The 144179-nt window shown below is 41.1% G+C and overlaps 6 protein-coding genes and 1 pseudogene across 9 annotated transcripts; 5 read left to right on the plus strand and 2 right to left on the minus strand.

Annotated features, from left to right (window-relative positions):
• Positions 1-4812: 4812 nt before the first annotated feature.
• On the plus strand, positions 4813-74297 carry LOC110529906 (AT-rich interactive domain-containing protein 5B). 3 transcript variants are annotated; one of them, XM_021612563.2, is made up of 10 exons: positions 4813-4918; positions 5230-5484; positions 11727-11961; positions 23806-24036; positions 48242-48372; positions 48673-49027; positions 51417-51469; positions 52305-52402; positions 69372-69585; positions 70010-74297. In XM_021612563.2, the coding sequence occupies exons 1-10, from the start codon at positions 4898-4900 to the stop codon at positions 71945-71947; spliced, it is 3531 nt and encodes a 1176-aa protein (XP_021468238.2). In that variant the 5' UTR covers positions 4813-4897; the 3' UTR covers positions 71948-74297. The 3 variants fall into 3 exon arrangements, with proteins under 3 accessions (XP_021468238.2, XP_036841901.1, XP_036841904.1); XM_036986006.1 differs by having other exon boundaries at positions 51441-51469; XM_036986009.1 differs by lacking the exon at positions 5230-5484 and having other exon boundaries at positions 4864-4918.
• Positions 74298-76664: 2367 nt separating this feature from the next.
• On the minus strand, positions 76665-83615 carry rtkn2a (rhotekin 2a). The gene is made up of 12 exons (XM_021612577.2): positions 83422-83615; positions 81221-81414; positions 81064-81122; positions 80836-80889; positions 80515-80632; positions 79985-80185; positions 79677-79771; positions 79448-79554; positions 79115-79246; positions 78843-79008; positions 78618-78725; positions 76665-78284 (listed from the first exon to the last, which is right to left on the minus strand). The coding sequence occupies exons 1-12, from the start codon at positions 83554-83556 to the stop codon at positions 77716-77718; spliced, it is 1938 nt and encodes a 645-aa protein (XP_021468252.1). The 5' UTR covers positions 83557-83615; the 3' UTR covers positions 76665-77715.
• A 219-nt stretch (positions 83616-83834) lies between these two features.
• Positions 83835-91876, plus strand: LOC110529921 (protein ZNF365). 2 transcript variants are annotated; one of them, XM_021612590.2, is made up of 5 exons: positions 83835-84262; positions 89322-90106; positions 90362-90533; positions 91018-91061; positions 91391-91876. In XM_021612590.2, the coding sequence occupies exons 2-5, from the start codon at positions 89334-89336 to the stop codon at positions 91545-91547; spliced, it is 1146 nt and encodes a 381-aa protein (XP_021468265.1). In that variant the 5' UTR covers positions 83835-84262; positions 89322-89333; the 3' UTR covers positions 91548-91876. The 2 variants fall into 2 exon arrangements, with proteins under 2 accessions (XP_021468265.1, XP_036841918.1); XM_036986023.1 differs by lacking the exon at positions 83835-84262 and adding an exon at positions 88381-88522.
• Positions 91877-105438: 13562 nt separating this feature from the next.
• Positions 105439-107005, plus strand: LOC110529936 (2-aminoethanethiol dioxygenase). The gene has a single exon (XM_021612615.2). It carries the CDS (start codon positions 105736-105738, stop codon positions 106483-106485), a length of 750 nt encoding a protein of 249 aa, XP_021468290.1. The 5' UTR covers positions 105439-105735; the 3' UTR covers positions 106486-107005.
• A 568-nt stretch (positions 107006-107573) lies between these two features.
• On the minus strand, positions 107574-110142 carry LOC110529928 (early growth response protein 2b). The gene is made up of 2 exons (XM_021612603.2): positions 109776-110142; positions 107574-109386 (listed from the first exon to the last, which is right to left on the minus strand). Exons 1-2 carry the CDS (start codon positions 109951-109953, stop codon positions 108401-108403), a joined length of 1164 nt encoding a protein of 387 aa, XP_021468278.2. The 5' UTR covers positions 109954-110142; the 3' UTR covers positions 107574-108400.
• Positions 110143-116999: 6857 nt separating this feature from the next.
• LOC110529943 (kinesin-like protein KIF11-B) lies at positions 117000-125245 on the plus strand. The gene is made up of 23 exons (XM_021612627.2): positions 117000-117157; positions 117391-117499; positions 117666-117798; positions 117907-118004; positions 118142-118220; positions 118314-118499; positions 119274-119398; positions 119503-119593; positions 119739-119981; positions 120080-120175; positions 120294-120382; positions 120490-120577; positions 120693-120881; positions 121015-121222; positions 121313-121485; positions 121595-121720; positions 121818-121976; positions 122517-122656; positions 122804-123083; positions 123310-123532; positions 123634-123791; positions 124007-124111; positions 124213-125245. The coding sequence occupies exons 2-23, from the start codon at positions 117423-117425 to the stop codon at positions 124321-124323; spliced, it is 3177 nt and encodes a 1058-aa protein (XP_021468302.2). The 5' UTR covers positions 117000-117157; positions 117391-117422; the 3' UTR covers positions 124324-125245.
• A 7267-nt stretch (positions 125246-132512) lies between these two features.
• Positions 132513-135308, plus strand: LOC110532710 (annotated as a pseudogene).
• The last annotated feature ends 8871 nt before the right edge of the window (positions 135309-144179 follow it).

The following is a 144179-nucleotide window of genomic DNA, read 5'->3' on the forward strand; positions in this document are numbered from 1 at the left end:
TCTTACGTATGGTCTAGGCTAAACTAGCCAGCAATAATGACATGCAAGCAAAAAACAACACCGGCAGAAATCTTAAAGTAAATGATGTTGTCACATCATTGTTCAGTGATGACAGTAATTAATCTGATGATCATTATACATAGAACATTTTGAACCCAGATTGACATTTCAGAGCCATAAGGTTCTATCTGCTACTGCACCCTCTAAAAAAAAGGATTTACAAATGTCTCAGGATTTGGATACTTAAAAAGTGAGTACCTTAATGGGTTATGAAAAAAATAATTTACTACAAAACAGTTCTGAGATGTGAGAATTTGGATTCTCAATATCTCAGGACTATGCTTTGCACAGATAGAACATTATAGACCCAAGGTCACATGTTGGTGAAAATGTGGCTGGAGGGTGTCCATGTTGACTTCCAAGGGTGGATTTAACAGAGAAATATAGTGAGATGGATTTATATGATTAAGAAAAGGAAATGCAAGCAGAAGTAATGTATTATTTAAGGTAGGAAATGGTAGATTGAGTTGTTTGAATCTGTAATGTCTGAGTATGAGTATGTAATGTCAACCAAGGTTAAACACCTGTACAAGGAGCACAACCTAAACACAATCTAAAATGGCAAAACATAATTCAACCTGATTGTGAGTGGGTTTGTGTTTGTATGTTGAAGGACTTGGCAAAAATGGATAACACACAGATGTAGCAATGTACTTTGGTGGTGGATGAGACCACGCCCCTTACCCCAGTGCAAAACATGTTTAGCACTTGGAAAATGCTAGCTATATCAATCCAATTCATCATGCTGCCCCCAAAGCAAAGGATGGGGAATATGAGACTGTATGCACAGGTCTTATATGATCGAGTAAGAAATGCTAGACCACCTCATAATGAAGCTCTTATGTGCTAAACTTAGCCTGCAACGCTATTCAGGTCTCCTGTTACCTGTTCTGAATGCATCTTACTGACCCATGCCATTGTCATTTAATTATGCAAGCACAAAGCCAAGTCTATGGTTACAGCTGGAACGTGTGTGGAGGAACAAATTTGCCTGATGGATTTTTAATGATAGTCCTAAACTGAAACAGGCGCCCATTGTAAAGGGATATCTAATCAGCAGTGCATTTATAAATGAGGCTGTGTGGAGAGGGAGATACTTATAAACCAAACTCCAATATAAACCTATTCTCACAGAGGAGACCTGTCAAATGCTATAATTTGACATTCATCACAATGCATGTAAACACAGTACTATCACTATCGAGATTGATGTAAATGTACTGTATGTGATTTATGTGATGCTTATTATTGGTATAATAACAGCTACTAGCTGTCAATGACAAACAATTTAGTGTCATGGGCATGGCCCTAAACTACCTCGCACATTCATAATTCATGAATGCAAATGTCAGCTTATTCCAACACCCAGCACAGATACAGATGCAGTAGCAGTAGCATATTCGCCGTTATTGACATAAGTGATTTAAAGTTATGTTCCGATTCTGTAGGGTCCTTGAATGAAAGAGTTGTTCAATCTAAAATATATAGGCACTACAAAGACCATACAATAACTTCCCAAATGTGTTATAAAGTAGGCTATCAAATCATGCGTCTTTATAAACCACTCTGTAAACCATGTATGTACGGTGCCATCTTATTGTAGTGAAACATGCTGAAGAAGGTACTGTGGGGTTCGGTAGCTCCCATACTCTATTCTAGAGAATACAGTGCATTCAGAAAGTATTCAGACCCCTTGACTTTTTCCACATTTTGTTACTTTACAGCCATATTCTAAAATGAATTTTAAAAAAATCCTCATCAATCTACACACCACACCCCATAATGACAGAGCAAAACAGATTTTTAGAAATTTTGCAAAAAAAAATATGGAAATATCACATTTACATAAGTATTCAGACCCTTTACTCAGTACTGTGGATGCGATTACAGCTTCGAAGCCTTCTTGGGTATGACGCTAAAAGCTTGGCACACCTGTATTTGGGGAGTTTCTCCCATTCTTCTCTGAATATCCTCTCAAGCTCTATCAGGTTGGATGGGGGGGGCGTCGCTGCGCAGCTTTTTCAGGTCTCTCCAGAGATGTTCGATCGGGTTCAAGTCCGGGCTCTGGCTAGACCACTCAAGGACATGGAAATACAATGGAGGCCACTGTGTTCTTGGGGACCTTCAATGCTACAGTTTGTTTTTGGTACCCTTTCCCAAATCTGTGCCTCGACACAATCCTGTCTCTATAGACAATTCTTTCGACCTCATGACTTGGATTTTGCTCTGACATTCACTGTCAACTGTGGGACCTTATATAGACAGGTGTGTGCCTTTCCAGATCATCTCCAATCAATTGAATTTACCACAGGTGGACTTCAATAAAGTTGTAGAAACATCTCAAGGATGATCAATTGAAACAGTATGCACCTGAGCTCAATTTCGAGTCTCATAGCAAAGGGTCTGAATACTTATGTTTAGCATTTTTAATACATTTTAAAAAATGTCTAAGAACCTGTTTTCGCTTTGTCATTATGGGGTATTGTGTGTTGATTGATGAGGATTTTTTTTTAAATCAATTTTAGAATAAGGCTGTATTGTAACAAAATGTGGAAAAAGTCAAGGGATCTGAATACTTTCTGAATGCACTGTGTATACAGTATGATTGCTATCATATGTTCTGCCAGCATGGTAGAAATGTCCAAAAGTCAATGTCTCTAATGGTGATTCCACAATTCAATTAGTCTCTATAACCATTAGTGTTATGTTACAATTTTTAAAAACATTTACATTATAGTCATTTAGCAGATGCTCTTATCCAGGGCGACTTACAGGAGCAATTAGGGTTATGTGCCTTGCTCAAGGGCACATCGAAAGATTTTACACCTAGTCGGCTCAGGGATTGTCTTAAACGCTATGCCACCCCTAGGCAGTGTGAATACATTAAGATTGGAATGTATCCTATTAGTAAAAGTGTTATAAGGCAGCATTGTACCCTTCAATGTATCTTGCCTCTCAAGTCATTATTCATAACTACTGTGATTAAAGATTTACATTTATGACTAATTTCATTACAAAGCAAATCAAACTGGGAATTTGTCTTACACTGTGGTGATCACTGTTGAGTCATCTCTATTGACAACATGCACATTCAATTACTAGATAAGGGGCAAAGTAGTCTCATTGATTGACCAGGAACTTCATTATGTCCTCTGTCGTTAATAAAGGTCCATTGATTTTGTCATTTAAATGGTTGGAGATTCAGGAAAGATAATAGTGAATAGTGAGACTGAGGGCATGATTCAATCTAAACCTACACTGTAGTAAAAACACTGCAAAAAACTCACATTATGTCTTCCCAGAGAAGTTGCAACCTTTCATTGAAATCAAAGGTAGTCATAAACATGTTTATTATTGTCTAATTAACAGCAACACTTAAAAAAATAATTTTGCGTCACGGGAACAATGTGAACAATGTGGGTCAACAACAGTACAAGTAGGACTGCATACTGTATAATGTCAGTCATTTTATCTGTTGGTGTCTTTTTTATCCACTCACTGACTAAAAGCTTTAAGTCACTTTCCCCAAATCAGTCAATTTCTGAGAAGGACAAAAGTAATGCTGCTAACTGGAATGGGATCAATACGCCCTGCCTCCATAATTTCAAAGAGTTTACTGCATAAAACTGCGCTTAAAAATAGCCGTTGTCATATGTCGCTGTTGCTCTGATCTTATTCCCGGCGAGGGGGGCAAGGGTGGATAACGAATGAAAAAACAGTTGGCAGCTGGAGTCGATGAATGAATGACCCATTCAATCAGCAATAACCACTTCTCATGATCTTAAGTCAAATCACCATTGACAATCGTGTTAATTAACAAACGGTTCTAGTATGAGTGCCTTTAGCTACATTTGTTTGAAACTTGCACAAATCGTAGGAAATATCTACCTCAGTGTAAGACATGAATCCCAAAATTGTTACCCCTGGTCTCTCCCCTACACAGTTCTCGGTTTAAAGGTTCAACTGATTTTAAAACCGTAGAAAAATAGCAGGCATGTTTTACAAGTCTCACATTTCAAATAATAATAGTCCTCCTAATCGATTATTGCATATCGGTCCTCAGCACAATTGAGATTAGCCTATAGTCTACAGCCTGTAACCTAATAAGAGAGGCTATGCTTGTTATTTCAGTATAATGGCATGCTTCATAAATGTCCGTAGGCACTCGTGACGCTAGGATTTACCAACTCGGCCAAATTTGTCTTTGAACACTTGTCACTTATTATTTATAGGCTACTTCGTTCGAGAGCACAACCGAACGACTTTGTTCCCACATTAGACTACCTTTGAGAAAACGTTTGATAGCTTTTTTAACTAGTTCAGAGTGTTTCTTTGAGGAATCCAGAGCGAGCGCCCTTGTATCATTACTGTGAGAAATGTTCTTTCATACAAACGATCTTTACACAGGTCCTGGAAGAGATAGACATTTAAATAGATTTCTTAAAAATTATAAAGGTAACACAATATTTTTCCATTGCACATAACTTAAATACACTATTGAGAAATTATCAGACTGATGCAGTGTTAATCTCATAGTTATTTTTGTCGAATTCAAATGATATTAATGGACACATGTGGTTTTCCTGATAGAAAAGGGACGATTTATGGGCACAATATTATCTAATGTTGATTCTTATTAGCTTAATTTATGCACAGCAACAAAAGCCATGCATTTGGTAATTGCGGAGCAACTAAATATTTTTGTAAGTGTTTAATATTATCCACAAAGAGCTTTTAAACTTAAAATAAATACAGGGTTCTTACAGGACCTTCGGCAATCCATTCAAGCCAACAAGTTTGGAGAGCGTGTTGAGTTTAATCAATTCAGAACGTCGAGATGGAGCCTAACTCACTCAAGGTAACATTATAATCATACACCAACATATTCTATTTTCGCATGATATTATCAATTTGAGGACAAACCTTTGTGTTTGCAGCTCATTTACAATTCTTTGGTGTTTTTGTTGTTTTTACATCATATTAGAATAAGTAAATATATAGTTACATGGTTCTAAATCAGTCCTAAAATCAGATGCAGGTGGTATTTTGTGCGTAATTTAATGATTTGTCAAGCCATAGTCATTGCGCATGTCGTCCCATTCAATGTTTCCACATTTTTGAATATGAATAACTCATTCATTAAGTTGCTTATTGCTATTTTCTCCACAGTGGGTAGGCTCGTCTTGCGGTTTACACGGACCATATATATTCTACAAGGCTTTTAAATTTCACCGGGACGGTAAACCAAGGATTCTGTCCCTCGGAGACTTTTTCTTCGTAAGATGTAAACCCGGGGATCCAATTTGCATAGCGGAGCTACAGCTGTTGTGGGAGGAAAGAACTACTAAGCAACTTTTATCAAGCTCAAAACTTTATTTCTTACCCGAAGATACTCTCTTGGGAAGGACAGTTAGTCATGGAGAGGTAATAACCTTCAAACATTCTGTTGATACTTCGATGTGGCATTTTCTGCATTCTTTGGTCATTCGTTGTATAACGTGCATGCATTATGTGATACCCACATTGATCCATCGCAAACTGCATAATGTGTCTGTCTATTACAGTGTTCTTGACTGCTTAGCCTATTTGTTCCTCATTGTGTCAACTGCTGAATGTGCAGTTCAATCGTATCCAGCTGTGCGTAATAACGCTCGTGTGCTGTATAAGGTTAATTGTATTAGGGGAAGAAAAATCCCCTACAAGTCCAGCGGGTAGGCTATGTCATTTTATTTCTTCATGATGCGTGTCAAACGGTGATGTTGACTGAAATTGCGAAATGGTAAAGCATATGAGATCAAAACGCCTCGATTCAACAACACCATAAATATAATCTTTCATCATATCAAATGAATGGCTGCTGAATAAGCGCACACAACCTATTGAAGACGAGTGCTAGCACGTCTGACTTGTTCTCAATTTGCATAATTTCCATGAAATCATTCGCATTCCTAACAATATGATATTGTTGTCAGCTCAAACGTTCTGCCCTCTTATCCAGAGATTAGGACAGGTCGAAATGACAAAGCGTTATAAAACAACATTTACTGTAGTCTGATATGTTGCCATTGGCAATATGATTAACTGAGGTATTTTGTTAAGTGGCTAAATATGACGCCTGTATCACATTTCATAACCGCATAGAGCGACAAATCTTGGTTTTGTACATTAATTTATTGTGGGGTATATAAAACAATCAAACATTTGCTATATGCTACAGTAGCCTAACCAAATAGGCAATTCTACCGAAACACATTTCACGATGCTCTTACTTGATTTTGAGGTCATATGAAATATGCCAGCGGTTGCATTTGTCATTTAGGAAGGACAAAGCCTAGTTTGTATTTGATTAGCAATGCAAACATAGAAACGGACTTTTCCCCTGCTGATGGTCCTCTTGTGTAATACAGTAGCTATCATATTTCCTTATAGTGGACACTGCTATGAATACATGTAATTGAAACCTTTTATTTTCTTCACTCAACTAGAATCATCCAAATCCTTACTTTACATTAGCCTTTAACACAATGTAATGACTTTGTAAATACTTTGAGTGCATGCACAGTCCATCATTAAGAAACACACTTGTGCAATAAGGGACAAGTCAGCCCCACCCCTTGAGAAGCCTGATTTGCATTGCAAAGTGTTAACATCACGCAGGATTGGATATCTGGACAATATTATTTGACTCCTTCCAAGATCAAAGGACAGAGTGACTCTAGAGTGTTGGCAGTTGGAAATGGATAGTTATAGCAATAGCCTAGAGCAGAGCTGAAGTAGAGTATGACACAACATACGATGACATCTAAAAGTGTGATGTTGATGCCAACGACCCCCTTAAATGTGATTTTAAACTTGATGTTCTCAGCAAATTGCCCTATAAAGATTACATTGGAATTTCACTCAAACAAGTAACTGTCTGCAGTTATTACCAGTCAGTTAATGATCTTTATTTTATGACTGCCCTAATATGCAAATCTGCTTAGCCCGAGACAGCTTTCAGTTTGTAAGATATATACGTGGTAGTTATAGCCTCTGACTAATGGGTACGTGTAAGACTACTTATCTACAGCACAAATGTGTTCATGTCATGAATACAATAACAAGTCATTTTCTCAGTGGGATAAAAGGAGGTTATAAATCTCTCTGAATATCCCTTCTTGAGTTCAATGCTCACCATATTATGTCATTTCCCCTCAGGCCTGGGTATTTGTATGCTCTTTGCCCCTCCCAGTGTAGGCAGGGACAAGAGAAACCCATGTCCTACTGTGCTCATTTTGCTTTCGCTGACAACCCTTCTACTCCACCATAAAGACTGACCGCATGCTATGTATAAAGGCATTGTGTTATGTGGCGCACCCATTATGATACAACCTCTATTTGCGTCTCTGCATTCTGTGGTCTGAGAACCGCTTCTTGCAAAGCAGTGACACAGTATTAAGTCTTACCCTCAACGCCCCCCTCCGGTACATGTTGGCTCAATACGCTGTCTTTTTTTGGCTCATGTTTCAAGAGAGCTTTTTTAGATAACACTTACTGCTACAACCATTTCAATGCTGCTACAGCTAATTGCTTGGGCCTGATTGGTGTCCTGCCTAAGGTACCCATCGTGGCAATAGACAATTGGCAAGTAGTCTGGTATTTTCTGTTCATACACTAATAATTTGTTATTATCTGTGATGTCACTTCTTGTTTGCCACTCTATTCCTGTAAATGACAAAGCAGTGAGGTATGAGAGCAGTGACTGCAGCAGTTGTATTGATTGCAGTAGAAATAAATGGTGGCATCTGTCCAGAATCAGCTTTGGTTTATGGCAAAAATCCATGCTTGTGGTGTTTGAGTGCTGGGGACCTGTAAATAGGGAAATCAGATTATATGTTGTTTATTTTCTTCTACTCTGATTTTCCTGGAGGGTGTATGTTTGCAAAAGTAATTCTAGCCATAGGAATGTTTTTGTTCAGTTATGTTATCTGGTAGTCCATATATACAACCAATAGCTCAATAGTCAGTGAGCATGATACCAAATCACCCTATTCACCCAACAATGTCACTAATTTAGGCTTGGGTGGGTGAAAACTATACCCCCACTGCAGAACAAGCCATTAAGTCAGAAACGTTGCCCGCACGTGAATTCCTTTTGCGTTTCGAAAATACATGTAAATTATTGTCAAGTTTTTAGGGCAGTACTGGGGATAATTTAAAATGTAATTTAAACTGAATGTCATGCCCTTCAAAGTAAAAAAAACACATAATTTTGGTTTATGTTATTTCCATACACATAAATGTGTTCTTTAATGCCGCTATTCTGTGATATATGTAATGATATACAGTGTTTTTTCCCTCAACACATGAAGAATTGGTGCTCTTTGGGTTGGTTTACACCTTGTCATTGACAAACCACTTTAACATCAAACATATTTCCCATAATGCATGACTCTAAAGCCCCAAGCTATAGTGGATCATTATAACCTTAGAGGACTGAAACCACAGATGAGCTGTTTCCAGAGAATGTACTTAGCATATTTTTATTCTTTAGTGAATGCTCATAGCACTGCTTCAGCCTAATATGATTTAGTCTGTGGTTATACACCCCACAGTCAAAATAAGTCAAATAGTATTCAGTTCTGTGTGTGTTTAAAGTATTTTTGAAATGACACACTGTACCAAACAACATAGTAGCTGCTTATAGTTTATGGCAGAAATCAGAACGCCAATATCTTGCAGGCATATATATTGTGACAACATATAACAACTATTTAACCAAGTTCTATTTTAAAATAGTTTCAGTAGAATACATCAGACCCTAGCCTCTCCTGTGCTCATTTTTACGTGGTTGAGTTTCGTTTTTGTCACTGTATCCAAGGTCAGTGTTGAGGAGAAAAGATAATGAACTCATATTGCGTTTCACTCTCTCAGCCTAGTGCACCAAAGAGCATTGTTCATGTCACCATGTCCATTACTCAATTACTAATCTCCTTTTGGCCCAAGGAATTCCTGGGTTGACCCCCTGAGCCACCAGACTGAAACCTTCGCAGCATGACAGGGGCTGACTGTGAGACTCTGACTCTTAACTGAAAGGCCTGTCCAACAAATGTACCGCTTTGCCCTACAATGGTGACATTTAGGAATGTCCGTTACTGTTCAAGTACTGTGGTGCTCTTTTCACAGAATGATATGGAATAATATGGATTTTATGGACATTTAGAGATCATGAAATCATAGCACAATTGTTGAATCTTAAGTCATAAAAGCACACCTTTCTATCAATTACACAGTTGACATTCCATACATGTTATATAGGCCTTCATGCATTATTTGTTGTAAAAGTAAAAAAAGGGAACATATCTGCTGTACTATTTCCTGTACTATCATGAACCTGTAATAAATCACATTGTAATATTATTGCTCCATAAACCACTGAGATTGTTGTAAGCCTAGTCACAATCTCAACCTTTATTTGCAGTCTGCAAAAATGATATAGCAACAACCTCTCTTGTGAATTGTTTTATTTGAAGTGTCACATCTTCCCATTGGTAGCCTACAGAGACCTCTGACCTATATGCAGCTTGGTGGTTTTATCTTCCACTTCCTTCCACTATCAGTACCTTAACTCTTTATGGTAACTCAGTGTGGGTGTTTCACTGCATTTAAATGGGTGTTGTGTTTTTGAACTCATAAGATAATGTCATGACAGCTGTTGAATGACAATCACCTGTTGCATTCAAGTAAAACACATCACAAAACAGGATAGTTTGACACCCACACGTCACATACAATTGAATGATGTTTGGGAAACATGCAGTTTAAATGTTTCTTTCTGTGAGGAAACTATACAGCAGTGTTTCCTAAACTAGGGGTCGCCTGATTTGAAAGTGGGGTTGCGAGATACATTTTGCGCTTGGTTCATAGAACGGTAGCTGCTAGATGTGGTTGTAATACACAGAGCGGTTTCTGTTTTCTTCCTACAAATGTGGCTCTATCTTTTGAATGGTTTAAGCTACAAAATATTATGACCCCTTCACTGAAAGATAAGACTCTCACGTATGTACATACTTTCCCCCTCTAGTATGCCCACAAGCCGTTAGAACCGAGTGGACAAGACCAGGCACTAAATCAGACCATCAGACTTCTACACAGATCATACATTTTTGCCTGATGATCTTCTGAACTTCCCAATACCTTTCTGATGTATTTCAGTCACTTCAAACCATATCGTCTTCATGTTGAAATCCTGTCAAAAATACTGCCAGACTGATTTGTAATAGACTGTCATAGCCCAAAGTAAATATTGGTTGATTGGTACTTAAATGGAGTTCAATGTTATTTAAATGTCTTCCTTTTAAAAAGAAGACAGTCATGATGCCAGCAAACAGTTTCAACCACCAACCAACCACCACTTGACAGCACATTATAGGAGTTTAAATAACCATGTTTATGTTTGCGTTTACTATGAAGACACAGATATAAGAAGCTAACTATCTCAGCTTTTCTTATTTACAGCTTTGTTTTTGATTAACTCAGTTTTGCTAGCGGTGTGGAACTGGCATTGTGCAAATTTACTCTGTATGAAACGTAATAAAGTCACTGTATGTGTGTGTGTGTGTGTGCGTGTGAATGCTTAAAGGGATAGTTTGGGATTTTGGCAGAGGCCCTTTATCTGAGTCAGATGAACTCGTGGATACCATTTTTATGTCTCTGCGTGTAGTTTGAATGAAGTTGCTAACTAGCGTTAGCGCAATTGCTAACAATCATTAGTGCAATGACAGAAAATCTTTGGGAAATACAGTAGACTTCCAGTCATTACGCTACCGCTAGTTATGATTGGCTCGCGAAACTGCCTCTAACTTCCTTCATACTGGACACAGATACATAAAAGTGGTATCCAAAAGATCATCTGACTCTGGATAAGTAGACAAAGGGCTTCCTTGCCAAAATCCTGAACTATCCCTTTAAAGGTTGCTTCAGGGGAGAGGTGTACAGACTGTTGCAAGGTAAACGTTAAAAAGTGTGTTTCTCCAGATGGACACATCTGTCCTCCAGATTCTGCAGCTTAATAACAATCTCCTACCACTCCGGCCGGATAACAAGCCCATTACTCCTAAAAATGGAACCACATTTCAACATTTCTATGCCACAATTTTTCCATTGGAGTTGCAATTCCTCAAAAGGGATAGATCAAAAAAAGTTATTTTAGTTTGCCTCAAAGGGTTGAAAGAACCAGGAACACAACTTGTTCAAGGGTTGTAGACTCTCTAGAGTATTACATTTGAACAAAAGGTTGCTTAGAAAAGTTCACCCTGGTTACCATGGCAAGCTGCAGATGTAGGATCTTAATTTGATCACAGGAGATGTTCAACTTGTAGTGTATTAGAGGTTTCAAAAGGCTTTGTAATTTCCACTTTTAAATTTCAGACTTGATTTTCCCTTTTTAAAAATGTATCAACACCTACAAAAAAGTCAATTAATTATAATATAATGATAATTCACATTCCTGTTGCTGCAAGATTATTTTCCTGGCTCCTGGCTCAAATTAAAATCCTGTATGACCCCATCTCTAATAGTAACTCTTATAATAGTCTTAAGATGGTGTTATGAATTGACATATCCCTGTAAATTTTTTCCCTCCTGACCTCACGCTCCCTGCCCTCCTTCTCTTGTCTGTCTTATAGCACGAGGTCATTGCTGTGTCAGAGAAGGTGATTGTTCGGTTGGAAGACCTGGTGAAGTGGACAGTCCCAGAGTTTTCGGGATGGTCCCACGGACTGCGGGCAGCGCCTCTGAAGCCCTCTGTCCTGAGGGAGCTGGGTGCCAATGGGCGCAGAGATGCCCTCCACAGATACAGGGAGAGCACCTTCACCAGCGGCCTCAACTTCAGAGACATCCAAAGGGAGAGGGCTCAATTGGGTGAGGGCAACTGCTTTCCTGTCTCTCAAGCCATTTTGTTTGTCTGTCTATGAGTAGTCAGAATAAGTACTAGAATTCTGACCATAACATTTCAGTTATACATGGAATTTTAACTATTTGTTAATACTTATAAGCCTCTTATAGATGAAGGCTTTGTATAAAATAGTTACCAGTTTGGATTACACATCACATGAATGCACTAACACATTTATGACCAATCAAACATTTTTCATTATGCATTTATTTTTGCTCATGTTACTGTTATAATTGCATGTACATTCCTGTATAATTGCCTCAAACCTCTGGCATCCTTAATTTGTACCATTAATGTCGTTGAGGTATTTGATAGCTGCATTGTGGTATTTCACTGCTGCAGTGAAAATAACATGAATCACAAGATATGAAGGAGGCTGATGAGTCATGCTAAGCCTTGCTGATATAAAACAAGGGTTTATTTAACAAAAGAAATGTGAAGGACTTAATATTCCCTTTGAATAACTATGTTTCCCCCCCTTCAGATGATAGTGAAGCAGCAACATTGTCATAGAATGTTAATGACACATACAGCATTCTCTAACTCCAATTTCATATTTTTCTATTTGGGTTTCTCTTTTTATTCGTAGTTAACAGAATACTGACTACAGACAACTTCAACTTTTTTGCAAAAATCTCCCATTGACATCAATACAAGATATAAGGTATAGTCAGTCACACATAGTTGTATCAATTTGGGATTGGGCCCAACATCATCACCATATTCTTGGCACTTTCTAGTGATACTTCTGTAATGTTTTGCAATAAAAAAAAAAATCCATTACCAAAAAAACATTTGACTAGAGAATGACTGAAACAAGCAACAAAATAGAGAAAAGGCCCCTTCAGAATGTGTTATTGATAGTTGTTATTGTTTGGGGGTTGTGGATGATTCATAAATCCTTTAGTAGCTGGAGAGCTTGCTTGGTTTTGCCTTTGAGTGTTATATTGCCCTTGAATACACTCTATATTGTTAGATTCTAAAGAGAAAGTGGATTGGAGAATCAATAATGGCCGCTTTGTCGTTCTACGACATGAGGAATCAATAGTGTGTGTGCGCGAGTGTGTGTCAGTGTGTGCGTGTGCATGCATGTGTGTCAGTGCTTCTCTATGTATATGTGTGTGTGTGTGTGTGTGTAGTGATTGTGTATTAGTCATAACAAGAAATAACGGAGGGATAAAAACAGCTGTATAGATTTATTTGATGTCAGTCAGTCTCGTCACCTTCTAATATTCTCTGTGGCTGTATGATGCTAATGAGTGATGTGGCCGTTAATGACTCCATCAGGCTGTGTGTAAATGCACTTGTCCCTCCAGTGGAGTATCTCCCTGGCTGCCTGCTGAATGTGCCTTGTCAGCAGAACTCCCCTGGCAGGACACCAGCAGCCCTAGCCCTGTGGCATGTGTTCCCACCCCTGCCAGCTTGCCGTTGTCTCTCTAACGATAAGAGAGGGATCATTCAACAAGGACACGCTATTCCAATGAGCTTTGGTTTGGATAGCAATATAGCTGTGATGAACTGATGATTGAAATTAAATATGAATTAAAGAGATATTGCAAGTGTTCATTGAGTGTCCTGCCGCTTTCCTTGTAGGTTTTGTTAGAGCTTCTGAATCATTATTCACATTTTTTGGGAAACGATCATTTATAACCCAATGAGTTTCTTATTGTCGGGAAGAGCTTTCCTGCCTTCTCAGTTCTACTCATAACATTAATGATCTGTTAGCTAATTGTTGTTATAAATACGAGGATGTCCTCTCTGGATCTTGAATATCTGAGCCATTTATTCATAAAAAAACAGGATACTGCCAGAGGTTACATATAAATCAATTGTGCATTAAAGGGTAGTACAGTGTGCTATTGTTATTAAGGGAGGCTTTTTTTTTACGTGAGTGTTTCCTAATGTTTCCTGGCAGACAGCCAATGAGAAGTACAGTGCATGGAAAACATAAAAAATGCTCTCTACAAATGTGTCATGAATAGCAGGATCACAGTGCTATTGTTCTTTATGTGAATTATATGATGTGATATTATAGCAACTAAGCTACATGCTCTGTTCACAGAGCATAGGGAAACAGAGGTCTCCACTGTCATTAATTAGAGAAAGAGTGCCCTTGCCTTGCCTGCTAGCTATAGCGCCGCATCGACCAGTGATTTTTAACAGTGTGAAGCGAGTTGAGATTGCTGTTATAATTCAAGTGCCATCTTGAGGAAGAATGAACTGTTTTCAAGGCTCTCCACATTCTAGAGTGCTGAGCAATATTACACTTATCTGGACCTGCAGCTGTAAATAAACCAATTCCACCATGCCGCTTTAGCAGGGAAAGTTTACATTCATTTCCATCCATCCCTAATAGAACTGTCCCAATTTTTGGCCTGTCGAAATTTGTTGTTCTATTCCAGTGGACTGGACAGGAAACGGAGAGATGTTGTGTAATACAGTGAGGAATACAGAGATTGTAAGAATATAATCTGGTGTTGAACGGACCACCTGTGTTCTATCTGATCAAGACCTATTTTCTATGGAAGATAGACATAGGAGCAACCTCAATGTGTTGTTACAAGAATAATGTGATATGGGCTCTCTACCGTAAAGGACATCTGGAAAAAGACATATGGCTTTAGATGTTGTCTTTTCACATTAGAGTTTTTTACATACAGTATATAACTGTGACATCAATATCTGCATCAAGCCATCTATTGTATGTTCCTACCATTTCCTGGTTGAAAAAATTCAAATAGTTCGCCTAATTTCAGTTTCTGTGACAAATAAGGCAAGTAAAGTGTAGGTGTAAAGCATCATAGTCCCATCTCAACTGCTGTGAAATATATTTTCCATAACCAATAATATAGTATTTTCAGCTGTTTGAAGCTGGTGTTCAAAACCGAAAGTAAAAGATTGAAAAACTTAACTTAAGAACGGGAAGCATAGAAATATAGCACATAGAACATCTCTACTGCTTTTTAGACTTGCTTTCGAGAGAGAGTGATAGAGAGCAAGAAGAAAGAGAGAACATGTGTGGATCATTAGTCATGATTCATCATTCACAACTGCCGCTCCTTCCCCCAGCAAGATTTGTGCTGTGACATGATGACAGGGATTGTGCAAGGTCACATTTTTGACTCTCTCTACCCCCCTCTCTTACTTCTCACCTAGCTGGAGGTCGATGATGAAATGATTTACAGGAAGCAAATTAAACCATGCTGCTTTCTAGTTAACAACACTGTGCCAACATATACATTCCTACTAGAATGAATATGGTATGTTTCACAGGTGCCCCATAGAAATATAATGAATCCAGTGCATAACGCATTATACATTATTTATGTCTGTCCAGATGCAGCCACTGGCAATCTTCAGAAAATGTTTCAGTGGAATATTTTAAATTGACGCAGTCGATGGATTATAACCTTCGCAGCATCTTTCAGAGTTCACCAAATTATTTATGCTGACACAGACCCGCAGAATGATAAAGAGAATAGAAAACAGATTTCTTTCACTGGGTTGAGTTATCCTGGCAATATACATATGATTGTAGTTGATGTTGCTTTTCTATTATACTATGGTAGAAAACCGACCATGAAAAATATTTTGTGATCCGATAGACAAAGGCATGGATTTGAAATGAAAGAATGTCTTGTTGTAAAGCATATTCTTCATTCAACTGTGTATTAATCCGATAGCTGCCGTACGCTCCCTTTGTCATTTTCTCTCCCCTATGCAATTTCCTCAAACTAATTCTTGGAACTATCCAAAGCTTTTGAAGTAATTCAATGGAGTGTTCTATTGATTGTGTGACTCTGATAGCAATGGGTTTTGGTTTATGGGCATGTTCTCTTCATTATTTTCAGACCTGTTGGAGAGAGAATCACAAGCTGTTTTTCCCTCACTGATCTGCTCATATCATTAATTCCCTTGACTGAAGTTTGGCCGGAAGCCAAAAAATTCTAAACGTGTAAGCAGTAAATTGTGTGGCGGGGTGGAAAAATCTATTAGATGTGGGGAGCGTTTGAGCATGCCTGGAATTTGAATGGGCCAGAAAAACACGTCCTAGCAGGCATGTGCTTTGTAATCAAATTTGGATTCCGATGGCAAAAACGGTTTAGTAATTTAGTCCTTTCAAAATGTCAGATAATATTTGTGTAATTTCCAGCTGTTTTTTTGCCTGTGTGCTCCAGGGGGTGAGAGGCTTTGCTGGTGGATTGTTAAACAATGAGTTTGGATCCCAGGGGTGACCTCACAGAGGAAGTGAAGGGTTTTGTCTGTCCATTAACTGGCTCTGAAACAACAGACTTGTTATTGATGTGACCTCTCCTAGAACATAAAAGGCATCCCAAACAGCTAGTATAACACTCACACACTATGCTAGTGACATAGAGGGAGCATTATTCCATTAAAATATTCCCTAATCTGGTTGCCTTGATTGGATTAGTTTTGTTAAAGTTGAACAGAAAAAAACTATAAAAATAGACATCAACATGGACACACAGACAGACCCAAATACTCAGACACCCACCCACACACATACCCTTCTCTTAAAGCCATCATAGTGACATTATTAATTTCAACCTGGGGGCATTCATTTTGCTTGCGAATAAACAATGTGGCTTTTATTAGATAGGTTGCCAAGGCTTGTTGAGTCAGTATGCCTTACCCTTTAGTTTTTATTGCCAGCCAATCATCCCACCATAATGTCCTTGAATATTTCATGAGAACATATATTAGTCCATCTGTGTTATGAATGCATTTCAAGCTGCTCCAGTTGCAGTCTTTTTGTGCACATTACAGTTACAGCCTGGAATTCAATCAGATCTGCACTGCGGGCAACCCATACTGCAAAAACAGCTTTACCATTCATATTCACTGCATAGGAACAATGTCATTGTTGTCAGTGGGGGGTTATTAGGGCTGTCAAACTCAGGTTAAATTATTGCCTTTCCACTGACATTGTTTAAAAAAAGTTTCAACATAAATCACAAGTTGCAGTATTCGTACATCGTCTTGAATAATGTGCATATTTTAAATGGCACGGTTAGTTTTCGCATACAAGTGTTACATTGCATGAGGAAAATATCACCCAATTCGGGAAGTACTTTTGGACAGTTTGAGAAATGTTTTGTTGTTTCTTAAAAAGTATGATACTTCTCCCCGTGAGAACAAAGAAAGGCACAGGGCTAGTTCATAGACTGTTTTCCGTCCTGTTGTCCTGGCAGTTATTTCATTTCCGTCCTTTGTGTGTTGGCCACTTGGTAAATCCGTATTATTCAGCAGCTCTGTTACTCTCCACCATTTCCCCCAGTCATTTTTGTGAAAACTCATTAAAAAGTGAACAGTTTCTTTGAGGCATAGATAGTGGATCTTTTGAGGAAGTTTGTCAGTTTTATTTGTGCGTTGTGTTACACATCAATATGAACAGACGGGCTAATAGGATATTTTAAAATGTAATGCTTCAAGGTTTTTGGGGTACAAAAAAACCTGTTTCATCAATATGGCGCTAATGTCATTATTCCGTTAGTAGAAATAAATGTTCCAGTAGTTGTTCTTACATTAATCCATGTAAATTGTTCATTGTACTGGATGTAATTATTTAAATAGGTCCAGTTGGCTTAGCCTATTTACTGTTTATTTTAAGCTTCCCTGTACAGATCTGCTGACATGAGAGGTTCTTACATAATGACAGGAATTCACAATGGGCTCTGTTGAGTGACAGCCCCCACCCAGTCCTCTCTCATTATAGTCCTTAGAATGGGAAACATGCATGTCCTGAATAGCCTGTTGTTTTCTCCCCTTTCCTTTCTGTCCTTAACTGAAACATATTAAATCATGTTCCTTTCTATGTCTGTATCCCCTCAGTGGTCTGCCATGATTTACAATGGGGGGCTTTGAGGAAATATACACAGCAAGTTTCGTCAGGAATGGCATGTAATTCCCTCTGACCCAATTCCCAATCTTCAGATGAATAGTTTTCTACCCTTCCCATGTAAACCTCGACTAAAGTGGGAACTCTGTGTCCCATTAAAGGTACATTTAAAGGAAACATCACATCCATTTTATTCCAGAATGCACAGAGAATGTACAGGCCAGGAACTCAGTCATAATCTTTATGATCCAAGATCACAGCTGCTCAATTGAGTTTGTGTCGAACAACGGCGCGTGACAAATGGAAAGGTCGGTCCATCAGAAGAGATTGTATATTATCTTCTGGGAGAAAAGGCCTTTAGATTTAGACATAGAAATAGTGGAATTAAATGCCTCAGATTTCCCCTGACCTTCTTTTCATCCTCAGAACTAGTCATTTACACTGAAAATCTCCTTTGGGCAAGGTTTTCTATGTAACAGCCTGGCCACTGTTAATAATTTGTGAATGAGGAGTAGCGCAACAGTGCAGTATCTAGATTGGGAAAGGCAAACAGAGCCATTAATCTCTCTGGATGAATAAAACAAAGAACAAGGTGCAATGTTGAGGCCTGTTTACTACAGACAATAGCTATTGACTGTCAGTTCTGTAAAATCTCTGTTTCTGCTTGTCTAAGTTGACTTTCTTGTTCCTACCAGTAATACCTCACTGGTATATACAATTATGGGTCTCATGTTTGGAGTATGATTGTGGTGATGCAGGGTTGAAGCTATAATTTGGTTCAGGCTTAAAAGACCTCTGGAACATTGGGATGCTGCCTTGTTTGTAACCGCCATAGTCTTTGATAGTCAAAGGAACCAATTTGGCACAAGGAGCTCTGAATAATTTTATCATGTATTACAGAGCCTATTAAATGCAAACTTTTCAATCTAGCAATCAATAACACAGACAGCTTACACTGGCCCCATGCCAATGACATTAGAGCTGCTAGCGCTTGTTGCTAGGGAGCAGAGCCCGCTTAGGGGAAGGAATGTTTAATGTAATAGAATCACATAAATCAACTCAGGGAAAGTGCTCTTGTTTTTTTCTAAACCATTTGAAATGGGAGTATGTTTTTGAAAATGTCGTTTATTGCAATTTTTCAATGCAAACTGTGAGAACATCTGGAACCAAATTAAGAAGTGTTCAGAGCAATTGTGCTGCGTTTTTTTTCTGTACGCATATAGCTGTCCTAAATTCTTGCGCAGCACACTTGAATAAATTGAGGTGAAAATTATATAAACGTTTCTTTTTTGTTTCAGGACACCCTCCCCTCCCCCCAATCCCCCCCAAAAAATAGAACAGAAAGAGGCACTTTAGTGCCATTAGATAATTAAGAACAGGAACCAACTTGCAGAGATAGCAGCCCTCTGCTGTCCTTCCTTCATACAGTTTTAATAGAACATTTCCTCTGGGCGTTTGTGCCCTTTTGTGAGAAAACCATTCCCTTTGAAGGCTTTACAGATATGCCTTGTGAATATAACGGCGACTAATAGTTATCTTAAGGCTGATCTAAACCAGGAAATGTTTTGATACAACTGATATTATGGGTTGTTGTGAAGAGGCAAGTCAATACTTGATTGGAGCCCATTGAATCATGGTGGCTACATTATGCGTCATGAATATGAAGGGATAAAAGAAAATCTCCCTAGAGAGGAGAAGCTAGTCGTTACTGAAATATGATTGTCTTTTTGCATTCCGTCCAATATTTATTACTGGCAGATGCCATGCTTTTTTGGTTCAATAAAGACAAACAGCTTGAGAGCCAGCCTGCATATAGCTCTCTGTGTCACGTCCTTTATATGAAAACCGTAGATGCTGCAGGAAAGAGAGGCGGATGAATCAGAGAGGTGTTATACATTATGAAAGGAGTCTTGGGTAAATGGAAACAGGGCAACCTCTGAAATCAATACAGAGCTGAACAGCAAAAAAAGGCAGTGGATGGGGAGAGAATACAAAATAGTCTCCTTGTCCAGTTTCCCTAGTTTATTCCCTGTACTTTGATAAGCTTTACATTTTGTTTTGATATCCGTGCGGTACCTACTGTAAGAACAGATATCAATGTGTCGCTATTGGCTCATAAGACTAGGCTCCAGTAAATTCCTTGTCTGGTTAGATGATGTGGAAATGTTGACAACAGCAAATTTCAGCCGAGTGAGTGATTTAGGACTTAGTGACTGAAAGATAGTATGAGAATAATGTTTTTCAGCATTTTTGCCTCAGTGAACAGAACTTCACTCACGGTGTTTGAAATAGTTTTTTCCCCTGGTGCAACGATTTTAAGCTTGTTTGAAATGTAAGCCATACAACACCAATTTCGTTAATACATTGGGCTGTTACCTAGCATAAAACATTTTTTTGGAGTCTGTGTTGGAAAATAGATGTTCCTTTACTCTTCATCATGTAATCTTTGTTGAAGGAAACCAAGAAGTAGGTTTGAAAGGGTTGCTAGCATTGACCGGAGAAGTGGAAAGCAAAAAAGCTCTCATTGCCTATGGTTGTTCAGAGTAATGGTGATGCAGGAAGCAGCAGTATTATAAATAGTAGGCCTATATCCCAGAATCACCGACCTTGACCTTGAGTTGTCTTGGAATTGGAGTTCTGTACTTACTTATGCAGGCACTATAATCTATCTGCTGTATAATTATGGTTGAATAGCATATTTTGTAATACACTCTTATATGTCCTCGGTTATGAATAGTAATGAACCGTCTTGAATGGTTATGATGACATCCTGTCACATTGTGTTTATGCTGATGATACAGACCCTGTTGTGTATGTTAGCTTTGAGATGACTTGACGATGCATAAAAAAAAAATATATATATATATATATATATATATACATACATACATACATACATACATACATACATACATACACACACACGTTACATGGTAGTTTAATCATCACAGAAGGGCCTCTAGGTCCTACACTAAAGGCTGCTTGTCAAAACCAGCTGCTTTAGTAAAGAGAGAGAAAGAGAAACAGCATAATGTTCTTTCTCTCCGTCTTTCAACTCTCTAGTGACAGAGCTAAGGCCCCAGCCAATTCAAATTTGTATGTAAAGATCCTTTATTTGAAAAGATCAGATTTGATGAACAAAGGGACATTAAGTGTGTACATACCATTCCATTCCATTATATACCATTCCATTATTTACCATTACATTATATACCATTATATTACATTATATACCATTCCATTATTTACCATTACATTATATACCATTATATTACATTATATACCATTACATTGCATTACACACACACACTCTCTTGCACACACCACACGTTTTCTTCTTCTATCTTCGTCAGTACCTAAAATTAATTTCCTTTCAAAATCCTATTTTCCCCTAAACATAACCCTTACCCTAACCTTAAACCAAACCATAAACATAACTCCTAACCACTAACCCCTTATCCTAACCCCAATTCTAACCTTAACTGTCACCCTAACCCTAAACCTAACCCCTAAGCTTACAATAGCCTCTGTCCTGATGAGGACATGGGAAATGTCCCCACGAGGGAGAATTTTTCTTGTTTTACTATCTTTGTGGGGACTTTTGGGAATTTTAGGTCCCCACAATGTTAGAAGAACCAACACACACACACACTTAGTCCTACTATACAGTAAATCCCCCATGGCTTCTTCCCCAAATTGAATATAATCAAAAGAATGCTGGGAGGGCCCTCAGGAGATTGCCAGGTTCCATAGTTGGCTAGTTCAAATAGAATCCTTGACATTTGGAAACAAACCATGTGCCACCAAGCAGTAATTGCATACGACCACAGAAACACACATCTGTGCTGGGTGTGTTTGAGGATGGGGGCTTTCATTGCCTGCCTTTTGAAGTATTATTAATGTGTAGTTATCTGGCTCTGTTGTCTGTGAAAGGTACCTGTATTGGACTATGGTATCTAATAGGGCTGGGCTGTGGACACCAAATTGGAGCAAGGTGTGCCACCAAACCTTGTTCAATAGAAATGCTCATTTTATATTCAGATCATATTTCATATAAATGATTATCATCAACAGTCAATAATATTGATAACTATGATGAATTATTCTCCATATCGCCCAGAACCTAGTTCAGGTACTTCATATTAAAAGTATCATTGTTATATTGTGGAATGTTTGAGTAGGTGCTACTATAGAATGCCTACATTCAAAACCTCATTATGGATTACACCTCTGGCTGGATATGTGCGAAGAAATGCCATCCAGGGATTATTCAACATATTCAGTCTATACTTATACTGTATGCAGAGTGAAAGAGAGCAAAAGAGAGGAGTAGGGAGAGAGAGGATGGTCAATTAGTGTTTAATTTCTGTGTGTGTAAGGTTTCCATTGTACTAGTCTACCAATTTGACCAACTCAACCTTACTCTTCTGTACGAAGGTTGCATACATGGTGGATTTTTATGCTTAGATGGACAAAGGGGTATATATTATTCTTTCAAGGCTAACAGTACTTGTTTGGGCTCAATACTAGTATATTTCACCACTATAAAATATATTGTTTTTCCTGTCACACAATTGCATGATATGCTTATAGATTGGGATGGCAGGTAGCCTAGCGGTTAGAGCATTGGACCTGTAACTTAAACGTTGCAAGATCAAATCCCCGAGCTGACAAGGTAAAAATCTGCCATTCTGCCCCTGAACAAGGCAGTTAACCCACTGTTCCTAGGCCGTCATTGAAAATAAGAATTTGTTCTTAACTGACTTGCCTAGTTAAATAAAGGTAAAATAAATATGAGGCTATAGGATCTGTGTACTGCAGTGTAGTGTAGTGACGAAGGCATAAGAAGCTATTATCTGATGATAGCACCAGCAGTAAACAAAGGGGTTAGCTTATTTCAACCCTGCAGGCGTTACACAAAACGCTGAAATAAAACATGCATTACCTTTGACGAGCTTCTTTTGTTGGCACTCCAATATGTCCCATAAACATCACAATTGGTCCTTTTGTTTGATTAATTCTGTCCATATATATCCAAAATGTCCATTTATAAAGCACGTTTGATCCAGAAAAAAACAGCTTACAAAAAATGCAACGTCACTACAGAATATTTCAAAAGTTGCCTATAAACTTTGCCAAAATATTTCAAACTACTTTTGTAATACAACTTTAGGTATTTTTAAATGTTAATAATCGATAAAATTGTAGACGGGGCAATCTGTGTTCAATACAGGAAGGAAAACAAACCAGCGCCACTTTTCACGTCTTGCGCAACTCACAAAAATGTACCCAGTTTCTAGTTGGCCTACTTCTTCATTGCACAAAGGAATAACCTCAACCAAATTCCAAAGACTGGTGACATCCAGTGGAAGCGGTAGGAACTGAAAACACGTTCCTAAGAAATATCCCTGGGCAATGACAACCCAGGGAACAGAGAGAGGAAAAAAAAATTCTGAACAGTTAGTCCTCTGGGTTTTGCCTGCTACATAAGTTCTGTTATACTCACAGACATGATTCAAACAGTTTTTGAAACTTCAGAGTGTTTTCTATCCAAATCTATGAATAATATGCACATCTTATATTATTGGCATGAGTAGGAGGAAGTTGAAATTGGGCACGCTATTTATCCAAAAGTGAAAATTCTGCCCCCTAGCCCCAAGAGGTGTTAAGGGGCATTTCTTACATGCTTGTTTTCCTAAAGTGAGAAATCCTGGGAAAACTGCTGCTTGAATTTACTTATAAGTTGCTTAACACCTGCCAATCTAGATGTGAAGATATTTTAGTTGTCTTGACATTTGCCTCTGCTATTATCAGTATATGTCATACATAAAGTCATACTCATTCCCGTATTCAAGTGAAATGTGTCATTATCAGGGGGTGGGGGTGGGTTTAAACTATATTTGTTTGGAACTAGGGCTGACTGTTTGTTTGAAATATTGTTTTGCTCCAGGCCAGGAAGATGACGGCAGGAAGGTTCTGGTGCTGAGCTATCCCCAGTACTGCCGTTACCGCTCTGTCCTGGCCCGGCTCAGAGAGCAGCCGTCGGCCCTGCTGACGAACCACACCGTGCTGGCTCTGGGCGGTATCGCCTCCCTACACAGCACAACACGCATCCTCTACTGCAGGGACACCTTCGAACACCCCACCCTGCTGCAGAACGAGAGTGTCTGCGACGAGTTCGGTAAGTCCCAAAATGCTAGGGTGCAGGAAGCACCTGCTCTGCTTTAAAAGGTTTTCTCCAATTTTGCACCGACTGAACACCGCACAGGGTTGAGGTCACTTCCACTTTGATTCAAGTCACTTCGAGGGATGGATTGAATTGAAAGTCTCTATGTGACCTTGAATTGAAATTCGCTATGTGGACCTGAGATGATTCAGTTCACTTCCAAAACGGACTGAATTGAAATGGAACTGACCCCAACACTGCAAAACACACCATACTGATGAGTATCATCTGTCCTTAAGATAGTCTTTGTTTAAAGGCCCAGCGCAGCCCAGTGATTTTCCTATGTTATATATATATTTCTACAGTATGAGATTGGAATAAGCCTGTGAAAATTGTAATAATTCCCTTTTAGTGTGAGAGCGGTTTGAAAAGACCTACTGAAATTTCAGCCTGTTTTGGTGGGATGGAGTTTTGGCCTCCCTAGTGACATCATCAGGCGGTAAATTACTTATAGGTCATTATCAATAACACGTCACAATATGGCGCAGAGCGTTTGATTTGTCTGCAAGGAGAACCCCAGCTTCGCTAAAACCATTGACAACTGCATGCCATTTTTAAGGATATATTAAAAAAGTGAACTATTTGGTTGTAATTTCATCAGCTCTTGAAGAGAATAGTCAGAACTACACAGTTCTGATTATTCTGGGAAAAACAATTGCGCACATTTAGCTCTATCATCTCTCAATATTGGCCACCATTAATTTGATATTTGTGTAATATAAATTCAAAGTGAACTATACCTGTCAAGTGTGAGTGATTTAGGTTAATTTCCTATCCTTTGTGGGTTCTGCCTGTCAAGCAGCATAAGGGCGCATTTTCCGATGTACTGTTAGCTGGTAATGTTTACTTTGCAAGCTACCGGTAGAAACTTTGCACAGTTGGCTAAACATAATGGTAAGTCAGGGCCTCCTGGGTGGCGCAGTGGTCTAGGCTCTGGGTTCGAGCCTAGGCTCTGTCGCAGCCGGCCGTGACCGGGAGGTCCATGGGGTGACGCACAAGTGGTCTAGCGTCGTCCGGGTTAGGGAGGGTTTGGCCGGAAGGGATATCCTTGTCTCATTGCGCACTAGCGACTCCTGTGGTGGGCCGGGCACAGTGCGCGCTGACCAGGTCGCTAGGTGTACAGCGTTTCCTCTGACACATTGATGCGGCTGGCTTCCGAGTTGGATGTGTGTTAAGAAGCCGTGTGGCTTGGTTGGGTTGTGTTTCAGAGGATGCATGGCTCTCGACCTTCGTCTCTCCCGAGCCCGTATGGGAGTTGTAGTGACAAGACAGTACCTACTAACAATTGGATACCACGAAATTGGGGAAAAAAATAATTTAAAAAGTGCTAAGTCGAACTAATGTGTTTTTTTCCTCCAACCAGGCCTCCCCTTTTCAACATTGTTTTTAGTCACGATTGCTGCTGACAGACATGATAGGCTGCATTAATTGATTTATGGACCACATCAAATTAGCTAGCTAATAACAGATCACGTTAATATGGCTAATTAACAAGCTACATTTCAGGGGATATACTAGATGGCTATATTGTTCGATTTGCTTGCCATTTATAGTTGTGATGACAGAAGTCTGACTGACAACTTTAACAATGTCAAGCTCTTTCCAAAAGCATAATCTCGGATGAAGCAAGCTAAATATCACATATTGCTATCTAGCTAGCTACATGCCAAATAGATAGGCTACCCTCAAGTGTTTGAAATGAAATGATTAATTGATGTTTACTGATTATGAAAAGCATGTAGTTACTCTGATGATCGAGCTTTTAAATGTGGAATAATCTGAACTGTTGTTCTGACTATGCTCTTCAAGAGGTGATGATATTAAAACCAAATACACTAATATATATATATATATATATATATATATATATATATATATATATATATATATATATATATATATATATATATATATATATATATATATATATATGTATATACACACACAAGTATATGGACACCCCTTCAAATGAGTGGATTCAGGTATTTCAGCCACATTGTTGCTGACAGGTGTATAATATCGAGCACACAGCCATGCAATCGCCATAAACAAACATTGGCAGTAGAATGGCCTTACTGAAGAGCTCAGTGACTTTGCAACAAGTCAGTTCATAACATTTCTATGAAAGCTCGTCGCCATTGGACTCTGGAGCATCTGGCAGTCCGATGGTCGAATCTGGGTTTGACGGATGCCAGGAGAACGCTACCTGCCCGAATGCCTAGTGTCAACTGTAAAGTTTGGTGGAAGAGGAATAATGGTCTTGGGCAATTTTTCATAGTTCGGGCTAAGCCCCTTAGTTCCAGTTAAGAGAAATCTTAACGCTGTAGCATAAAATTACATTCTATATGATGTGCTTCCAAATTTGTGGCAACAATTTGGGGGAGGCCCTTTTCTGTTTCAGCATGACAATGCCCCCGTGCACAAAGCGAGGTCCATACAAAAATGGTTTGTCGAGATTGGTGTGGAAGAACTTGACTGACCTACACAGTGTCCTGACCTCAACCACATCGAACACCTTTGGGATGAATTGGAACGCCGACTGCGAGCCAGGCCTAGTCGGCCAACATCAGTGCTCGACCTCACTAATACACTTGTGGCCCATGATTTTCAAATGAGATGTTCGACAAGCATGGTCATGTAGTGTAGTTATAACAGTTATTCAAAATGGCACGTAGTTGTCAATGGTTTTAGTGAACCCCCAGCAGCCAAATCTAACGCTCTGCACAATATTGTGACGTTTTAGTGATAACGACCTATAGACCAATAAAAAAAGAGTTCCAAACCTCTCTGCCAATAACATCTAGTTTTCAGTTTTTCCTTCCCCACTCAGACCACTCACAGATTTTCCTAGTTAAATTCTTGCTTGAGAAATTGATCTTTGCTAAAAAGCTGCTTTTGTTTCTTTTTGACCATTTTGATTTAAAACAATCACAGTAAGGTACATAATTGATTTGATATTGAGATAAAAACGGCTGGCTTTAACCCATTTTCTTTATAGCTTAACTCTTTGGACCTTTTGAATTATAGCTTAACTCACCGTAATTGTAGAACAGGTTAAAAAAAATTGGAGAGATTGTCTGTGTGGGTAATTTAATTTTAAAAGAAAAATGAGGAGGTGAGGGGAAACTGTTTTATGCGTAGGAAAATCTGGTATGAATGAATAGCAAGCTCACATTCTCCTGCTGCTCATACTGTTGGCTCATTGTGCCAGCACATGTAAGTGTCACACCGCATTCAGGCACAAGTCTTTTTCACTCTCTGACTGAAGTGTCATTACGTAAACACCACTTCTTTCAGTACGCCACATTAATGTGTGTTTCATTCGTGTTAGGAAACATTAAATTCACCCATGTTTAATCCAGATTTGTATTAGGTCAAGTGCCAGGGGCAGTGAATAATGGGCCGTTGTTAAAGCTAGAAGTGACTGGAAACGATTGTATTTATGCTTTTCCAATGCTAATCCTGACCTTTAACATTGGCCAAGTCTTTTTCTAGCATTGCCCATTTAACAGACGTTCTTTTTTTATTCAAGTGAATTGACAGCCACCTCACGGTGTGTGGACAGAATGTCATTTGTGTCACTGCAGAACTACTGGAACACTGCTAATAATTTAAATGCTGCTATCTAGAGAGGACCAAGGAGTGCCACTGTCATTTAGAGAACGTTAAGGGTTTATTTTGGTTTGGTTACTCAAGGCCCGTGTAATAGCAGGGCAGCTTGACATGATGTCACTTAGTATCATGTACTTACTTCCTATTTCCATATTCATGTAGCCTCATTTCTACCAAACTGTGGAGAGGATGATGACAATGTGACTATTGCATATTATTATCATATTTTCTGTGAACATACTCTTCTGTACAACCACACAGATATGACGGAAGAAAAATGAGTCATTACATAACATATTCTACAAAGAAAGGTTTGAAGAAATGTTAGCGTTCCAAGACATTTCCTCTGGGAGATAGTTAGAGGCAGTAAGATTAACTTTGCTCTGTGGTAATCATACTAAAATTGTAATTCTGTGGTTGGAATATGCTGTGAGAGAACATGTTGTCTTGAACATTGGTATAATTACATGCCTGGCAACAGTGGAACCATGCTTTGAGAATATTGTGAGACAAGTTCTTATTTTCCTGCGACAAAGTAATAATGTTGCTTACCCTCCCTGCCCCCACCTCTGAGAAACATAATACCCATTGCTTAAAGAAACAGTGTTTTGAAAGCTGATGAGGTACTTATGTTTGAGGTGAAACTACAGGCTCATTCGTTCGTTTAGTCTTTTATTCAAACTGCTATGTCTGGGAAGGAGATAAAATCTATATGTTTTTGTGCAAAAACTGTTGTTATTGTTTGCCTGTTTGAAATGTTTCCGCTCAGATTTTGGGGTTTTATGTTTATTAAAGTGGAACATTTTCTGGAATCCATCTGAATCCTTTTAGTAATCCTCGGGGGGGAAAGATTTATTGCTGGATATTAATGCTACCCAGATGCATAGATCCTAAAGAGATTCTATTTTTATCGTATTGTGAATTGAAGGGCACTCGCTCTGGAGTGTAAACTTTGTAAATGTTCCTGTAAAAGCACTGTAGCATGGCCAGGATGAGAGCAGAATATAAACACACTGATAAAGGAGTGATTTCCTTTGTGTGCCTGTGTCACTCCCCTCCACTGAATCCCAGTAGAGCTGGAGATTGCCTAAGACAGGCCCATTTTTATCCTGCTAAACTGTTAACATGTGCTCCCCTATAGATTGGAAGAATTCCTGCTCTGAAACCTTTCTTCCAAAGCTAAAATCAGGCTATATAGCTGCCACTGTTTTAATGTATTTGGGTAATCATAGAGATGTAATTTTCTTATCTTTTTGAACCTCCCATCAATTCGGAACTGTGTTAACCATGGTCATGCATTTTTTATCATCCATATGCCATATCATGAAACATTAGATTAAGGATTTAAGCATGTGAAAAAAAATGTTTTCATGTTAAGAAGAACCTCACATTGGTACTGAACTAAAAGCATTTTCAGTCCACTGATAGCATGTGTGGTGAAGCATAATATCCCTTGTTTTGTATCCTAATCAGAAACAAGCTGCCCAGATGCACATTACTACAGGCCTTTTGTCTGTACATTATTACAGGCCTTTTGTCTGTACATTAAACAGCCTGGAGAGGTATGATTTATCTGGACAGAGAGAGTAAGGAGAGGACTTTCACAGGCTCTTGAAGTCACTTAATTCCTACACAACACATCGTATAGAGGTTGTGGAGTAGTATGCTGGGGCCTGGAGTCAATGAGTCACAAGGGATGATATTACACACCGTTGAAGTTTGTATTTTAAATGGGAAGTTTGAGTGAAAATAAGGCCACATGCAAAAATGGATGAACTTCCCCTTTAAGTGCGTTGTGTGGGCAGTCTTTTGCTCCTATCATATTTGCAGGTAGAGGAATGTTGGTATTTTTGAACATCATTTATGAGTATCGTAAATAGCATCACTCTTACTAAACACTACTTCCTCATCACGGTACAATGAAGAAGGAAGGCATCTGTGTTATTCAGCGAGGGAAACATCTCACTATCTCTCAGAGGAATAAATTACCCTACAAACAGACAATAGGTAGTGGAAAAGCATGCCCTGACCTATTTGAAATGAGTATACATTTATTATTTATCACCACCACAGTTTAATGCTCAAAGATTTTACATGACAAAGTCGTCACAATAGCTCTTTGGTTAACTCAATCCCATCAAATGTAACTGGAGCATAATCTATTGGAATGCATTATGGTTTATTGATGTATGGGTGTGTTTATTCATGCATTCATTTATTTATAGGTCGCTGTGATTTCTCCTTTCCCGGTAATGAATAGCATAAGTCTTGAGCTCCTCCACTGCTGGGTAGTTATATATGAAACAGATTCTTTGATTTTTAAAAGCCCCAGCCAGACCCATTTCGTTTTTGTTTCACTCTGTCAATATCAATAATCTGGAAACGTTTGAAGGTTAGCCCATTTTTAGCAAATCCCACATTACGTAATTTTGTCTGTTTTACATTCGCTCTCACAGAAAGACATGCCGTATTTGGGACAGCCCCTCTGTGTGTGTTGTTAGGCTTGACTTTCATCCTTAAAAGGGATTTTCTTCTCTCTAAACAATAGCCATTTAGTGACACTGCCAACTCATAGGCACAAGGCAAATCTGAACTCCACTGTATGTAAACTGCTCAGATATATATTTTTAGAACATGACACTTAATGTATTTGTTTGATATTTTCCTCCTTTTTGACAACAGAGCAACACTTGTATCTTTCTTAATGGGCCAGGACAGAGGAGATGTATGTTAGGGTGGGGACAGAGCGTTTGGTGTGTTCAAATCACACACTGTGACTGGATCTAAATGGAGCACGGGGATGTTGTCAGGTTTTTTCAAGGTCAGAGTTCAGATCATTCTTTACTCTGCTTGTCAGCTTGGTTGTGGTTTAAAGCTGGCAGAGTTTGGAGAATGATGTCTGTTAATGAGTCCCAATGGCACGCTGCAAAGATCATGAGTGTATCACATGAGGAGGAAAGTGGACAGCGAGAATGAAAGGCAGAGGGAAAAATTGTGTGTTTAAGTAAAATTCTGATTTATATATGCATAATTTTAAAAGAGCAGGATTAAAGAATGCTCGTTGAACTGTACGTTTAAGTTAAATGTATGGTATTGTACATGTGAGAATGGTATAGGGGCAATTTAATGCTTGAGTGTACTTTGAGTGTATTAGTGTACACTCAAGCACTGCTACTTTATGAGTTTGCTCAGCACAATCACACACATTCACACCCTCTAACACACTCCACCCAATGAAAATGATTTCATAATCCTCACCATAATAAACGTCTTTGAACAGTTTAATTGGCTCTTCCTGGAATCACTCCGTTTCACTTCATTTGATCTGATGAAAGAGTAATGTTCCCTTCCCAAGGGGTGCATACACAACACTGCACAAATAAAGCTGCAGTGGCAAATGACAGCAATAATAAACAAGGCAAATTCATACGCACTTCTGATAATTTTAGCTCAAATTGCTTTTGTTTATTAGCTAATCATGTTAATTAGCGGATCTTGTTTAAAGTGAATTTCATATTTATTCCAGGAGGATGAAAGTCCATGGTTATTCGGTAAAAGTGATGTATCAGAGGGTTGTTGGGTAAGATGTGACACAAATATTCTTTTCACACAACATTTTAAAATGACATACAGTAGACACTGCCATCTAAGAAGGTATTTTGAGCCTTTGTGACTTGGAAAGTGGGTCTACACAAAGACATGTAGTATATGTAAAGCTGAAACAGAGGGACAGAGACATGGACAACAAAAAAAGAGTATTGGTCTTTGCAGGGGAACATAATAAACCTTAGGGCCATTATTAAACAACATCCAGATATTACAGACGTGTCTTCAGTTGTATCAGGAGCTTCGAGGGCTGTTAACTTTAACTCAGTGGTTAAATAAAATAAAGATGTTTTATTGTCACACACTGGATAGGTGCAGTGAAATGTGTGGTTTTACAGGGTATCCCAACCAGATGGAATAGTAGTGGACATAAAGGAAGTGTGTATGCCCTCTTAAAAGGAAAGGTTCACCCATTTTGAATGTTATATAATTTTTGGGCATCTCCGAGTGATGTTCTACACTCTTAGAAAAAAGGGTGCTATCTAGAACCTAAATTGGTTCTTCGGCTGCCCCCCTAGGAGAACCCTTTGTAAAACAATTTTTGGTTCAAGGTAGAACCCTTTTGGGTTCCATGAAGATCCCTTTCTACAAAGGGTTCTACATGGAACCAAAAGGATTCTACCTGAAACCAAAAAAAGGTTCTACCTGGAACCAAAAAAGGGTCCTCCTATGGGGACAGCCGAAGTAACCCTTTTGGAGCTCTTTTTTCTAAGAGTGTATCGAGCTCTTGCTGAGCTCTTGCTGTTCATGCAGGCAGAAATAAAGTCGGTATGACGTAGCATTGTGTAAAAGACGCTCTCACTACACTGGAAGTTAATAGGAAGATTACTTTTAGATCGCAAATATATCTATCATACAGGTCAGATTTCAATACTGTCTGATGTCATAATGCGGGAAGTCTTCTCTCGAATGAGCCATTGATCATATATATATATTTTTTTAGATATTCCTACCTCGAGATATGTGTAATTTAACAGAGGGTGAACCAGATGTGTCCTCTTCAATCCAGGGTGCATTGCATGGTGCGGTTGCAAACGTCAGACTCCAATGCGAAGCACACAATCTGCAGGTTGAACATGGTGAGATTGTAAACTCCTAAATTGATAGTGCAGTTTGTTTAGGTGATTTTACAGCTAACTAGCTACTTCACATGCTGATATTGACTTTCGTATTATTGTGTGTAGCTACGTTTGCTAGCTAGCCAGCCAACTCCACACTCCCAGTCGGTATTAGATAGAAAGTCACGGCTCAGGCCGCCTGTGGGGAAAACAACCTGTGGTTACCTAGGTTTCCCTCAGTGGCTCACAGCAAAACCGTAACCTTTTTCAAACGCAATTTTCTTGTTGTCTGCTTATTTTAGAAAATTACAAAACTACATTGAAGAAAAGTACGACATGTCTAAAGGTGACTTTTCAACATCGCCTGCTCCCAAGCATTCGCACTACTTGGAAAACGTTATATTGTCGGGCTTCCCTCATGCCCCTGTACAGGACGGTGATAGCAGCCATGTGAGTGATTGCTAGCTTGCTACCAACCGGAACAATAAACTAGCCAAGACCAACAACACAAACAAACAGACTATACAGCTACAAGTAGTGAATGGAGTTACAAACGGACTATACTAAACAAGTTAAATACCTTACCCGTGATGAAATGTTTTCCACACACATAGAGCTATAGAGACGTGTAGCCATCTTGGACACCGGCTCCCCACAATTTCCCACTAACCCACACCAAATAGCCTGAAGCCATAGGGCTCTTCTCGCAATCTATATCTCCCTACGTGGGTGCATTGCGAACCATAGGTCGGGATTTCTGACCTGGTTACATGTACATCGAACACCACATCACCTTTTCGGCATGTTTTGTTATTTATTTTTTATTTATTTTGTGTGAATTTTTTACCCCTTTTTTCTCCCCAATTTCGTGGTATCCAATTGTTTAGTAGCTACTATCTTGTCTCATCGCTACAACTCCCATATGGGCTCGGGAGAGACGAAGGTTGAAGGTCATGCGTCCTCCGATACACAACCCAACCAAGCCGCACTGCTTCTTAACACAGCGCGCATCCAACCCGGTTGCCAGCCACGCCAATGTGTCGGAGGAAACACCGTGCACCTGGCAACCTTGGTTGGTGCGCACTGCGCCCGGCCCGCCACAGGAGTTGCTGGTGCGCGATGAGACAAGGATATCCCTACCGGCCAAGCCCTCCCTAACCCGGACGACGCTAGGCCAATTGTGCGTCGCCTTGCGGCCGGTTACGACAGAGCCTGGGCACTGCGCCACCCGGGAGGCCCTGTTTTGTTATTTCTGTATAACTAAAAATGTACTACAAAGTTGGCTCTTTTACACTGGGGTCAATGTGAAAGAATCTTTGTTTTCCCGAATTTGGGGGCCGGTCAAGGGGAATTCCTTATTATTACTGAATATCAACTTGGAGTATAGAGTTAGGAATTAGAATACTAGAATGGATATGAACCGTCATATGATGGGAAAAAGGTCAACCATTTTGGTCAGGGTGTTGGTCAACCATGGTTTGCCAGTGCTGTGATAAGATATTGTGTAAAATAATGAATTTAGAGAATTATCTGCAATGCATGTTTGTTAGTTTGCTACAATGCAGTCAATCAACAGCCATACACTGGCTGAAATCAGTTGATACAGGACTTAGACAAGTTGTAAATGCAACAAGTACTATATTGTATAATTTAATTTTAATTTAATGTATTTTTATTTCACCTTTATTTAACCAGGTAAGCTAGTTGAGAACAAGTTCTCATTTACAACTGCGACCTGGCCAAGATAAGGCAAAGCAGTGCGACACAAACAACAACACAGAGTTACACATGTATTAAACAAGCGTACAGTTAATAACACAATAGGGAAAAAAATAAAGTCTATATACAGTGTGTGCAAATGGCGTGAGGATGTAAGACAATAAATAGGCCATAGTAGCGAAGTAATTACAATTTAGCAAATTAACACTGGAGTGATAGATGAGCAGATGGTGATGTGCAAGTACAAATACTGGTGTGCAAAGGAGCAGAAAAGTAAATAAAAACAATATGGGGATGAGGAAGGTAGATTGGGTGGGCTATTTATAGATGGGCTATGTACAGCTGCAACGACCGGTAGAGTTTTTGAGGCTATTTTGTAAATGACAACGTCGAAGTTAAGGATCGGCATGTTAGTCCGTTTTACGAGGGTATGTTTGGCAGCATGAGTGAAGGAGGCTTTGTTGCGAAATAGGAAGCCAATTCTAGATTTAATTTTGGATTGGAGATGTTTAATATGAGTCTGGAAGGAGAGTTTACAGTCTAGCCAGACACCTAGGTATTTGTAGTTGTCCACATATTCTAAGTCAGAACCTTCCAGAGTAGTGATGCTGGTTGGGCAGCGAACGGTTGGAGCGGGAGGCCACGGAAGGAGTGTTGTATGGCATTGAAGCTCATTTGGAGGTTAGTTAACACAGTGAAAGAAGGGCCAGATGTATACAGAATGGTGTCGTCTGCGTAGAGGTGGATCAGGGAATCACCCGCAGCAAGAGCGACATCATTGATATATACAGAGAAAAGAGTCGGCCCGAGAATAGAACCCTGTGGCACCCCCATAGAGACTGCCAGCGGTCCGGACATCAAGCCCTCTGATTTGACACACTGAACTCTGTCTGAGAACCAAGGCTGTTGAGTCTGCCGATAAGAACACAGTGATTGACAGAGTCGAAGCCTTGGCCAGGTCGATGAAGACAGCTGTACAGTACTGTTTTTTATCAATGAAGGTTTTGATATCTTTTTGTACCTTGAGCGTGGCTGAGGTGCACCCGTGACCAGCTCGGAAACCGGATTGCACAGCGGAGAAGGTATGGTGGGATTCGATATGGTCAGTGATCTGTTTATTAACTTGGCTTTCAAAGACTTTAGAAAGGCAGGGCAGGATGGATATGGGTCTATAACAGTTTGGGTCTAGAGTGTCACCCCCTTTGAAGAGGGGGATGACTGCGTTCACATTCCAGTCTTTAGGGATCTCGGACGATACGAAAGAGAGGTTGAACAGACTGGTAATAGGAGTTGCAACAATGGCGGTGGATAATTTTAGAAAGAGAGGGTCCAGATTGTCTAGCCCAGCTGATTTGTACGGGTCCAGGTTTTGCAGCTCTTTCAGAACATCTGCTATCTGGATTTGGGTGAAGGAGAAGCTGGGGAGACTTGGGCAAGTAGCTGCGGGGGGTGCGGAGCTGTTGGCCGGGGTTGGGGTAGCCTGGAGGAAAGCATAGCCAGCCGTAGAGAAATGCTTATTGAAATTCTCGATTATCATGGATTTATTGGTGGTGACCGTGTTACCTAGCCTCAGTGCAGTGGGCAGCTGGGAGGAGGTGCTCTTATTCTCCATGGACTTTACAGTGTCCCAAAACTTTTTAGAGTTAGAGCTACAGGATAAACATTTCTGTTTTAAAAAGCTAGCCTCTGCTTTCCTGACTGACTGTGTGTATTGGTTCTTGACTTCCCTGAAAAGTTGCATATCGCGGGGACTATTAGATGCTAATGCAGTCCGCTACAGGATGTTTTTGTGCTGGTCGAGGGCAGTCAGGTCTGGAGTCAACCAAGGGCTATATCTGTTCTTAGTTCCACATTTTTTGATAGGGGCATGCTTATTTAAGATGGTGAGGAAATTCCTTTTAAAGAACGACCAGGCATCCTCGACTTACGGGATGAGGTCAATATCCTTCCAGGATACCCGGGCCAGGTCGATTAGAAAGGCCTGCTTGCTGAAGTGTTTTAGGGAGCGTTTGACAGTGATGAGGGGTGGTCGTTTGACCGCGGACCCTTAGTGGATGTAGGCAATGAGGAAGTGTTCGCTGAGATCCTGATTGAAAACAGCAGAGGTGTATTTGTAGGGCAAATTGGTCAGGATAATATCTATGAGGGTGCCAATGTTTACAGATTTAGGGTTGTACCTGGTGGGTTCCTTGATAATTTATGTGAGATTGAGGGCATCTAGTTTAGATTGGAGGACAGCCGGGGTGTTAAGCATATCCCAGTTTCGGTCACCTAACAAAACGAACTCTGAAGATAGATGGGGGCAATCAATTCACATATGGTGTCCAGGGCACAGCTGGGAACTGAGGGGTGTCTATAACAGGCGGCAACAGTGAGAGACTTATTTCTGGAGGGATTCATTTTTAAAATTAGAAGCTCAAACTGTTTGGGCATAGACCTGGATAGTATGACAGAACTTTGCAAGCTATCTCTGGAGTAGATTACTCCTCCCCCTTTGGCAGTTCTATCTTGATGGAAAATATTGTAATTGGGTATGGACATTTTTGGTGGCCTTCCTAAGCCAGGATTCAGACACGGCAAGGACATCAGGGTTTGCGGAGTGTGCTAAAGCAGTGAGTAAAACAAACTTAGGGAGGAGGCTTCTGATGTTAACTTCTCTAGGGTAGGGGGCAGCATTTGGAATTTTGGATGAAAAGCGTGCCCAAATTAAACTGCCTTCTAGTCAGGCCCAGAAGATAGGATATGCATATAATTAGTAGATTTGTATAGAAAACACTCTAAAGTTTCCAAAACTGTTAGAATAATGTCTGTGAGTATAACAGAACTGTTTTGGCAGGCGAAAACCTGAGAAAAATCCATTCAGGAAGTAGGATGTTTTTTGTTGTTGTAGTTTCCTATTCAATGCCATTACAGTATCCATTGACTTAGGACTCAAATTGCAGTTCCTATGCCTTCCACGAGATGTCAACAGTCTTTAGAAATTGTTTCAGGCATGTATTCTGAAAAATGAGGGAGTAAGAGCAGTCTGAATGAGTGGACCCTTCCGTGTCACAGAGCTTTTTCATGCGCGTGACCGAGAGAGTGCCTTTCTTGTTTACCTTTTATATTGACAACGTTATTATCCTGCTGAAATATTATCAATTATTTAGGCTAAAAACAACCTGAGGATTGAATATAAACATCGTTTGGCATGTTTCTATGAACTTTACGGATACAATTTAGATTTTTTTGTCTGCCTGTTATGACTGCGTTTGAGCCTGTGGATTACTGAAGAAAACGCGAACAAAACTGAGGTTTTCGGATATAAAGAGAGACTTTATTGAACAAAAGGAACATTTATTGAATAAATTACTGTCTTCTGAGTGCAAACATATGAAGACATCAAAGGTAAGTGATTAATTGTATCTATATTTCTGACTTGTGTATCTCTTCAACTTGGCTGGTTACTGTTTGTAATGATTTATATGCTGGGCTATGTTCTAAAATAATTGTAAGGTATGCTTTTGCCGTAAAGCATTTTTGAATCTGACACTGTGGTTGGATTCACAATAAGTTAATCTTTAAACCTATGTAAAATAGTTGTATCTTTTCTGAATTTTTATAATTAGTATTTCTGTATTTGAATTTGGCGCTCTGCAATCTCACTGGATGTTGGCCAGGTGGGACGCTAGCTTCCCACAAACCCTAGAGAGGTTAACAAGCATGAAACCAAGGCTTTTTCTGTTACAGAAGTCAACAAATGAGAGTGCCTAGGGACACGGGTTAACCTCCACATCACCCGAGGACAGAGGAGGAGTAGGATGAGGGTACGGCTAAAGGCTATCAAAACTGGTCGTCTAGTGCGTTGGGGACAGAGAATAAAAGGAGCAGAATTCTGGGCGTGGTAAAATAGATTCAGGGCATAATGTACACACATGGGTATGGTGGGGTGCGGGTACAGTGGAGGTAAACCCAGAAACCGAGTGAAGATAAGAGTGGTTGCATCTCTGGACGGGCTAGTTATGCTGGGTGAGGTCACCACATGTGTGGGAGGTGGGACAAAGGATGTATCTGAGGCATGTTGAGTGGGACTAGGGGCTCTGCAGTAAACTAAAACAATGATAACTATCCTAAACAACAGTGTACAAGACATATTGACATTTGAGAGAGACATAAAGCGAGGCATAAAGCAATCACAGGTGTTGATTGGGAGAGCTAGCTAAGACAACACCTAATCAGCTAAGACAACAACAACAGGTAAAATAGTGATGAATGGGCAGAGAGGGTCTGTTAACTACACACAGGGCCTGAGTTTGAGGCTGGGGCCGACAGATAAACAAAAAATAAACAAAATGGAGTACCGTGATTAATGAACAGTCCAGCAGGTGATCATAGGGTCCAGTGAACAGCAATAGATGGAACAGGGAAACAGTAGGGTAGTCCTTACCAAGCTAGCACGCGGGAGACACAGCGTTTAAGGTTAGCAGGCCTGGGTAAGTAGAAGCGTCTGGTCTGATGTCCGGCAAAGCCCGGTTGACGGCACAGGATGGGGTTACGTCGGCGGACCAGTTGTGGTGGTACGGCAGGGCGCCGTGTCGACAAAGGGTCCGGGCCAGATAGCGAAATAATTATTGGAGTTTGCTAGCCGGGAGATGCGCCTGGCTCGCGGCTAACTGGTGCTAGCTTCGGGGCAGGGGCGTAAGCCACTATAACCACTCGGTAGCAGCTAGCTAGCAGCGATGATCCGATGCAAAGATCCAGAGCTTACAGCAAGGATCCGGTGGAGTAGTGGATTCTAGCCATGTTGTGGCAGAGTCCGGGAGGCATCGGCTGAATAGCCGAATGATCACAGAGTAGGCCGGGAGGTGGGCCTGGCTCAGGGTTAGCTTTGGGGCTGGGTCACTCGGTGGCAGCTAGCTAGCTGTGATGATCAGGAGTAATGGTCCAGGGTTTACGGCAGGAATCCAGCATTGTAGTGGAGAAAACTGTCCGATACTGGCAGGCTGGCAAGTATTATCCAGGCTAAAACAAACGGCTGGTGTCTGTGCAGAAGGTAAAGGCCGCTAGCAGTGGCTAACAATGACTAAATAGCTAGTAGCTAATTAGCTGGTTAGCTTCTGATGGAGGTTCTGGCTATAAGGTCTAAGAATTAGCGTATCCGTGTCACATTGGGTAAGGCGGGTTACCGGAAGGTATATTTAATTTAGAAATGGAAAAGAGATTGAAAATAAAATGAAATATATACAAAAAAATACAAAAAGTAAACAAGAGGACAGTTTTTCAAGAAATGTATTAACTTTTATTTATTCAGGATAGCCCAATTGAGACCACGGTTTCATTCCTAATGGTGCCCTGAGTACAAAATAAGACTTCCATTTCCCCCCATTCTGGAACTTAATGACATGGTTTCCTAATTGGCGGTCTTTAATCGGTTTTATTTGTCTCCCCCCAAGTTTTCTGTGTAAAACAAAAATGTAAGGAAGGTTGGAAATTATTATGTTTTAGTAAAATATTTGATCTTTTTGGGATTATTGCCGTCAACTTGCAGTCTACAAATTATTTGCAATTATGTTTTCCGGCCCCTCAACCATCCGCTCAAGAAAAAAATGACCCGCGGCTGAATCTAGTTGATGATCCTTGGTTTATGACATAGCTCCTCTAGTAATTTAATATGTCGTTATCAATAAAACATCACTATATGATGCATAGTGTTCAATTTGGCTGCTGGGAGGCAAGGAGACACCCAGCTCCACCAAAACCATTGGCAAGGGATTGTTAAATAAATGTTATGACTATATTTGGTTTTAATATCATCACCTCAGAACAACACAGTTCGGTTTATTCCACATTTAAAAGCTCGATCATCAGAGTTAAACAGAAAGTAACTGCATGCTTTTCATGATCAGTAAACATCAATTAAATCACGTCATTTCAGATACTTGAGGGTAGCGTATCCATTTGGCATGTAGCTAGCTAGACAGCAATATGTGTTATTTAGCTTGCTTTATCAGAGATTATGCTTTTGGAAAGAGCCTGACATTGTCAAAGTTGTCAGTCAGACTTCTGTCATCACCACTATAAATGGCAAGCAAATCTAACAATATAGCCATCTGGTTTATCCCCTGAAAGTTAGCTTGTTAACTAGCCATATTAACGTGATCTGTTATTAGCTAGCTAGCCAATGTGATGTGGTCCATCAATCAATGTATCGTCTGAGATTCCTAAAGATTGGAAAGCGGCCGTGATTATCCCCCTCTTCAAAGGGGGAGACACTCTAGACCCAAACCTATATCCATCCTGCCCTGCCTTTCTAAAGTCTTCGAAAGACAAGTGAACAAACAGATCATCGACCATCTCGAATTCCACCGTACCTTCTCCGCTATGCAATCTGGTTTATGAGCTGGTCACGGGTGCACCTCAGCCACGCTCAAGGTCCTAAACAATATCACAACTACCAACAATAAAAAACAGTACTGTGCAGCAGTCTTCATCGACCTGGATAAGGCTTTCGACTCTGTCAATCACTGTATTCTTATCGGCAGACTCAACATCCTTGGTTTCTCTAATGCCTCACCTGGTTCACTAGCTACTTCTTAGATAGAGTTCAGTGTGTCAAATCGGAGGGTCTGTTGTCCGGACCTCTGGCAGTCTCTATGGGGATGCCACAGGGTTCAATTCTCGGGCCAACTCTTTTTCTCTGTATATATCAATGATGTCGCTCTTGCTGCTGGTGATTCTTTGATCCACCTCTACGCAGACGACACCATCCTGTATACATCTGGCCCTTCTTTGGACACTGTGTTAACAAACCTCCAAACAAGCTTCAATGCCATACAACACTCCTTCCGTGGCCTTCAACTGCTCTTAAATGCAAGTAAAACTAATTGCATGCTCTTCAACCGATCGCTGCTCACACCCGCCCGCCGGCCTAGCATCCCTACTCTGGACAACGGTTCTGACTTAGAATATGTGGACAACTATACATACCTAGGTGTCTGGCTAGACTGTAAACTCTCCTTCCAGACTCACGTTAAGCATCTCCAATCTGAAGTTAAATCTAGAATCGGCTTCCTATTTCGCAACAAAGCCTCCTTCACTCATGCTGCCAAACATACCCTCGTAAAACGGACTATCCTGCCGATCCTTGACTTCGGCGATGTAATTTACAAAATAGTCTCAAACACTCTACACAGCAAATTGGATGCAGTCTATCACAGTACCATCCATTTTGTCACCAAAGCCCCGTATACTACCCACCATTGCGACCTGTATGCTCTTATTGGCTGGTCCTCGCTACATATTTATCGCCAAACCCACTGGCTCCAGGTCATCTATAAGTCTTTGCTAGGTAAAGCTCTGCCTTATCTCAGCTCACTGGTCACCATAGCAATACCCACCCGTAGCATGTGCTCCAGCAGGTATATTTCACTGGTCATCCCCAAAGCCAACACCTCCTTTGGCCGCCTTTCCTTCCACTTCTCTGTTGCCAATGACTGGAACGAATTGCAGCAATCACAGATGTTGGAGACTTATATCTCCCTCACTAACTTCAAGCATCTGCTGTCAGAGCAGCTAACCGATCGCTGCAGCTGTACATAGCCTATCCAACCAACTACCTACCTCATCCCCATATTTGTTTATTTGTTACTTATTTGTTACTTTAATAGTTCACTTTTATTTTCTATCACTCAAATATCCAATTAATGGTGGCCAATATTTAGAGATATCGTGAATCAACCCTCAAATATCTGAAATTACATGAACAATTGATGTTTAATGATCATGTTGATCATGTTGACTTTGGTGCATGCAGTTAGAGCTTAATGTGTGCAAATGTTTTGCATGGAATAATCAGAAATGTGTAGTTCTAACTGCTCTTCAAGATCGAGGTGATGATATTACAACCAAATAGTTACCATTACAACCAAATAGTTACCATTACAACCAAATAGTTACCATTTATTTGCCAATCCCTTGAGAACGGCACCTAGTTGTCAATGGATTTAGCATAGCTGGGGGTCTCCTTGTCCCCCCAGCAGGCAAATCGAACACTCTACACCTTATTGTGACATTTTATTGATAACAACCTATAGGATCTCAATGGCCAGAGCATAGAGATAGCATTGCATTGTGGGTTGTGTAGTCAACTTGAGCTGCAACAGATTTCCACAAAGATTTTCACATTGCTACCAACCGTACAATGCCAAAATTATTTGTTCACAAAAAATATTGTTCTCACATGTTAGTTTTATTTAACACTGTTCATTATAGGAATTACTGATTTTGGGTGGATTTTTCCTTTAAAGACAATGTAGTTAAATGCTGGCAGTTAAATGCTGCGTTCACCTGTGAGGTAGGGAAGAAAGAGGCTGAACTGAAAAGGGACTATTTAATTTCCTGTAAACATACATGCTGCAATGTGGGCCTGTTGCCATGGGGACTGGGGTCCAGGCAACCTGCTGTTTTGACTGGATTTTGATGATGATTGATAATTACTACCTGGCATTTGGTCCCCATCTTCATAAACATATGGCTAGATTTGCCCTCCACGTTATATCTGGCAAATTGTTCCCTTTGATAATAGGTTTTTAATGTTCCACAGTTGACGTTTGTTGGGCATAGCAATAATTTTCTCATGTAATTATATTTGCGGTTATACAAGTCCCAGACATAGAATCGATTTCACATTGAATTTATGTGACCTATCCAGGATGGTGGCAGAATTTAATTTACAAATTCTTGTGACAAACAAAAGGATAGATTGTTGTCAGATGTCGCATATTGAAATTTGAGCATTTGAAAATGGCTATTGTTGCATTGACTTTTGTTATTCAAATAGGGATTTGTTGTATTTTTAATTTCCATGATAAGAGCATTATGATACTTGTTAGCTTACATAAAGAGGCAATTGGAAGCCATGTCAGTATACAGTATTAAGCTCTGAAGGGATAACAAGCTGTCACGTTGTTTAACTACCTAAATGACCCACTGTGCACTTACTAGCATACTTCTGTACTTGTCACACTATATTTCACATCTCTGAGCTCCTGCAGTATAAGTAAACCACAGAGATGAAAGGAAATCCAAAGGCAAAGCTTTATATGAGTTACAAAGACTATAGGAATGCAAAAAAGCCTGGGTTCTGTTAGAGAGATAATGATCACTCATCCTCCCCTGTCAGTCAGCGTACTGAAGGAATCGTCTTTGTGGAAAATGGAAAGGACCACATAATACACAATTTGTTGGAAATTAGGAGGTTGGCTGGGGAATAACATGTTAAACATAATTCCAGAGGATGAGAGAAGATCAAATAAAGATCAAATACATTTTTATAAAATCACAGTGCTGCCCCCATCTCCCTTACTCCTCGCCTCTCTGTGTTACCCTCACTGTGTGACATTTCTAAATGAGGATCAAAGGCAACCTGCATACACTGAGTGTACAAAACATTAAGAACATCTTCCTAATACTAATAATACCCCCAATTCGTCGGGGCATGGACTCTACAAGGTTCTGGCCCATGTTGATCACAATGCTTCCCACAGTTGCGTCAAGTTGGCTGGATGTCCACTGGGTGGTGGACCATTCTTGATACACACAGGAAACTGTTTAGTCTGAAAACCGCAGCAGAGTTGTAGTTCTTGACACAGTCAAACCTATGTGCCTGGCACCTACTACCATACCTCATTCAAAGGTACTTACATATTTTGTCTTGCCCATTCACCCTTTGAAAGGCACACATAAAATTGTCTCAAGGCTTCAAAATCCTTCTTTAACATGTATTCTCCTGTTCATCTACACTGATTGAAGTGGATTTAACAGGTGACATCAATAAGGGATCATAGCTTTCACCTAGATTCACCTGGTCAATCGTTGTCATGGAAAGAGCAGGTGTCCTTAATGCTTTGTACACTCAGTGTATATGGAAGAGAGATATATATATACTTGTGTAAACATTAGGTTAAGACCTTAAGGCTGGGTGGGTCCCACCTTAGGCTGTTGTTCACTGGGGGATTTAGCTCATTTGTAGAAGTCTGTTTAATCCTAGAGTACCTGTAATACTGTGTCCTGACCTGTGTTAGGAGTAGTGCGCTGCCCTCTGTTAGAGCCTCCTTTCAAACACATCAGACTCAGTGACTGTGAAAATGTCACATCAATGGAGCTACCCAGCAGGAAAAACATACACAATCAGAAAGTTTGCTTCCAGTAGGGATTTTATGTGCTGTTATTTAAAAAAAGAAAGGTTGTTTGCTGTAGAGTTGTACATATGCTTGAATAATGGGTGAATCGGGAATAATGGGTGTTCACTAAAAGTGGAAATAATGGAAATGAAAAATGAAAAATATGTATGCAAATCCTGTCTCTTTCAACCAGCTCTCGCTTCCTCCATCCTAATCTCTTTCTGTCTCTCTCTCTCTGTTTAGTGAGCAGGTAGAACAGTAATCACTAACGAGTGATTGCATGCTTGGCATTATGTGTTGTGTTTCAACGTCCCCAGTGTTCACTGAGAATAAGCAAACCACATTCTTCATTAAATTTAGAATAGCTCTCAGCAACTAAATTATGTATTCTGCTGTGGTTGCATTTATATTCTACATGGCCTCTTCACTAACAAATACTTTTTTCTGGGAACCTTACAAATATTCGAGTGTACACGACTATCATGCAACATCTACGAATAGGGTGAAATACATTTTTAAAAACCTTAAATTCCTATAAGATTATAATAAATAAACCCTGTATACTGTTTATTTTGAAAACTGTGTCATCTGTAACAATTTCTATTATTTTGTAAATAGAACGTATCTTTTCAATTTTGATGCATCTGATGTTCTGACCATTTTCTCTAAATGACTAGGCATGGAAATAAGCCTGAGGCTACACGAGGGGCGTAGCTCACCTGTCAAATGCCAGAGTGAGAATTATTAGCATGTCAGACAAGTCAGACGCTGACTGCTGTTCATAACTTAATAACACAGATCAAATGTGTTAGCTCACCACATACTAATGTCCTCTCTGAAAAATAAATCGACTTTATGTGGACATTAGCCTTGTTTAGTTGTTCAAATAATACCCTGCACTTTAAATAACACTGGTGCTCAGAGGGGATTTTCAACCTAAAGGAAAAACATGAAGTTGTTCTGCAACTAACAGGCTTTCTTACTGTGTCTCCATTCTCTGTGTATGATCTTTGGCCTCATTTGGGTCACAGGGTTGTAGTGAAACGATCTCTCCCTTTTGTTGGGAAGATGTCGGACTTTCAAAAGCATATTTGTACGTCAATGAAATATAGGCCCTCCCCTAATTTAGTTTCATAGTCATGTGGGAATAAAAAAAGAGAAGTTGCTATTTTGGACCAAGAAAGTCAAAGTGGCACTTGCGTCAGCATTGCTTCAGTAAAGAGGGCAACTCATTGGTATGTGGTTGTGGATTTATTTCACTGAGTACAGCAGCATTTCACAAGATGTTGTTGCAGCAGCACTATTTTAGCGAGGAAGCATTTTAGTGTTATATTGCACCATCGCTCTACCATTGCCAGCTCAGATTTAAATAGTGTAGTTCAAAACAGGAGCGTACAGTATGTGTATGAAATCTGTAATTTCAAGCTATCAAGACATAATCATGGTAGTATTTAGATTGAATGTTATTCAACACTTTTCTACAGTGTTCTTTTTATTCATTGCTGCATAATCTCAGGAAATCTGTCAGATGAATGTCCACTGTTGACGAGTCCTTCAGATCCTGTGGCAGTGCTGTCTATGTGGAACTTCAGAAACCATTCGGAGGTGTCTAAGGGCTTTTGCAAACGTGCCGTCCACAGAATGATAATGAAGTTCTAGCCCTTAATTGAATTGGAGAAATTAGACAAGGTACTGTCAGACGTTAAGAGGAGCGTTGGACTGCATCAAAAGATCAAGTTGTCAGCTTGCATCGCTGTTGAGTTCCTTGTGACTTTCATGCCTCGGGGGTGCTGTTCATTGACAGAAATGATGGATTTGCCCCCAAGGGGTTATTTTATGTCTGCCAATGCCAAGAGAGCAAGCTATTATCCAAGGTAACTTATGTATTCGACCTGCACTCTAAATCTCTGCCACTTTTTACAGCTGGCCATTTAAACAGCTGTGTATTCCTCAAGGGGTTTAAACCAGCAACCTTCATATTCAACCTTAAGTCAGGTCAGTGACCCAAAAAAGGCCAGAGCAGACCTAATGCATGTGTGTTATTGTGAGGAGGGTTCCTTATTTAACTGCCATCAAGGAACATGATCAGTGGCATCCAGGCCCAGAATAATAAAAGGATTCCGCACATTTCTCCACTTGACCTTGAGGCTCATTTGAAGTCGATATCCTGAAAGTCTGAGGGGAGCTTTTTGATGTTTTCTTTTTTTTAACTAGCACAGATGTCCGCAGATCCATGTCAAACCCATGGCTTCAGCTCAAAGACAAATATCTGATGTAGTCAGAGGAGTTAACACACACGATTAGTTCTGCCCCAGAAAAATGTTTTGCACTATAACCAAATTACACGTTATAAATTGTGAGTGAATTGCATTATCAGTTTCTAAATCAAGTGTCAACCCCCTCAATCCTGGACACACTGCTGTGTAAATCAAACACACTTCTAAAAGCACTATCTGGAAATCTGTGAATCTCAACCATAGTCATCATAATGGGCATGTAACCTTTGACTCCCAGTCTTCACATCTGCAGCATTTGACCTGTGAAATGTGCACCGCACATAAAGTGTTTTACGCGATACGCTCTGAGTTACATGCTCAATGTCATGAGTTTACGGATTGGGTTTCTAAAAAAGGCCCACATCAAGAGGATTATTTAGTCACATCCCACTGTGCAAAAACTGGTTGATTCAATATTGTTTCCATGTCATTTCAACCCCCAAAATGTATGTGATGGACATTGAATCAACGTGCAAAAAGTAGTCAATGTAAAGGCATTTTCTTTTTTTTTTTCATCCAACTTTTAACCTAAATCTAATGACATGGTGATATTTTTTGTTGATTTCACATTGAATTCACAATAGTTGACAACTCAACCAAATGTAAACCAAAACTAGAGGTTGAACTGATGTCTGTGCCCAGTGGGTTATTGCTACATAGGCCTGTTCTAGAAATGAAATCTCTTGTTTAAACTGATGATACATGGTGAAAAACAAATCTAAGTGAGGTAGAGCTCAGGTCAGCTCGTTTGTATTACCATTCATGAGTCATCCATTATGCAGACTATTGGATTTCATGTTATTATAAGACTTCAACTTTATAGAGAGAGAAAGAAAGAGAGAGAAAAATACAGTACAGCAAAGCCAAGTAGCCTGAAAACTTGCAGTTACCAAGCTGATTACAGATCTTGGTGTAATTTTCCTTGCCTTTTTCCCTGGCTGTTTTGGAAAGAGCGTGAAGTAAAAGGTCATTGAGTCACAATAGCTTTCACCTCCTGTGATTACTTCCTCCTCGATTTCATTGGGCTTTGTTTTGCTTAATTTTTTTCCCTTCAAACCTTGATGAGAATTTGATCTGGCAAAAAATTATTCCCCTTGGCTGCCTCTAACCTTGGACATGATTTAATTGTAATTGCACACGAAATGCCTCTTTGAACTACTTGACTGAACCTGGCTCGAATCGAGTGCCTCCTCTCTCCTTTGAGTTTATCATTGTTTTTGTTACCAGGGAAGGCAGTCTGCCAAGGTGTTACAATACAGTTGTTGCTCAATGTAAAATGTGGGCGTTCAAATACTTTGGAGGTTTTAAATACTTTATGGTGTAATTAATGTGTACTGTGGAATTATCTGCCTACAAAGAAGTCCAATCAAACATGTTTATGTGTCATTAGCATTGTTGAAGGTCTCAAATCAGCAAGTTACAAGGAAACTAATCATGGGAATAATGATTAGATCAGTGCATGTGTTGTGCAACAACATGACCTAGTGTTCTCATAGATTTAACTTTACAGGATGGGAATTGTTATTCAGTTGTTTATATAGTTCTAACGCTACACTCCTGTGACATAGAAAGGAAATGTTTATTTACGAAGTGCTTATTACACAAATGATTCAGAAGAATCAGCTTGCTTGTCTTCCTTCCCTAGGCTATGTGTGTGGTTGCCTTCCTTTCCCCAGAAACTTTGCCTCTAGGATACTAACCAGCATGTGTTTTGTCCCCATCTTCTCAGCCCCTAACCTGAAGGGTCGGCCACGGAAGAAGAAGCTGTCAGTGTCCCAGCGAAGGGACTCCCAGGGCCACAGTCAGGAGCCTCAGGGGCCCCAAGAACCCAGCACCCTAGAGAACAAGTCTCCCACCAAGGTATACCACTCACCTAACATTTGATTCAATTGCGGCCATGCATAAAGATGGCGGCCACCATGTACTTACCACAAATATCTGAATTCCTCCATCTTTATGCTCCTTCACCATTCACTTCAGTTTACTTCATATTGATTGAATTCAATTTTTAAAGGTTGTGATTTGTATGAATGACATAATTTTATTTCAGCGGGTGATATAATTATTTTGACAGAATCATTAAATAGCCCCCCCCCCCTACACACACACACTTCACGTTGAGTGTAAGCCCTTCAACTTCCACTATTTTATTTCCTACAGGTAAAACCTAACTGCAAGATAACAGTTCCTACCAGCAGGGGCACAACGACCAAACCCAGGATCTGTAAAAAGGCATCTGTGGAGGAGAAGGTGGAGAGGGAGGAGAAGATGGAGAGGGAGGAGAAGGTGGAGAGGGAGGAGAAGGTGGAGAGGGAGGAGAAGGTGGAGAGGGAGGAGAAGGTGGAGAAGGTGGAGAGGGAGGAGAAGGTGGAGAGGGAGGAGAAAGAAGAACCAGAAGAGAACCAATCAGAAGAGAGTGGTGCAGACGAGCAGGCCTTCCTAGTAGCCCTATACAAGTACATGAAAGAGAGGGACACACCTATTGAGAGGATCCCCTTCCTGGGATTTAAGCAGAGTGAGTGAAATATATTTATTTTATGTTCATATGAGCTTTGAATATAGGATATATGATCTTCACACACCTGTCAAAAGCATTATATGTGCATTCATAAGGGTTCTTCACACGGTCAGAACATGCAACACATCTCACTCAGATGTTTCAACAATGAGGTTTCACATGCTAGGGAAGATTATATCTTATATATAGAACCATACAAGAATGGTCATTCAATATTATTTTCATGGCACAGACATGCGTCATTGTGGTGCATTCACTCTAAATGAAAAGACGCGATTTGTATTGTACTTTACTCTCTCTATACAAGTTTTACATAAATGTAAGTTCCGGTTCACAAATAACCCCATGTATATATTTAGAAAGAGATGTCATCTTCACACCAAAGATGCAGTTCTTAAGTAGGTCATTGTGGTTGAGATGATATGAGAGTGGCTCAGTATGCATGCATACGGTAGTTACTGAGTCTGCAGCATAGCATCATTTGTATCGAGGCATAATGCCAACTGTTTTACATACAGTACATGTTCTGAATTACAAACCAAGCAACATCATAATGCTTTTCTCATTAAAGCCCCCAATAATGCAGTTTAAACTCGTCCTTGGCAACATGACTGTTTAAAAAAAACCATAACTAATTCAAAATATGCTCAGACGCAATCAGCTTTCATTATTCCTTTCAGCCACTGCAATAGCCTCATTTATCAAAGCAAAACTTTCCTATTATGGAAATTGTGTTTCTGGTATTTTCTTTCATGAGTGGTTTATAATTAAGATAACGACTGTTTAAAAGCACTGGATTGTTGAACGGTATACACATGTATTCCTGTCCTCTTTTGATGTGCCTCCTACACGTTTTGTGTGATTGTTAACAGAAGCCATTCAATTACATCTTCCTTTCTAAGCCACTGGCTCTGAAATGCACACAGAGCAACCAATTCTACTTCGTCTAATGCACAATGTAGGGCAGACAGCGCAGCGTAGATAGAGGCAAACTACTGTAAATGAATCTTTCAATCTATCCCCTTTTATTTGAACGGCATATTCTACACAGTGCAAGGTTATAGCTCTGGCTCAAAGTTTCTTATCTGTTCCACCAGAAAGGAGGCTTATTTTCTTTTATTTAGCTTTAGCAGTTTGCCTGGATGCTGCACAGGACGTAAGATAAATGGACTTCAGAAGAAGAAAAGGTCACATGACAAAAAGAGGTTTCATTATCTTCCATTCAGTTGGGTAAACAGCTATTCCCAGCGTTGGTACCACATTCTGAATGTGCGATGGAAGTGAGTGTGAGGAAAAAATGGGACAGGGAGGGGGCTGGGAGTGTGTGTCAAGGTTGGTATAGTTTGACATCACATTGCACACTTTGAATGGCCTTGGTCACAAATTGGAGAGTGGGGAGTTAGGGAATTGGTATGCGTGTTGTTGGGTGGGGCGGCGGGGGAGGTGATGCGCATTATTTCAGGCTGCCTTTAGAGAGGTTCTTTATGCCTTGTTTCTAATTTGCCTGTTTGAATGTCTGTTTTAGTGTACATTGTGTTTTGTCATCCTTATCGTTGTGATAATGCCCGTTGAATAGAGTGAATTAGAGAAAAAACAGGGAGCAAGTCATCTAAGAAAGAACTATTCTCCCATTTTCTTTCCTTTTTCTGTCCTTCCTAATTCTGCTCGCTGTTGTGGTAATTACAGCCGAAGCATAACAGCCCCATTAATAAGCCATAGCTGCTATCCAGTTGCAAAACACAATGCTACTCTCTGCAGTTCAAATAGAACCCACCAGCTTCCTTTGTAATTCTCCCTGTGTATTGACAACAGACACGGAAGAGCAGGGAGGAAAAATCAATGCTGTCAAATGCGGAGATAGGAAAATGCCATTTTGACAAATGCAAGCCTTTGTGTACGCAGAGATTGAATTTTGATGGATTTCTCCCTAGGCGAGTCTTCCTTATTTATAGGTCTTCATATAAAAATGTTAAACAATGATGTTACAGAAAGCAGATACCAATGTCATTGTTTGGAAAATCTTACAATAACCTGGGTTAATTGTTTGCAGGGAAATATACTGTCTTTGTATTTTGATTATAATCACTATTTTGTACAATACCTATAATCAATTTGATATCGTCTGTTATTGGATCTTTGCATGTAAAATTCTATGCAAAATTGCATTTGCATTTGTGCCAACATTGTTAATGAGTGCTAAAATGTTAAGTATTACCAGATGCTCATAGTGGTCTTTATTCAAATCCCCTTCAGCTGAATTGTTACATGAGCTAGCTAGGTGTCAGGCTGTATCTACCTGTAGTTTATGTAGCTATGTGACAGTATCTTTGTATGTGATGATCTAGCTGAATACCATTGATCTCCCTGTTTGTTGTCCCTCTAACAGTAAACCTTTGGACTATGTTTCAAGCTGCTCAGAAACTCGGAGGATATGAGTTGGTAAGTGTTTACATATGTCCTGCTCCATACTTAACTTTTATTTTCTTTAGGCTGCCTCAGTCGTGTTTTTCTCCAAAAATCTTGGTCAGGCCCACATTTTGCAAAATGATGCCGGTGTTTTAAACCCCCTCTAAGTGGAAAACACATGTTACTCTCCCATGTCAAGGAAATTGGTGAAGTCTGTCATTTTTTCCCATGTTCAGGCTCTAAAATAAAGTGCACTATTATACACAGCGAGACAGCAGAGCAGGGACATTTCACTTGGCAGCCTACCCCACATTTGTTCGGTACTAATGTGGGAAGTGTTTCCAACATTTTTAAGTCTTTTGATGTGAAAAGTAAACGCATTGCGAATGCCGGTTAGTTCATTTGCCACATATAGTCATACAGAGAGACGAGCCGCAAACTATAAACAGGAAACTAGTCATGTAATCGGGATGTTTTTCCTTTTAAAGCCTTTTTATCTGTGGATGATTATCAGTCTTTCATGCCTGCTGCTGTCTTTGTGAGCAGGAAGTTGTGTGGTTGGTTTGAGTATATATTTAATGGTGTAACTCGTCACTCTGGCATCTTAATGCATATATTCCACTGTACTGTACTTTTCCCTCTTACCCTTGCTGTGGTACAGATGGTTGTTGCCAGCTACAGCTGGTAGCATGTTATGGAGATGGTTTTGCATTACAGAGTAGTGTTATAGTCTCTGTAGCAAACTAAATAACTTTGTTAGTGTTATCCACTCACGTCGGGGAAATGACTAGCATCTATAACGATGTTGTTACAGCATTTTATTATGTTATATGATACAGCGTTATAAAAATCTGTTTCTCTCTCTCAGATCACAGTTCGCCGACAGTGGAAAAATGTATATGATGAGCTGGGTGGTAACCCAGGAAGCACAAGTGCCGCCACATGCACACGAAGACACTACGAGAGGTGAGTTATTAACAAAGCGCTGTCCCATTTTCCTAATACAGTGGAGGAAGAGGAATGCTACTCTCAGCCTCAGTATCAGGTGCATGTCAACTTTGCTTAGGGAAGTAAGGCTTCCTTCCTATCTCGACATGATGTCCTAAGCCGTGCCCACAGACACTCTCTCACCCTGCTGCTCCATGCATACTAACACAGAGCACAACTATATTCACCAAACCAGTCACACATCTCTCTCTAACCAGCCTTTATTATTGAGAGGGTCCCTGAACCAAAGCAAACAGCAAACAGATATGATCCTGGGGGAGACTGGAGGATATTATGCATGCACACACACATTCTCAAGGTTAAACAAACGCTGTGTGCTTAATACAAGATAACCTCTCTTTCATAAAGCTTTCCTCTTACGGCTAGTCATCTCTGAACCCCCCCCCCCCAGGCTGATATTTTCATGCCTCCGCAATGCTACGGAACAGATTTACCTGTCAAAAGAGAGGCATGCAGAGCAATATCACGCATGCATATGGGTGAGTATGTGTATAGACCTAGGCAAATGACAAACAAAGTCAGGCTGAATTGCTCAGTCAATGTGTGTAGGTTTATCTATGCTCTATGTACGAATGCATACAAAATTTAATAAAGTATTTGAATGATATCAAATAGCACTGCAGCTTTAAACCTCCTGCGCAGCCAGAAGGGACTGTATTTGCTCTGCCATTAAAAGCCCTTTCACAGCCCTGCATGGTTAGGAGGACTGGTATAGACAGTGTCAGCACAGCACACAGCACAGGGGGCTGGAGGGGACCAGTGAGGTGTTACTGCTGGCATTTTCTCAATAGAGCCACAGAAAGCTGGGAAATTGTGCTGAATCAATACAAACCAATAATATCTCCACTGCAGTGAATATCACCCTGTCAGAAAGAGAGCGGGAAATCTCAGCTGAACTCAGACAGACTATGGGATGAGAATTTTAGCTGAGGCTCACTATTCCAGTAGCTAGGAGGGCAATTAACTTCATTGTATTAGCTCAGCAAACAAAGCTATTCTCTCTCCCTTGGAAGTGTATGATAAATGACCCCATTTGTGGGTTTGGTGAAGTATATGTTTGGTCCCTGGTGGCATCTTTTATTTCTCTTAATGATTACTCAGCGTTGAAAACACAATGAGCGATTTAAACTAGAGCATGCAGCATTTCTCCCAACGTCTTTTGATTTGGTATTGGAACATTTCGGTTGTAATTGCACTAGATTAACTGAACGCGCTCATCTTGGTCTTTTGTTTGGGACTTTGAATGTCCCCAAGCCCTGACTCTAATTTGAAATGATCCACATTATCCATTTTCCTCTTCAATGGAAGTCATCTGAAACGGTTGCCTTGGAGACATTATTTTGAATGATAAAGATGGAAATAATGATTGTATTTATGGAGTTGAGCAGCGGGCAGTAGAGAACATAAAACGAACAGAACACAAGATAACCTGAGGTACTTGTCATTTGGAAAGTTGCTCATTGCAGCCATTCTACTGTTCATTAGCTTAAAGGGAAAAATCAATATTTAACATCCAACCCAAGGTCTAAAGCTCCAGCTGGGAAAGCTTTAATGATATTTATTTAAACCGTTTCCGAAGATTAGCTGTCAGAGCTCAGCTCCCTGAATTAAAAATGAGGTCATGAAAAGATGGCATCAATAACCTTGAAATAGACTGCTGCATTCTCTCCCTGCATGTCACTTCATGCTAATTCTTTGATTATACAGGTCAATGCCTTTTAGCTGCCGTTAGTTATTTAAGCTCTCACTTTCTATGTGAGCTGCTGCTGCTGCTACAGAAACAGTACATTCATACCGTACATGTTGTTACTCTAATAGCTCCTGTGTTAATGCAGAATTAATGCCTGCCGTGCATAGGCATTTTTATGTAATTGCAGGGGGGAAATATCCATGGCAACAGTGGAGGCAATTGAGAATAATTTTCTCAGAGGTTGTACCGAGTATAACAAAGAACAAGGAATTCCACTCATTCTTTTTTAATATAGCAGCTAATTTCAGTTATTAACTGATGAATACCAGATGTGCACACTAGATTGTAAATATTTATTTGGTTGGATGCAGTGTTTGTTTCTTTTGGATACATTGCAGACGATATTATTGATTCTTGTATGAATTCCTCGTGGTATTGGTGTGCCTTTGCACTCACTCAAGCTGCACCTCAGATTGAAAATATATCCCTTAGTGTATAGGCTCATAACAAATTGGAAAAACTTGGCCAGTCGCCACCCCGTGGATCATGTTAGAGTAGACTCAATCCTAAATACAGCCCTTGCTCAGCGTTGCATCTAGTTCCTCTATGCAACACACTGGTCTCTTTGGCTATGCCATGGTGTTCATTTTATTTAGTAACGAATCTTACCACAAGAGTTTAAATAGACACATTGCTGTAACAGCCTGATTAAATTTCTAGCTATAGGAAAAACCTACGGGACAGATTACAGCTGTGATAGCACTCAGATGAATGATGTTTGATTGCTCTCCCTCATCCACCTGCCATAATAAAGAAATAACTTACCCACATGAAATATTCTAGGCTTTTAAACCTAGTGCTTTTTGCAATTAGGGGCTTGCAAATGGTGCCATACTTGTGCCATTCAGAAATACTGATAACAAGTCAGAGGATTTGTTGTTGTTGCATTCTTGCCTTTGGCTTAGGAACAGTTCATTAGATATTTCTTGATATAGGACTTAATGATGAACAGACTTTTCACCATATTATAAATCTGGTCCTAATGTTGAGATTGGATCAAAGAACATAATATTCTACATAGTGAACTGAAGACATGATACAGTATCTAGCAGTTAATCCAAACACTTACCAGTCCATTGCTCAGCACCTGTCATGATTAAGGTTTGCTGTGTACAGTTTAATGCGGTTTAGCCTTAGGTGAATGGTAAAGGTCACTTTTAGATCTGGTATTTCTAGACCGGACAAAAGGCCCTAGTTTAGTATTCCTTCACTGCCCTGTTTAACAGCGTGAATCAGGATCACTTGAAGTGACAAAAGAGAGGCTTTGGATCCAAATCTTTCCCGAGCTGAGGGAACAATGACCGTTTATCCCTCTCTGATTTGGCTCTGAAGATCGATATTTGCATTTGTACAGAAAGGAGTTATTGTTTTGCCAGTTCTTTGAAGCAGCCTAATCATAACACATGGTTATGATGAATATGGATTATATTGTTTTTTGCTTCTCCTTCTCTTCCTGAGGTTGTAATACAAATCATTATTTCCTATAAATAGTTTGGCAGCCTATGGGCCTGTCCATCAGCTCTCAAGATATGATTCCTTTAACGAATTTAAGTTCAAATGCAGGCAGTTTAAAAAAAATCTCAAAGTCATGTATTGGTAACAATTAAGTAAGTACCTTACTTACTGTGATCGTTTTTTAATTAAAATGTTCAAAAAGAAACAAAAATAGTGTCTTAGAAAAGAGCAATTTCTCAAACAACTATTTAGCTAGGATTGTCTGGGAGTGAGTGGGGAGGGTGAAACTGAAAACTTGCTGTTGGCAGAGAGGTTTGAAACTCTCTTTCTTATTGATCTATTAACTCATTTACCGCCTGGTGATGTCACAAGGCAGGCCAAAACTCCGTCCGACCAAAACAGGCTGAACTGTCAGGCGGTCTTTTCAAATAGCTCTTTCACTAAAGGGGCATTATCATATTTTTCACAATTTGTTTGGGTATTATTCTAACCTACAGTACCAGTCAAAAGTTTGGACACACTTACTCATTCCAGGTTTTATTTTTTTATTTTATTTTTTACATTTTTCTACATAGTAGAATAACATTGAAGACATCAAAACTATGAAACAACACATATGGAATCATGTAGTAACCAAAAAAAGTGTTTTATATTTGAGATTCTTCAAAGTAGCCACCCTTTGCCTCAATGACAGCTTTGCACACTCTTGGCATTCTCTCAACCAGTTTCATGAGGTAGTCACCTGAAATGCATTTAAAATAACAGGTGTGCCTTGTTAAAAGTTAATTTGTGGAATTTCTTTCCTTTTTAATGCGTTTGAGCCAATCAGTTGTGTCAAGGCCAATCAGTTGTGACAAGGTAGGGATGGTATATAGAAGATAGCCCCATTTGGTAAAAGACCAAGAACATATAATGGCAAGAACAGTTCAAATAAGCAAAGAGAAATGACAGTCCATCATTACTTTAAGACATGAAGGTAAGTCAATCAGGAAAATTTCAAGAACTTTGAACGTTTCTTCAAGTACAGTCTCAAAAACCATCAAGCGCTATGATGAAACTGGGTCTCATGAGGACTGCCACAGGAAAGGAATACCCAGAGTTACCTCTGCTGCAGAGGATAAGTTCATTAGAGTTACCAGCATCAGAAATTGCAGCCCAAATAAATGCTTCACAGAGTTCAAGTAACAAACATCTTAACATCAACTGTTCAGAGGAGACATGGTGAATCAGGCCTTCATGGTCGATTTTACTGCAACAACAAAAATCACTACTAAAGGATACCAATAAGAAGAAGAGACTTGCTTGGGCCAAGAAACACTAACAATGGACATTAGACTGGTGGAAATCTGTCCTTTGGTCTGAGGGGTCCAAATTTGAGATTTTTGGTCCCAACCGCTGTGTCTTTGTGAGACGCAGAGTAAGTGAACGAATGATCTCCGCATGGGTAGTTCCCACAGTGAAGCATGGAGGGGGAGGTGTGATGGTGTGGGGGTGCTTTGCTGGTGACACTGTCTGTGATTTATTTAGAATTCAAGGTACACTTAACCAGCATGGCTACTATAGCATTCTGCAGTGATACTCCATCCCATTTGGTTTGCGCTTAGTGGATCTATCATTTGTTTTCAACAGGACAATGACTCAACACACCTCCAGGCTGTGTAAGGGCTATTTGACCAAGACGGAGAGTGATGGAGTGCTGCATCAGATGACCTAGCCTCCACAATCACCAAACCTTAACCCAATTGAGATGGTTTGGGATGAGTTGGACCGCAGAGTGATGGAAAAGCAGTTAACATGTGCTCAGTATATGTGGGAACTCCTTCAAGATTGTTGGAAAAGCATTCCAGGTGAAGTATGTGAACACTTCTTCAAATTAGTGGATTCGGCTATTTCAGCCACACCTGTTGCTGATCGGTGTATAAAATTGAGCACACCGCCATGCAATCGCCATAGGAAAACATTGGCAGTAGAATGAAGAGCTCAGTGACTTTCAACGTGCCACCTTTCCAACAAGTCAGTTCGTCAAATGTCTTCCCTGCTAGAGCTGCCCCAGTCAACTGTAAGTGCTGTTTTTGTGAAGTGGAAACGTCTAGGAAAACAACGGCTCAGCCGCAAAGTGGTAGGCCACACAAGCTCACAGAACAGGACCACCGAGTTCTGAAGCACAGAGACCTGACCTCAACCCCATCGAACACCTTTGGGATGAATTGGAACGCCGACTGCGAGCCAGGCCTAATCACCCAACCCATCACTAATGCTCTTGTGACTGAATGGTAGCAAGTCCCTGCAGCAATGTTCCAACATCTAGTTGAGAGCCTTCCCAGAAGAGTGGAGGCTGTTGTGATAGCGAAGGGGGGACCAACTCTATATTAATGCCCATGATTTTGGAATGAAATGTTCGACGAGCAGGTGTCCACATACTTTTGGCTATGTAGTGTAGCTACAGTAGTTGCCGTGGTATCCAAACAAACAGACTAGTTTAGCTAACCAAACTGTTATGAAAATCAAATTCAGCAAACGCAATACTGTTTTCAATTCGACTTTTGCTTTCAAAAGCAGCGCAAACAAAACTTGTAAAAATGAACTATAGCCATTGAAATCTATTGTGCATTATATTGAAATAATGCACACTCTAGAATGCCCTTCAAGCCAATCAGAAAGGAGTATTCAATAATGCCATGGTATAATTAAGCAATAAGGCACGAGGTGGTGTGGTATATGGCCAATATACCACAGCTAAGGGCTATTCTACTGCACGACACAACACGGAATGCCTGGATACAGCCCTTAGCCGTGGTATATTGGCCATATACCACAAACCCCCAAGGTGCCATATTGCTATTATAAACTGGTTACCAATGTAATTAGAGCAGTAACCAGAAATGTTTTGTCATACCCTTGTTATACGTTTGATATACCACGGCTATCAGCCCATCAGCATTCAGGGCTCGAACCACCCAGGTTATTTCACAGTTTTGTCAAGTTGGCTTGATGTTCTTTGGATGGTGGACCATTCTTGATACACACGGGAAAATGTTGATAATGAAAAACTCAGCAACGTTGCAGTTCTTGACATTATTGACCGGTGCGCCTGGCACTTACTACCATACCCTGTTCAAAGGCACTTAAATATTTTGTCTTGCCCATTCACCCTCTGAATGTCACACATACACAATCCATGTCTCAATTGTCTCAAGGCTTAAAGATAATTCTTTAACCTGTCTTCTCCCGTTCATCTACACTGATTGAAGTGGATTTAACAAGTGACATCAATAAGGGATCATAGCTTTCACCTGGTTAGACTATGTCATGGAAAGAGTGTTCTTAATGTTTTGAATTCTCACAAGATTGGGGTCACTTAGAAATGTCCTTGTTTAAAAAAAATAAAATACTTTTTTTTTTTTTTAAGTCCATTAAAATGACATCAAATTGATCAGAAATACAGTGTAGACATTGTTAATGTTGTAAATGACATTTTAAAAGGCTAATTGATCATTAGAAGACCCTTTTCAATTATGTTAGCACAGCTGAAACTGTTGTTCTGATTAAAGAAGCAATTAAACTGGCCTTCTTTAGACTAGTTGAGTATCTGGAACATCAGCATTTGTGGGTTCGATTTGATTTGATTACAGACTCAAAATGGCCAGTCCTCAACTGGCAGCTTCATTAAATAGTACCTGCAAAACACCCGTCTCAACGTCAACAGTGAAGAGGCGACTCCAGGATGCTGGCCTTCTAGGAAGAGTTCCAAAGAAAAAGCCATATCTCAGACTGGCCAATAAAAAGAAAAGATTAAGATGGGCAAAAGATCACAGACACTGGACAGAGGAACTCTGCCTAGAAGACCAGCATCCCGGAGTCGCCTCTTCACTGTTGATGTTGAGACTGGTGTTTTGCGGGTACTATTTAATGAAGCTGCCAGTTGAGGACTTGTGTGGCGTCTGTTTCTCAAACTAGATACTCTAATGTACTTGTCCTCTTGCGCAGTTGTGCACTGGGGCCTCCCACTCCTCTTTCTATTCTGGTTAGGGCCAGTTTGCGCTGTTCTGTGAAGGGAGTAGTACACAGCGTTGTATGAGATCTTCAGTTTTTTGGCAATATCTTGCATGGAATAGCATTCATTGCTCAGAACAAGAGTAGACTGACGAGTTTCAGAAGAAAGTAGTTTGTTTCTGGCCATTTTGAGCCTGTAATCGAACCCACAAATGCTGACGCTCCAGATACTCAACTAGTCTAAAGAAGGCCAGTTTTATTGCTTCTTTAATCAGGACAACCATTTCAGCTTTGCTAACATAATTGCAAAAGGGTTTTCTAATGATCAATTAGCCCTTTAAAATGATAAACTTGGATTAGCTAACACAACGTGCCATTGGAACACAGAAGTGATGGTTGCTGATAATGGGCCTCTGTATGCCTGTGTAGATATTCCATTAAAGATCAGCCGTTTCCAGCTACAATAGTCATTTACAACATTAACAATGTCTACACTGTATTTCTGATCAATGTTATGTTAATTTAGTAGACAAAAAAAATGCTTTTCTTTCAAAAACAAGGACATTTCTAAGAGACCCCAAACTATGCTTTTACACAAGAATAGAATAACAGTAAAGACATCAAAACTATGAAATAACACATGGAATTATGTAGTAACCAAAACAGTGCTAAACAAATGAAAATTTAGTTTTGATTTTAGATTCTTCAAAGTAGCCACCGTTGCCTTGACGACAGCTTTGCACACTCTTGGCATTCTCTCAACCAGCTTCACCTGGAATGCTTTTCCAACCATCTTGAAGGAGTTCCCACAATGCTGAACCCTTGTTGGCTGCTTTTCCATCACTCTGCGGTCCAACTCATCCCAAACCATTTCAATTGTGTTGATGTTGGGTGATTGTGGAGGCCAGGTCATCTGATACAGCACTCCATCACTCTCCTTCTTGGTCAAATAGCCCTTACACAGCCTGGAGGTGTGTTGGGTCATTGTCCTGTTGTAAAACAAATGATAATCCCACTATGTGCAAACCAAATGGGATGGCTGCAATTTCTGAAAAACACTGGTTCCAACTTGCGCAACGTGACTACAAAATATCTCAAAAGTTACCTGTAACCTTTGCCATAACATTTCAAACTACTTTTGTAATACAACTTTAGGTATTTTTTAACGTAAATAATCGATAAAATTGAAGATGGGATGATCTGTGTTCAATACAGGAAGAAAACAAAATGTAGTATGCTTTCTGGTCACGTGCCTCTATCTAACAGTACACTTCAAGTGACCCTCGTTCAAGTTGGCCGTACTTCTTCATTACACAAAGGAATAACCACAACCAATTTCTAAAGACTGTTGACATCCAGTGGAAGCGATAGGAACTGCAAGAAGGTCCCTTAGAAATCTGGATTCCCAATGAAAACTCATTGAAAAGAGAGGGACCTCAACAACAACAAAAAATCTGAATGGATTGTCCTCATGGTTTTGCCTGCTAAATAAGTTCTGTTATACTCACAGACAGGATTCAAGCCGTTTTAGAAACTTCAGAGTGTTTTCTATCCAAATATACTAATTGTATGCATATCTTATCTTCTGGGGATGAGTAGCAGGCAGTTGAATTTGGGCATGCATTTCATCCTGACGTGAAAATACTGCCCCCTGTCACCAAGAAGTTAACACTTTTTTGGTTACTACTTGATTCTGTGTGTGTTATTTCATAGTTTTGATGACTTTACTGTTATTCTACATTGTAGAAAATAGTAAAAAAAAATAAAGAAAAACCCTTGAATGAGTAGGTGTGTCCAAACTTTTGACTGTTCTGTATATGTAAAACACACATATAAAATCATGTTTTTGGCTGCTCTGGGCCTTTAAGAAAGCCTCTGAAATAAACAGAGCGCCAGCTCAAATTAATTTCATCACCAGGAAAAGTACTTAATGGAATAGTCTGCAGGGGTTTTCCACCACTTTGGTGACTTGGCCTTTCCTGGATTCCACAAACCAATCCCCCTTTAACTCAGATGAAAGACCAGCTTGTTGTTAGTAAAAACATAATGTTATTGCTTAGTTGCTTGTTTGGCATGTAAATCCATTATTTTAATGGGACGCACATGCTTAATTTAATTTGTCACTGAATTACAATTGTATTGATTTCCAAAGAATCTTACAATAATAGGCCTACATTATATTAAGAAATGTAGTTGTAGCCTAATTACATTCCAATATGAAAGAGAAAGACCTGTCTGCCTCTTTTGCCTATTTAACTTTTGTATTTTTTATTACTGGTTAGGTTGCATACTGGAATGTACTATGAACATCATGGAAAATGGCTGCTCATGTAAAGAAAGGCTCAATAGCCACAACCGGAAGTTAAGTATTTATTGACCTCGCCAAAATGTAAGCTCTTGTTCCCTCATTGAGTTATTCCCTCATTGACTTTTCCATGTCTGTCATGTTGTGCTCTTTCTGCCCTCTAGTGTGCAAGAAAATACCTTGCATTTGATTTTGATATTGTGTGTCATATTCATTACTAGAAGTGTTCCTCTGAGACGCATTTTCTGCTTTGAACTCCACCAAGGATTTATATAAGAGAAATCCCTATATTTACATAAATGTAACCTATTACTGTCCAAAGAGCCTTCATAGCGGACTGAATTCCTTTCATGGCCTCTCGATTGTAGACTGTCCCAGGCACCCTGCTTTCAGGAAATTACATAAGTCATATTGTATTACCATTACTGTATTACGTGATCAGGAGAATATTATATGCTCTCCCTGTACTTATTCTCTCAGTGAGTCTTTTACAGAGCAGGTGCTATTTATAGTGTGACTCTTCATAGTTAACTGTTCAGGAACAGAGAAGCAGAAAAGAATCAAGCATCCTGTCGTGCCAAAAGAACATTGTTATTTTTAGTTAATTTCCAAATAAAATTTAAATGTCAAGATACTGTGTCTGGAATATTAAGTTTAACACTTTGTGTGATGTAACATGGATTTTAGGAGAATGTTCAACCGAGGTGTGATAACCACACCAGTGTGGACGGTACCTTCACCTCTCAATGGCATTCTTGAGAAGTGATATCGGGAAAAGCAGTCATGTTCTTACCCAGATATAAGACAATGGGTCATCATCTCCCAACACAAAATTATGATTATGGATTATGTAATTCTCATCCATGTCTGCCGATAGATACTGATTTATAATTGGTATTGCTAGGTGCCAAACTTAGCATGGCATGGTATTCAATCTTACAGCAGATGGTATCCTCACAGATTGGAAACGTGAGAGCAGCTCGACAGTGTGTATATGAAATTACTCACTATTTTCCTCACCCTATTTATATAGTTAGTCACGTCGAGTTCACCACATTATTTCTCAACAGTGCAGTGGTTTATGGTGAATAATTGTTTCTCTACATTAACATCTGTCTTTCTTCTCTCCTCCCTCTCCCTCTTTCAAATAAGTCACATTTAATTGTATATTTCCTTTCTTGGCCTGGGGCCTGGTGCCAGCTGTATGAAATGTAGTTTTACTGCCTCTGCTGCCAGCAGTTTGGTTTGTAGAAAAAATAACAAAATTCCCACTGAGCCACTTCAACTCTTAAAGGCATTTCTCTTTGTGAAGAAGAAGCAAACCACTCATGCATGATTCCTGGTTTGTTCTACCACAATGTCCCTTAAAGAGGAAATTGAGCAACAACTTTATGTGCACACATGAGAATAATTCTATGCCTTGAGAAGGTTTGAGAAGTTATTTCCAAATAGCATTTGGATTGTTATTATAATAGCTGGCCTTAAAGTTATGGGCGAGGCTTTCCAAATAATATTGAACATTCCATCACTGGTTGCTACTACCTCTTTTCAATATTTGATACTCTGTTTTGTGGTGTTCCACCTGTACAGTATTATTCAACATGTTTTTCTCAGTATTTATGTTGGTCCATATTTTGTTTCACACATTTGATAAGATCTTGGTAATAATAGCCCCCTTCATGTCACAATCCACCCTGTAATTAGTCTCATCAACAGCACAGCTCAGTCAGAATGGATGGTTCTTTAGTTACTCTAGTCTAGCAGCTGTAGTGTGTTAACTGTTTCCACGGTAATGTGATGTAAAGATTAACAAGCCCTGACTGGGGGCCTCTGCCTTGCCTCATCTGCTGGCTCAGTGCCAGGTGTTAGTTGGCTCCACAGCTCTCTCAGCACATACCAGCTCTGTGTTGCAGCATGCTCTCTAGTCTATGCTAACTGACTCACATCCACCACCACTGTGTACTCTGGTCAGTCAAGTGTCAAAATGAAGGTTAAAGTTATGTGTTTTTGTCTACGCCACAGTTGTAGGCCTAGCATCTCTGGTAAAGGGATACTTCGGGATTTTGTCAATGGGGCCCTTTATCTATTTCTCCAGTCAGATGAACTCATGGATAGCATTTTTATGTCTCTGTGTCCAGTATTAAGTTTGAGGTAGTTTCGCAAGCCAATGCTAACTAGCGTTAGTGCAATAACTCCCCGCTGATCCTCAACACTGGGGCCCCACAAGGGTGCGTTCTGAGCCCTCTCCTGTACTCCCTGTTCACCCACGACTGCGTGGCCACGCACGCCTCCAACTCAATCATCAAGTTTGCGGACGACACAACAGTGGTAGGCTTGATTACCAACAACGACGAGACGGCCTACAGGGAGGAGGTGAGGGCCCTCGGAGTGTGGTGTCAGGAAAATAACCTCACACTCAACGTCAACAAAACTAAGGAGATGATTGTGGACTTCAGGAAACAGCAGAGGGAACACCCCCCTATCCACATCGATGGAACAGTAGTGGAGAGGGTAGCAAGTTTTAAGTTCCTCGGCATACACATCACAGACAAACTGAATTGGTCCACTCACACAGACAGCATTGTGAAGAAGGCGCAGCAGCGCCTCTTCAACCTCAGGAGGCTGAAGAAATTCGGCTTGTCACCAAAAGCACTCACAAACTTCTACAGATGCACAATCGAGAGCATCCTGGCGGGCTGTATCACCGCCTGGTACGGCAACTGCTCCGCCCTCAACCGTAAGGCTCTCCAGAGGGTGGTGAGGTCTGCACAACGCATCACCGGGGGCAAACTACCTGCCCTCCAGGACACCTACACCACCCGATGTCACAGGAAGGCCATAAAGATCATCAAGGACATCAACCACCCGAGCCACTGCCTGTTCACCCCGCTATCATCCAGAAGGCGAGGTCAGTACAGGTGCATCAAAGCTGGGACCGAGAGACTGAAAAACAGCTTCTATCTCAAGGCCATCAGACTGTTAAACAGCCACCACTAACATTGAGTGGCTGCTGCCAACACACTGACACTGACTCAACTCCAGCCACTTTAATAATGGGAATTGATGGGAAATTATGTAAATATATCACTAGCCACTTTAAACAATGCTACCTTATATAATGTTACTTACCCTACATTATTCATCTCATATGCATACGTATATACTGTACTCTATATCATCGACTGTATCCTTATGTAATACACATATCACTAGCCACTTTAACTATGCCACTTTGTTTACATACTCATCTCATATGTATATACTGTACTCGATACCATCTACTGTATCTTGCCTATGCTGCTCTGTACCATCACTCATTCATATATCCTTATGTACATATTCTTTATCCCCTTACACTGTGTACAAGACAGTAGTTTTGGAATTGTTAGTTAGATTACTTGTTGGTTATTACTGCATTGTCGGAACTAGAAGCACAAGCATTTCGCTACACTCGCATTAACATCTGCTAACCATGTGTATGTGACAAATAAAATTTGATTTGATTTGATTTAACTGGAAGTAATAACTGTTAGCATTATGCTAACACTAGTTAGCAACTTCCTTCAAACTGGACGCAGAGACATAAAAATGGTATCCACGAGTTCATCTGACTCTGGGGACGTAGATAAAGGGCCTCATTGATCTCAAAATCCCGAAGTATCCATTTAATCTTAATATAACTTCCTAGAGCGAATGTCCTCTTCCAATATAAGTTGGAGCTTTTCATTACTAAAGGGGGCGGTGTTGCAATCTACTGCAAAGATAGCCTGCAGAGTTCTGTCCTACTATCCAGGTCTGTACCCAAACAATTTGAACTTCTACTTTTAAAAATCCACCTCTCTAAAAACAAGTCTCTCACCGTTGCCGCCTGCTATAGACCACCCTCTGCCCCCAGCTGTGCTCTGGACACCATATGTGAACTGATTGCCCCCCATCTATCTTCAGAGCTCGTGCTGCTAGGCGACCTAAACTGGAACATGCTTAACACCCCAGCCATCCTACTATCTAAACTTGATGCCCTCAATCTCACACAAATGATCAATGAACCTACCAGGTACCTCCCCAAAGCCTTAAACATGGGCACCCTCATAGATATCATCCTAACCAACTTCCCCTCTAAATACACCTCTGCTGTCTTCAACCAAGATCTCAGCGATCACTGCCTCATTGCCTGCATCCGTAATGGGTCAGCGGTCAAACGACCTCCTCTCATCACTGTAAAACGCTCCCTGAAACACTTCAGCGAGCAGGCCTTTCTAATCGACCTGGCCGGGGTATCCTGGAAGGATATTGACCTCATCCCGTCAGTAGAGGATGCCTGGATATTTTTTAAAAATGCCTTCCTAACCATCTTAAATAAACATGCCCCATTCAAGAAATTTAGAACCAGGAACAGATATAGCCCTTGGTTCTCCCCAGACCTGACTGCCCTTAACCAACACAAAAACATCCTATGGCGTTCTGCATTAGCATCGAACAGCCCCCGTGATATGCAGCTGTTCAGGGAAGCTAGAAACCATTATACACAGGCAGTTAGAAAAGCCAAGGCTAGCTTTTTCAAGCAGAAATTTGCTTCTTGCAACACTAACTCAAAAAAGTTCTGGGACACTGTAAAGTCCATGGAGAATAAGAACACCTCCTCCCAGCTGCCCACTGCACTGAAGATAGGAAACACTGTCACCACTGATAAATCCACCATAATTGAAAATTTCAATAAGCATTTTTCTACTGCTGGCCATGCTTTCCACCTGGCTACTCCTACCCCTGTCAACAGCACTGCACCCCCAACAGCAACTCGCCCAAGCCTTCCCCATTTCTCCTTCTCCCAAATCCATTCAGCTGATGTTCTGAAAGAGCTGCAAAATCTGGACCCCTACAAATCAGCCGGGCTAGACAATCTGGACCCTTTCTTTCTAAAATTATCTGCCGAAATTGTTGCCACCCCTATTACTAGCCTGTTCAACCTCTCTTTCGTGTCGTCTGAGATTCCCAAAGATTGGAAAGCAGCTGCGGTCATCCCCCTCTTCAAAGGGGGGGACACTCTTGACCCAAACTGCTACAGACCTATATCTATCCTACCATGCCTTTCTAAGGTCTTCGAAAGCCAAGTCAACAAACAGATTACCGACCATTTTGAATCTCACCATACCTTCTCTGCTATGCAATCTGGTTTCAGAGCTGGTCATGGGTGCACCTCAGCCACGCTCAAGGTCCTAAACGATATCTTAACCGCCATCGATAAGAAACATTACTGTGCAGCCGTATTCATTGATCTGGCCAAGGCTTTCGACTCTGTCAATCACCACATCCTCATCGGCAGACTCAACAGCCTTGGTTTCTCAAATGATTGCCTCGCCTGGTTCACCAACTACTTCTCTGATAGAGTTCAGTGTGTCAAATCGGAGGGTCTGTTGTCCGGACCTCTGGCAGTCTCTATGGGGGTGCCACAGGGTTCAATTCTTGGACCGACTCTCTTCTCTGTATACATCAATGAGGTCGCTCTTGCTGCTGGTGAGTCTCTGATCCACCTCTACGCAGACGACACCATTCTGTATACTTCCGGCCCTTCTTTGGACACTGTGTTAACAACCCTCCAGGCAAGCTTCAATGCCATACAACTCTCCTTCCGTGGCCTCCAATTGCTCTTAAATACAAGTAAAACTAAATGCATGCTCTTCAACCGATCGCTACCTGCACCTACCCGCCTGTCCAACATCACTACTCTGGACGGCTCTGACTTAGAATACGTGGACAACTACAAATACTTAGGTGTCTGGTTAGACTGTAAACTCTCCTTCCAGACCCATATCAAACATCTCCAATCCAAAGTTAAATCTAGAATTGGCTTCCTATTTCGCAACAAAGCATCCTTCACTCATGCTGCCAAACATACCCTTGTAAAACTGACCATCCTACCAATCCTCGACTTTGGCGATGTAATTTACAAAATAGCCTCCAATACCCTACTCAACAAATTGGATGCAGTCTATCACAGTGCAATCCGTTTTGTCACCAAAGCCCCATATACTACCCACCATTGCGACCTGTACGCTCTCGTTGGCTGGCCCTCGCTTCATACTCGTCGCCAAACCCACTGGCTCCATGTCATCTACAAGACCCTGCTAGGTAAAGTCCCCCCTTATCTCAGCTCGCTGGTCACCATAGCATCTCCCACCTGTAGCACACGCTCCAGCAGGTATATCTCTCTAGTCACCCCCAAAACCAATTCTTTCTTTGGCCGCCTCGCTTTCCAGTTCTCTGCTGCCAATGACTGGAACGAACTACAAAAATCTCTGAAACTGGAAACACTTATCTCCCTCACTAGCTTTAAGCACCAACTGTCAGAGCAGCTCACAGATTACTGCACCTGTACATAGCCCACCTATAATTTAGCCCTATCAACTACCTCTTTCCCAACTGTATTTAATTTATTTATTTATTTTGCTCCTTTGCACCCCATTATTTTTATTTCTACTTTGCACATTCTTCCATTGCAAAACTACCATTCCAGTGTTTTACTTGCTATATTGTATTTACCTTGCCACCAAGGCCTTTTTTGCCTTTACCTCCCTTCTCACCTCATTTGCTCACATTGTATATAGACTTGTTTATACTTTATTATTGACTGTATGTTTGTTTTACTCCATGTGTAACTCTGTGTTGTTGTATCTGTCGAACTGCTTTGCTTTATCTTGGCCAGGTCGCAATTGTAAATGAGAACTTGTTCTCAACTTGCCTACCTGGTTAAATAAAGGTAAAATAAAATAAAAATAAAATTACTGTGTGGGGGAGTTATCTTATAAATTGATTTATTTTCTTATTCCCAGACCTATGATGGTTTGCATTTAAACATTCATCTTTAGCCTCCCGAGTGGCGCAGCGGTCTAAGGCACTGCAACGCAGTGTTGTGGCGTCACTACAGCCTGGGAGTCGTTACTGGCTGTGGCCGGGAGTTCCATAGGGCGGCGCACAATTGGCCCAGTGTCGTTAGGGGAGGGTTTGACCGGGGAGGCTTTTTGGTTCATTGCGCTTTAGCGACTACTTCTGGTGGGCTGGGCGCATGCAGGCTGACTTCGGTGGTCAGTTGAACGGTGTTTCCTCCGACACATTGGTGCAGCTGGCTTCCTGGTTAAGCGAGCGGGTGTTTGGCGGGTCATGTTTCGGAGCACGCATGACTCAACCTTTGCCTCTCCCGAGCCCGTTGGGGAGTTGCATCGATGAGACAAGATCATAATCACGAAATTGGGGAGAAAAAGGGGGTAAAAATAAATCATATATAATAAAAGAACATGAATCTTTAAAGACTTGTTGCTTTTTAGACATGTTATGTTGCAGCTACATGGGCAGGGTAAGAGGTGATAAATCCATATTAACTTTGTGTCAGATTTAGGTTAACTCAGTCTCTTCCACTCTGACCTTTCCAGGCTCCTCCTACCTTACGAGAGGCACACCAAAGGAGAGGAAGACAAACCCCTCCCCTCAGCAAAACCCAAAAAACAGGAGCATGGAGCCCAAGAGGGGGGTGCCAAACACAAAGGGGTCACAGCAAAACGACCTAAAGGTGGACTACACCAGAGGCAGGGGGCCAGGAAGAAGAGGGAGAGAGGGGACACTGCAAAAAGCCAGGAGCTCTCACAGGTCAGTCCCACTAGTTTTCTGTCCGTCTGTCTCAGGCTCTCACAAACACTGGTTCACACACATTCTTTCTTAGAAAAGATAACATATGCTAACATCACACACGCATCATGTCTATGTATCGAATAACAGTATGGAGGCCTCCCGAGTTGCACAGTTGTCTAAGCCACTGCATTGCAATTCTTGAGTTGTCACTACAGCCCCGGTATCGATCCCAGGCTGTGTCACACGGGTTAAGCGAGCAGTGTGTCAAGATCTTGTTTCAGAGTAAGCATGGCTCTCGACATTCGCCTCTCCCTAGTCCGTACGGGAGTTGCAGCGATGGGACATGACTGTACCAATTGGATATCACGAAATTCAGGAGAAAAAGGAGTAAAAAGTACACACAAAAAAAGAATAACAGTATGGCATGTGTTTTCCCACTAAGGTATCTGAGAAGAAAGGGGACAACCAGGAGCCAGCAGCCATGAAGCAGGATCCTCTGCCCAGAGAAGAGCCTGAAGAGGAGGAGTTACAACTCACCCTGAAGAAAGAGGAGACAGTGAGCGAGGAGGAACCTTTGCGACTGAATCCCCCCAACACAGACTGCCACAGAGCCACACCTGTCCTCCACAGTGAACTGTCTCCACTGTCCGAGTGGAGACATCCCCAACAGCCACAGTCAGACAAACTCAACCCTGAGCAAAGGGACCAAGCTGATGGAACCCTGTCTAAGACCCCATATCCATACCACTGGGACAACAACAGTAAGCCTGGGTATAGCAGTCTACCTGACCCAAGCAATCCTGACATTCCGGTAACTAAAGACACAGACAGTCTCAGTTATGGACATGGTGGGAGGGTGGGGAAGGTGCTGCCCATGTGTAAGCAGAGCCCACCCCCACTGCAGCAGTACTCCACAGAGCTAATCACAGACAAACAGGACTCCCCCAGTAAAAACAAAGAGATTAATCAGTGTCACATGCCCATGCCAACAGCGTACTCAAAGGACAACCTGGGGGTCATGTCCCCACTAGCCAAGAAGAAGCTCCTCTCCCAAGTCTGTGAGACAAATCATTACTCATTCAGTTCCCCTCCTCTTCCTCTTCCTCCTCCCACTCCGTCAGCCAGCGTGGGTGATGTGAGCGACAGTTGTGTTGAAGAGGTGGTGAAACTGAGGCAGGACTCCCTGCCGGATAGCCCAGAGATGGCTCCTGTCTTCAGGCCTTCTGTCATCCAGCACGCCCAGAGCATCAAACCCCAGCAAGAGAGGAGTCCTCTGGGGGATTTGTCTGAGCCCTTCACTTGCAGAGTGAGCCACTTCCAGCCCCAGCTCCACCCCCCCTGGCACCCCTACCTCCACAGGACTGAGACCCAGGATGGAGAGGAGAACGCAGGGGAGACACGGTTGCAGCAGCAGCCCAGTCAGGCACCACCAGGCTACGCAGGTGACTGCTACTCCTCCCCTCACTTACACAACCTCTACCGGCAGACAGAGAACTGTCTGAGTCAAGAGCGAATGGACAGTTATCCCAACAGAGACAAACATGGACATTTTATCAGGGAACGCCAGAGCAGCGAGGTATTCTCCTCAAACAATTCTGACAGAGAATATTTGACTTACAGAGCTCCCCACTTCTCTGAGAGGACACAAACACATGGGGATAGACCAATGGAAGAGGAACCTCGAGATTTCAGTATTTCCAAGCCTGTCTCTCAAAGGATGTCTTTCACAAAGCCCTCTTTCTGTGGCCTCCCGTATCCCATGGTGCACCAGAGTTTAGACTGTCACCCCAAAGCGTGCAGAGTCCCTCCGATGACTATATCTAGCACCAAACACCTGGAACCCCTTCAGCCCTTCTTCAACCCTAAAAGCCACGCTGAGGCTGTTGGTGCCTCTAGACCCAGTAAGAGAAGCCTGGGGGAACTAGAGAATGAGGGGGTGCCAGACCGCAAGGTGCGAGTGGTGACCCCCATGCACCCCGCCGGCTCTGTCCGCCGAGGCGACCCACAGGGAGAGGAGCTCAAACCAGCCGAACCGGCGCACGCCGTCCACTTCCACCTCCACAGCCACATTCCCGAGGGCCACACCTACCCTCCCCACGCGCCCTTCTACCCAGGGATGTACCCCGGGATGCAGGATGCCCTCCATCACAACCTCCAGTACCTGAAGAGCCAGACAGCCGTGTCCCCTCTGGTCCCTCCGCTAGCCTTCCACTCCATGATGCTACAGAGGCAGTTGATGGCCTCCCAGCCCAGCCCCCACCACTTCTACAGGCACCCTGGGGGGGCGGCCCTGTACGGGGACCTCCTGCACCACCTGTACCCCCTGTCCACCCTCACCCACCCACAGCTGTCCTCCATGCACCCCAGCACCAGACTCTAACAGACGGACCCACGTGGAGCTTAACCGTCTCACCCTGGGACAGTGGATCTAGTGTTCTATTCTTCAGTAAGCATGACAACACTGATTAACTGTAGATGGTGGATTAACTCTTTAGTCAGGCACACAGTTCCATTTTTGTGTATTTTTGTGTTTTTTTGCACTGTATCACCACTTAGTTACTTTGGATAAATTTGCACTCTATGTAGTGTTTGTGTTCACCAACCAGGTTGTTTCTCTCACTCAACAGTCAGGTTCTTATTATCTTTGAGTGTGGAGGGAGACAGAGAAAAGCCATTGGCATGCATGTCAGGGGGATAATCATATTTGCTGGGACTCCAAAGGATTGGATTCCAAATCACTGCAATGCGACAACTTCATCCTCCAAATGTGTTCTGGGGATTTTTATCAGGTTGAAACACTTAAAAACATGAGGGGACTATCTAAAATAAACTATTTTCACAAGATTTACCATCGGAAAAGTTCATGCAACTGTTAAGCATTCGGCTACTCCACCTTCAATCAATGTTCTGGATCTGTTTACAGCTCTCTAGTGTGGTGCTGTGGCCTCTTTGTGTTCATGTATTAGACCACTACACGTCTTAGAAATGACTGTGTTAAAACAAGGTGCTGTACAAAACCACAAGGTGCTGAGGTATTGTATGTAGATAACAGCTCATTTTCATCAGAACACCCAAGCTGTGAAGAAACCACATTTGACGTTTTTCATCAGTTGTTTTTAAGGCAAGTCGTATCGTTTGTCAGGAACATTCTCTCAAAATGTTTTGTTGACCCTTGAGAGGTGGGAAAGTGACCCAGATACATTAATATATTGAACAGAAGGTATTTATACTGCGCTTAACATGAGTCACTGATGCTGCCTACTGTGACATCTGACAGCTCTTATCTTGACATAGCTCTGAAACATCACTGGTCTAAGGCTGTTTACTGCGCCTCCTTCATTCAACAGCATAATGCATGATAAATACGAATGTGTCTTGTAGATTATTGCTTTGTGAATATCTGTGCCTTTCTTAATCTTCGATTAGGGGTTGCAGCACTAGTTTTCGATCATGACTGACTTTCAGGAGACTGTTGTAGGCTTGGCCTACAGTATGTGCAGCCCACCGGAGTAGGATGTGGCCTGGACGCGCCAGCCTCAGTTGAAGACCATTGTCCAGCCCAAGAACTGCATGTACTTTAGTTTTTTGTTTTTAAGCGTATTTGAGATTATCTGTATAATGGAAAGCGCTATATAAAATAAATCTATTACTATTACAGTTATAAGGTTCCATTCTATCATCACATTGCAGTGCAAACTCATTGGACTGTAATTGTATAGTACTATAGTTACCGTTTAGCACAGGGATAGTTAAGCACTGGTGTAGAGAATGGCTACTATAATAGATTTATGTGCCACTGCCAGACATAGTGATCAAAAGGCAGCGTGTAGCGCCCGAGGAATAATAGCACCTGGTCTGGGTTAACAACCATCATAACTGCGCTTAATGGGTATTTGGAACATGTGAAATATAGGTAACACATTTGCTGTTTAAATTTGTTTTAAAGCCAATCGACTGAGATTGAGCAGACACTTATAGGAAAACTCCACCCAAAAACTATATTTTGGTATTTGTTTCATTAGTCCATTGTTGATATAGTTTTTGATACATACATGTTTTGCATGTCAGCAATCAGGTTTTTAAGATATACAACTTGCAAGATACAGAAATACAGCCGTTACGATCTATTTCGCATCATATGCTGCTGCGTATTTTCTGTATTTTTAATGTTATACATCTTGAAAACTTGATTGCTGAAATGCAAAACATTTTGGGACTATATCAACAATGGACTAATGAAACAAATAGCAAAATATAGTTTTTGGGTGGAATTATTTTCCTTTAAGAATAACATTCATTCACAATGACATGCTCTTAATGTCATGTTTGCCTCAGCAGCGTCAGTAAGTGACGTTTAAGTTCCTTAATAACGTTCAAATCCATTCTCTGGCATCTTTCTATGTCTGACTTTTTAATAATGTAAATACTTTTGACTGTCTGTTATCATGTGTAATATGTTATAATCTGTAAATAGTATAAATGCATACAGCTGGTTACACAATCTAGATGTCACAGGTCACCTTACATTTAGATCTGAACACTAAAGTTAGGACATTTTTTTATTTGCTTGTTTTGTGTTCTTGTTTTCCACATTGTTTCCATGTTGTTTTTCTTTCAAGTGTTTTTGATACTATGTGCCATCTGTTTACCAATGATTCAGCTGGCAAACAAGAAAAACATTTTGTATTATATGATCCTCTGTATATTTAATTAAAATATTTTACTATCTACGAATGTCTTTCTCCCCTTAATTGTGGTGGTACTATACCACAGATGGGTGGGATTGGGAAATGGAACTTATTTCCTAAGAAGATTCATTGTGAAATATTGAAATGTCATGTAGACCCAACTACAAATCTATTCCAAAGCATTTTACCAGTGTTGGGTCATACTCATAACATCTTAATGCAATTTGCTGACAGTATGTCTGGAACAGAAGGTTCCTAAAAATTCAAAGAAAGGTTTTGTGTTCCATTAATAGTGGCCGTATGCAGACTGGTAATACGTTTTCAGTTGAGAGATATTTTAGATATTTATAAAAGTACAGACCGTACCTAGGTCTGATTAGGGAGTGATGAAGTGTCCTTATATTAGAATGGTATTAGCTGATATTGGGTGTTATCTTCAAATGCTGTTATCTAGGACAAGCAGTATTATTCACATTAAAAAGGACAGCAGTGGTCATTTATAGCAGATAGTTATATGCAATGTTACGTCAGTGAGTCTGCCCTTTCTAAAAGTGATTTGAGTCACGTTACCCACAACTGATTATACAGCATTTGCTGCAGTATGTGGATGTGCTTAGCCTGCTTAAGGTGTTACCGCCATCTCCTGGTACAACTGCACTATGATGGAGGATATTTTGGTTACTAGTTTTTACTAGAGGTCAACCGATTAATCGGAATGGCCGATTAGGGCCGATTTCAAGTTTTCATAACAATCGGAAATAGGTATTTTTGGGCGCCGATTTTTTAAATAACTTTATTTAACTAGGCAAGTCAGTTAAGAACACATTCTTATTTTCAATGACGGCCTAGGAACGGTGGGTTAACTGCCTTGTTCAGGGGCAGAACGACAGATTTTCACCTTATCAGCTCGGGGGATCCAATCTTGCAACCTTACAATTAACTAGTCCAACGCTCTAACCACCTGCCTCTCATTGCACTCCACGAGAAGCCTGCCTGTTCTGCAAATGCAGTAGAAGCCAAGGTAAGTTGCTAGCTAGCATTAAACCTATCTTATAAAAAACAATCAATCATAATCACTAGTTATAACTACACATGGTTGATGATATTACTAGTTTATCTAGCGTGTCCTGCATTGCATATAATCGATGCAACGCAGGGGGATGACTTAACAAAAGCGCATTTGCGAAAAAAGCACAATCGTTGGACAACTGTACCTAACCATAAACACCAATGCCTTTCTTAAAATCAATACACAGAAGTATATTTTTAAACCTGCATATTTAGCTAAAAGAAATCCAGGTTAGCAGGCAATATTAACCAGGTGAAATTGTCACTTCTCTTGCTCATTGCACGCAGAGTCAGGGTATATTCAAGTTTGGGCAGCCTGGCTCGTTGCGAACTCATTTGCCAGAATTTTACGTAATTATGACATAACATTGAAGGTTGTGCAATGTAACAAGAATATTTAGACTTAGGGATGCCACCGTTAGATAAAATACCGAACGGTTCCGTATTTCACTGAAATAATAAACGTTTTGTTTTCGAAATTATAGTTTCCGGATGCGACCATATTAATGACCAAAGGCTCGTATTTGTGTGTGTTACGTTATAATTAAGTCTCTGATTTGATAGAGCAGTCTGACTGAGCGATGGTAGGCCGCAGCAGGCTCGTAAGCATTCATTCAAACAGCACTTTTGTGCGTTCTCTTCGCAAGCACAGCGCTGTTTATGACTTCAAGCCTATCAGCCTAATGGCTGGTGTAACCGATGTGAAATGGCTAGCTAGTTAGCGGGGTGTGCGCTAATAGCGTTTCAAACGTCACTCGCTCTGAGACTTGGGAGTAGTTGTTCCCCTTGCTCTGGAAGAGCTGTGGCTTTTGTGGAGCGATGGGTAACGCTGCTTCGAGTGTGGCTGTTGTCAATGTGTTCCTGGTTCGAGCCCAGGTAGGGGCGAGGAGAGGGACGGAAGCTATACTGTTACACTGGCAATACTATAGTGCCTATAAGAACATCCAATAGTCAAAGGTATATGAAATACAAATGGTAAAGAGAGAAATAGTCCTATAAATACTATATTAACTACAACCTAAAACCTCTTACCTTGGAATATTAAAGTCTCATGTTAAAAGGAACCACCAACTTTAATATGTTCTCATATTTTGAGCAAGGAACTCAAACGTTAGCTTTTTTACATGGAGAAGTAAAAGTGCGATATGTGCCAACACTTTGTTTTTGCATTATTTAAACCAAATTGAACATGCTAAATTTATTTTTATTGATGTATTAAGTTACGTGTTCATTCAGTATTGTTGTAATTGTCATTATTACAAATAAAATAAAAAGATTGCCGATTTAATCGGACATCGGCGTTAAATCATAATCGGTCGACCTCTAGTTTTTACATTTAGAAATGGCACAAGATCGTCAGCAGGCTAAAGTCAAAGCTCACATTAAGCATTAGTTGGACCAAATCAAAGTAGTAGAAATGGATTTTAATCCACAACATCAAAGACCGTTAGATATCTTACAGTATACGAGAGGGAAACAAGATAATCGAATACGTTAGGGCTACACAGACCATCAACAATATGCATTTAACAATAACAAAACTCTAGTACAACCATTAACTTTAGACATATTTCACCGAATATTGTTAACGAATACGCATTAAAAAATGTATTAAAAAATGACAAACGGCATGGTGCTTTGAAATCCTGTGTATTTTAGCAAATGCTAGCCTAACTACTAAACAAGTGCTAACGGCTAAATAAATGGCTAATTATTTGGAACAATAATGATACATCTACAATTCCAAAACAGTTCCTTAAAACGCATTGTTGCTCTACTTATTAAAAAAAGTTTTTAAAAAGAATAGAAAACAAAGTGATAACTTGCTCAGGCCACAGTGTACTGTGCATTAGTTTGGTCCGCTAGAAAGTGAATTGTTCCATTTCAATCTTCAGGCCACTGCTTATATCGAGTGCAGTGCAAAACTGAAATTATTTTCTGCTCTACTGGCCTATAAGATTATTTCATGCAATGCTTACATTAGATCCACTATTCGCTGATAAGTGTTCAATATATATCGATTCAGTGATATATTACGGTTAGAAAGGCCAATGCATTAAGGACTATTATCATAGTCTATTATCATAGTTGTTAGGCACACCATACCAAGAGAAAATTATTTATCCCAAAGGTACCACATTCAGAAGTGTATTTGCAGTCTATACATGATAATATTCCTACAGTGAGTTATTGGACACACATTGGAATAAGACAGTTTCATTAAAGGAAGGTTGCTTAGTCATTAAGAAATGTCCCTAAAAACACCCAAATAGGTCCTATTAGTAAAAGTTAAAAGGCATATTTGGGCCACTGGTGACCCTGGCTTCAGGCTTTAATCCCAGGTGAGGTTCAGTCAGTCACCAGGCTTTAGTCCCAGGTGAGGTTCAGTCAGTCACCAGGCTTTAGGGTTCATCTTCTCCCTAAAGGACTTCCTCAGTTTGTTGCGTGGAGCAGGGACGGGGGCAGGCCTGTGGGGGACATCAGGAGTCTGGGGGTACTCCAAGTCCTGCTGGGGAGGCTCTATCTGGCCCAGGGGGGCGTTCTTTCTGGACAGGCCACCAGGGTTCCTCTGCAGCTGCTGGATGATGGCAGAGAACTTGGCGTCCAGCGAAGGTCGTCCCGACTTGGTTCGCGCCCCAACGTTCTCCTTTTCCTGATACGGAGGAGGGGGTCTGGCTGGTGGGAGGCTGAAAGGCTGCTTGTCAGCAGGTGGGGGCGGGGCACGCCTTTTCTTGTTGTCATTGGAGACAGAGCTGGGAGTTGGGCTGGGACAGGGACTCTCTTTGCCCGGAGATAAAACACTCTTCTGCACCACCATGGGGATGGACCCGTCAAACAGAGCAGACCATTTAGGAGGCTCCCTTGCCTCCTCCTCACCAATGAGGAAGTGGCCCCCTGTTTCCTCAATTTTGCTGTGGATGATGTCGGTGATACTCTCAAACTTTCCAGGAGAATTTATACCTTTAGAACAAGATGGAAAATTTACTAAATTAATCATATAGTATATAAATAGTGTCTGACAGCAAGAAGGTCCCAACACTGGTTTCTGTAAGGCAGTTTTACAGAAACTTATTGACCTCTTCAGAGTTCACATGATCTGACTGATTATTTGATTATGTGATGGATTGTATTCATTTGATTTCTTTATTATTTGATTGATGGCATTTTATTTTTAATTTGTGTGTATTGCAGGGCTCATTTGAAAAATAAATAAGTCGTATTTTCTCACCCAAAACTGCATATCAGAAAAATCTAAGACAATATGTAGTCAAAGGTTTAGGGCACTGGACTTACTCAGGTCATTGTAGACAGAGTCAGCCTGTTTGGTGAGGAAGAGTGGGGGTTTCTTTGGTGACGTAACCTCAATCTTCATCAGCTCACTACAGCAGTTCTGCCACTGACCTGGGAGAGAGAAGATAAATCAGATCAGAGCATTGGGTGGAGAAATACAATTTGGATTAAATCTGTGAAAGAAAGAGCATGAGATTAAGGTTTTTGCTAACTCTTCCAAACACTCACTCTGGTCGTAGAAGTGCTGCCAGAATGCTTCCATCCAGTCCTCCAGCTCCTCCCTGCTGTCAGTTGTGAAGATGTTGGTCAGAGCCCCCCCCACCACTGGGTTGGTGATGGTCAGACTGTTGGACCTCTTCTGAGGGCCCTTATCCACCACACGGATCCTAGTGTCCTGGACAGAGAAACAGCAGGAAAGCCCAGGGATGAAAAACTGAAAACTAACAGTTATGTGCTGTTCTATCACAATGATTTTGGTCGGTTACCATGGCAATGTCTACCTTGTTGGTGGGTATGATGAGGCTGGGATCCACCTTGGCAGTAATCTCCTCAGGGGTGTAGTAGCAGAACAGCCTCCCAGCCTTGAGCACACAGTACAGGCTGCAGTATCGGGACAGCCCCTCCACACTTTGCTGGAATAGAAGACAATTATTATGGGTATTATGTAGTGAGCTACGGTAAGACATTGGTTTACTTTTCTACGCCATAGAATGGTATGTTATATGATTAAAGAAGGTTTTAGCTCTACTTATCAGGGCATGACTGGCAGGGCCAGATATGGTACTCTATAGTTTGTCAGGGAGCAGTCAGAGAGTTGATAACAGTTAGCTCACCTGCTGAATCAGATAGCCATTCATCATGTCCTGGGTCATACAGACGGGCTGGGCAACTAGACGACAGCAGAGGTTCCCATAGAGGGGCAGCCAGGAGGACGACTCAGCTAAAGAGAAAAGAGTTCAAACAAGGCATAGTGTGACCATTTCTGAAGCCAAAAACATGCAATGAAATGTATCTTTAACGCAATGCGGTATATAAGAATGTCCAATGAAGTGTTGCTCTTACCATCCTGGAGGACTATGAGAGAATGGGACTGGAAGGCCCCATCGGCCCAGGCCAAGCCCAGAGAGGTGTACGCCAGCAGGCTGTACCTTGCCCCCCTAGGAAGGACAGACAGAGACCCAAAGTGATTTAACATACAAGACTAACCAGATGACTTACTAGGCAAAAGGCAACAACTGCCAAACCAAAAGGGGTGACTACAGTGCAGTAAAACTGGGGCCTACCCATTACATATAATCAGCACCCAACGTTGTTCCTGACCATGAGACCTGACCAGGGAAAACTCTGGGTCTTAACTACATCTCACGTACAGCGGTATTGGGTTGGACTGCAGGAAAGCATCAGGGTCTCCAGCTTCAAGCAGGGGGCAGAGTTTCCTCCCAGATGCCCTGCCAAAAGAGCTGCGTAACTTCTTGGCCAGTTTCTTTGGGGTGTTGACCAGGATGGTCTCCTCCTCTATGGCACAGCTATACAGCTCCACTTTCAGCTCGAAGGCAGGCCCAACACCGTTACTGTCAATCAGGAGGGAAATGTCCGATTCAGAACACTTAAAGATGCATTCTCAAACTTTTGTATAATTTCAGCCAGTAGTTTTGAAAGTGGTGCTCACACGCCAAAAGTGGTCCCTGTTTTTTGTGTACTACGTCATCCATTTTGTATGATATGATATCATCGAGCTTTGTAATTCGTTTGATATGTTACGAATCCAATATGTTACAAATTTGGATCCCGGAGTGCATCTTTAACAAGAAACTGGAGAGAAGATGATAGGGTCCTGCAGACATAGAACCAAGGTATCCCATTTCAACAATACGAGTTTGTATTTGTGGTGAATACTTACAAAACTGTTACACCCTCAAAACAAACATCAGTCATCGATCTGTCCACAACCACCATCTCAGTGTCAAAAACTTCAGATCCAATTCTCATCAGGCAGAAGATGGCAACCCGCCGCGTGCCTAAAACCAGGATTCACAACCATAACTACATCCAGACTCAGAATACATATTTTGAATATTGGCAAGGACATGTCTTGTATATGAGAATTGCTTTAGTTATTAGGTTCAGTCTAAATGAAATGAAGTGAATTTCCAGGGAATCGGTTTCTCCTATGTTGCTTTCCTTTTCCTTCACTGAAAACAATAAATGACAATCTACTCACTCCCTTTGTTATTAAAGTGGTCAGAGTCTTTCCACATCAACGGTATGCGCAGCCCTACAGTGGAGGACAAAGACAAACCTGTCAGTAAATGGAAGAATCCCAGTATACTTTCCAACAACGGTGCTAAGACAAGTGGCTCGGCTCAAATATCTAATGATCTCCATGAATATCAAAAATGATACAGGACAGTCATTGTTCCCTTCTGACAAATAAAGAGAAGGATCTTACCAGACAAGGCCACTCTTCCTCTGCAGGCCACACGATCATCTGAAACTCGATCTGATAGTCTATGGCACACAAAACACATTAGAAATTCAACTTCACTTACGGAGCATGACTCCACAAACAAACACACATAACCAGACAATAGGAGGCCTATCTTTACCTCTGAGATGCGACTCTCATATCATGGTTCTCCTTGTGCATTTCTGTCATGTAGGCCTTGATCCGAGTGTTGCAGGTCAGGAGGTTCTTGGAGGCATTCAGGATCTGCTCTCTATTGGTGCTGGCCACCAGGAGCTTGTAGGTCCCGTCCCGCATGCGGATCTCAAAGTCTATCTTCTCCTGCATGTTAGAGTCCTGTAGGAGGGGATAACACCATAGTAATATAAAGAGTGAATTACAATAGTGTGGATTCACAGGAGACAGGTAACTAAGGAGTTTGGTGATCTCCTCTAGCTAAAGGATGTGACATGTCACAGACAGGAGACAGTGATGGGTTCTGGGTGAGGACACAGATCTTGGTGAACGAGGGATACTGGAAGGCATGTCAATAGAGCCAAGACAAAATGTGAAGAATGTTAAATGGTTCAAAAACACTCATTTGAAACAGAATTTAATCCCTCTGAAATAAAGAAACTCAAAACATGACACAAATGTATGGTTGGGCAGACAAAAGATTGACAGGGTTTGATGTGCATGACATGTTGGGTGGTCTTTGCTCGAACACAAGAGGAAAGCCAACAAATAAACCATTAACATAGGGATGACTTTTATTAAAAAACTAAATCATTTATTTACACCACAGACATCTGATGGTGTGAGAGGCTAAAGAAAGTATAGGCTACAAATAGTACAGTTTTCTGATTATTTAGCCTGGATCTCTTTCTCCTCTATTTTGTCACCTGTTAGTTTCTTAGAAATCTGTTTTATGTACAACAAATTCATGTCCTCTTTAATTTCATGAGTGTCATTCAGATGTAGACATTTTCAAGCATTTTGCCTGCAAGAACATTAGTTTGTTAATAGAGCAAAAAAATGAACGTTTCGATAAACATGTAAAGCAGAAGTGTTCTTTGTGACCACTGAAAAATCGTTATGTAGGAGAGAAACGGGTCCAATCTACGCAGCTAGCATATTGTAACTGGCTAATGTGACGCTCCATTAGCCGTCACATGACAGGTGCAATTTGGCATAGCAGAGATTTTTCGACCAACCTTATCTTGGCAACGATGCCATATTCGTTCCCATTCGGCCAATACATGCATATTCTAAAATGTCCGTATCCAGTTGCAGGTGGTTCGTTTTACATTTTGAAAATGCTCAGTTATAAAATAAATATTTTTTTTGTTCCGTGAAGTTATCCAACAAAGTGTACCGTCTCTGTCTGAATCAATGAGAGGAGATTTGAAATAGAATATTCTTGTCTATGTGCTATGCCAAACAGTACCTATCCTGTAACCGCTAATGGAGTATCACATTACATAGAGTAAAAGTACAGATACGTTAATAGAAAATGAATCAAGTAAAAGTCTAAAAGTATTTGGTTTTAAATATACTTAAGTATCAAAAGTAAATGTAATTGATAAATGTACTTAAGTATCAAAAGTATAAGTCATTTCAAATTCCTTATATTAAGCAAACCAGACAGCACCATTCCCTTTTTTAATTTACTAATGGACAATTTCCCTGTCCTGCTAAGCATTCAAAACGTAATGAATACTTTTGCCTGTCAGGGAAATATATGGAGTAAAAAGTACATTATTTTCTTTAGGAATGTAGTGAAATAAAAGTACTCAAAAATAAAAATAGTAAAGTACAAATATCAACAACAAAAAACACTTAAGTAGTAGTATTTTTACTTAAGTACTTTACACCACTGCTGCTAGCTAAATTCTATTCAGAAATAGCCACTATCATAAGGAAATATACATCTCCATAAGTGTCAGTATAAGTGCCTAGACAGAGGCTATGTAGCCAAGTAAAACTCAACATATCGTGGAGATGACGTTTACATAACTTGGCTACAGCGACGCTGGGTTGTTTCTGGACAGGGCCAGAGTGGATGTAGTAACGTATCACATAGATTGAATTGAAGCTAGTGTTTTACAAAATCAGTGATCATAAAAGAAAGCGTTGGAACAGTTAGCAAACCATTAATATTTCTGCATTTACGTTAGCTAGCTAGAGCGCAAATTATAACACTACTGTAACGCTATACATAGCGTTAAATCGTAAACTCAGCTGGATACGTTATTTGTTAGCTAGCTGACGCGTTCGTTAGACAGGCATCAGTTACCGAAAAACTTCAGTTTGCTAGCCTAGTAGTTAGCTAATCGGTTGACAACAAACAAACTGGCACATTACCTCTGATTGCAAGAATACAGTGCTCTCACTTATTTTCTTTCTTTTTATCTCCATTGCAAGAGAGGAACACGAGGACCGAGCACTTGCATTTCTCCTGAAATTTTGAACGTCCCGCTGATAGTCCATATTCGCCATTCGTCCAGACAAGCCCCCAGTGCTTTTCCTATCAATTCAGTGATGACGCGTTCCGCTGCCAAACAAAACTGGATTCTACCATTTTCAAATTCGAATTTCAAATTCGATTCGAGGATGTCTGATAACCACAGCAGTGGTGTGTGTTTGAAATTATCTGTATGTGTTTTTATCTGCAAGTAATAAGTTAAACATTACATTGATTCATGCATTTTACCAAGATATGGTCTGATTGTATACCCCGTCTGTCTCAGAGAGTGGTCACGCCGAATTGTCTGAGCTGCACATTATGGGATGAAAGCAACAATAATAATTTAATGGCCTGACAGTTAATAATTTACCATTTGTTATTTATTAACTTAGTTGGCAATTTGTACAGTTACATGACTATTTATTCCATTCAACAAAAACGTATTTTGCGCCGTCAAAAATGCCATCATGTGCAACGCTGCTGTTCTGTTTCAGTAGCCATTAAACGCGACATTTACTAGCAACATTCCATTGATAATTTGTTGCTGATCGTCACTAGCTAGTATTCTTTCCATCCGCAGCTTCCCAGACGCGTCTACCTTAAAGGAGGTTGGGGAGGCTGTGCTCACTACTCTCACTGACTAACAATTTCCAAAGCGTTCGCAGGACATTTGTGTGGAGGGGGAATTCTAGCTTTTTTTCTTATTTTTTTTGGCATGACACTGTTATTCAAATACAGGTAAACTATATGCACGCGAGATTACATGTATACACAGCTTGAAATAGATAATGTTGTACATTTATTAAACACCATATGGCGCTATGTATCGATAGCAGCCGCCTGGCTAGCTAGCTAGTCCTGGTGAGCCATGTATGGGGTAGGAAGAGATGCTAGCAGCGTTAGCTAATAACTAGCCTACATAAAACATTACCCGTTACATGTACGACATAATCTGTTGTACACAGTTAATATTGAATGCCGTTATGTATCATTGCTTAGCTAAATACTTGAATTGCATGTGCTTGAGTCTGCTGTCAACCCAGCCTGATCTCATAAACTAGACGTAACATAGTAAACGTACATCCAGGTAATTCAAATTAGTATGATAAGTTTGGTATATTAACATAAGACCAGGGGTGAAAGTAAGGTGGTCTGGTACATGTCCCTGCAAATTAATAGTGGGGGCACACCTTACAAAGCGGAGATAAGCGGCCGAGACCGAGGTGCCCATGGACAACAGTGGATGCACCAATTCAGGCTACAAGTGTAGGCCTAATGACAATCACAGAATGTCATTAAAATACACATACAGTACCAGTCAAAATGTTGGACACACCTACTCATTCAAGGTTATTTCTTTATTTTTGACTATTTTCTACATTGTAGAATAATAGTGAGGATGTCAAAACTATGAAACACATGAAATCATGTAGTAACCAAAAAAGGGTTAAACAAATCAAAATATAATTTATATTTGAGATTCTTCAAAGTTGCCACCCTTTTGCCTTGACAGCTTTGCACACAGCCAGCTTCATCTGGAATGTTTTTCCAACAGTCTTGAAGGAGTGAGTTCACACTGCGCTCCAACTCATCACAAACCATCTCCATTGGTTGGGTGGGTGATTGTGGAGGCTAGGTCATCTGATGCAGCACTTCATCAGCACTTCACTCTCCTTGGTCAAATATCCCTTACACAGCCTGGAGTTGTGTTTTGGGTCATTGTCCTGTTGAAAAACAAATGATAGGGGCCTCTCGAGTGGCGCAGTGGTCTAAGGCACTGCATCGCAGTGCTGGCTGTGCCACCAGAGACTCTTGGTTCGAGCCCAGGCTCTTAAGCAGCCGGCCGCGACTGGGAGGCCCATGAGGCGCGCTGTGTTAAGAAGCAGTGCGGCTTGGTTGGGTTGTGTTTCAGAGGACGCATGGCTCTCGACTTTCACCTCTCCCAGTAATTGGATACCACAAAATTAGGGAGAAAAAGGGGGTAAAAAAGTTGAAATAATTATAGCAAACCAGATGCTGTGGTAGACATGCTGTGCCTTGAATTCCAATCAAATCACACCAGCAAAGTACCATCACAGCCCCTCCTCCGAGCTTCATGGTGGGAACCATGAAGTCTGCGTCTCACATTTGGAACCCAAAATCTAAAATAAGAAACCAAAGGACAGATTTCCACCGGGTTGCTCGTGTTTCTTGGGCCAGGAAAGTCTCTTCTTATTGGTGTCCTTTAGTAGTGGTTTCTTTGCAACAATTTGACCATGAAGGCCTGATTCACACAGTCTTTGAACAGTTGATGTGTCTGTTACTTGAACTCTGAAGTATTTATTTGGGCTGCAATTTCTGATGCCGCTAACTCTAATGAACTTATCCTCGGCACTTATCCTCATGAGAGCCAGTTTTGTCATAGCGCTTGATGAGACTGCACTTGAAGAAACGTTCAAAGTTCTTAATGTTCCGTATTGACTGACCTTCGTTGCTTAAAGTAATGATGGACTGTCATTTCTCTTTGCTTATTTAAGCTGTTCTTGCCATAATATATACTCGTCTTTAACCAAATATGGCTCTCAAACGCATAAAGAAGGAAAGAAATTCCACAAATTAACTTAACAAGGCACACCTGTTAATTGAAATGCATTTCAGGTGACAACCTCATTAAACTGGTTGAGAGAATGCCAAGAGTATGCAAAGCTGTCAAGGCAAAGGCAGGCTACTTTGAAGAATCTCAAATATATTTTCATTTATTTAGCACCTTTTTGGTTACATTATTCCGTATGTGTTACTTCATGGTTTGTCTTCACTATTATTCTGCAATGTAGAAAATAATAAAATTAAAGTGCATTCGGAAAGTATTCATACCTTCACTTTCCAAATTTTGTTACAGCCTTATTCTAACATTGGTTAGGGGAAAAAATAACAATTGAATCAATCTACACACAATACCCCATAATGACAACGCAAAAACAGGTTTTACAATTTTTTTTAATGGAAATATTACATTTACATAAGTATACAGACCCTTTACTCAGTATTTTGTTGAAGCACCTTCAACCTCATTGGCAGCAACTAAAGCCTTGAGTCTTCTTGGGTATGACTTTACAAGATCGGCACACCTGTATCTGGGGAGTTTCTCCCATTCTTCTCTGCAAATCCTCTCCAGCTCAGTCAGGTTGGATGGGGAGCGTCGCTGCACAGCTATTTTCAGATCACACCAGAGACGTTATATTGGGTTCAAGTCCGGGCTCTGGCTGGGCCACTCAAGGACATTCATAGACTTTTTCCGAAGCCTCTCCTGCGTTGTCTTGGCTGTATGCTTAAGGTCATTGTCCTGTTGGAAGGTGAACCTTCACCCCAGTCTGAGGTCCTGAGCGCTCTGGAGCAGGTTTTCATCAAGGATCGCTATACTTTGCTCCGTTCATCTTTCCCTCAAACCTGACTAGTCTCCCAATCCCTTCCGCTAAAAATCCTCCCCATAGCATGATGCTACCACCTGCAGATAGTGCTGCAGATAGTTGTTGTCCTTCTGGAGGGTTCTCCCATCTCCACAGAGGAACTCTGGAGCTCTCTCAGTGATGGCCAGGTTCTTGGTCACCTCGCTGACCAAGGCCCTTCTCCCCCAATTGCTCAGTTTGTCTGGGCGGCCAGCATTGGTGGTTTCAAACTCCGTCCATTTAAGACTGATGGAGGCCACTGTGTTCTTCGCTACCTTCAATGCTGGAGAAAGTTTTGGTACCCTTCCCCAGATCTGTGCCTCGACACAGTCCTGTCTCTGAGCTCCATGGACAATTCCTTCAACCTCATGGCTTGGTTTTTGCTCTGACATGCCCTGTCAACTGTTAGACCTTTTATATAGACAGATTTGTGCCTTTCCAAATCATGTCCAATCAATTGAATTTACCACAGGTGGACTCCAATCAAGTTGTAGGAACATCTCAAGGATGATGAACCTTGGAAACAGGATGCACCTGATCTCAATTTCAAGTCTCATAGGAAAGGGTCTGAATACTTACAGTACCGTTCAAAAGTTTGAGGTCACTTTAGAAATGTCCTTGTTTTTGAAAGAAAAGCAAAAAACTTGGTCCATTAAATTAACATCAAATTGATCAGAAATACAGTGTAGACATTGTTAATGTTGGAAATGACTATTGTAGCTGGAAACAGCAGATTTTGTAAAAATGTTTTATGGAATATCTACATAGGCGTACAGTTGCCCATTATCAGCAACCATCACTCCTGTGTTCCAATGGCATATTGTGTTAGCTAATCCAAGTTTATCATTTTTAAGAGACTAATTGATCATTAGAAAACCCTTTTGCAGTTATGTTAGCACAGTTAACTGTTATTCTGATTAAAGAAGCAATAAAACTGGCCTTCTCTAGACTAGTTGAGAATCTGGAGCATCAGCATTTGTGGGTTTGATTACAGGCTCAAAATGGCCAGACAACGTGCTTTCTTCTCAAACTCGTCAGTCTACTCTTGTTCTGAGTAATGAAGGCTATTCCATGTGAGACATTGCCAAGAAACTGAAGATCTTGTACAACGCTGTGTACTACTTCCTTCATAGAACAGTGCAAACTGTCTCTAAGCTGAATAGAAAGAGTGGGAGGGCCCCGGTGGACAACTGAGCAAGAGGACAAGTACATTAGTGTGTCTAGTTTGAGAAGTCCTCAACTGGCAGCTTCATTAAATAGTACCCGCAAAACACCAGTCTTCAACGTCAGCAGTGAAGAGGCGACTCCGGGATGCTGGCCTTCTAGGCAGAGTTCCTCTGTCCAGTGTCTGTGTTCTTTTGCCCACCTTAATCTTTTATTTTTATTGGCCAGTCTGAGATATGGCTTTTTCTTTGCAACTCTGCCTAGAAGGCCAGCATCCCCGAGTCGCCTCTTCACTGTTGACGTTGAGACTGATTCTGACACTCTTTCTATTCAGCAAAATTCTTAACTTAGGCTACTGTTTGTTCAATTATTTTATTGGCACCAGCGGAGAACATCGGGCATGTTCCGGGTGAGTAAGACAAAAACAAAAGTAGGGTGGATTTGTGGGTGTATATTTAGCTACGTCTAGCAACCCAATGGTTGCGAGTTCAACTCTCATCAAGGACAACTTTAACATTTAAACTTTTCAACTACTTATTACTTTTTATCTACTTTGCAATTACTTAGCGTGTTAGCTAACCCTTCTCCTAACCGTAACCCGTCCCTTAACCTTTTAACCTAACTCCTAAACTTAACCACGATTTCGAACTCCTAGACTAGGTAAAGTTAGCCAGCTAGCTAACGTTAGCCAACTAGTCACCTAGCTAGAATTTGTAACATACCATACGTTTTGCAAATTCGTAACATAATACGAATTGTAATTTGTAACATATACGAAATTGGTGATGGACATCCACAAATTAATACATACAAATCGGAACATATACTAAATGTAGTGTCTCGGATTTACATACAGAATAACATGAAATGCTCAGACCAGGTAACAGCAACCCATATTACTGTCACTGTCATCTATTGTTGGCTGGTTGTTGATGGGGATCTGCAGGCCTTTTTATTTTACGAAGGTATTTGTCTGTTAGGTGACATTGATTGAATAGCATTTTTATAGGGACAAACATAGTCAATGGTTTTGATTCAAACAAATGTAGGATTGATTTGATAGCATAGCCTACTATAATATGAGTATTAATCCTTTGCAGTAATATAGCTGAGTGCTGTAAGGATGAGGTGTTCGCCTTATCATAAGTCTGCTGTATTTGGATTACTTATATCAAAGTCATATCAGCCATTATGTGTTTGGCTTCCAGGTCGTAGGTGAAATGCAGCAGAAGGTATGTGCCAGGAGGACCTCTCTCTTCACTGAGAATGGACAGGCTCGTGGGGCATCTGCTGACCCCCAGCTCCCATTCAGGTGCCCTCGGTGTGGGGAGCATAAGAGGTTCCGTAGTCTGGCCTCCTTGAGAGCCCACCTGGAATACAGCCACAGTTACTACCACACCATGCACGAGCTGAGCCTTCCGACCCGCAGGGTGCATTCCCACCCAGAGAGAGCCCTGCACGGAGGCTCCCTGAGTGACACACGAGAGGTCACTATCTGCATAGAGAGGTGTCGTATGCACCCTGTGGGGACGCAGGCAGCTGAGGAGATAAAGACTGAGAATGAAGAGGAGGAAGAGGAAGAGGCCAGTAAAGATGGTCTCAAAATCCACAAGTCCAGCCCTGGGACAGATCATATCCCTTCCCCCTTTCCATTTGACGAACCTCCAGACCCAGGCAGCAAGCTTGAGGTAGTGTTTCCAGAGCGGAATGTCTGTACCGAGGAGATGACGCTCCGGCGCAGGCTGGCCGAGGTCCTACGGGTGGTGGACAGCACCATGCAGAGGAGGCTGCACAGGGTCACCACGGAGCTTGCCAAGACGGACACAGAGCTGCTGTGTGAGTGTGCCCTCTCCCAGCACCTGGCGCAGGAGAGGCAGGAGGTACAGGAGAAGGAGCGGGCGCTGAGCCGGCAGGCGGACGTGGCCATGATGGTGATTGCCACGCTGAAGGAGCAGCTGAAGGAGTCAAAGTACGAGCTGGAGAGGCGAGAACAGTGAGTGTCTGAGCCAGTAACTCAATCTTAACCTAAACCTTTCCTTACTGTATTTTTAGTCACAATCTTAACCATGAGGTCAAATGGCGGACAACAGTTACCAATACACTAATCTGGCAACTCCTTATATTGATGCTGTTTCAAGTGGAGTAAGACTGTAATCATTGCAGTAGCAACATTCATTAGTATGTTACTCGCTACTCTCCTCATTGCTCCCTTCATATTTTCAATTTGTATCTGTTTTTTTTTATTTAGAGACGTCATCACCATTCAGAATTTCCTTGAGGCTGCCACCCAGCATGAGATATGTGGTAAAGTTCGGATCCAATGCTTCATTGAGAACCTGCTTAAACGCATCGCCCTGGCTGAGAGGCTACTGGAGTACTATCAGAGCTCCCCCAGTCCACCGAACTACACAGATTACATGGTACTGTACAATATCACGCCTTTTTCTTTACTACTGATGGCAATATGTTTACAATGGCAGATATCTTTTCTGTGGTAGCTGTTATTACATTTTTGGTTTTACACTTGTCATGAATGGCCATGGAAAGACTGTCAGGGAGAGAGTAGAAGATATCATAATTGTTACACATTTGAACCCTTGTGAGATCTGTTGATCCTAATTGGCATCCCAGATTCCGTTTGGGAATTGAGAAGAATCAGAATCACCTTTATTTGCCAAATACATTTGCCGATACAGGAATTTGAAATGGTGCTGTCACAATAAACAGAATATACAGACAGCCTATTCAAATGTGTTTTCTTCCTCCCTCCCTACTGATCTATAAAAAAAAAAAAGAAAGGGAAACATGATAATTTACAAAACATTTCAGAACGGGATAATATCAGCTTTTGAGCTTGGGTGTCAACAGTAGAAATACCTGACATCCTTTTCATCTCCCTTGCAGTACCAGACAGCTGAAAACAGACCTCATAGAATCCCCAAAAGCAGGCAAGTTTGTGAACTAGATCTTTTTACTGTTGATATACATGATCTACACTTTCCATCCCAGGCCCATGTGTTTTTGGCCATGGCTTAGTGTCTCACTTTGATTATAATCCTAAATTTCCAGTTTCAAAGGTTAGTACATGGTTACATATCAATTATGCATAGGGATCCCTTGTCGCCAATGAGATTTTGTCAGCCTCATTCATTAGTAATGATTCTACACGTGAGACGTTTTATCTTCTCCACTAATCCTGAGTCTGTCATCTTTGCCTGCTGTTTGTTGAAGCATTGGTTTCGTGTCTGACGTTTGTTGAGTTGTCCTCTGATTCTAGGTCAGCGGGTTGTCAGCTGTCACAGTCCTGTCCCCAGGAAGGTAAAACGCACCCCTCCCTATTAGGGCGGAAAGTGGGTCACTCTAGCTACTTCAGACCTGATCACAGAGATGAAGTCTGGACCCAGGGCAGCAGATCAGTTGGATTTGAGGACTAGGTAAGCTGACCAGGGTAGAGAAATGAATGTATATATGATATGTATTTACTCAATGTATAGCTAATACTGAGCAGGGTTGTATCAAAGTCTTTATGGCCATGTGTACGCTGGTTTTTGCTCCATTCTCAAATCTTATTTTGTCACATGCTTCGTAAACAACAGGTGTAGGCTAACAGTGCATTGCTTAATAATGGACCCTTCCCAAAAATACAGAGAGGGGGAAAAAATAGACAAATTAATAAATACACAATGAGTAACAATCAAATCAAATCAAATGTATTTATATAGCCCTTCGTACATCAGCTGATATCTCAAAGTGCTGTACAGAAACCCAGCCTAAAACCCCAAACAGCAAGCAATGCAGGTGTAGAAGCACGGTGGCTAGGAAAAACTCCCTAGAAAGGCCAAAACCTAGGAAGAAACCTAGAGAGGAACCAGGCTATGTGGGGTGGCCAGTCCTCTTCTGGCTGTTCTGGGTGGAGATTATAACAGAACATGGCCAAGATGTTCAAATGTTCATAAATGACCAGCATGGTCGAATAATAATAATAATAAGGCAGAACAGTTGAAACTGGAGCAGCAGCACAGTCAGGTGGACTGGGGACAGCAAGGAGTCATCATGTCAGGTAATCCTGGGGCATGGTCCTAGGGCTCAGGTCCTCCGAGAGAGAGAAAGAAAGAGAGAATTAGAGAGAGCATATGTGGGATGGCCAGTCCTCTTCTGGCTGTGCCGGGTGGAGATTATAACAGAACATGGCCAAGATGTTCAAATGTTCATAAATGACCAGCATGGTCGAATAATAATAAGGCAGAACAGTTGAAACTGGAGCAGCAGCACGGTCAGGTGGACTGGGGACAGCAAGGAGTCATCATGTCAGGTAGTCCTGGGGCATGGTCCTAAGGCTCAGGTCCTCCGAGAGAGAGAAAGAAAGAGAGAAGGAGAGAATTAGAGAACGCACACTTAGATTCACACAGGACACCGAATAGGACAGGAGAAGTACTCCAGATATAACAAACTGACCCTAGCCCCCCGACACATAAACTACTGCAGCATAAATACTGGAGGCTGAGACAATAACTTGGCTATATACACAGGGTACCAGTACTGGGTCTATGCGCAGGGGTACAATGTAATTGATGTAGATATGTACATATAGGTATGGATAAAGTTTCTACGCAACAGGATAGATGATAAACGGTAGAATGTGATGAGCGCAAATAGGATCAATGCAGATAATCAATAACTACCCTGACTAACTATTTAACTAACTATTTAGCTGTCTTGTGGTTTGGGTTAGAAGTTGTTCAGGGTCCTGTTGGTTCCAGACCTTCCGTGTGTTAGATTGAAAACAATCTGACTTAGGTGGCTGGAGGCTATGACAATTTTTAGGGCCTTCCTCTGACATGTCCTGGTATAGAGATCCTAGATGGCAGGGAGCTCGGCCCCAGTGATGTACTGGGATATACGCGCTACCCTCTGTATCGCTTTGTGGTCAGATGCCAAGCAGTTGCCATACCAAGTGGTGATGCAGCCAGTCAAGATGCTGTCAATGGTGCAGCTGTAGAACTTTTTGAGGGTCTGAGGGCCCTTGCCAAATCTTTTCAGCCTCCTGAGGGGGAAGAGGCGTTGTCTTGCCTTCTTCACGACTGTGTTGGTGTGTATGGACCATGATAATTCCTTAGTGATGTGGACACCGAGGAACTTGAAGCTCTTGGCCCGCTAGGTTGTCTCATCATTGTCGGTGATCAGGTCAACCACTGTCGTGTCATCAGCAAACTTAATATTGGAGTTGGGCGCGGACACATTGTCGTGGGTGAACAGGGAGTACAGGAGGGGACCCCTGAGTGGCCACTGTATTGAGGGTCAGCATGGCAGATGTGTTGTTGCCTACCCTCACCACCTGGGGGCGGCCCGTCAGGAAGTCAATCCATTTGCAGAGGGAGGTGTTCAGTCCCAGGGACCTGAGCTTAGTGATGAGCTTGGAGGGTTCTATGGTGTTGACTACAAATCAGCGGTCAATGAAGTCTCTGTCCTAGAGGCTACTACTGTCCTATTTGCAACTTTTGAAGTACTATAGTAACTTGATGGATAGGTATTTCTAGGTATCCTTATTGTTTTTATTTTAATTAGTATTACAGTATGTCATACTGTTGATTAGTGTCAATCTAAGAAAACAATGTTTTAAAAAATGTTTTTACTAGGTGGTGGAATTGTTAAAAACCAGCATACTATGTCCTCCAAGGGCACAAAACAGCTGATGCAAAGTAGTATTTTATTCCAGCACAGGTAAACAGGTCTATATTGTGCTTCTGCACCTAACCGTATATATTAGTGTAATTCAATTATTCAAAAATCATATACTGTACATTAGGCCTAGGTTTGTGAACTGAGGAACAGTAGTGAGTTCCAGTAGAAGTCTATGGAATTAAAACATCCTGGTACCTGAGAATGCAGCTGTGTCTGACGAGCATAGAGCCTAAAGCTGTGGTCGTCAACAACAGGCTGATCATGCTTGCCATTTCATAACAGGCGTTAAGGTTTCATATCACGTTCTTCTTTTTTAATATACAGAGATGCATACTTTGAATTAAAGGCCTGAGATTTGTTTCATCAACCAAAACACTTTGATCTGGTAGGTCAGAGGCATTTTTTTGTTTCAGATCTAACAAGCACGCATATATATATATTTTTAAAACATTTAAATTGAGGTGTGAAGGGTCATCCTTTCTATTGTAAAAAATAAATGGAAACTAGATGAATGAAGCAAAATATAAATTTGGTATCACTTTACTTGACACCCAGTGTCATAACACAGTCATAATGTCATAACAGCTGACATAACTTGTCATAATGTGGTCATAACACTGTCATGGCCCATATATTTACACCTGTTGTGACATATAGCGTTATTCAAATTAGTTTTAACCTGCCAAGAAGTTTCCTTTAGTTTGAAAGTTTGTTTCGGAAATCCTTTGTTGTTATAAATTCTTTACAGTCATGTTTTTTCATCAAATACACTTTGACAATTTCATGAAGCATTATGAGCATCCTGTGTCACTTTACTTGGACTAAGAAAACACACTTTATGACACTGTCAAAAAGCATTATGACCATCAGACAGATAGGCCAATCATGTACATGACCTTATATATGTAACGTAAACTTTTTGGGGAAAAGTCGAGGGGTCTGAATACTTTCCGAATGCACTGTATGTTACAACAGGTCTAAATATGTCATGACAGTGTTATGACATGGTTATGATCGTGTTATGACATGGTTATGATCGTGTTATGACATGGTTATGATCGTGTTATGACATGGTTATGACATGGTTATGACATGGTTATGATCGTGTTATGACATGGTTATGATCGTGTTATGACATGGTTATGATAGTGTTATGACATGGTTATGATCGTGTTATTACATGGTTATGATCGTGTTATGACATGGTTATGATCGTGTTATGACACTGGGTGTCAAGTAAAATGTTAGGGTACATTTGAATGAAATCCTGTTTTATGAAATCATGCATCCTAATTGGCTGTGATGTAGTATCTATGTTTACAAGTCATTGTACTCCATCAAGCCATGAGAATATATTAGAAAGAAATCCAAATAAAACGTCTCTTTTGGTATTTGTTGTAACTGTATGTTTTGTTATCCATTCATGATTTTGGTACTGGATGTCTCAAAGGGAAATGTAGTTTTATGGGGAAATGAAGGCAATGTAGCAAATGCATGAATATAGCCAATCTTTTTATAGTTAGTGTTATTTACATGGTGCTGCTGTATAGACCACGGTTGAAGTCTAAATTCTGAAAAAAAGTTTTATTTTCAAAATGGAACTCCTGAATTGACATAGCTTTATAGTTATATTTACGTCATTTAGAGGCGAAAGAAACGCACACCTATTTAGGCGAGATGCTGGCTAGCAGAGTAGAACACTTGAAAATGAAAGGACACTCTAGGAACTCGGATGCATTAATAACCTAATAACCAACGTTTGTACAGACAAGCTGTCTTCATCAGGGTGTAATGACAAACACTGTGGGGTGACTAGTTTATATAGTGTCAGAGGACACACAGGTGTCTATAATCATGGCCGGGTGTGGCCTGATATCAATGGTTAATTCTCAGATATAAAGATACCAAAATCATGAATGGATAGCATAGGATCATAGATACAATTTGGCTACATTTCCATCATTTAGCAGACGTTCTTTTTTTTATAGTAATTTGCATTAGGCGCATAGCTATTGTCTATTGTGAGAGCATGCTCCTTATATTTTGTCTTTATATATTTATGTTTATCTTTTGTAGCAGAACGAGATGTATTTTAATGGCAACAGAGTTGCCCAATTGAGTAAAGAGCACTTTGGGGCTTATTGGTCTCCTAAGGAGATTGTTGCTAGCACTAGACAATCAGAAAGAGAGAGGAGGATTCAGGTATTGAGTATGACCAGAGATAAAGTTAGTTTAATTATGTGCTACTGTTATATTTCAAGTCTAGTCTCCCTGGTTTATGTTTGTAGGTAGGTGGGTTTATTTGCAAGAATATTATTTTGTTTTGTGCCTTCACTTGAAACACTGTAGTCTAACACTGCAAAATCCAATACTGTGAACAATTATACTACTTTTGTTTAAACTTGATGGTTCGATGTGTGACATGAAGATTAAAGAACAAATTCCTCAAACTGTTGTTTTCAGATGTGAAAATGATTGATTTCCTGTGTACATAGGGAGAACAACCATATGTTCTGTAGTTTTTGTAGTGTGGATTTATTTCTGTCTTTTCAGTCATCTTTTGTGACATTTAGAGATTCAAGAGCAGTATTGATGGTGGGATATTAAGCTACTACTGTACTTGAAACACCATATTACTCTACATCAATAAAGCACTTAAGCATGATCATTCACAGAAGTGTATAGAGTGGAAATTGAAATCTTTCATCCGGCATGCAAATCTGTGAGTAGTTTAAAGGTTGCAGATGGAGAGAACAGGCTAGTCTTGTTGAGAATTAATAGGTCGCTCTCATTTCACATGAGCAGTGCGTCACGAAATACTGTTCATTTGACGTCAGCCCTTTGTCCAGTGCCCTTTCATATTCTGTGTGTAGTGGTTGGAGCTTTGGTCATCCATGCACACCAAGGTGTGTGTGTGTGTGTGTGTGTGTGTGTGTGTGTGTAATGAGCTGTCACATAAAATAACAAAAATGAATGTATGAGCTGTTTTAATTGTTAAATGACCACAATAGTGTGCAATTAAGAGGAATTGGGAAGTCATGATTTTTAGAAGTTGATGTCAAGTTATCAGGACATATTATTTGGGAATATATAAAAACATATCCTATAACAGGATTTCCCAAACCTGGTCCTGGAGCCCCCCCTGGGTGTGTTTAGTTTTTTTCCCCTACACTACACAGCTGATTCAAACTCATCATTGAGCTTTGATTATTTGAATCAGCTGTGTATAGGGCAAACAAATAGTTTGGGTGACCCAGGAACGAGTTTGGGAGACCCAGGACCGAGTTTGGGAAGCCTTGGCCTGTAACACACAAATGCCTGTTTTTGGAAGTGCCACATAAACATGCAATACTCACTGGTGCCCACTGAGTGTCTCCCCTGCTACAGTTATAATAATGTACCTGACTAGCAAAGATTGTTAGTAGGGTATGGGTACGAGTATAACAAAGATATTTGGTAGATTGTGAAAACTTGAAATTAAATATCCAAAATGTTACATAAAAATATATATCCATCCCCCTTCTTTGAGTGACAGAACTTTGAGTAAGAGAGTTTTGCCCATAAAATCATATAGCATGCACTGTAGTTGCTACATTGTAATTGCAATACTGTCAACATTGCGAGAACATAATAAGACAGGATTCATGGTAGGCAAGTCCTTTGTAGACTTTTTCTATTTGATTCATGTCTGTCTACTCTACACTGTTTCCAAACGAACCCTTGAATGCCCTATAATTGTTGATCCATTCACAAAACTGCATTTTGAATGAGATTCTTATGAGGGGCTGCTTTGTGCCTTTTGGGGGGGCAATTGGTGAGACAGTCCCTTCTCCTTTCTCTCAGTTCCCATGAAAAGGTTGACAAGTTCAAAATCTCATAATGAATGAAAGTGTTGTGGATGGATCATAGAAAAGAGAAAGAAAAAAACTTTGCAATTGTCCAGGCAGGAAGTTCACAGGTCAGGGTGAGATCTTTAAAATCTGTGGGGATGGCTGTAGGCCTGGTGCAGAATGAATGAATGATATGATCCTCCTAGACTTACACACTGTATCTCTCATCGAAAACTAGTGTTTGGAAAATGACAGCTCACAACTGGCTTGTTCTCAACACAATACACAATACTGATATGGTAGAGATGAGCAATACTTACATTTTGTGTTGTCATCATTAAAACGATGTGGACATTTAGTTAATTGTTGCATCATGGATGCAGTGGATTCTTTGCTGATGTCAACCTCTATGAATCAAGTTGACCTTTCAAACTACACTGGACAAGTGTTGGTCCCATGTTTCACGAGCTGAAATAAAAGATCCACAAAATTCTTCATATACAGAAAAAGCTTATTTCTCTAAAATGTTATGCACAAAGTTCTTTACGTCCCTGTTAGTGATAATTTATCCTTGCCAAGATAATCCATCCACCTGACAGGTGTGGCATATCAAGAAGCTGATTAAACAGCATGATCATTACACAGGTGCACCTTGTGCCAGGGACAATATAAGGCTCTAAAAGGTGCAGTTTTGTCACACTACACAATGCCACCAATGTCTCAAGTTTTGAGGGAGTGTGAAATTGGCATGCTGACTGCAGGAATGTCCACCACAGCTGTTAATTTCATGTTAACCTCTACAATAAGCTGCCTCCAATGTTGTTTTAGAGACTTTGGCAGTACGTCCAACCGGCCTCACAACCGCAGACCACTTGTATGGCGTCGTGTTGGCGAGCGGTTTGCTGATGTCAACATTGTGAACAGAGTGCCCCATGGTGGGGTTATGGTATGGACAGGGATAAGCTACGGAAAACAAACACAATTACATTTTATCGATGGCAATTTGAAAGCACAGAGATACCGTTAACGACCCATTTGTTTTTTAAGGTATCTGTGACCAACAGATGCACATCTGTATTTCCAGTCATGTGAAATCCATAGGTTAGGGCCTAATAAATATTTGAAATTGTTGCATGTTGCTTTTATATTTTCAGTATAAATTGAACAGAAATGAAAGCCAATGCTTAGTGGATTGATTATTAGAAAATAGAACATGGTGGTATGGAATACCTGTCAGACAAATTACATAACTTGTTATTATGAGGAGTATTAGTGATGCCGCTGCTGCTTTCCAATGTGAAAAAGGAACTGTCCAGGTTTAGCATTCTATCCAAGAGTCATGTGTGGCTCGGATGAGGTACATTTAGCTGATTACTCATGAAACACTTATTTTTAATCCTGTCTTCTCCCCTCACACACGCACAGATGACACACACAAATGATGTACCAACACATTGGCTAACTGTAACTAATAATAACATTCCTGATGACAAATCATGTTGACTGACAGAAATGGGATGTAAATAGGTTATGTTTCTACACATTTCTTGGCAACGGTAAGTTGATTGTGTGGTGCTACCATTTATCACTGAACCTTTACCATATGCCAGCCGTTGACATTATCATCTCAACTCTGCTTCATACATTTAACAGGGACTTGAGTTGTGTGCACAGAAACTCATGTAGTCCATTTGGAAGTGACATTCTAAACATACATTATATATACAAAAGTATGTGGTCACCCCTTCAAATAAGTGGATTTGGCTATTTCAGCCACACCCGTTGCTGACAGGTGTATAAAATCAAGCACACAGCCATACAATCTCCATAGACAAACATTGGCAGTTGAAGGGCCTTACTGAAGAGCTCAATGACTTTCAACGTGTCACTGTCATAGGATGCCACCTTTCCAACAAGTCAGTTCGTCAAAATTTCTGCCCTGCTAGAGCTGCCCTGGTCAACTGTAAGTGCTGTTATTGTGAAGTGGAAACGTCTAGGAGCAGCAACGGTTCAGCCGTGAAGTGGTAGGCCACACAAGCTCACAGAACTGAACCACCGAGTGCTGAAGCCCCTAGCGTGTAAAAAATCGTCTGTCCTCGGTTGCAACACTCGCTACCGACTACCAAACTGCCTCTGGAAGCAACGTCAGTACAATAACTGTTTGTCGGGAGCTTCATGAATCAGGTTTACATGGCCATGCCTAAGATCACACAAGCCTAAGATCACCATGTGCAATGCCAAACATCAGCTGGAGGATTCTGGAGCAGTGGAAACGCATTCTCTGGAGTGATGAATCACGCTTCACCATCTGGAAGTATGACGGTCAAATCTGGGTTTGGTGGATGCCAGGAGTATGCTGCCTGATGCATAGTGCCAACTGTAAAGTTTGGTGGAGGAGGAATAATGGTCTGGGGCTGTTTATCATAGTACGGGCTAGGCCCCTTAGTTCCAGTGAAGGGAAATCTTAACGCTACAGCATACATTTGCATTCTATTCCAACTTCGTGGCAACAGTTTGGGAAGGCCCTTTCCTGTTTCAGCATAAAAATGTCACTGTGCACAAAGCGAGGTCAATACAGAAATAGTTTGTTGAGATCGGTGTGGAAGAACTTGACTGCCCTGCACAGATCCCTGACCTCAACCTCATCGAACACCTTTGGGATGAATAGGAACGCCTGCGAGCGTTCCAGCTGCGAGCGAGGCCTAATAAATATGTGAAATTGTTGCATGTTGCTTTTAGATTTTTGTTCAGTATAAATTGAACAGAAATGAAAGCCAATGCTTAGTGGATTGATTATTAGAAAATAGAACATGGTGGTACATGAAAATGGAATACCTGTCATAGTACGGGCTAGGCCCCTTAGTTCCAGTATTTGGGGAGTTAATCCAGAGGCCTAATCGCCCAACATCAGTACCCGACCTCAGTAATGCACTTGCGGCTGAATGTAAGCAAGTCCCCACAGCAATGTTCCAACATCGAGTGGAAAGCCTTCCCAGAAGAGTGGAGGCTGTTATTACAGCAAAGGGGACCAACTCCATATTAACTCCTATGATTTTGTAATGAGATGGTCAATGAGCAGGTGTCTACACACTTTTTGTAATATAGTGTATAGTGTATATCAGTATCTTGTTGGCTCTGTATTTATCATTTTATTTAAATGTCACCTTGACTATAGGATTCATAAAGCCACCTTGGTTAAGTCTAAATGTCTGCTTAATCATAACTTTTCACCCTGTAACACAAACTCAAACGGACAATATGAAATCGAGCATATGAAGTCAGTGGGCCTGGCCAGCGAGAATGTTTGAATATTCCTCTGCCAGAGATAATAAACCTCTCAAATGGGAAACAAGCCCCATTAGTAACAGACCCCAAGTCCTCGGAGTCCCTTGGTCACAGTGCAGGGACCCTATGTCGAGAGGAAACAAGCAGAGAGAATGAGCTGTTAGTGGATTGGAGCCAGGAGGCCCTGCACTTGCAAACCAAATCTTAAGCTCAATCTTCTCCCCGCCTCCCTCTCTCTATCCCTCTTCCTCCTTTTCTCCCTGAAAGGCCAGCTTGGATCTAAGGCTCAGGCCAGAACCTTTGTTTTCCTTGGAAGCTGTGTAAACACATTAAGGGGCTTTATGAAACCAGTGGGCTGGATTCTTAAGCATGAAACAAGGTCAGAAAGACAATCAGTGATGACAAATATGACTTTTTTTTTGCAGTCAATAGCGTTTTTCAAATGTTTCTCTGTTGACAGAATGTAGTGCATGCAAGATTTTGCCCCCCTTCACCCTAGAATACTTTGTCGTCAATGAGTTGTTGTTTTTATCTGATTTACAGTGCCTTCTGAAAGTATTCAGACCCCTTGACTTTTTCCAGATTTTGTTACATTACAGCCGTATTCTAAAATGTATTAAATAGTTTTTTCCCTCATCAATCTACACTACACACAATACCCCATAATGACAAACAAAAACAGGTTTTTAGAAATGTTTTACTAATTTAGAAAATATTTTAAAATGAAATATCACGTTTCCATAATTATTCAGACCCTTTACTCAGTACTTTGTTGAAGCACCGTTGGCAGCGATTACAGCATAGAGTCTTTTTGGGTATGATTCTATAAACTTGGCACATCTGTATTTGGGGAGTTAATCCCATTCTTCTCTGCACAGCTATTTTCAGGTCTCTCCAGAGATGTTTGATCGGTTTCAAGTCTGGGCTCTAGCTGGGCCAGTCAAGGACATTCAGAGACTTGTCCCGAAGCCACTCCTGCGTTATCTTGGCTGTGTGCTTAGGGTTGTTGTCCTTTTGGAAGGTGAACCTTCGCCCCAGTCTGAGGTCCTGAGCGCTCTGGAGCAGGTTTTCATCAAGGATCTCTCTGTACTTTGCTCCATTCATCTTTGCCTCGATCCTGACTAGTCTCCCAGTCCCTGCCGCTGAAAAACATCCCCACAGCATGATGTTGCCACCACAATGCTTCACCATAGGGATGGCGGCAGGTTTCCTCTAGACATGATGCTTGGCATTCAGGCCAAAGAGTTCAATCTTGGTTTCATCAGACCAGATAATGTTGTTTCTCATGGTCTGAGAGTCTTTAGGTGCCTTTTGGCAAACTCTATCTGGGCTGTTATGTGCCTTTTACTGGGGAGTGGGTTCTGTCTGGCCACTCTACCATAAGGGCCTGATTGGAGGAGTCCTGCAGAGATGATTGTCCTTCTGGAAGGTTTTCCCATCTCCACAGAGGAATCTAGAGCTCTGTCAGTGACCATGGAGTTCTTGGTCACCTCCCTGACCAAGGCCCTTCTCCCCCGATTGCTCAGTTTTGCTGGGCGGCCAGCTCTAGGAAGAGTCTTGGTGGTTCCTAACGTCTTCCATTTAAGAATGATGGAACCCACTGTGTTCTTAGGGATCTTCAATGCTGCAGCATTTTTTGGTACCCTTCCCCAGATCTGGGCCCCGACACAATCCTGTTTCGGAGCTCTACGGACAATTCCTTCGACCTCATGGCTTGGTTTTTGCTCTGACATGCACTGTCAACTGTGGGACCTTATATAGACAGGTGTGTGCCTTTCCAAATCATGTCCAATCAATAGAATTTACCCCAGGTGGATTCCAATCAAGTTGTAGAAACATCAAGGATGATCAATGGAAACAGGATGCACCTGAGATCAATTTTGAGTCTCATTGCAAAGGGTCTGAATACTTATGGAAATAAGGTATTCTTGTTTTTTCCAAAAACGTGTTTTCACTTTTTCATTATGGGGTATTGTGTAAAGATTGCTCAGATGTTTTGTTTATTTAATCAATTTTAGAATAAGGCTGTAACGTAATAAAATGTGTAAAAAGTCAAGGGGTCTGAATACTTTCCGGAGGCATTGTATCTACAATTGATATGTTCCATATAAAGTGTGGTAACAGAAGGAGACAGAAAACCAATGTTGTCAACTGATGTTTCCCTGAGTATCGGTGTCATAATATCATGTCAGTGTAATAATACAATGTCAGTGTAAAAATACAATGTCAGTGTAATAATACCATGTCAGTGTAATAATAACTGAACGGTCCTCTCAAGCCCTCTACCTTATAGTGGTGTAGTGGTCTGGGTGTAGCTGGTGCAGAGGAATCAGGCTCAGGACAGCAGAGATGAGTAACACAAGTAACTTTACTCAAATATTCCAATAACATGTTGTAGTACCGAGCCCACAATAACGGACCAAACATACATAAAACAATCACGCACAAAAACCATGGGGAAAACAGAGGGTTAAATAATGAACATGTAATATGGGAATTGAAACCAGGTGTGTAAAACAAAGACAAAACAAATGGAAAATTAAAAGTGGATAGGCGATGGCTAGAAGGCCGGTGACGTCGACCGCCAAACGCCGCCCGAACAAGGAGAGGGACCGACTTCGGCGGAAGTCGTGACAAGTGGCTCCCGATTGGCGCAGCGGTCTAAGGCACTACATCTCAGTGCTAGAGGCGTCACTACAGACCCTGGTTCGATCCCAGGCTGTTTCACAACCGGCCATGATCGGGAGTTCCATATGGTGGTGCACAATTGGCCCAGCGTCGTCTGGGTTAGGGAAGTGTTTGGCCAGCGTAGGCCGTCATTGTAAAATAAGAATTTGTTCTTAACTGACTTGCATAGGCAAAAATAAAGGTTAAATTAAATTTAAAAAAATGTTTTGCTCTAGTTGGGACCAACTGTTCACTAACAAAGATTGGGGCTATAAGTATAAGTTGTTTATAAGACTGTATCAGTTAGCAGTTAGCCACTCCTTATTCATCCTTAGGGATAAGATAGCATGTGTGGAGACTGTCCAACAGCCCTGCTTCCTGCAAATACCCAGTGGAGTGTCGGGAGCGCACACATTGACTCTGGTTTGAGAGACCCAACAGCTCTAAGCACATTATATCCATCATGACCTTGAGAGTGATTCTGGAAAACATAAATCCTGTTTATTGCCCAAGTGTAGCATTCGATGTGAGGAATTTTGGGGGAAATAGACTTGTCTTGCCAAAGCACAGTGGATATCTGTTTAAGATTAAACCCCAAATAGCCCTATGTAATTTAACTGCAACAATGCCCTATTACCATACTGCTGTTTCACAACAAATCAAGCCAAGTGGAGTCCTCCACAGCTCATTGCAGGCCCAGAAGCATAACCTTGATGTTGTTTTCAAAGATGCTACTGCTGCTCTCGCAGAATTTCTAAGACACAGTGATAAATATACAAGTGGCGTATGGGGTTTGCTTGCAAAACAAGTCCACAAATAAACAGCTTCTTGCAGATATAAATCGTGCTTGTTTTGTTTGGACAGAAACACCACAATGGAAGCAAGGAGGCATGACAGAGTCCTCTTGCTTTAGCTATGCTTCTTGCTAAGCTTTGCTTTAAATTTAGCTCTCCAGAGTTTCCACCTGCTTCCATCGAGTTGATACCTCACACGAACCCCAAATAGGGTATCAACCTATTCAATCAAAGGTGCAAAACCCATTTATAATGTGGTTAGGCTATGCATAAAATGATCTGTTGCTGCAATATGCGGATCTGGGAGCCAAGAAGAAGCGGAACAAGGGAATGGACGTGGGCGTTTGTTTCATTTCCTACACATGAGTGTATCCTATTTTTAGATTTTAAAGTTGACTGTCATGGGTGCATGTGTGTGCGTGCTCTGAATATCGAGAATTCTGGAGGGAAAAGAACAAAAAACAACCCGATGAGGAACGATTACCAAATGTGCCACCATCTGTCACTCTTTTTAGATAACATGCAAAATAGCTTCCATGACAGGTCACACATGATTCATAAAATAAATTTGGGTGGCCAAATTGTTAAAAGGCATTTCGGTTTTTGTAACCTACATTGGGCTTGCTGCTGGGTGAGATTAATAGACCCTCTTAATTTCCAGAGGAAATTCTACCATTCTTTCAATGTCTAATGCTGCTCAGCTTTTTCCATTGATAGAATAATAAATGAGTTTAGTCTTATATGGTAGGCATACTCATACTAAACTGCTGGCACTGCTGCTCTCTGTATGGTCCAGAATCAGTCAACTCATGTAGAAAGGTCAACAACCTCACAGCTGTTCCCCTTTAATGAGGTGAGGAATGGTATTTTGGTTATTGTAGTACATAATTAAGTAATAGTATTATCTCTCACAATTGTGTATTATTTAAGACGTGTAATTCAAAACAGTATCATAAAAAATAGCATACACATTTCATATGCATAATTTTTTTATCTAATAATGATGTGTTTTGGGGGAAGATAAATACTAATACAGTCCATTATTAAATCACATTTCCCATGATGCCCCGCGTTAGGTACGAAGCGTTTTCTTTGCGGACGTGTGTGAAAGATATCCATGAATGGTGTGATGGGAGATACATTTGCGGTTGTGCCAGGCAGTGTACCCTTCACTTAAAATTGTATTAGACCTTCTGCTTTATTTATATTTTATTTGAATGTGAAGTTGGAATATATATTTCACTGGGTTTAATCAATCATTATCAAGGAGAGAGAGGCAGGCAGAATCATCGGCAGCTGTGCTTGGAGCCCTAGCCTGCTGCTAAAGCTAGCAAGCGCGAGACTTCACGGGCTAGTTAGCGATCATGCTTCGAGACAACATGACCTCCATCGTACAGAAAATTGCTAGACAGGCGCTTGTAACTTTTAGAAACCCATCTTCATTTGGTGATAAAGCGTTTTTGGGTAATCAATGTAAACTCCAAAGCCTCATGACCGAAATCAGAGCTGCGGATCTGAAGATCGCTCCAAGGAAAGTTGACAGCGCTTCTACGCCTTTGCCACACAACCCCCCGGTCACATACATGCACATATGCGAGACAGACGAATTCAGCATGGGGGTGTTTCTGCTAAAAAGCGGTGCTTCCATCCCCTTGCACGACCACCCGGGAATGTACGGAATGTTGAAAGTTATGTATGGCAAGGTCAGGATCACCTGTTTTGACAGGTTGGACAAATCAACTAGCGTGGCCAGTGACACGCAATTCAGCCCTCCACTGCTACCTTTTCAGAGAGGTGCGCTGAGGAGGTCGATACTCGGGTCGGTCGGGGAGTTTACAGAAGAAAGCGGGCCGTGTATCTTGACCCCTGACCGAAACAACCTTCACCAAATTGATGCAGTCGATGGGCCCACCGCTTTCCTCGATATTTTGGCACCCCCATATGATCCAGACGACGGGAGAGACTGTCATTATTACAAAGTTCTGCAGTCTGCCCCGGATTCTGAGGACAAAAAGGCTGACGATCAAAAAGAAATTTGGCTGATGGAAGTATCCCAACCTTCTGAATTCTGGTGTGGTGGTGAACCATACCCCGGCCCTGAAGTGAAGATCTGAAGCGCACTAGCTATGAACGCTGAATTGATTTGTGAACAATTGATTCTCAGGACCATGTCAAAACAATATGTAAATGTATGACGACCATGATTCCTACAATGGAATGGGATGTGTCACAGTGCTGTGTAATGGGAAAACATGTCTTGTGAACTAAAAGCACTTATCCTAAGTTGGACTATGCATTCTGCCTGTAATGAAAGTACTTAAGCAGTTGATAAATTGTGATCTTTGCACATCAGCTCTAATGTATTTGAATTTTTGATAAGCATTTCATGTCTTGAAATGAACTGAAACCATTCACATTACTCAAAATAAAAACAAAGGTGTATTAAAACTAAATGGCTAATTGGTGGTGTTCAAGCACTTTAAAATGTCAAAATCCATGATTTGCTCAGCATGTTTTGATTGGGTCAAACTACATTATTTGAGTTAATCCCATGGGACATGGATTACTGAATGACCATTTTATAAATTGCTTCATTAATTGAGCTTCCCTAATTAAACTTAAATCCCATAATAACCTTGCTTGCTTCATCATTTTGGGAGCTTGGCTAAATGTGCTGTGCTTTTAGGAGAGCACTATTGAATTCATTGCTTGTGACCTAGGGGCCTCTTGTGGACATACTGGGTATTACCTCAGAAAGACAATGTGACTAGTAGCTCACTGTACAGTTGGAGTTTTTACAGCATAAACCTTGACCTATACAGTAGCCTATAGTCTACTTTCAAATGACCAAAATAAGACCAAAAAAAATAAACATTCTACAACACAAAGTGGATTTCATTGTTGTTTAAATAATAAACCATGTCCTTTGCCCAGTTATTTGGAGCGGCAGGGTAGCCTAGTGGTTAGAGCGTTGGACTAGGAACCGGAAGGTTGCAAATTCAAACCCCCGAGCTGACAAGGTACAAATCTGTCGTTCTGCCCCTGAACAGGCAGTTAACCCACTGTTCCTAGGCCGTCATTGAAAATAAGAATTTGTTCTTAACTGACTTGCCTAGTTAAATAAAATAAATACATTTAATTTGGATTAGGTTTAAGAATACATTAATGAAACAAAGAACAAACACACAAACAAGCAGTTATCTATGTCACCTACGACAACATATTCTACATTTATTGCAAGAAGCATCAAATCAGTTAAAGAACAATGTGTGTGTAAAAACATGTCAAATGACGCATGTCAAATGAACGTACTTCTCCTTAGTTACTTCCTGTAATGATCTTACACAGATTTTACTTTCATCTTCATCCAACAAGTAATAGGAGATTTTTTTTTAAATGAAAACTTGAGCAATTCAGTTCTTAATTGTCTCTCTTGACAGTACAGGGCTTCCAGTTTTTACACACATGGGACTCTAACCCCCCACTCTCAAAACTGGATGTGAGGATAATATACAGGAACTACATGCCCCTGGCCAGACCACTCAGCTCTGTGATATTGGTCATGGCACTCCTTTACCAGCTATAATGCAGGAATACCCATCATGGTATTCACTCATCTCATCACTCATCTCTTGTGGGAAGTCTCTCAACACTGGCAAAAGTGAGGCTACTTGCTGGCTGATACCACTCAGTGTTGGAGCTGAGTCTTGCTCCTTGCTGGCTATTCAGCATCTCTGACTATTTCCCCACCTACTCTATTGAAACACTTTCTATACTGAGCACTTGTGTTTGTGCACATTTACAGTTAAGTTATGAAAAAATGTATTCTATACCTAATGTAAATGTGATAGCTCTGTCCGTTTATGTTGTTATTCATTCAGCACCATATATCAAAATGCATTAGTCAACCTTAATTAACCCTAGTCTGCTAAATTCAGTGTGAATGTTTGATTTGGATATTATTTAATTAATTGGTGCTGCAGGGAAACATAATTTATCTGAATGTTTAAAACCATTCTGCCTGGGTCATTATGATGACTTTTTCTCTTTCTGTCTTAAGTGGATTTTCGTGTGTCTCCTTCTTTCATCACTCCTGGCAAACTTTCTTCCACAGTGGTCGCAGGAGAAGGGTTTTTCTCCAGTGTGTGTCCGGATGTGCGTAGTGAGGTGGTCGCTGCGACTGAAACTGCGCATGCAGATCCGACACTGGAAGGGTTTGTGCCCTGTGTGGATCCTAACGTGTCTGCTCAGCTCGTCCGACCGCGAGAACCTCCTATCGCAGCTCTCTGCTGGGCAAGGGTATGGTCGCTCATGGACAGGCGTTTTGCTTGGGAGGTTTGGATACTTTCTCGGTCTCAATATTGGCCTCAGGGGTAAGTTCGAAGTGTTGTAGGGATTTGGTGGACAAGGGCCCTCTATCGCAGGTCCCCCAAGCGTAAAATTCCTTATTGTGTTCAGAGGTGTCAGAGGTGGTGGAACCCTCAGAGAGTCCAGTGAATATGGTAACGCTTTCCTGTCAGGAAATGCCTGGATGTCTCGTTGGCAGTTTGGCTGGAAGAACCCGCTGTAGTCAGGCATGATGTTTAAGAGTGCGCTGTCCACTGTCGACTTTGGTGATGTATAGGATGAGTACGACGGCTGTGGATAAGACATGGGGCAGGTCGACGTTGCCAGGTAGGTTGATTGATCCTGGTACATTTCCCCGGTACAAGAGTAAGACGGCGTAGCATACATGTGGTTTATATCGTGTTGACTCTGCGCCATGGTGCAGCTCACAGTTCCTGCGTAAAGGTTTGGTGGTTCAGGCGAGGGCGAGATAGACACCGGGGACGAAGCTGCCACCCTTATGTCAGCACTAGCTACGTTAATGGCACCCCCGGGATTCCAGTATTCTACACCTCTAGAATTGATCGAGACCTTCCCGGTGTATGCCACAGCCTGAGTGCGCGGTGGCTGCGTAAAGTTGCCCTGGTAAATAAACTCGAGGGTGCCCCTTTCTTCACTAAAACAATCACCTGCGAAGCAAAGAAAAAAATAAATGTTAGTTATGTCTCCAAAAAACGTTGATTATTGCTTTTACGCAAGGGTTTTTACTTTAACGCTTTTTGTTTTTCGCGCGGTTGCGCACCACTTTGTGGTTTTGTAATGGGTATGTAGGAGGTTTCAAGTCACATAACGATTAAGAACAAATACATTGACTTACCATAGCAGACCATCTACTTGATTAATATTGACCAATAATATGGATTATCCTCAATTTAGGATAATCTCAAATATGACTAATAATGCATTTTAATCCTCACATTTTTGTAAAGTTGATGAGGACATATGGCTTCTTTTCTATTGGCCATAACAGCAAAATAGAAATTAATATTTAATAAAAATATATGAAATTAATTCTTACCCCCCTTGGTTTCACCCAATTGGTCGTGCTGTTTCCAATATGACTCAACTTTTAACCCAGTTCCCGTCTCTGGCAATGATGCGGATATTTCCTCTTCCATTGAATAGATTACCTCTTGAATGTCTTGTATAAAACTACTGGTGGGTACCCAAACTTTGTCAATAGTTTTAGCTGTCATTTTTTTGACAATACAGTGCGCTTCAAGCCTTTACGCGCCTTTACGCACACAATATATAACCTTCAGCTGTCATGGTAAAAACTCTCCAATGCTGTATTCTCTGCCATATCATATAGTGTTCCCTACGCGTGGGAAATATCATCTCATCTCGTTATATTATGGGGATGCAATATTGTAAAATGCATTTAAAGGGAGTCTCTGAATGTCCCGGAACGTCACTGACCATACAAGGACTTGGTGGTTAAAAAAGGAAAAGGTTGGGCTAGGGTTGGGTCTCAGGCTTGATGACGACATCAATGAACACTTGTCAATGAATTAAAAAAATACATAACCAAAATTACTTTTATTTTTGCATCGTTGTTGTTAGCCTGTTTAAGTTGAGTAAATATTAACACATGTATGGCCTATTTTATTATCAATATAATAATCGGCATGCTGCCAAAAGCCTGCAGGAATTCCGGTAACACTTCACCAAAAATGGATTTATCCGGTTTAATAGACGACACCCTCTTTTTACTTATATGGAATACATCCGCTAAATTGGTGTTCATTAAATATCGGGTCGTGCCAAGAAAGAAGCCCACACAGAAGCATACGAGAAGAACGACTTCCCGCACTGTGCTTTAGAGTGGAGCGTTCCTTAGGAAAGTTGTATCAGTTGGTTAAAATTAAGTGTATTCATTTGTCGTTCTATATCCTTTTATAGTCTGGGCTAACATTTTGCAAAAATGGAAACTTGAATTGATCGAAGTGCTATATCTACGTACATGTTTTTTTGTTGTTGAAAAATCTGTATAGGTTAACAACACATTTATGAAGCCTCCATAAACCCTAAATTAGGCATGTGCTTCAGGATGCTTTAGAAGGAATATTCCTTAGCCTATAGCACCCTTTATGTAGTATGACTGTTTATAAATGATTTGTGCACTATATATGTAGTGCCATGAGTTGTCCATTTAGAGTTGTCCATTTAGAGTTGTCCATTTAAAGTTGGCCTGTTTGTAGCCTGTGTAAAGGAAGTTCATTAGATAAGCTATTAATCATTTGTGAATCGTGAGTTATGGGTTGCCCACATGTATAGACTGAAAATATGTATGACATATCTCTCCACCTACTCAAGACCCCACTGTATTGAAGGGATCATCTTGGGACAGCAACCCCTTCCTCTCTTCTCAGCAAGCTGCCCTCCGTTGGTGTAAATGACACCTGGCTGATGTCTGTAGGCTTACATGTGACAGGGTTGTTGATCCAAGGGCTGTGGTAGATAGTGATAAAGCAAGGGGAAGCCCTTTAAACACTGTCTCAAGCCCTGCATGTCCACTATGACACTCAGGTAATGAGACTGCTCCTCACGCAAGTAGAGCTAATTGCTATTCTGTCACAGGGGACACTGTCTCCTGATAATGGAGATGATCTTTGGTCTAAATATGCAAAATGTGTCTGACATGTTCCTAATGACATCATACTCCCTAGGAGTTGTTGGCATATTTGTTTCCGAAGGTAGTAATCCTTAAAAGACTGGAAACTTTCCACATATGCAATTGTAGGCTAATGTATGTCATTTTCTATACCCAATATGACAATGTAGGAGACACAAAAAAATTGTCCATAGGCTTTTTTATATTGTCTATAACACCAGCAACAACTTTAACACTTGTCCAATTGAACATGATAGACCTACTTAAATAAGACGAGAAGAGAGAGGAGAGAAGAGAGAGAAAAGAGAGGAGAGAGGAGAGAGAGAGAGAGAGAGAGAGGAGGGGGGAGAGGGAGGGGAGAGCAGAGGAGAGAAGAGAGGAGAGACAGAGAAGAGAGAAAGAGAGAAGAAAGAGAGGAGATAAAGAGAGAGGAGAGAAAAGAGAGAAGAGACAGACAAGAGGGAGGAGAGAGAGAAGAGAGAGAGAGGAGAGAAAGTGGAATTGAACATGATAGACTTACTTAAATAAGATGAGAAGAGAGAGAGGAGAGAAGAGAGAGAAGAGAGAGGAGAGAGAGAGAAGAGAGGAGAGAGAGAAGAGAGAGAGAAGAGAGGAGAGAGGAGAGAAGAGAGAGAGAAGAGAGAGGAGAGAGAAGAGAGAGAGTGGAGAGATAAGAGAGAGAGAAGAGAGGAGAGAAGAGAGAGAAGAGAAGAGTAAGAGAGAGAGGGGAGAGAAGAGGAGAGAAGAGAGGAGAGACAGACAAGAGAGAAAGAGAGAAGGGAGAGATGAGAGAGAAGAGAGAGGAGAGAAGAGACAGACAAGAGAGAGGAGAGAAAGAGAAGAGAGAGAGAAGAAAGAGTAGAGAGAGCGGCGAGAAAGAGAGGAGAGGCAGAGAAGAGAGATAGAAGAGAGATGAGAGAGAGAGATGAGATGGAAGAGAGAGAGGAGATAGAAGACAGAGAGAAGAGAGAGAAAGAAGAGAGAGAAGATAGAAAAGAGTGAGAGGAGAGAGAGGAGAGATAATAGGAGAGAGAGAAGAGAGAGAGAGGAGAGATAATAGGAGAGAGAGAAGAGAGAGAGGAGAGACAGAAGAAAGAGAGAACAGAGAGAGGAGAGAAGAGAGAGAGAGGAGAAATAGAGAAGAGAGAGAAAGAGAAGAAAGGAGAGAGAGAGCAGATATAGAGGAGAGAAGAGAGAGGGGAGTTATAAGAGAGAGAGGATATATAGAGGAGAGAAGAGAGAGAGGAGTTAGAAGAGAGAGAGGAGATAGAAGATAGAGAGGAGATATAGAGGAGAGAAGAGAGAGAGGAGTTAGAAGAGAGAGAGGAGTTAGAAGAGAGAGAGGAGATAGAAAATAGAGAGGAGATATATAGGAGAGAAGCGAGAGAGGAGTTAGAAGAGAGAGAGGAGATAGAAGATAGAGAGAAGAGAAAGAGAAGAAAGAGAGAAGAGAAAGAGAGGAATGACTAGTGAGAAGTTTAGAAACGGTGTTCCCTCCCTATCCCCTCTCCCCTTGTTGGGGGGAAAAGGGATCCCTTTTTAAGTACTCTTTTTAACGCCCACAGTTCCAAAAATGTTAGTGTATTGTGTGAACGCCGCCTTCCTCAGGCAGATGGGTTTTTTCCAGGTCCAGTGTCCGGCCGATAGGCTGCACAGCGTGCCTCCGTGGGGAATGGTGCCCTCCTTGCACCCCTCGCCCACGCTCCGCCACATTGAGCGGGATTTAGAGGGAGGGGCGTTTTGTGTTGCCTATGTCTCAGTGTCACCTAGGGGTCTGGAGAGCCCCGCATGACGATTAATCAAGTGTCATGTGTGGTTTTTGTTAATATGGATCTTTGTTTTCTATCACTAGGCTGATATAGGAGAATTTGCTTTGTTATTGTGTTGTGTTTTTTTTTTGTCAAATAGTTAATACATTCCAAATATATCATGTTTGAGGTTTGCATTAAGCTATCTTATACATTAAAAACTGACCAGAGAATATCCATTCATAAATGCACATATTGCAAATGGAATGAATGTATGTCTAGATGTGTTTAAATCACCCCTGACTTGAATCTTAGACATCTTTGAAATCACAAAAAAACTGTTTTAAGAATGACTTTACACTACAGCATCAATAATTAATAGTACACTATTGTACCTCACTTTCTTTTGTGCTTACTTTCAAAACCCTCTATTGTGAAATTGAGGCCTGCTTGCTTGTCTAGTATTTTGAGCAGCAATAAGATACATTGTCCAAATTATAGCCTAGTTGCAGCCTACCAATACACAGTGGCACTCGTTAGAAGTAGTGTGTGTGTATACAGTGACATACTGTACTTCATCAAGAGTGAGTTGCATTTGTAATGGATCCTACTCTTCTATTTCCAAAAAGACATTGATTACACTACCTTCATTTCATACCTAACAGTTAACATATTGGGTATATATTGTAAAGGTTTTAATCATTTCATACCTAACAGTTAACATATTGGGTATATATTGTCAAGGTTTTAATAATTTCATACATAACAGTTAACATATTGGGTATATATTGTCAAGGTTTTAATCATTTCATACCTAACAGTTAACATATTGGGTATATATTGTAAAGGTTTAAATCATTTCATACCTAACAGTTAACATATTGGGTATATATTCTAAAGGTTTTAATCATTTCATACCTAACAGTTAACATATTAGGTATATATTGTAAAGGTTTAAATCATTTCATACCTAACAGTTAACATATTGGGTATATATTGTAAAGGTTTAAATTATTTCATACCTAACAGTTAACATATTAGGTATATATTGTAAAGGTTTAAATAATTTCATACCTAACAGTTACATATATATTGTTAACATGTGTATTTAGAAAGTGATCTATTCTACATATTTTTTACAAGCTTAAAACAACAACACTGTAACTTTGGTCCGGTTTCCCGGACACAGAATGAGCCTAGTCTTAGACTTAAAGGTATGCTGTGTTTGGGGAAACGGGCCCTAAGATTTCTGCATGTTCAAGAAAACTGCAGGGGACAAAGAAAACACACACACACACACACACACATGAAACAGCCCCTGGATTGCTTACCTGTAATATAACAAAGATACTGGTATGTCTCCTCGTTCAGGCCCCGAGGCAGTGATAGCAGGGCCTCAGATAGAGACAAATGCTTCTGCTGTGGCAGTCCCCTAACATCTGAGCAGCCACAGTTACCCGCTAGATTCTCACTCCTCCAATGGAGTGGGTCATATAATGTTTCTTTTTCTGAGCGACTGATGGAAAAAGAAACAATAGGATTGTTCCCACTTCACTTTGCTTCCACCCTCACAGTTAAAATTGTTATGATAATGAAGTGGATTTGTGAGACCCAGCAGATTGGAATAGAAAAGCTCTCTTTGATCGGAGGAATCTGAGGTGTTTGGGTCACTCAAACCCCATGCCTGGGGCGTGGCCTGGGTGACAGCTGCTCTCATGACGATGGAACTCCAGGAGAGGGTCATCTCAGAGACCCAACAACCATCTATGAAGAATTAATTTCCAAAGAACATGTAGTTTTAGATTCCTCCAAATTTGGATGATCTACATTGTAGCCTATGAGTTAACCCTCATTTGCTTCATATCCTCCATCAGGTGTCTCATGTGATTTTGGAAATGGAAAACACAGAAGATGCATGCGATGTGCATTTATTTGTTTAGACTTTTTGATTACCTAGATAAGTTGTTTATTCTTGTTCTAAAAGTGAGGGAATCGATTGACTGTGTGTGTCCATTGAGAACCACCGTTCAAAAACACAGGTTCAGATTATTTTTTTAAGTGCTTTATAATTGCTGAATAATCACACTGGGGTAGGGAAATTGTGTGTGTCTGTGTGTGTGCGTGTGTGTGTGTGTGAGAGAGAGAGAGAGAGAGAGAGAGAGAGAGAGAGAGGCACACAAGGGAATAACCCCCTCCCCACTAGGATGAGTGGGTAGATGCCCACGAGGAGATGGATGACTGTGCTCTGGAAGGTTGATGGGTGGTGTCATGTCTTAAAATATGAGACAAAGAGAAAATGTCTTACTTGGCAAATAAAGGAAATAACTCACTGCTAGTTGTTTTACTTTATCTTGGGAAAACATGATGAAATACTGGAACAATTGATTATTAGAAACAATTATATCAACATGCCATATATATATATAATGTCCCCTGTTCTTTAATTTGGGTGTTACAATCTCCGTTATTTATTATTCAGAATCATATTATATTTCAATAGTCAGACATAACCAACTTAAGAAAAACTCAGTTGAAAGTAAATTATTGTGCAAGCACAGAAGGATGTGTTATGTTCTTGCTGCTGTTTGATGTATTAATTAATCACAGAGAGTAGGCTATTGTATTCACCAGTGGGCTTACCAGTCCAGTGCAATCTCAAACACAAATGCAAATCTCAAACACAAACCGTTGTTCATCTACAACAATCTGATTTCTGAATGTTGGCACTGGATGGAAAAGTGTGCTCCTCAAATGGCTCATACTGTGTATCTATGAGGGCAGACAATATTGGCATAACGAGCTGCGTGTCAAAAGGACATGGGCATTTCACCCACCTGTCAATCAAGTAGTGGTCAGAAGCCACGCAGTTAAACATAAATGGATTCTGTGCTGTTTGTTCAGCTTCAAGTCTGTAGGGTGATTGATGAACTGATGAATAGATAATGTAGACTACATTATTAGCCGACACAAGATACATTTGTTAAATTTGACTTTTAGGCTAGATTGGAAAATAGTATATAGCGTGCATGCTACTCCCACAGGCTATTAGGCCCAGGAAGTTATGTATTTAAAGGCGCAGTGCAGTCAAAAATTAGGATTTTTTTTTTGTGTTTTATATATATTGCCAAACTATGAGGTTGGAATAATACTGTGAACTTGTGAAAATTAGGATAATGCCCTTTCAGTGTAAGAGCTGTTTGAAAAGACTGCTTGAAATTTCAGCCTGTTTTGGTGGGATGGAGTTTTCACCAGGTAGTGAATTAGTTAGAAAGAGAGTTCCTAAACTCTCTGCCAATTACAGCTAGTTTTCAGTTTTCCCCTCCCCACTCAGACCACTCCCAGACAGTCCTAGCAACATTCTTGTTTTAGAAATTGTTCTTTGCCAGGAATATATATACTTTTTTTCCCCCTCCATTTGAATGGAAAACAATTACAGTAAGTTACTTAATTGTTACCCAGAAATTATTTGATATTGAGACAAAAATGGTTGCATTGGACCTTTAATAGATGTTGGCATTTTCCACATGATTAATTCCACAAAATGAACAGCCATATAACTGACTATAAAGAACTGACGATTATGTTTTTATTTTATTAATATGACTATTCCTGTATTCCGGATTATGTAAATGCAAAATGAACAACATGTGGGGAGAAAATTAAATGACAGGATCCAATAACTTTCCATTTGGTGTTTGTCATGTAAATGTATTTACCTTGAATCACACATTAAGCTAAAACGGGATTCTTTTTTGGGGCATACCAAAAAGAGCACATTAGCGCCATCAAGTGGATATGTGTTCCAATGTAAAGCTCAGTTCCCGTGATGCATCACGCCTCCATTTTTCATGTGACCCCAGACTGCCAATAAAATCGCGTTTAAGAAATTCCGCTTAATCCATTGGCTGTACATCTCGGATGAAGAACATTTAAAGTTGTGTTTGAAAATTCCGCACGATAGAGCGCCAGCGGTGACGGAAGTCATATTTGTTTAAAATTACTTATCTACAAGATAGTTGTTCAAAAGAAAGAATAGAGGTAAGACTTCATCACTTGGTAAAGACAATTTTGGGGCTCGTTTCCAGTAGTTAGCGTTTTTTTTGGTATATCACAATATTTGCTAACGGTAGCTAACATTCTAAGTAACGTAGGCAGTTATCTTGGTTAACGCTAGCTGGCTCACGTTAATGTTAGCTGACTAAACATAGCCCCTACTCTGACATCTAGTTAATACATTTATTTTTTAATGTGGGAAACTGTTTGTGTTACAGTTGACGTTTACAGTATTGAGTGTTCTGCAAACATGTCCACGCACAACTCGTTCAGTGTCGCAAAAAAGGATGAGAAGGGGAGAAATATTCAAGTCGTTGTGAGATGCAGGTAAACTAAACTTGTATGAAACCAGTGGGAGTTGGGACTAAAAGCAACTTGATCGTAGCTAATTAACTTGCTAGCTAAATGGACAAGAACATCAGTGTTTATCACAGCAACAGTAGCTAGTTAGCCTAATGTTGTCTTGCTAACTTCTCTGCCCATGCCTCTTCAGACCCTTCAACAATGCGGAACGCAAGTCTGCCGCCCATGGAGTCATTGACACAGTAGAAAATCGAAAAGAGATCAATGTGCGAACGGGGGGAATTGGCGACAAGGCAGCTAGGAAGACGTACACCTTTGATATGGTAACTAATGTAACGTTCTTTGTCTAAACTAGACAAACCACTATACTTGGGTTGCAATGTCATTTGTTCCTAATGTGCAAATTAAATGTTATCAAACCCTCGTCTCAGGTGTTTGGTCCATCTGCCAAGCAAATTGATGTCTACAAGAGTGTTGTCTGCCCTATTTTGGATGAAGTGATAGGTGGATACAATTGTACAGTTTTTGCGTAAGTACTACCTAAGCAGGGATTAAGTGGCATGTCCACAAGGTTACATTTAGCCATTTGAAGCTGACACCTGCTACTGAAGGTGATTGTCAATTTTGTACATGTTTTTGACTAAATATTTTCTTTCTGTCATTTAGGTATGGCCAAACGGGAACAGGAAAGACTTTTACAATGGAAGGAGAAAGATCTCCAAATGAAGAATTTACTTGGGAAGAGGTATAACATAACTTGTATCAGATCTGTCAATTAACTTATTTAAAAAAAAAAAAAATAGTTTTCAGTATTTGTGATTTGAATGGACTCTTTCAGGATCCTCTTGCTGGTATCATTCCCCGGACACTTCATCAGATATTTGAGAAGCTGTCTGAAAGTGGGACAGAGTTTTCTGTCAAGGTTTCCTTGCTGGAGATCTACAATGAAGAGTTGTTTGACCTGCTGAGCCCTTTTCCTGACGTCACTGAACGTCTTCAGTTGTTTGATGATCCACGTAACAAGGTACTAACCAGTCTCTTATGTACGTACCTAATGGGTTGAGTTACACGTGTCTGTCAACATGTCACTGCTGCCCCCCCCCAGGATGATTTTCTTAATCTAATGGTCATATTAAAACCTGCATTTGAAGGTTAAATATAATTTCTGGGCCTCCCGGGTGGCGCAGTGGTTAAGTGTGCTGTGCTGCAGTGCCGGCTGTGCCACCAGAGACTCTGGGTTCGCGCCCAGGCTCTGTCGTAACCGGCCGCTACCGGGAGGTCCGTGGGGCGACGCACAATTGGCCTAGCGTCGTCCGGGTTAGGTAGGGATGTCCTTGTCTCATCGCGCACCAGCGACTCCTGTGGCGGGCCGGGCGCAGTGCGTGCTAACCAAGGTTGCCAGGTGCACGGTGTTTCCTCCGACACATTGGTGCGGCTGGCTTCTGGGTTGGATGGCGCTGTGCGGCTTGGTTGGGTTGCATATCGGAGGACGCATTACTTTCAACCTTCGTCTCTCCTGCTAGTTGTAGCGATGAGACAAGATAGTAGCTACTAAACAATTGGATACCATGAAATTGGGGAGGAAAAGGGGTAAAATTCAAAATATAAATTTATATAAATTTATATTTTGAATTTTACCCCTTTTCCTCCCCAATTTTTTTTTTATATAAATTTATATTTTGAATTTTACCCCTTTTCCTCCCCAATTTCATGGTATCCAATTGTTTAGTAGCTACTATCTTGTCTCATTGCTACAACTCCCGGATATCTATATCTATAATTAATTTCTGTCCTTCAGAGGGGTGTTATCATCAAGGGCCTGGAAGAAATCACAGTACACAACAAAAATGAGGTTTACCAGATTTTGGAGCGTGGATCTGCCAAGAGGAAAACTGCCTCCACTCTCATGAATGCGTACTCCAGGTAAACCTGCATCTGACCAAATAAACTTGTCTCATACTAAACCACAGGGTATAAATTTTAGTTGAGTGTTTGTTTGTATTTATCTGCCCCTTTTTGTTTTTCAGCCGCTCTCACTCAGTGTTCTCCGTCACGATTCATATGAAGGAGATAACTGTTGATGGAGAGGAACTGGTCAAGATTGGAAAACTGAACTTGGTATGGTTAACTGGTATTACCTACAAATGCATTGTCATGCACGCTTTACCAGTGACATACAAAGATGGATAGCACATTTGACCTGTATGTGCACCTGCTTGTGTTGCCATCAAGAATTCTAGCTAACCTGACCCTCACCTTGTAGGTTGACCTTGCTGGCAGTGAGAACATCGGTCGGTCCGGGGCTGTGGACAAGCGGGCGCGTGAGGCTGGCAACATCAACCAGTCTCTGCTGACACTGGGCAGGGTGATCACTGCACTGGTGGAGAAGAGGCCCCATGTGCCCTACAGGGAGTCCAAACTCACCCGCATCCTCCAGGACTCATTAGGAGGCCGCACTAAGACTTCCATCATTGCCACAGTTTCACCAGCCTCCATCAACTTGGAGGTGTGTTTGTCTGGCTTTGTTATTTTCTCTTGGCACCAATGTCTAGATTGATATCTAATTTGATCAATACTCAACTTTTTGTTTCATGAAATCCCCAGGAAACTCTGAGCACACTGGATTATGCCAACAGGGCCAAGAACATCATGAACAAGCCTGAGGTGAACCAGAAGTTGACAAAGAGAACTCTTATCAAGGTATATAAGCACAGAACAAAACCTCTCAATTTGAGTATGCATGCTCTGTTTACTTTAAGCATGTGTATTTTATTTGTGGTAAAACATCTGGACTGAAAATATTGAATTTCATCATCAGGAATACACAGAGGAAATTGAGCGTCTAAAACGGGATTTGGCTGCCACTCGTGACAAGAATGGAGTGTATCTGTCATCTGAGAACTATGAGTAAATGCCCATTGTACAACACACAAATGTTGTGTATGAATCAAATGTTTATTTCTAAAGTCTGAATCCCTTCAAAAGGAGAAAGTATATTTCATTAATCCCCTTAGGAGCATGGCAGCTGCAATATCTTCCCAAGAGGATCACATAACTGAATACACAGAGAAGATTGCTGCAGTGGAGGAGGAACTGAAGAGCGTAAGCTTATTTAGAAAGTACTCTCATATTTTACTTCCTGTTTTTGGATGAGCAGCACCATGGTTACCGGCTCCACTTGACTCATCAAACATGTGTAACCATCCCTCCTCCCCAGGTTACAGAGCTGTTTGAGGATCGCAAGGAGAAGCTGGACAAGTGCACCAATGACCTAGAGGAGAAGAACCAGAAGCTGCAGGAGACTCACAGGGACCTGCAGAAGACCAAGCAGAAGCTCACTGAGGAGGAGTTTATAGTGTCTGAGCTGGCGGCCACCGAGGAGAAACTGTACACCACTGCAGACAAGGTTAGGGTGACATCATTACGACCAGTTAGGACAATGTATAAGGGCTTCTACTAAGCGACTAAAATTACACTTGAGTATGTACAGGATATTCAAAACTGTTTTAGTCTAAAGTTATGAGTTAATGTTATCTCAGTTGCTGACAACTGTTGACGAAAGCACCAAAGACGTGTCTGGCCTGCATGCGAAGCTGGAGAGGAAGAAAAAGGTTGAGGTGCACAACTCTGAGATCCAGATGAGTTTCGCAGACTGCATGGATGCTATGTTCAGCCAGATGCAGAAATCTGTAGAAGACCAGCACAGCAAGCACCAGGGCATGCTGGACTCCTACAAAACCTCAGTTGGTGAGAAGCTTGAAATGGTTCAGTACTTTGAGTGATATGAGCGCATCATAGAATTTGATATCCAATTTAGTCTTTTACTCTCCCCCTCAGAGGGTCTTCTTGCAGTCAACGACAAAGCTTTCAAAGGATCCATGGCTACTGTAGCCACGTCCTTCTGCAGCATCAAAGACCTGGTTGCTGATGGCATGACCAAGTGTCAGGCTAAGATGATGGAGCAGGAGACGCTGTGTGTGGAGGCTAAAAACAGTCTGCACCAGGTTTTGGTAAGAAATGAAGCTCTCTATTGTCTGATCATTTCTATTTTTTTGTTGCATGAATCTGTATGAAGAGAGTGGGAGAGGTTTCATGGTAAATGCAATCCTGGGTTAACAGGAGGAACATAAGCTGGAGCTTGAGGAGGTCCTTGTGGCCCAGGTGTTGCCTGGTCTGAGTGCTGTCATGGCCATGAATGACAACCTGAGGAAGACACTGGAGACCCACCATGCCCTGGCAGCTAAGGTAAGGGAAGCTGGCTGAAATAATGCACAATACTGTTCTCAAAATACTTTTGAGTATACATGATGGACAACTTCGTGAATGTATTCCTTTTCTCCAGATGGAGTCCATGAAGGTGGAGACGGCGTCGTTCTTCAGTGGCCATGCCCAGGACCTGGCTACCCTGAGGGAGACTGCAACAGAAGGTCTCGGCTCCCTAAAGACTGAGCACGACAACCTGAAGGAACAGATCAGCAGAGCAGACAAGGAGCACCAGACGGTACGGCCTGGGATCTGCTTGGGGTTGTGTAGTCTAAAGCAGGGGTGTCAAACCTACAAGCCATGGGAAAATATCGATATATTTTAAAATGTAATCGAAACTGTCAAAATAATGGACCAACGTTCAGTTCACTGTGTCCAGTTTGCTAATCATCATCACAAATGAAACCTAGACAGTGAGAGAGCATGAAATTACAAAAACGATGGACTATTGTTTTGGGCAAATGTTGACAGCAGTGTTTCAATGTGTGCCCCCGGGACTAAATTTGTCTGACACCCCTAGTTTAAAGTGTTCTCTTATCACCCTCTTACTTATCTTGTTTTCTTTTTCAGATCATTGCAAAGTAATACTACCCCTTGAGATTCACAATAGTGTTGCTCTTGCAGTGGTCTACTTTGCTTTGATGCCATTGATCCAGTCCCTGTTCAACATCTAAATGTTAATGAAAACCCCTGTCATTCTCACTATCAAGGCTGTATGGTCAACAAGTGTGCTTTTCTATCTGACTTTGTGACATCCCTTCTGTTTCTGATCGTACAGGGCATGACCCAGGTGATCCAGTGTCTGCAGAACCAGCTCAACCTCCTGGCCATGGAGACCCAGAATAACTATGCCGGCCTGATGAATGCCTCCGACGCCCTGCAGGTCCCTGTTCAGTCCCTTCAGCAGACCCTTCAAACGTAAGTGCAACTGGGCTGTCTTAACTGGGCCATTGACATGTCTAATGATTTCTGTCCATAGTGTGGGCTTTGTTCATTTGAATCTGCATATTTTTCACCTGATATGTTTGCCAGGGCAGAGCCACTAACTTTGCTGCCCTTCTCCAGGAGATGCAGTGTGTCTGAGAACCAGACCGCCACCCAAAAGGAACATCTAGAGTCTACCACTGCCAGCTTGATCTCTGAGGTCCAACAGACTGTCCAGGAGGCCATGCGCACAGTGGACGAGTCCTCCGGCTACTGCAGCCACTTGCACAGCTCTCTGACCCAGCTGGGTGAGAAGAGTCTGCAGTGGTGTGCCTCTACCGAAGATGGCATTGACTCCCAGACCCAGGCTCAGCTCACCCTGATCAGAGACCAAACCGCCTCTGCTCATACCCTGCTAACGGTAAACTATACACTCGGATAGATTGTTGGGCAGTTTTACCTCAAACGGATACTTGTTGGTGTATGAAATGGAGTACTAAGTATTTTTTTTAGCCCTTGACAGTTTTTCTGGCACTGCAATTTTTGTTTTGCAAAATTGGTTAGCTTTGAAATCCCTGCGCAGCTTCTTACATGTCTGAAATCATTATGACAAATCTAAACCTGTGTTTCTCTGTGGTGTGATTCAGAGAGTGGAGCAGAGCTGTGAGGAGAGAGTCCAGGAAGTGAGTGGGCAGCTGAAGCAGCAGCAGGAGATGGTGAAGGAGGGTCTGGGGTCCATGAAGGAGCAGACGTCACTGGACCAGAACACCCTGGAACACCACCAGACGGAACTCAAGGCCCACTTGGAGGATGGCCTGGCCCGTGTCCACAGCTTCCTCAGCGATGAACTCCTACAGGATGTCCCAACTGGTGAGCCTGACATGGATGTAATGTTAATCTGGCTTTTTTTATTTTCTACATATTTGTCTGAGTCACTGACCTGTCATGTTTCCTTCAATTTGTTCTGGTAGGTGCAACTCCTCGGAGAAGGGACTTTGTGTACCCTCGTCTCCTGGCCAAGTCGAAGAGCAGAGCAGAACTGCTGGAGAACCTCTGCCACAAGCAGGAGGAGCTGCAGACGGCCCTGTTCCAGTGTGACGCATTGGAGGAGGAGAAGCAGGTTGATCAGGTACACTTCAGAAAATTAGAGCCCAGTGTTTCCTGGTTGGGTCATGTGGGTTTGGGGCTGTATGGCAGATTACATTGACATGATTACATGAAGTCAACTGTACAGACTATGAACTTCGACTGATCAGGACTGTTCAGCATGTATGACATGTAATGACAATGAAAAGGGTGACTTTCAGAGAGTACAGAGTAGCTTTAACCTGACTGTTGCCATAGGACTCTCTGGAGGATGAGGTGAGCGGCTATGGCTACGTCACTGAGACGCCTTACATAGACGAAAACCTCATGTGCTACGAGAACGGGAGAGTGCCGTTCTTCAAGGTAAGATTACTTTGGTATTTCTCTGTTTGGTTAAGTACTGTCATCTCCCAGTCCCAGCTATAGATGGCATTGTTTGATTGTAATGTTCTCTTTCCTTTCAGCAAAAGAAGGCCGGCAAGAAAGAAAAATCTGTTAATCGTTCCAAGATGGTAGATAATGATACTCAGGCAACGCCGGTCAGGTCAAAGTTACCACTCAGGTGTCAGAACTAGTTCTAGATTTTCAAAAATTGTAGCCCCTCCATGAGTTTCACGGTTGATGTTGTGCTCCATCCACTCCGTTATCCACCACAAATCAGTCAATGGCCAAAAAGGGTAGAACTAGCGCACCTGCTTTTACACCATGATTTAACCATTAGATGTTCAGTGTTTATTTAGAAAAACATTTTAGGCTGCAATATGGACCTGACCAAATTCCAATAGAAATGTTATAGATCTGTCATTCAAAATGAAAGCAAGTAAAAAGTAATAGATCTGTTCTATGCTACCTGTTTTGTTTTTTGGGTGTTTTGATTTTGTACACCAGCTTCAAACTGAAAATACAATATTTTTGGTTATTGAAATATATTTCACAGCGGTTTAGATGGTACAATGATTCTGTACACTATACATTGCTTGTTTTGTCGCAAACTGAAATTAGGTAAACTAAGAATTTTAGCAACCAGGAAATGGCAGATTTCTGCATACTGCACCTTTTTTTAAAGGAGTAGTTTCACCATATTAAAACAAGTGATTCACGTGAAAGGGTTTACCTTCAAATCAGGAACTTTTTTTATACCTTAATGTATAAGTAATTACATTCAGAAGTGACTTTCAAAGCAACAATAAATAGGGCTTTCTAAAGGTGGTAAACATGAGATGTTGGTTAAAATGTCCTTTGCATACTCTGACTTCTAGGGAGATGCTAAAGTGCCAATAATCAGCATTTTGACAAGTCTTTATTCATATAAAATCTTCTGTTCTATATTAAAGGCACTTCATTATAATATAACATGCTTTTAAAATGAGGATTTGTGCACAATTTCTACTTAAAACAAAGGGGTGCAAAGTTATTTGTGGAACTGCCCTTTTCTGTCATTTTACTATTCATTGGTTCAAACCTTTGATTTATTAAAGTTGTTTTGACAAATGTAAACGTGTAATTTTGTCACTCACGGGGTTGGCGTAAAAACATGTTCAATTAAACAGATTGGCTGGAATCTAGGTTGTGCCTTTAGATTTCGAGAAAATCCGAAAATAAGGAAGAATGTTTCACTTCTCTTTGACTATTCTAAACCCAAACATCGGCCAGGTCTGCCTTTGGGTTTAGAAACTGGTGTAACTACACCCAGATAGTAAGGCGGACATTTCTGAGTTTCCTAGTTCCGACTAATATAGCTACGTTTTCCAGACAAATGTGCTTTGATTTGGCGCGTTTGTTTAGCATCGCCTGTATAGGCGGAATTAGTTTATTTTAGACAATGACGCTATTCCTGGAGTTATCCTCCTGTAGGTTTTCGCTCCAACCCCAGTTGTAACTAACCTGATTTAGTTTATCAACCAGCTAATTATGAGAATGTGTTGGATTAGGATTGGAATGAATATACAGAACGGTAGCTCTCCAGGAACAAGGTTGGAGAAACCTGTTTTAGACCATTCAATTTTGTCCTGAAGTTAAATCTCCAGCCATATGCGCTTTTTTTTCTTTTTTGTTCAAGGAGACTGGGGAACCAATCACCTTTCCTAGATAAATTCGATAGCAATCCACGTCTGCGAAAAGTTTGCCTAGTTTGACCCTCCGTGGTGTTGATTCTTGTGTTGCTACAGGTTTGTTTTATGAACGTCCCTTGCTTTGGAGGACATACGTTGCTTTGGATAAAAGCATCTGCTAAATGGAATTATTACTAGCTATGTATGTATTATAACATAATGCCACCCTAACCCTATATATGACGCCGCGCCGTCATATAGAAAAAGCCACTCCAGCTAGCTAATTTATTACCTTCACCTTGCTTTATAACTAGCTAGCTGTATTAGCTAGCTATCTTCATTTCCTTTGAACAATTTACATATACTAAGTAGGGAAAGCCAGATAGTAGTATATCCGTCGCTGCTAATGTTATTCTGACAGAGATAATGAAATCCCAGAAGCATCTTGTTGAATCTTAGCTAACTAGTTAACTCTCCAGTCATTTGCATAAGCATTAACGCTACAGCACAGTCTGCATGATTTCCCGCTGTTCAATGGCCATTTCAATTATACTAATTAATTTTTGAAGAATATAACTCTCATCCTACCATAGCCCAATATGTATTCCTAATGAACCTACCATTACTCCTTATTGGCCCAAGGACCTTAGTGCCTTCAGAAAGTATTCACACCCCTTTACATTTTGTTGTGTTACAGCCTGAATTCAAAATTGATCATTTCTGTCACTGATCTCCACACAATATCTCAATGTAAAGTGGAATTTTGTTTAATACATTTTTAGAAATGTATTTGCAAGAATAAAAAGCTGAAATGTCTTGAGTCAACACGTATTCACGTATAAATTTGCATCCTGTAGCTCTAACTCCAAAAAGTTCTGGGACACTAAAGTCCGTGGAGAACAAGAGCACCTCCTCCCAGCTGCCCACTGCACTGAGGCTAGGTAACACGGTCTCCACATTTCTCAACGGCTGTACTTGCCCAAGCCTCTCCAGGTTCTCCTTTACCCAAATCCAGATAGCATATGTTCTGAAAGAGCTGCAAAACCTGGACTCCTACAAATCAGCTGGGCTTGACAATCTGGACCCTCTATTTCTGAAACTATCCGCCGCCATTGTCTCAACCCCTATTACCAGCCTGTTCAACCTCTCTTTCATATCGTCTGAGATCCCCCAAGGACTGGAAAGCTGCCGCAGTCATCCCCCTCTTCAAAGGGGGAGACACCCTGGACCCAAACTGTTACAGACCTATATCCATCCTGCCCTGCCTATCTAAGGTCTTCGAAAGCCAAGTCAACAAACAGGTCACTGACCATCTCGAATCTCACCGTACCTTCTCCGCTGTGCAATCTGGTTTCCGAGCCGGTCACGGGTGCACCTCAGCCACGCTCAAGGTACTAAACGATATCATAACCGCCATCGATAAAAGACAGTACTGCGCAGCCGTCTTCATCGACCTGGCCAAGGCTTTCGACTCTGTCAATCACCATATTCTTATCGGCAGACTCAGTAGCCTCGGTTTTTCTAATGACTGCCTTGCCTGGTTCACCAACTACTTTGCAGACAGAGTTCAGTGTGTCAAATCGGAGGGCATGTTGTCCGGTCCTCTGGCAGCCACAGGGTTAAATTCTCGGGCCGACTCTTTTCTCTATATATCAATGATGTTGCTCTTGCTGCGGGCGATTCCCTGATCCACCTCTACGCAGACGACACCATTCTGTATACTTCCGGCCCTTCCTTCGACACAGTGCTATCTAACCTCCAAACGAGCTTCAACGCCATACAACACTCCTTCCGTGGCCTCCAACTGCTCTTAAACGCTAGTACAACCAAATGCATACTTTTCAACCGTTTGCTGCCTGCACCCGCACGCCCGACTAGCATCACCACCCTGGATGGTTCCGACCTAGAATATGTGGACATCTATAAGTACCTAGGTGTCTGGCTAGACTGTAAACTCTCCTTCCAGACTCATATCAAACATCTCCAATCTAAAATCAAATCTAGAGTCGGCTTTCTATTCCGCAACAAAGCCTCCTTCACTCACGCCGCCAAACTTACCCTAGTAAAACTGACTATCCTACCGATCCTCGACTTCGGCGATGTCATTTACAAAATAGCTTCCAATACTCTACTCAGCAAACTGGATGCAGTTTATCACAGTGCCATCCGTTTTGTTACTAAAGCACCTTATACCACCCACCACTGCGACCTGTATGCTCTAGTCGGCTGGCCCTCGCTACATATTCGTCGCCAGACCCACTGGCTCCAGGTCATCTACAAGTCCATGCTAGGTAAAGCTCCGCCTTATCTCAGTTCACTGGTCACGATGGCAACACCCACCCGTACACCTGCTGGAGCGCGTGCTCACTGATCATCCCTAAAGCCAACACCTCATTTGGCCGCCTTTCGTTCCAGTTCTCTGCTGCCTGTGACTGGAACTTATTGCAAAAATCGCTGAAGTTGGAGACTTATCTCCCTCACCAACTTCAAACATCTGCTATCTGAGCAGCTAACCGGTCGCTGCTGCTGTACATAGTCTATTGGTAAATAGCCCACCCAATTTACCTACCTCATCCCCATTCTGTTTATTTATTTACTTTTCTGCTCTTTTGCACACCAGTATCTCTACCTGTACATGACCATCTGTTCATTAATCACTCCAGTGTTAATCTGCAAAATTGTAATTATTCGCCTACCTCATGCCTTTTGCACACAATGTATATAGACTTTTTTTCCTCTTTTTTCCTACTGTGTTATTGACTTGTTAATTGTTTACTCCATGTGTAACTCTGTGTTGCTGTCTGTTCACACTGCTATGCTTTATCTTGGCCAGGTCGCAGTTGTAAATGAGAACTTGTTCTCAACTAGCCAACCTGGTTAAATAAAGGTGAAATAAATAAATAAATTCAATCTCTTTATGGGAAGCCTAAATAAGTAAAGGAGTAAAAAAAAAGAATGTGCTTAACAAATCACATAAGTTGCACGGACTCATTCCGGGTCCAATAATAGTGGTTAACATACTTTTTGAATAACTACCTCTCTGTACCCCACACATACAGATAATTGTAAGGTCCCTCAATCGCGTAGTGAATTTCAACCACAAAGACTAGGGAGGTTTCGCAAAGAAAGGCACTGATTGGTAGATGCGTAAAAAAATAAAAGCTGACTGAATATTTCTGAGCATGGTGAAGTTATTAATTAGTCTTTGGATGGTGTATTAATCTTTGGTGGAAAAGTATCCTTGTCAGTGCGGCTTGGTTGGGTTGTGTTTCAGACGAGGCATGGCTTTCGGACCTTTGTCTCTCCCGAGGCCGTACGGGAGTTGTAGCGATGAGACAAGATAGTAACTACTAACAATTGGATACCACGAAAAGGGGGTAAAAATAAAACTTTTAAAAAAATGCTACTAAAAGTCAAAAAATATTTGATTTTAAATATACTTAAGTATCAGCTCCAGAGTGGCGCAGCAGTGCTAGATGCGTCACTACAGACCCTGGTTCGATCCTGGTCTGTATCACAACAAGCCGTGATTGGGAGTCCCATAGGGCAGTGCACAATTGGCCAAGTGTCGTCTGTTTTAGGGTTTTGCTGGGGTAGGCTGTCATTGTAAATAAGAATTTGTTCTTAACTTACTTGCCTAGTTAAATAAAGGTCAAATAAATAAAAATGTTCATGTAATTGCTAAAATATACTCAAGCACTATTTTCTTGTTTAAAAAAAATATATATTTACAGATAGCCAGGGGTACACTTCAAAACTCACACATAATTAACAAAGAAATCATGTGTTTAGTGAGTCCGCCAGATCAGAGGCAGTAGAGATGACCAAGGAATTTATCTTGATAAGCATTCAAAATGTAACAAGTATTATTGGGTGTCAGGGAAATTGTATGTAGTGAGAAGTACATTATTTTCTTTAGAAATGTATTGAAGTAAAAGTAGTCAAAAATATAAATACTAAAGTACAGAAACTAATTGAGTAGTACTTTAAAGTATTTTTACTTAAGTACTTTACACCCTTTACACCCTACTTAAGTACTTTACATCCTTCCTAACTCAGTTGCTGGAGAGGAAGAAACTGCTCAGGGATATCACCATGAGGCCAATGGTGATTTTAAAACAGTTAAAGAGTTTAATGGTTGTGATATGAGAGAACTGGGGAGTTACTTCAAAATACTAACCTACAAAGAAAGAAGCTTGTACAGAGTTATAACAATATTCCAAAACATGAATCCTGTTTGCAAAGGCACTTTGTTAATACTGCAAAAAAAGGACATTCACTTTTTGTCCTGAATCCAACACAGCACATCCCTGAGTACCACTCTACATATTTTGGTTGTGGCTGCATCATGTTATGGGTATTCTTGTCATCGGCAAGGTCTAGGGAGTTTAAAAAAAATAAAAAATACACGGAATACAGCTATACGCACATGCACAATCCTAGAGGAAAACTTTCCAACAGACACAGGGAGATCAATTCACCTTTCAACAGGACAATAACCTAAAACACAAGGCCAAATCTACACTGGAGTTGCTTACCAATACGACACTGAATGTTCCCGAGTGGTCTAGTTACAGTTTTGACGTAAATTGGCTTAAATCTATGACAAGGCTTCAAAATGGCAGTCTTCCAATGATCAACAATTAACTTGACAGTGCTAGAATTTTTTTAAATATTATAATGGTCAAATATTATACAATCCAAGTGTGCAAGGCTCTAAGAGACTTACCCCCAAAAAACTCACAGCTGTAATCGCCGCCAAAGGTGCTTCTACAAAGTATTGACTCGGGTGCGAATAGTTTTTTAAATTAGACTTCTATATTTCATTTTACAATAAATTTGTACAAACTTCTAAAAACATGTTTTCACTTTCATTATGCAGTATTGTGTGTAGATGGGTGAGAGAAAAAATATAGTTTAATCCATTTTGAATTCAGGCTGTAACACAACAAAATGTGTAATAAGTCAAGGGGTATGAATACTTTCTAAAGCATTGTATGTTATTTTCAGGTATACTGGCTCTGGTAGCCAAAACAGCAAAGTACTCCATCTAAACGAATCAATTCTCAATTGCAACAGATTCATAAAGCCCTTTACTTTCATATCCCATCAAAATAATTTCACAAATGCAAAATACACACTTACTGTCCACTGTTTCAACCGGCTTTATCACAGTTAGAGCCGACAGTTTTCAGTGACAACACGTTTCTGAAGGCTTTATTCCGTTACACGCAGGTGTTCGGAGCATTCTAGATGGCTAATTAGCACAAGTGGTTCCTCTGTCTTCAGTCTGTCTTCTGTAAGCATGCTCTGTAACATGGAGATATGGCCGCGAGGGAACACTAACCCTATAAAGGTGTGTATCAGTTTAACTGTATGTATAAAAAAAAAGATTTCTCGCTGATATGAAAGACAAGGTCTTTATGTTTCCAAAACCGTGCCGCAAGTGGTGCATGTCAATGTTCAGGCCGAGCCTATGGGGCTCTTAACAAAACTCCCCCGTACAGAAGACGCCTTTGTCCAATGACTCTTATGTGTGATGTAATGGAATTGCGAGTCATGACTCATGATCAAGGGCTGATCCTATCAAAACCCAAACTCTTAAGATTGTAGTTTGTTTTTGTTGTCAATCTAAGTGTTTGTAAACAAACAATGTGTGCTGTGGATCTAAAATGTTTTTAAAACCACCATGCCAAATTCATAGACTGTCAGTCTGTTCAGAGGATTTGAGCCCATCCCTTAGTTAACCCCACAAAGTGGCAGCTCAAGCTGTTGAATTGCTGAATATGTGAAAGGTAAATGCAAGCACCAGATAACTAAATACCAGTGATGGATAGATCACTTGGCTAGCTAGGCCTGTATTACTTGCTTGACACTCAGCTTGGTTTTGTTTTCCAGGTGTGTATGGCATGCCAGTGCATGCTCATTGCTTGTGTTGGAGCTGTACCAGAATACCACATTGAACAAGGTGACTACACCAACCATGAGGAGCTCATCAAACACGTTACATTTACAGAGGACGTCAACTCTATCGTCACGATAGAGAGAGGCCACTGTTCATGATTCAATGGGAACTGTGCTGTGCTTGAGAATGTAGTGTCATTCACACTTGTATGGAATTGAACATATTTCCAAATACTCTAGACGCTGGAAAATATATGAATGACGTCTTCCAGTCTCTGTCCTTCCTTTCTCTTAGTGGTTCCTTATAAACCAACAGGTCAGTTTGGCAGGCTCTTTGTTCTTCGCTGGGGTCTTGGTTGGTAATGTTTGTTTGGACCCCTCTCTGACAAGATTGAAAGGAAACCAGTCTTCCTAACAGGTGAGGAGAATGACGCTCACAACTTTACATATTATGATCATAATCCATATCCTATGAAGTAGTTGACAGGCTAATATGATGTAGTCTGCTTTTCAGCCCAGCTAATAGTAGTGTCACTGGTAAAAATCTCAGAGATATGGTTAGGCCTCATCATTCATCATAAAAAAACAACAACAATTGGCCGTAGACTGCTAGTGCGTTGATAATATGCTCTTCTACTGACTTTCTGTTTGATTGACCCACTGTTTCTCTCTCTCTCTGCTTCTCTCTCGGCCTCTCTCTCTCCCAGCTCTGTTCTTCGATGTTTTGTTTTGGTTATGCCACAGCCTTTGCTCCCAGCTATGAGGCGTTTGCGTTGTCCTGCCTGCTAATGGGTCAAATAAATGGGGGAATGTCCCTCGTCTGTTTCATGCTTACTCAGGAGTATGTGGGCAAGGCCTACTGGGCCATGACAGGTACAAATAATCATCATGACACTGACAGATGTTTGTCAGACACAGCTACAGTAACGGAGGAGGGTGGGACTAGGATTCGACAAGGGTAAATCGTAGTAAAGAAGAGTCAGAGGGAACAAAGTGAAATAAGATGGTGGTCTGGCACTATTGGAAAGTGTTTTGTCCCAACTATTTCAATTTAGTTTTTGGTGTTTGTGTTTTTCAGGGACCTTGCTAATATGACCTTTGCATTAAAGGCTTGACTGACACCTTTCCCAATACATTTGACCCCATATGTGAGACTGCAGTTTGCTGATAGAACAAATGGCAAGATGCCCATTTTGTCACCTGTCTTTGTCTTGTTCCTGTTTTTCGGGCTGAGGCAGGACTCTCCCGGAGTCTCCCCGCTGGCTGTATTCCCGTGATTACACGGAGCAGGCGGAGGAGGTTCTGCAGTACATGGCCGTGCGGAATGGGAACGGCAACGCCACAGCCAAAGTGAAGCTCCGCAGGTGTCCTGGCTTCGTCAAGATGTAACTAGGACAACGATGGCCCTGGTCTCCTCGGTCTCGTCACCCACCTAGTGCTCCGCTGGAGGACCGTGGTGTCATGTATGTCTGGTGAGCATACAGACCATAACCTGAACCACTGGGAAACCACAAAGGGACTCGCTTTTTACCATGTCATTAACATGCACATGGACAGTGTCAACAGCTCACAATGATGCTTTTCAGTTCAGTATACATCGTTTTAAAGACCTTTCACACTGAAGACGGCAAACACGAATGACCATAAATTGATGCTGTCTCTGGATGTGCTCTAGGTATTCCTGCAGCCTGGTGTACAATGGGCTCATCGTGAATGCCAGTGAGGACGATGGGAACCGCTACTTCAGTGTTGTCATGTATGGATTGGTGGAGCTCCCGGCCTACCCTCTCTGTATCTATTTCATATACAAGCAGTGGTAAGATTCTCACCACCTGTCATGATATCCTATGAATTGAAGTGTGTCAGTGGTGCACTGAATAAATGTCTTGTTTTGTGGTTAAAAATAAAAAACGTTTAATTGTAATAGTTTCACAAGACTGTTATTCTCATCACACCTGTGCTAGACAGTTAGAATGTATGCTTGTTTTTAGGTCTGGGAGAAGGAAAACATGGCTAGCTTTCTGGGGTTATATCTATGCACTATGTTAATCCCAGTAAACGCTGGTAAGGGCATCCCATCTACAGTCTGGCAGAATATACATTTTTATTCATAATGTGTTTTTTTAAAGCTTTGTTACCCTGTCTTTATTATTTAGGGACTGTGTTCAATGCTACCTCTTTAGATTTTCTTTTTAGGAAAGCTGTTGGTCAGTGCGTCAGTGTGCGTCTACGCTACTGAACTGTAACCCACTGTTATAAAGTGAGTGCAGTGCAGACAGAGCCCACTAACAGATCCCACAAAATTACTTTTATATAGTACAGTAGAGGGCGCTGTTTTTTAATTTTGGCTTCAATGAACTTCTGCATTTCAATTGAAGTTCTCGAAATGCAATATGTTTTTGTACAGTATGTTGAAGAGGTACTTAAGAAAACGTTCTTTGCTTTTTCTTGATGTCAGGAACGCTGGTCTTGGGGTCTGCTCAATGTCCTGCTGAGTCGGAGGGATCCTGGCCCCTCTTTTGCCCTCTACGGTACGTCGGCAGAATATAATTAATATGATGATGGACAAAGAAATCATCAAGATTGTAGTTTATCAAGTACAAGGACCACTTTGGGCTTTCTGTAAGTGTTGAAAATGTGGTATATAGAAGTTTTGTTTTGCCTTCTGTCAGATTGTATGGTATTCACTTGAGCCCCTGAAGCTCGTGCTGCACTTGGTTTGCGGGCAGTTGATAGCCTAGCGGTTAAGAGCGTAGGGACAGTAACCGAAAGGTCTCCGGTTCGAATCCCCAAACCATATTGGGTTAGTTACGGCCCTAGCCTCGGATGCCGGGCTTCTCACGTAGTTTGAAGACCTGGGGAAGTTCTCCTCAGGAAAAAGATAAAAAGGAGTGGAGTATGGCAGGGCTTGCCCACAAAACCAATTACATATTTACATATTTTGTATCGGTGGAGCGCCGAACAGGGTTTGTGTTTCTGAAATGTTTTCTGATTTTCAACAGGCTAGCAAGCATAAGATACAAAACTAATGTCGCAAAGACTACAAAAACATTGGCTGACACGGTAAGAAAAGAGACACAGACAAAATCAAGAGAAAAAGGAAATGCCTCTCCTGAGGGGGAATGTAATTTCTACTCAGAGCCAATCAAATACAAGCGCTGAAAACAATACTGAAGTTCTCCAGAATTCCAATAGTCGAGACAGGACGAGAAGGATGGTCAAGCATGACTAGTTACGCCCTATCCAAATGTACATTTACAATGCTCTTAAAAAGAACAATGCTTAACATTCTGTATCTTGGGGGTTGGTTTGTGTTCCCTTTTACAGACACTTTGTTTGAAGAGGACCAATTGAAAACAAGCCACAAACTAAATCAGTGACTATTGTGGAAGGACCACCAGAGGGCAGGCTGGGCTCACGGATAGTAGCCCAACAAGGCATGGGAGACAAGGTAACCAGAGGCAATTAAGCACAGCTGAAGGTACTAATGACATACTCTCCTTCCCCTATAAGAGAGAGAATGGAACCAGCAGAGAGGGAAGGGGAAAACTATCTCTGGAAGATGGCCACCGAGCGAGAGGAGCTATCCAGGAAGAACCACTAAGACGGTGACAAGCCTGTGACTTTTTGTTGTAGATTAAAGATAATCCTATTATGTTCTTGTTTCATCTGGAGAAGATGATGTATGTTTTTCCTTGGAAGATTTTCATTGATTATGTTGGAGTGTTTGTGTTGACCAAATGCCCTCAATAGAGAACTGTGTTCAATCAAGAAAACCTACTCCTGACTCGTTTATTCCACCTTCCCGCTTTAGAGTGACGCCCAATCACTTGGTCCGCTCACACTATGAACGAGAAAACAATCTGACGAGAGGGGCTATCGAAGCCTGTTCACGCACAAGTGCTTTCTCACATCAAATCAGATGTCCTCTTGTTTCCATGGTGAAGCAAGGACAGGGCTAGCTACATGCCCATGATGGATGGTGGACCATTTTACAGGGAACAGCACACATGTTTTGAATCTTTTCATGTTATTTTGTTTCTGTGTGGGGGTTGTGTGATACGTTTTGTACTGTACAATGAAATGTGAAGTGCCTTCTAAAATCGCTGTTTGGCAATGTAGATCATGTCAAATGGGATTATAAAGTAACAATGAATCATTTGATATCAAATGGAAGAGAATTACAATTACTGTCAAAGGTTCTCCGTTTCTAACAATTTGAAGCCTGTAGTTTAAATGGTGTGTTTCATGATGTTGGGTGATTAGGCCTGGCTCGCAGTCAGTTTCAATTCATCCCAAAGTTGTGTTCGATGGGGTTGAGGTCAGGGCTCTGTGCAGGTCAGTCAAGTTCTTCCACACCGATCTCGACAAACCATTTCAGTATGGACCTCGCTTTGTGCACAGGGGGCATTCTCATGCTGGAACAGGAAAGGGCCTTCCCCAAACTGTTGCCACAAAGTTGGAAGCACAGAATTGTCTAGAATGTGATTGTATGCTGTAGCTGCTGCTATTTGCATTGAGAATACAGATTATGTAGTAAGTGTGTATATATATTTTCACACAGGCAGCCCAATTCTGGTCTTTTGAACAATCACATCAGATCTTTTTCAGAGCTGATCTGATTGGTCAAAACACCAATTAGTGGGAAAAAATATTGGAATCGGGCTGCCTGTCTAAACACAGCGAAAATGTGAATGGTTTGTTCAGTATTCTAATGTGTACAGTATTCTAGTACACCCCCCAAGTCATTGGTTTACGTTGTGCTCCAAGGTGATGCCAGAGCTATAATTGTGATTGTTAACATGACAGCAAGTAGAACAGTGGTGTGTGTGTAATACGGGTAACTGCCAAAATATAGGGAACACCAACATAAAGTGTCTTCATGGGCCACCAAGAGCCAGAACATCTTCAAAACACCAGTACAAGTGTCTGGAACTCAATTGGAGGGATACGACATCGTTCTTCCACGAGAAATTCTATAATTTAGTGTTTTGTTAATGATGGTGGAAAACGCTGTCTTAGGTGCCGCTCCAGAATCTCCCATAAGTGTTCAGTTGGGATTGCTTATGGTTTACATCGTTTTCATGCTCATCTGACCACTCGCGCCCTGTGGATGGGGTCATTGCCATCCTATTGGGGCCTAGCCATGGTAGCCAAAATAATGGCCTACCCAGCGTTTATATACAGTACATGACCCTAAGCATGAGGGGATGTTAATTGGCTAAGTAACTCAGGAACAACACCCGTGTGGAAGCACCTGCTTTCTATATACTTTGTATCCTTAATTTACTCGTGTTTCCATTCATTTGGAAGTTACCTATATATTTATGAGAATGACTTGAACATGATCATAAATTACACAAACCTGCACAGTGTTTATGCCCTTCAAAATTACGTGATGAAATTTCTCTTCTATTAAAGCAAAATGTGTTACACTGTAACAGGGTGTATTGTAATGTTAATGGTCACTAATGTATTACTTTTTTATTTTGAGGGGGGGGGGGCATTGTAATGTTTTATAGCTATATAAATGATGTTGAATAAAAGTGATATATTGATACCAGAGGGCGCTCTAGTAACAGTCACTGCTATTGTCAGGGGTTTGTGTCACCATTGACGCAGACAGGAGAGGCCCAGTTCAACCATATCGCCCAGAAGCTGTCTCATCAAAGACTGAGAAGCAACCGCATAATGTTTTTCCCCATCATTTATAATTATGCCTTATGGCAGAGTTGGCCCATACCACCGGTTCAACAAGTAGTTGGAGCGAGTTGAAAAGTTTAAACTGTAATCATTGTTTTCATTATATACCTCTGACACTGTGCTTGCCAGCACAGAAATCCCCTTTTGAAGTAAATAAACAGTCTTCAACAAAAGTTTGTTGAAAATGTCTTGAATATACTGTATATAGAATGATTATAAATGACGTGAGGTCAGCTTAATATCAAGCTCACAACCACAAAGGTTGGATTCACTTCAATTTCTAGAGTGTACATCCTAATGCAAGCTCAAGTGCTTATTCTACTTACATAAAGTAACTCTTGTGGTCTGCTACCATCATTATTTTATGACTGAGCTTGAGGTTACTGCCCACCACTGATTTGAGGTCATGGAATTGCTGCACCTCACACTGAACAGCATATTGTGTGACAAATCGATTTGTCACACAATTGCTCTTGCTGCAGCATATTTTTGTGGATGGGTGAAAGAACGCAAAGCAGAGAGGTAGATAGCACACATGATGTGGCTGGGTGAGGTTACTTCCATTCCCTGTCTAATTAGAAGCCAATTTAAAGGCATGTCAGATGATTCAGCTGAATGGTTGTATAAACTAAATAACAAACAGGAAAGTCTGAAGCCGCAAGGTGATTTCATTATTCAAACTGGCACTGGAGACTGGGTAAACACACAAAATATTGTTCACACACTTGCCCACATACACACTCAAATAAAAAGTTAAGGAACTGGTCAGATAACTAACCCAAACCCCAATTTGTCACTTAACACTCAAAAATAAGCATTTTCCAACAGTATAAATACTGTATCTTGATATTTATAGTTACAGTGCATTCGGAAAGTATTCAGACCCCTTAACTTTTTCCATACATTACAGCCTTATTCTAAAATGGATTAAAATGTTTTTTCCCCCTCATCAATCAACACACAATAGCCCATAACAACAAAGCTATAACAGGTTTTTAAAAGTTTTGCAAATGTATTAAAAATAGAAAACTGAAATATCACATTTACATAAGTATTCAGACCCTTTACTCAGTACTTTGTTGATGCACCTTTGGCAGCGATTACAGCCTTGAGTCTTCTTGGGTATGACGCTACAAGCTTGGAACACCTGTATTTGTGGAGTTTCTCCCATTCTTCTTAGCAGATCCTCTCAAGTTCTGTCAGGTTGGATGGGGAGCGTCGCTACACAGCTATTTTCAGGTCTCTTAGATAGGGGTCAAGTTCGGGCTCTGGCTGGGCCACTCAAGGACATTCAGAGACTTGTCCCGAAGCCCTTCCTGCATTGCCTTGGCTGTATGCTTAGGGTCGTTGTCCTGTTGGAAGGTGAAGCTTGGCCCCAGTCTGAGGTCCTGAGCGCTCTGGTGCAGGTTTTCATCAAGGATCTCTGTGTGCTTTGCTCCGTTCATCTTTGCCTCGATCCTGACTAGTCTCCCAGTTCCTGGCGCTGAAAAACATCCCCACAGCATGATGCTGCCACCACCATGCTTCACCGTATGGATGGCACCAAGTTTCCTCTGGATGTGAAGCTTGGAATTCAGGCCAAAGAGTTCAATCTTGGTTTCATCAGACCAGAGAATATTGTTTCTCATGGTCTCAGAGTCTTTTAGATGCCTTTTGGCAAACTCCAAGTGGGCTGTCATGTGTCTTTTACTGAGGAGTGGGTTCTGTCTGGCCACTCTATCATAAAGGCCTGATTGGTGGAGTGCTGCAGAGATGGTTGTCATTCTGGAATGTTCTCCCATCTCCACAGAGGAACTCTGAAGTTCTGTCAGAGTCAGCATCGGGTTTTGGTCACCTCCCTGACCAAGACGCTTCAATTTCGAGTCTCATAGCAAAGGGTCTGAATACTTATGTAAATAAGGTATTTCTGTTTCTTATTTTTTGATACATTTGCAAACATTTCTAAAAACCTGTTTTCTCTTTGTCATTATGGAGTATTAGAATAAGGCTGTAACGTAACAGTCAAGGGGTCTGAATACTGCCTCCAGTCATCTCCATTAAGTTGATGAGGCATAAGGAGGGTAATGGGAGTGTGGTTATGGGTTTGAGTGGGTGTGGGAGCACTGAGCTTGTGGCCAGGTGAGTAATGTCGACACTGACCCACTGCTGAACTTTCCAGGAACAACGCTGTCAGATCTCTAGAGAGAGTGTGTGTGGGGGTGGGAGTGCAGGGGTTGGAGTGTGTGCGTGTTCTTGAGAGCATGCAGGAGAGTGTGTATTTGTGCTTGTGGTAGCCTATTGTGTGGGTTGCTAACAGTAAATGTGCTTTCACTAGTCCATATTTATGTGTTTATTTAAGCAATAAGGCACGCAGGGGTGTGGTATATGGCCAATATACCACGGCTAAGGGCTGTTCTTATCCACGACGCAGCACAGAGTGCTTGGATACAGCCCTTAGCCATGGTATATTGGCCATATACCACAAACCCCCAAGGTGCCTTATTGCTATTATAAGCTGGTTATCAACGTAATTAGAGCAGTTCAAATAAATGTTTTGTCATACCAGTCGTATACGGTCTGATATACCACGGCTGTCAGCCAATCAGCATTCAGGGCTCGAACCACCCAGTGTATAATTAAGATTTTATCAGTGTTACATTTTTTATTAATGTTAATAGTCTTTTACCCACAAAATTATCCAAGTAAAATGCTAATAGTAGCACACTGATTTTTTTTTGTGTGCTTTATGGTCAACTCAAGAACAATCTAACAGCCAGTATAAGCCAGTATAATCTTTTCTGCTGGTTCCTTGCTATCTTTTCTCAGACAATAAGTTAAAGGGCAAATAAATTATTCTGAAGTACTTCAGAGAGGAGTCAAATCATTACTAGTAGATTCCCCTTCTTTTGTCTAACATGGGTATAACAACTCTGACTCTGAATTGTTGTGATTGTCAGTGAGCTCGTGTCAGAAGTGGACATTTTGAAAGATTTGTGGTGGCTAAACAAACAGTTCCTCTACACAGTAAGAGGATGGGCCATAAACCCAGCAGTCTAACAGGGAACAATGCAGGGTCACTGCTCTCCACAGTGAGAGGATGGGCCATAAACTCAGCAGTCTAACAGGGAACAATGCAGGGTCACTGCTCTCCACAGTGAGAGGATGGGCCATAAACCCAGCAGTCTAACAGGGAACAATGCAGGGTCACTGCTCTCCACAGTGAGAGGATGGGCCATAAACCCAGCAGTCTAACAGGGAACAATGCAGGGTCGCTGCTCTCCACAGTGAGAGGATGGGCCATAAACCCAGCAGTCTAACAGGGAACAATGCAGGGTCACTGCTCTCCACAGTGAGAGGATGGGCCATAAACCCAGCAGTCTAACAGGGAACAATGCAGGGTCACTGCTCTCCACAGTGAGAGGATGGGCCATAAACCCAGTAGTCTAACAGGGAACAATGCAGGGTCACTGCTCTCCACAGTGAGAGGATGGGCCATAAACCCAGCAGTCTAACGGAACAGTGCAGGGTCACTGCTCTCCACAGTGAGATGATGGGCCATATACCCAGCAGTCTAACAGGGAACAATGCAGGGTCACTGCTCTCCACAGCCATCGCTCCTGCCAACCATTTTCTACCTACAACCACCTAGGGGGACAGACGACAAGTGGGGTTGAGCACTACCAGAGGGGACAAGTTTAATCCTCCTGTTGTGTTCGTTTCATGTTAATTAGTTCTGTGTTCCCGGTCCAAAATGACTGGCCCATTATAGCTGATTGGAAATCCATAATAATACATACTGTATATTATTACCTAATGTTGTGTTAGATCTTTTTATCAACTCAAGTTCTTGTGAACATTACAAGTTTTGAACTTCTATTTGCTATTTATGGCCTGTAGGCCTCATTGACCTGATCTCAGGCAACTTGTTTTTGAGTTTAAAAAAAAAGCATAATGTATGGATTATTTTGACTATAACAAATACTCAGATGAAACATATGGTGCTATATATCACAGACTACTTTGAGTCAAAGTTTATCAAGGACTCTCTTCTTCCTCATCAGTGTCACGATCAAAGATATGATCAAGAGCCTCACTTACAGTATATCGTTTGGTCATTGTGCTGCCACAGAATGAATTGTGAGCAAGGCCTCAAAAAAGCTTTATATACCAGAGCTGCAAGAAAAGTTCTATATATTATTGAAACAATGTTGAGATTGTTTGTGAGAATGCCAACAGGTGTGGTTCCCGTGGGGGAAAGGTTCCCATGGGGGTTGCCATGGAAGCCAAGAAGAGAGTGAGGTGTGTGTGTGTGTGTCTTCAAACACACATGAATGTGGGGGTCTGGGAGAAGAAGTGTGTCCATCTGATAAATGGGCATGTGCCTGACCTCAATTTTTTACACTAATTGTAATCTCACCCATTCATTTCTAATGACCAGTCATTTTTGACCGGGAACATCACAGGTATACAAAAGTTAAATAAAACACCCAAAATGTTATGAAAATCATCTAAATGTATTTTGTGTGTTCAGATGCCCTATGTGGACAAAGTCATGGAACCTTATGACAATCAGAATAAATTAACTACATTTTTCAGAGAGAACTTGTAAATTGGTCCAATTTGACCGGAACCCAGCAGGAGGTTTAAGTTACATTTTTAATTTGTCAGAGTTCTGCATACAGATACACACCTGCTACACTCTAGACGTGTGTATATGTGATTGTATATTGTACGTGCGCGCCCGGGTGTATTATTTTCTTAGAATCAACATAAATCTCTATCCCCAAATCCCTGAATATTTCCTCTGTCTTTATTACATTGTAATCTGCAACTGTGACCGTTCTAAACCCTACTCCTTGCTGCTGCAGCACAGTGGGTGTGAGCAGTGAACGGGCGTGTAGCATAGGGTTGGGCCAGGCTGAAGCAGTTCAAACATTGAGCCATAACTCAGCTGCTGCCACTCCACTGTGCTCCCCTCCACTGGGCTCTGTGTGAACTCCTGCTCGCTGGATGACCTGATGTTATCTGCTGCTTTCACACTCGCTGCGGCTTCTGGTTGTAATTACACTGTGTATAAAGCCTCCTGCCGGTGAGTCTCTCAGAGACGGAGGCCTTTCCACTCTTTGAGAGAGAGCTGGAGGAATGGAGGGAGGGAGATGTGCAGGTGGGGGTTAGAGAGGGAGGAAGGGGTTGGGGAACTTTCCATAGATGGAGATAGCAAGGATGAGAGTAGGCCAAGGTAATGAGAGTAGGCCAAGGTGATGAGAGTAGGCCAAGGTGATGAGAGTAGGCCAAGGTGATGAGAGTAGACCAAGGTGATGAGAGTAGGCCAAGGTGATGAGAGTAGGCCAAGGTGATGAGAGTATGCCAAGGTAATGAGAGTAGGCCAAGGTGATGAGAGTAGGCCAAGGTAATGAGAGTAGGCCAAGGTGATGAGAGTAGGCCAAGGTGATGAGAGTAGGCCAAGGTAATGAGAGTAGGCCAAGGTAATGAGAGTAGGCCAAGGTGATGAGAGTAGGCCAAGGTGATGAGAGTAGGCCAAGGTGATGAGAGTAGGCCAAGGTGATGAGAGTAGGCCAAGGTGATGAGAGTATGCCAAGTCTGATCTATGAGGAAATGGGACACATGCATCATTCATATTCTTAAATACCATATTTCTCTGTTTCCGTTTTGTTATGTGTGGGGAACATATTGCCTCTTGCATAGACTCCAAGAAACTTCTTGGACTTGACTCTGTTTTAGTGATCAATCAACTTTCAGCTCACACCACCCATTTCAGCTCACACCACCCTGCTTGCAAACATACTGTACCATCCTGAAATTTCTGATAAAATGTTTAATTAAAGGTATAATTGTCTATCTGATTTAGTAAAGATAAGAAACTCCAGCAGTACACTGTCTGTTGATTCATGCCAACATGAGATCTGTACTGACAAGGCCAAAGCCAAGTGTCTTACTTGCTGTAACATGACCTGTTTAACTGAGTGCATTCTCCTGATTTTTGGCAAGAGCCTCAAAAGGGTCTGGAACGTGATACTACTCCGTCTGACAGTTGAAGATGGAAAGTAGCGCAATATTAAAATAAAATAAAATCAACGTTTATTGGTCGCGTACACAGTTGAGCCAATGTTATAGCCTAGTTAAATAAAGGTTACTTTTATTTTTATTTTTTATAAATAGCGGGTGCAGTGAAATGCTTATGTTACTAGCACCCAACAATACAGTCAAATGTCAAACAAGTACAAAAATAATACTTAAAAAAAAACATATTGAAATGTTAGAACGAATCCAATTAACCCAAATAGCAAGTATTCACTATTCACTGAGCTGCTGATTTCTCTTTATCTCACAGATGTAGAGGAGGCTAGACATGTTGTCTGGGGGTGACAAAAAGATGGATGACTTGCTGCTCAGCCTTGGAAAAAGGGAAATCAGATGATGAATGTGTGGCCAGAATCTGGAGGAGACGGCTGTTCCCTCTAATGAATTGTGATGATACGTATTAACCTGGAATTAGGTGCAATGAGACGAACTTGAGAAGCTGGAAAACACAGTGCAGTGGATTTACCCAAACCTGTGGAGTGAATGCTTTTAAAGTCTCCAGCCTTTTGGAACTTCAATGTATGAGTAAAAAAAGAAACTGAAAGTAGTGACCTATAAATCCTATAAATATAAATAACCCACAACAAACCCTACAAAACGTATGTGTACATGGCTGCTCATGTTGGTCCCCTGTGCACTAAAGTGTGTAGTATGTGCATCAGAGATTGTCTGTCTGTATTTATGTGAATGAA

The sequence above is a fragment of the Oncorhynchus mykiss genome, chromosome 1 (assembly GCF_013265735.2).
Source record: "Oncorhynchus mykiss isolate Arlee chromosome 1, USDA_OmykA_1.1, whole genome shotgun sequence".
Lineage (NCBI taxonomy): Eukaryota > Metazoa > Chordata > Actinopteri > Salmoniformes > Salmonidae > Oncorhynchus > Oncorhynchus mykiss.

What these genes read in the sequence shown, in the direction of transcription:
- LOC110529943 (XM_021612627.2), top strand. Translation starts at nt 117,423, where the DNA reads ATGTCCACGCACAACTCGTTCAGTGTCGCAAAAAAGGATGAGAAGGGG. An exon ending in CAAAGAGAACTCTTATCAAG is followed by an intron (nt 120,176 to 120,293) that starts GTATATAAGCAC and finishes TTTCATCATCAG; the next exon opens with GAATACACAGAGGAAATTGA. An exon ending in TGGAGGAGGAACTGAAGAGC is followed by an intron (nt 120,578 to 120,692) that starts GTAAGCTTATTT and finishes CCTCCTCCCCAG; the next exon opens with GTTACAGAGCTGTTTGAGGA.
- LOC110529928 (XM_021612603.2), bottom strand. Translation starts at nt 109,953, where the DNA reads ATGACAGCTAAAACTATTGACAAAGTTTGGGTACCCACCAGTAGTTTT. An exon ending in ATTGGGTGAAACCAAGGGGG is followed by an intron (nt 109,387 to 109,775) that starts GTAAGAATTAAT and finishes TTTGCTTCGCAG; the next exon opens with GTGATTGTTTTAGTGAAGAA.
- LOC110529906 (XM_021612563.2), top strand. Translation starts at nt 4,898, where the DNA reads ATGGAGCCTAACTCACTCAAG. An exon ending in GGACAGTTAGTCATGGAGAG is followed by an intron (nt 5,485 to 11,726) that starts GTAATAACCTTC and finishes TCTGTCTTATAG; the next exon opens with CACGAGGTCATTGCTGTGTC. An exon ending in AAGGGAGAGGGCTCAATTGG is followed by an intron (nt 11,962 to 23,805) that starts GTGAGGGCAACT and finishes GTTTTGCTCCAG; the next exon opens with GCCAGGAAGATGACGGCAGG.
- rtkn2a (XM_021612577.2), bottom strand. Translation starts at nt 83,556, where the DNA reads ATGGCGAATATGGACTATCAGCGGGACGTTCAAAATTTCAGGAGAAAT. An exon ending in TTTGAGGGTGTAACAGTTTT is followed by an intron (nt 80,186 to 80,514) that starts GTAAGTATTCAC and finishes CCTGATTGACAG; the next exon opens with TAACGGTGTTGGGCCTGCCT. An exon ending in CAGTCCAACCCAATACCGCT is followed by an intron (nt 79,772 to 79,984) that starts GTACGTGAGATG and finishes TGTCCTTCCTAG; the next exon opens with GGGGGCAAGGTACAGCCTGC.
- LOC110529936 (XM_021612615.2), top strand. Translation starts at nt 105,736, where the DNA reads ATGCTTCGAGACAACATGACCTCCATCGTACAGAAAATTGCTAGACAG.
- LOC110529921 (XM_036986023.1), top strand. An exon ending in CGAACTACACAGATTACATG is followed by an intron (nt 90,534 to 91,017) that starts GTACTGTACAAT and finishes TCTCCCTTGCAG; the next exon opens with TACCAGACAGCTGAAAACAG. An exon ending in CATAGAATCCCCAAAAGCAG is followed by an intron (nt 91,062 to 91,390) that starts GCAAGTTTGTGA and finishes CTCTGATTCTAG; the next exon opens with GTCAGCGGGTTGTCAGCTGT.